General features: G+C 41.3%; 7 protein-coding genes across 9 annotated transcripts; 3 read left to right on the top strand and 4 right to left on the bottom strand.

Moving 5' to 3' along the window:
* Window positions 1-6,226: 6,226 nt before the first annotated feature.
* On the top strand, window positions 6,227-7,648 carry LOC311044152 (phosphatidylinositol 4-phosphate 5-kinase type-1 alpha-like; the record flags this gene model as incomplete). Its single annotated transcript, XM_084055571.1, has 1 exon — window positions 6,227-7,648. The coding sequence occupies one exon, from the start codon at window positions 6,227-6,229 to the stop codon at window positions 7,646-7,648; it is 1,422 nt and encodes a 473-aa protein (XP_083911697.1).
* Window positions 7,649-14,534: 6,886 nt separating this feature from the next.
* LOC311044207 (endoplasmic reticulum aminopeptidase 1-like) lies at window positions 14,535-42,522 on the bottom strand. The gene is made up of 20 exons (XM_084055645.1): window positions 42,302-42,522; window positions 39,086-39,387; window positions 38,291-38,565; window positions 37,291-37,429; window positions 30,414-30,548; window positions 28,469-28,589; window positions 28,117-28,271; window positions 27,033-27,146; window positions 26,622-26,753; window positions 26,390-26,521; window positions 25,861-25,938; window positions 24,831-24,988; window positions 24,161-24,240; window positions 23,804-23,987; window positions 22,840-22,996; window positions 20,942-21,126; window positions 19,478-19,639; window positions 18,136-18,276; window positions 17,590-17,671; window positions 14,535-16,941 (listed from the first exon to the last, which is right to left on the bottom strand). Exons 2-20 carry the CDS (start codon window positions 39,356-39,358, stop codon window positions 16,738-16,740), a joined length of 2,907 nt encoding a protein of 968 aa, XP_083911771.1. The 5' UTR covers window positions 39,359-39,387; window positions 42,302-42,522; the 3' UTR covers window positions 14,535-16,737.
* Window positions 42,523-43,165: 643 nt separating this feature from the next.
* LOC311044515 (mediator of RNA polymerase II transcription subunit 27) lies at window positions 43,166-57,673 on the top strand. Of its 2 annotated transcripts, none has more exons than XM_084056157.1 (9): window positions 43,166-43,223; window positions 46,168-46,372; window positions 48,138-48,282; window positions 49,642-49,772; window positions 50,590-50,650; window positions 52,154-52,261; window positions 52,992-53,033; window positions 53,247-53,324; window positions 57,025-57,673. In XM_084056157.1, exons 2-9 carry the CDS (start codon window positions 46,170-46,172, stop codon window positions 57,157-57,159), a joined length of 903 nt encoding a protein of 300 aa, XP_083912283.1. In that variant the 5' UTR covers window positions 43,166-43,223; window positions 46,168-46,169; the 3' UTR covers window positions 57,160-57,673. The 2 variants fall into 2 exon arrangements, with proteins under 2 accessions (XP_083912283.1, XP_083912282.1); XM_084056156.1 differs by having other exon boundaries at window positions 50,557-50,650; window positions 57,025-57,672.
* A 2,357-nt stretch (window positions 57,674-60,030) lies between these two features.
* Window positions 60,031-84,394, bottom strand: LOC311044510 (H-2 class II histocompatibility antigen, E-S beta chain-like). Its single transcript, XM_084056150.1, has 10 exons — window positions 84,306-84,394; window positions 82,355-82,374; window positions 79,955-80,038; window positions 76,933-77,187; window positions 65,826-66,098; window positions 64,855-65,071; window positions 63,991-64,058; window positions 63,630-63,743; window positions 62,984-63,040; window positions 60,031-62,411 (listed from the first exon to the last, which is right to left on the bottom strand). Exons 3-9 carry the CDS (start codon window positions 80,019-80,021, stop codon window positions 63,003-63,005), a joined length of 1,032 nt encoding a protein of 343 aa, XP_083912276.1. The 5' UTR covers window positions 80,022-80,038; window positions 82,355-82,374; window positions 84,306-84,394; the 3' UTR covers window positions 60,031-62,411; window positions 62,984-63,002.
* LOC311043087 (uncharacterized protein) lies at window positions 69,075-74,866 on the top strand. Of its 2 annotated transcripts, XM_084054254.1 has the most exons (10): window positions 69,075-69,142; window positions 69,341-69,381; window positions 70,762-70,846; window positions 71,275-71,406; window positions 71,868-71,961; window positions 72,153-72,297; window positions 72,514-72,624; window positions 73,020-73,158; window positions 73,669-73,784; window positions 73,955-74,866. In XM_084054254.1, exons 5-8 carry the CDS (start codon window positions 71,899-71,901, stop codon window positions 73,091-73,093), a joined length of 393 nt encoding a protein of 130 aa, XP_083910380.1. In that variant the 5' UTR covers window positions 69,075-69,142; window positions 69,341-69,381; window positions 70,762-70,846; window positions 71,275-71,406; window positions 71,868-71,898; the 3' UTR covers window positions 73,094-73,158; window positions 73,669-73,784; window positions 73,955-74,866. The 2 variants fall into 2 exon arrangements, with proteins under 2 accessions (XP_083910380.1, XP_083910381.1); XM_084054255.1 differs by lacking the exons at window positions 73,669-73,784; window positions 73,955-74,866 and adding an exon at window positions 73,379-73,419.
* An 18,968-nt stretch (window positions 84,395-103,362) lies between the features above and the next one.
* LOC311044509 (H-2 class II histocompatibility antigen, E-S beta chain-like) lies at window positions 103,363-112,815 on the bottom strand. The gene is made up of 8 exons (XM_084056149.1): window positions 112,727-112,815; window positions 110,969-111,223; window positions 110,067-110,339; window positions 108,194-108,410; window positions 107,074-107,141; window positions 106,111-106,224; window positions 105,562-105,618; window positions 103,363-104,760 (listed from the first exon to the last, which is right to left on the bottom strand). The coding sequence occupies exons 1-7, from the start codon at window positions 112,791-112,793 to the stop codon at window positions 105,581-105,583; spliced, it is 1,032 nt and encodes a 343-aa protein (XP_083912275.1). The 5' UTR covers window positions 112,794-112,815; the 3' UTR covers window positions 103,363-104,760; window positions 105,562-105,580.
* Window positions 112,816-132,759: 19,944 nt separating this feature from the next.
* LOC311044511 (H-2 class II histocompatibility antigen, E-S beta chain-like) lies at window positions 132,760-141,009 on the bottom strand. Its single transcript, XM_084056151.1, has 8 exons — window positions 140,921-141,009; window positions 140,368-140,622; window positions 139,657-139,929; window positions 137,569-137,785; window positions 135,994-136,061; window positions 135,228-135,341; window positions 134,675-134,731; window positions 132,760-133,844 (listed from the first exon to the last, which is right to left on the bottom strand). The coding sequence occupies exons 1-7, from the start codon at window positions 140,985-140,987 to the stop codon at window positions 134,694-134,696; spliced, it is 1,032 nt and encodes a 343-aa protein (XP_083912277.1). The 5' UTR covers window positions 140,988-141,009; the 3' UTR covers window positions 132,760-133,844; window positions 134,675-134,693.
* Between the last annotated feature and the right edge of the window lie 3,170 nt (window positions 141,010-144,179).

A 144,179-nucleotide genomic window follows, 5' to 3' on the forward strand; every position in this document is an offset into this window, starting at 1 on the left:
TAAGTTGGTTCCTTCCTTTTCTTTATGTAAAGAAACTTTGGGTACTTAGAAAAACACTATATAATTCTGAGCTATTATTATTAATTATTACATAATAATCGTCTCATCACAATTATTTGAGATTTGAGAAACTATTTTGCATAATTGTCATAAAGGTAGACTGAGGGCGGTAGGTAGGCCTACACCTGGGGGAGGGGATGAAGTAGACTGAGGGTGGTAGGCCTACAGTATACATGGGCAACTGGCGGCCCCCACCTTCACTTAATGCAGCCCTTAGGTTAATATCAGAATAGTGATATATTATTGATTTCATCTGTTTACAATTCCAAACATGCAAACATGACCCGCTTTAACTTAATTACTTCAGTCTGTATTGGTAGCTTAATGACTAGTATTCAAATTCTATTGTCTTTTTTATGACCAATGTATTTGTATTTATGTTCATAAAGTTAACATATAAGTATAACTAAATGCATTTGAAATGAAATAAAAATGTTACTTTTCAGGATTCCAATTAAAAAATAGCAAAAATAGCCGATCTACAAGCTACCCTCTGCATCATCAAAGTTGCATCACCCCTGACCTACAGTATACCTGGGGAAGGGGATGAAGTAGACCTGGGGAAGGGGATGAAGTAGACCTGGGGAAGGGGATGAGGTAGTCCTACAGTATACCTGGGGAAGGGGATGAAGTAGACCTGGGGAAGGGGATGAAGTAGTCCTACAGTATACCTGGGGAAGGGGATGAAGTAGACCTGGGGAAGGGGATGAAGTAGACCTGGGGAAGGGGATGAAGTAGACCTGGGGAAGGGGATGCAGTAGACCTGGGGAAGGGGATGAAGTAGACCTGGGGAAGGGGATGAAGTAGACCTGGGGAAGGGGATGAAGTAGACCTGGGGAAGGGGATGAAGTAGGCCTACAGTATACCTGGGGAAGGGGATGAAGTAGACCTGGGGAAGGGGATGAAGTAGACCTGGGGAAGGGGATGAAGTAGGCCTACAGTATACCTGGGGAAGGGGATGAAGTAGACCTGGGGAAGGGGATGAAGTAGACCTGGGGAAGGGGATGGAGTAGACCTGGGGAAGGGGATGAGGTAGTCCTACAGTATACCTGGGGAAGGGGATGGAGTAGACCTGGGGAAGGGGATGAAGTAGGCCTACAGTATACCTGGGGAAGGGGATGGAGTATACCTGGGGAAGGGGATGAAGTAGTCCTGGGGAAGGGGATGAAGTAGACCTGGGGAAGGGGATGAAGTAGGCCTACAGTATACCTGGGGAAGGGGATGAAGTAGACCTACAGTAGACCTGGGGAAGGGGATGAAGTAGGCCTACAGTATACCTGGGGAAGGGGATGAAGTAGACCTACAGTAGACCTGGGGAAGGGGATGAAGTAGGCCTACAGTAGACCTGGGGAAGGGGATGAAGTAGGCCTACAGTAGACCTGGGGAAGGGGATGAAGTAGGCCTACAGTATACCTGGGGAAGGGGATGAAGTAGACCTGGGGAAGGGGATGAAGTAGGCCTACAGTATACCTGGGGAAGGGGATGAAGTAGGCCTACAGTATACCTGGGGAAGGGGATGAAGTAGACCTGGGGAAGGGGATGAAGTAGACCTGGGGAAGGGGATGAAGTAGACCTGGGGAAGGGGATGAAGTAGACCTGGGGAAGGGGATGAAGTAGACCTGGGGAAGGGGATGAAGTAGGCCTACAGTATACCTGGGGAAGGGGATGAAGTAGACCTGGGGAAGGGGATGAAGTAGGCCTACAGTATACCTGGGGAAGGGGATGAAGTAGGCCTACAGTATACCTGGGGAAGGGGATGAAGTAGGCCTACAGTATACCTGGGGAAGGGGATGAAGTAGACCTGGGGAAGGGGATGAGGTAGTCCTACAGTATACCTGGGGAAGGGGATGGAGTAGACCTGGGGAAGGGGATGAAGTAGGCCTACAGTATACCTGGGGAAGGGGATGAAGTAGACCTGGGGAAGGGGATGAAGTAGGCCTACAGTATACCTGGGGAAGGGGATGAAGTAGGCCTACAGTATACCTGGGGAAGGGGATGAGGTAGACCTGGGGAAGGGGATGAAGTAGGCCTACAGTATACCTGGGGAAGGGGATGAAGTAGACCTGGGGAAGGGGATGAAGTAGACCTGGGGAAGGGGATGAAGTAGACCTGGGGAAGGGGATGAAGTAGACCTGGGGAAGGGGATGAAGTAGACCTGGGGAAGGGGATGAAGTAGACCTGGGGAAGGGGATGAAGTAGGCCTACAGTATACCTGGGGAAGGGGATGAAGTAGACCTGGGGAAGGGGATGAAGTAGGCCTACAGTATACCTGGGGAAGGGGATGGAGTAGACCTGGGGAAGGGGATGAAGTAGGCCTACAGTATACCTGGGGAAGGGGATGAAGTAGACAGAGGGCGGTTGTTCGGTCTGCCTCTCCATCTGCTCCTCTCTGAAGCGGTGACACGCCCTGCAGAACGCCGTGCAGAACATGATGGTGAAGCCGAAGCCCAGGACGGCCATGAAGATCCTGGAGAGGAGGCGGAGGGAGTAAGTATAAGTACATTTATAAGTATAAGTACATTTTATTTTATAACGCCTCTCACAGACAGAACTCCAGTGGTGTAAAGTAGCTAAGTACATTTACTCAAGTACTGTTGAGTACAATTTTGAGGTGTTTTTACTTTACTTGAAGACATGGTGCCGTGATCCCCCCCCCCCCCCCCCCCCTAAAACATAATCATCAGGTATTATGGTTATACTAGGAGGAAGATTTTTTCTTCTGTGTTTCATGTCAACATGTCTCACACACTGTGACTGTGTTTCATGTCAACACGTGTCACACACTGTGACGGAAATAAAGTCTGAGAGTTTATTGTTGGATCTTTGACAGTGAAGCTGTGTAGTCATGTGACTGCCTGGCTTTTATTGTCAAATAAACTAAAGTGCAATAAACCTAAAACGATACAGTAACAGTCTGGCACAGGTTGTTCACTTTAAAGTGGCATTTCAGGTAAAGCACTGTTCTGGAAATGTGAGTGTGTTGCAATTTCAAATTTCTGGACCGATCAGCACCTCACGTCGTGTGTGCGCTGCCAGTAGGCCAAGGAAGTACCTCCACCAACTGTCTTTCTATGGAAGTGAATGACTTTTGGAATCGGGCTGAAGCCGTGCCCAAATATGGAGTCATTATGTGTCATAGATACAGATGTGCCACTTCAAAACTTCACACGTTACTGTTCTTTCCCTGAAAGTGGCCTGAAAATGCATTTTTTCCTCCCTTTTCTGCCCTTAAAATGAACTGTTTTGCCCCTGAAAAGAAGTTGTCACTACACACCCCCGTTTTTCCCTTCAACAGACATCCATATACATGAGAACAAAAGAATGTGTGTTGAACAAGGTGTCAGACTCATTATGAGGCGAAAGGTGATTTGACCAGTTGCTCAAATTAATTAGCATCATAAAAGCAGTGATCATCAAAATAATTCAGCATTTTAAATGCCCTTCTTTGTCCCTCTTATTGCCCTGGGAATCCCCTGAAAATGTACTGTCTTGGCGATGGCAGGACATGTGAAGTTTTGAAGTGGCACATCTGTAGGTGGTGATGTCATAGACATACTGTAGCATATTCTTCTGCCTACACATACATCATGTCCTAGTATGAGCCAATAGGGGAAGGGAATCAACGTCACGTGATGCCTTTGTTTGACCCGGCGAAAACTGGGATGTGTCTCTAAGAATGTGATTATTGGCAGAATCGCAGAAAGTTTAGAATATTTGGCCGTTTGTCCCGTTTTCATTTTTCACAAGATGGGTGGTTGTTGCAATGACCTGCACTACAATACTTCACCATATGTTGCGCTATGACAAGATTAACCCACTAAATGTAACAACGTGTGCGTTACGTAATGCAATTCCAATGGTGAAAGCTGTGTTGTTTCACCCTGAAAAAGTAATGGCGGATTCAAAATACCCATATGTGTGTCTCAAAGAATACGTCTATAACCTCATGTTCATACTATATGTAGATATCTTTAGATTGTTGCCGCTCCGTGACATGTTTCTCATGCTGTTTGGTTTATTTTCTAGAATGATAGAGAAGTAGATTCTTATACAGTGGAGGCAGTTCAAAGAGAGATACTTACTCCAAAGCAGGGATGTAGTGAAATGACATGGTGGTCAGATCAGCTGTAACGATGGCTCACCAGATCACAGCCAAACCCTGAGAACAGACACAGAGTACAGACCCTGAGAACAAGACACAAAGCAGAACACAAGATAATGTGAGTTCACTTTGTCCATGAAGTCAGACCTTTTGGGCTGACCCCACGTCCAAATGATCTTTAACCCCACGTCCAAATTACCTTTAGCAGTGGTGGAAAAAGTACTCATTGTCTTTTACTTAAAGGTAGGGTAAGTGATATTTTTTGGTTAAAACAAAAAGTATTTTGTTAAAAGGTTAAAATACTATATTCTGATAGTAATCATTGCTATAGAGTGTTTTTTCAGTAACAGATGTCTCCATGTCTCTCCAGCTCTTTAATAAACAGAAAATACATTTTTCGGTAGGTGTCAAAATCTCAGCCAATCAGGAGAAAGTACCCATTTTTAAGCTTAATTTGTATAGTGTTCCAGTTCCAATTGTGTCTGCTCATTTCTTAGTGTCATCACTTCCAATTTCACTTGTTTAATCTATATCCTGATTGAGTTCTCTATCCTGGTTGGATAAAATTGGAAATGAAACTGAAACGAAAATGTATTTTCTGTTTGATAAAGAGCTGGAGAGACAAGGAGACTCCTTTTACTGAACAAACACTCTATAGCAATGAGTACTATCAGAATATAGAACTATTTAACACTTATCTTAACCAACGCAAATCACTTACCCTACCTTTGAAGGTAGGGTAAGTGATTTGCCTGGAACCCCCCCAAGGACCCCTGGGGGTCCCTGGACCCCACTTTGAGAACCAACGTCATAGAGTGTTTGTTCAGTACAAGGAGTCTCCCATGTCTCTCTCTCTACGTTGACACTGTCATTTCTTCATCCTGTTTGACACTTGTTTAGTTTTTTTTTGCTTTTTGTGTGTGTGTGTGTGTGTGTGTGTGTGTGTGTGTGTGTGTGTGTGTGTGTGTGTGTGTGTGTGTGTGTGTGTGTGTGTGTGTGTGTGTGTGTGTGTGTGTGTGTGTGTGTGTGTGTGTGTGTGTGTACTTCCCCAGTTGATTACCTACATGAAGGTAACGCACCCTTTACACACAGCATTATGCAGTACAGTGATTGGATTTGTTCTTCATGATTAAGTTTATATAAGCCAGGTTTATGAGGACAAGCCCCTTGGGTCACTGGAGGTTTACCTATGAACTGATTATTGGCAGCTCACCAGGGGTCATCGCCATGCTGGCTTGTGGTGGACATTTTTGTCAAAATTCTATCTTTGCCATGGACATAAAAATGAGCGGGAACTTATATTAGCAGAAACACAGCCAAATAGCCTACATATCATTGTGGGGGTCTATGACATGAAAACAGTTTGAGAACCACTGATATTATTATAGCACCTTAAGTGTTTCAGAAAAGTGGAATAGATAGAATAGTAGAATCCCCCAGCAGCAAAGATTTGAGTTACAAATGTTTGCTTAAGTTTAGTTTAGTTTAAAAATATATTCAAAAATGTGCACATATTTTCATGATTTTTCTAAAATAACAGATCTACAAGCTCATACTGCTGCTATTTTTGAACAGCCAAAGAAAGAAAGAAAAAATCACACCCTGTGTGAAGGTAGCGGCGCCTTTGATACATTTTGTCATCGATATGTGTTTATAATGTGTTTATAGCCATGTGTCACGTGAAGCTTGACCAATCACTTTGTTGACGCACCTGACCAATCAGAACGTTGACGCACACGGACAAAGTCAGGCTAGCGCCGCTAATAAAAATGACACAGATGCGTTCCCGGCCTGAATGGATGAATGTTTAAATGTTCTGTATATGAAAACCCTTGCCTTGCCTTACGTGGGCAGAGAGGACCGCCTGATGGGTCCATATTAGGAAAAGCCTGACGTCATTTTGGATTATTGTGTTACGGGAGGCGGTTCGCCTTAAAAGCGCACTAGCGCACACTCCCACCGCTAGAGCTAGCTGGATACTAAAGAAGTGTGTCTCCATGATGTCTTTAAATACAAAATATAAAAACATTTGATCTTCTTACTCGACTACAGATCCACAACAGAATGGCACAGAGAAAGATCGCATTCGTGGAGGGTTCCGCCCCCAACTCCTCCGCCCTGAAAGGCGCCATCCAGCTGGGCATCGCCCACTCCGAGGAGAGCCTGAGCCAGAAGCCCGACCGGGACATCCTGATGCAGGACTTCGAGCGGGAGGAGGGCATGTTCTTCCCCAGCGAGGGCAGCAACCTGACGCCGGCTCACTGCTACAGCGACTTCACCTTCAAGACGTTCGCCCCCATCGCCTTCCGCTACTTCCGCGACGTGTTCGGCGTGCGGTCGGACGACTACCGCGCGTCCCTGTGCAACGACGACATGTCCCTGATCGAGCAGTCCAACTCGGAGGCCGGCGGCTCTACGCTGTTCTACGTCTCCAGCGACGACAAGTTCGTCATCAAGACGGTGCAGCACCGGGAGGTGAGCGTCCTGCAGCGGCTGCTGCCCGGCTACTACATGAACCTCAACCAGAACAAGCGGACGCTGTTGCCCAGGCTGTACGGGCTCTACTGCGTGCAGGCGGGCGGGAAGACCATCCACACCGTGGTCATGAACAACCTGCTGCCCTGCGACGTGCAGATGCACCTCAGGTACTACCTGAAGGGCTCCACCTACAAGCGAAGGGCTCTGGCCAAGGAGACGGACCTGGAGGTGCCCACGTACAAGGACCTGGACTTCCTGGACATGCCCAGCCTGCTGCTGGACAACGACAAGTACAAGGCCATCAGCGAGACCATCCAGAAGGACTGCAAGGTGCTGCAGAACTTCGACATCATGAACTACAGGCTGCTGGTGGGCGTCCACAACGTGGACCGGGCCTGTCGGGAGGGCCAGGCCATGGAGGGGTCCGTGGAGCAGAGGAGACCGCAGGGCCAGAAGTCCTTGTACGCCACGGGCTTGGAGTCCATCCAGGGAGAGGCGTCCCTGTACGCCGACGACCACGCGGGAGGGATACCGGCGAGAGACGCTAAGGGCGAGAGGCTGCTGCTGTTCATCGGCATCACCGACATCCTGCAGTCGTACACGCTGGGGAAGAAGCTGGAATACACCTGGAAGTCCTTGGTCTACGGCGGCGACAGCGTGTCGGTGCACCGGCCCAGCTTCTACGCCGAGCGCTTCCAGAGGTTCATGTGCAACACGGTCTTCATCAACCTCTCTCTGAAGGTCCCGCTGTTCAAGAAGGTCCCGAAGAAGAGAGAGGCCCCGCCCACGCCCACGCCCACGCTCACGCCGTCGCCCTCGGCGCCTCCCCCGTCTCCGCCCTACCCGGCCCTGATCCCGCCCTCCTGCTGCCCCACCCTGAAGGACGTCCAGATGCACCTGCACCACCTGCAGCTCCACCTGCACCACCTGGTGGGCGGCGACGAGAACTCCAGCTCCTTTCAGGGCGTCACTTCGTTCAGCTCGGCCGACCCGTGTACGGAGACCTGATCTGTCCTAACCATAGAGTTATAACATACCTGATCTGTCCTAACCATAGAGTTATAATATATCTAGACCTGACCTATAACTCCTACAGGAGGTTGAAGTCGGTCGACAATTTTGTCTCTCTTATGCCTACTCGCATAGACATATAAACGTAGACGGCTCTGAGGCGTCTGTCACAGCGCGTCTTTTCCGGGAGTGGCAGAATCTAGTTGTATAAAAATACAACAGGATTTTTTTAATACAATTAGATCAGAAGTGGACGTTGCACGACATGACACTTCGGAGGTAATTACGTCTCCCACTTCTCCTCTCCTCTCTCCTTCTCATTTCCTACATGCTTCCTCAATGGGAGGGACTAACATGCAAGGGAAGGATGCAAGTGTAGGAAATGAGGATTTACTTTATGCCCAGCCCTGAAGTTGAACCCTCCATGGAAGACCAAGAAGGGAAAAGGAAATAGAAGCCCTACCCCGCCCCCAGCACTGATGCAGGTTGGTAGATGTTCTTTTTTTGTAACCTAAATGCAGCGGTAGACTCACCACACTGTAAGGTAATGTCCAATATAATAATAGTACAACACATAATACAGGTAACAAATGTATTTTAAGAAAATTACAATACAGGTAAGGTAATAAGTACTGTGATAAGTGATATTAGCTTAAAAGTATGAGAATAAAATGCATATACTACACAATTGAAGACCTTTACTTTGCTGCCTTTTAGGCCACGTTATACCAAACACATGAGAAGACTTTATGGAGTCCAGGATCACGTTGTAATGAAGGAATGAAGGTCCTGATAGGAGAACCTCTGTCACCGTGGCTGCCGTGCTAAAAGGGAACATTTGTTCTGGACATCTGCCAGTCCGGTCCGAACCGCCGGCACAACCAACACCCCGCCCCGGCCCGGGGTCCTCAGCGATACACAGGCTCAAGGTCCTCTAGACCAGTGGTTTTCAACCTTTTTACGCATCAAGGACCCCCAAATTGACACATATTAGCCCACGGACCCCCATTTGAAAAGATACGCCAGGGACTCAACCATTTTGATTTCTTGGGGGTCCCAATCTACACTGTATCATCATCATCAGTGTTGATTTAACTCTGAGAGTGTTCAAATGGAACCAAATGGACCCTAACGGGTCCATTTGGTTCCATTTGAACACTCTCAGAGTTACAGACACATAAGGGTCAATTTGCTTCCTATTACTATTAATTTGGCTGTGGACCCCCTCAAGGACCACTGGTGGTCCCCGGACCACTGCTTGAGAACCACTGCTCTAGACAACCCGAGGACAGACACACACACACAGGTATCTGCTTTTACATAAACTACATTTACATTGTGACGTCCACATCGTAATTCACTGAGCATTAGGTCACGTGAAGCTTGGCCAATCAAATCCACACTCATTTGTATTTATTTTTACCCTTTTTGAGCGGTGCAACCACTCCTTTAAGAGGGTTTAGGACCCATCCGTGGTGAAAGTTTTTCTTTCCGTCATGAAAATTTGTCTTTCGCTGTGACGCCACGCCCATAGGTGTGAAAGTTTTCACACCTATGCAGGACGTGCTGTGATTGGCTAGCGAGACACATGATGAAGTTAACTTCAAACTTCGCAGACGCGCTGTGATTGGCTACCGAGATGCATGATGAAATTAATAACTCATAAATATCACGGCTCACTTCACACTGGGTGTGATTTTTTTTCCCGTTTTGATGAACAAACCAAGAGCGTTGCCACATTTGCATGCTAGAAAAGCATGTTTTATTTTGCCATTCTTCGGTTTCCCTTGATATATATATTTCAGTGATACACACGCACAGGGTTGCCAGATCTGCTCAGTATAATTTCCCCGCAAGATTTTATTTGAAAATAGCCGATCTACAAGCTCACAACGCGTCGCATCGCGACGCGTTGTGAGCTTGTAGATCTGCTATTTTCAAATAGCTGATGTACATGTCAAAGTACTCATGTGGTCCATAGTCGCTTCTTTTGGGCTGGTTTTCCTATACCTGGTTGCTTGTTTCTTTCACAGAATCTGGCAACACTGCACACGCACCATGGTTGTATACCATACGGTACACATTCTGTCCTTGGGTTCTCATCCTCAAATGTCCTTTCAGGTACGTACGCTATTGCAAAGGGTTTTGTTGGCAAAATGTTTACGGCCCCAACTTGATGATGCTGAATTTTCAAAAGTATATTTTTGGATGATATTTAAACTGTGTTCCTGACCCAGCGATGGATGACTTTAGACATTCTCTGACTTCATGATGCACAATGGCCTCGCTGACCCTTTTGGTGATTTTATAAATCGTCATTTTAACAGTTTTCCTTTTCTTTCTTTTTTCCTCATTATTGTGTGTGTGTGTGTGTGTGTGTGTGTGTGTGTGTGTGTGTGTGTGTGTGTGTGTGTGTGTGTGTGTGTGTGCGTGCGCGTGCGCGTGTGTGTATGCAGGGGTTGACACTAACGGTTTGCCCGACTGCCCGGGCAAAGTAAATAAAACATTCGGGCAGGTGGAGTTTGCTTTCGGGTTGCCCGACGGGCAAGTTCGTTTTAGTGGGGAGTTCTGTCTTTATTTCGCACAACACAAGATGTCTGTGGAATTTAAAAAGGAATTTAAAACGTCATATTGTATAGCTATTGAGAAATGATATGTGGCATAAATATTGAGGTATGTCCATATCTCACAGCCCCAGAATTCGCAAGTAAAGTAAAAAAAGACGTGGTAAAATGAACGGTAATTCAAATGTTACCTATATCACAATTTACTTTTCGGGCAAGTGGGCATGACCTTTGGGCAAGTAGAACATGACCTGTACTTGCCCGACGGGCAAGTGCCTCTTAGACCTTAGTGTCAACCCCTGTGTGTATGTATGTATGCATGCATGTGCTGTATGGCGTATGTCCACCCATGTGACACTGTAGTGGTGAGCCACTAGACCATTGGTTCTCAAAGTGGGGTCTGGGGACCCCCAGGGGTCCTTGAGGGAGTTCCAGGGGGTCCCCAGCTAAATGATAGATTAGGCACCAAATGGACCCTTATGGGTCTGTAACTCTGAGAGTGTACAAATGGAACCAAATGGACCCGTTAGGGTCCATTTGGTTCCATTTGTACACTCTCAGAGTTAAATTGACATAGGTTTTACAGTATAAATTGCGGTCCAAGTGATAGAAATGCCATTAAATGGGGGTCTGTAGCCCTAATGCATGTCAAACTGGGGGTCCTTGAAATTAAAATGGTTGAGAATCACTGCTAGAGCCGTAAAAAATCTTCTCTTATGGGGGTCCCTGGCATATCTTTTGAAATGGGGGTCCGCGGGCTAATAAGTGTCAATTTGGGGGTCCTTGACATGAACAAGTTTGAGAACCACTGCACTAGACTCACCATTGTACGACGACAAAGTATTCTTTGTTTCTTTCCTGAAAACCTTAAAAATATGACTTAGGCAATTATGCTATGAGGCTAACGATGTTTATTAACAACCTGTACTATAGTATTATGTACATATTAACAACCTGTACTGTATATGAGCTGTTTGAACTTATAAGACGTGAGTCATTGATTGATTCCCACACAGAAGGAACAAAGTGTGTCTTTTATCAGTTCAATAAGAGACACGTCTTCTAGTTTATCCATAAAAAGGGACGATTCCTTATTTCAAGGGACGTTTGGCAACCCTGACAGTACAGAACTGTATGTACAGACAGTGGTGGAAGAAGTACTCAGATATTTTACTTAAGTAAAAGTAGCAATACCACAATATAAAAATACTCTGTTAAAGGCCTGTGTTCAAAATGTTACTTGAGTAAAAGCACAAAAGTATTGGCATCAAAATATACTTTTGATGCCATATACAGATCTACAAGCTCACAACATGTTGCGATGCGACGCGTTGTGGGCTTGTAGATCCGCTATTTTCAAATGGCCGAAATGTATATAGGGCTGAAGTGGTTAATGTATGTTTTGTAACAGTAATCAAAATCTACAAAGTAACTAGTAAGTAAAGTTGTCAGATAATTGTAGTGGAGTAAAAGTATAATATTTGCCTCCGAGATGTAGTGGAGTAGAAGTAAGAAATACTCCAGTAAAGTAAAAAATACCTCAATGTTTTACTTAAGTACAGTACTTGAGTAAATGTACTTAGTTACTTTACACCTCTGACAGTATGTACAGTACAGTCCAGTCCAGTACAATACAATACAGTTCAATATGTACAGTACAGTAGAGCAGGGGTTTTCAACCAGTGGTCCTTGAGGGGGTTCCAGGGGGTCCCCAGCCAAATTAATAGTTAGCAACCAAATTGACCCTTATATGTCTGTAACTCTGAGAGTGTACAAATGGAACCAAATGGACCCTAACGGGTCCATTTGGTTCCATTGTGTACACTCTCAGAGTTAAATGAACACTGATGATGGTGATACAGAGTAGATTGGGACCCCCAAGAAATCTAAATGGTTGAGTCCCCGGCACATCTTTTCAAATGGGGGTCCCTGGGCTAATATTTGTCTATTTGGGGGTCCTTGATGCGAAAAAGGTTGAAAACCACTGCAGTAGAGTACAGTATAAGATATGATACAGTACAGTAGAGTACAGTATATGATATGATACAGTACAGTAGAGTACAGTATATGATATGTACAGTACAGTAGAGTACAGTATAAGATATGATACAGTACAGTAGAGTACAGTATATGATATGTACAGTACAGTAGAGTACAGTATAAGATATGATACAGTACAGTAGAGTACAGTATATGATATGTACAGTACAGTAGAGTACAGTATATGATATGTACAGTACAGTAGAGTACAGTATATGATATGTACAGTACAGTAGAGTACAGTATATGATATGATACAGTACAGTAGAGTACAGTATAAGATATGATACAGTACAGTAGAGTACAGTATATGATATGTACAGTACAGTAGAGTACAGTATATGATATGTACAGTACAGTAGAGTACAGTATATGATATGATACAGTACAGTAGAGTACAGTATAAGATATGATACAGTACAGTAGAGTACAGTATATGATATGTACAGTACAGTAGAGTACAGTATATGATATGATACAGTACAGTATATGTATACAGTACAGTACATTGGTAACAACAGAAGCAGTAATAAGAACAGTGTACAGTAAGTAGGTCTTACCTGTAAGTCGTAGCGCTGTGTTCAGGTGAATATGGGGATATGAGAGCAACACAGGCGGGGGCAAGGTACAGCTTCTATTGTGTGTGTGTGTGTGTGTGTGTGTGTGTGTGTGTGTGTGTGTGTGTGTGTGTGTGTGTGTGTGTGTGTGTGTGTGTGTGTTATCAGTAGGAGGGTGTGTGTGTTATAACAGCATGATGCTAAAGGTCTTCCATCACATCTTTTATGGCGGCATTAGAACAGTTAAAGTCACAGCCTTGTTGTGGCCGGCAGAGCAGCCTTCAGCTGATGGAGACAAACTGAACGCTCTCACAGCGTTGTTGTATTGTTCTCCAAGTGGGGGGGCTCCAGTGGGGCCCCTGCCTGATTGAGGGGGTTTCCTGGGGGTCCCCAGGAAAATTAGTTAACATACTGTGTAGCATTACAATCTGTTTTTAACTGCTTTTTACACACACACACACGCGCACGCGCACGCACACGCACACGCACACGCACACACACACACACACACACACACACACACACACACACACACACACACACAGTGCCACTATGCTACTTTGCTTGCTGAGGGTCTTTTGTCTTTTTGGACCAATCACAACATGGTTTTCATGTCTTGGGCAGTGTTGCCAGATTCTGTGACAGAAACCAGCCCCAAAGAGGCGACTATGGGGCCACATGAGCACTTTAACATGTACATCATCAGCTATTTGAAAATAGCAGATCTACAAGCTCACAACGCGTCGCGATGCGACGCGTTGTGAGCTTGTAGATCTGCTATTTTCTAATAAAATCTTGCGGGGAAATTCTAATAAGCAGATCTGGCAACCCTGGTCTTGGGAGTGAAAACAGATCTGTAAGCATCAACGTTACTTCCTGTAGTTTCACCGGCCGTTCTGTCTCAGTGTTATGGTTTTATGATTTAACACATGATGACATCATACCTATATAATTATATTATCAATCACAGGAGTAATGCCAGGGTCATTATACACTATATTATATCACAGCACAAACAAACAGACATGGGCCTGTGTGTGTGTGTGTGTGTGTGTGTGTGTGTGTATGTATTACAGCTTCCACCAGCAAACAAGTGAGTTTTAGGGAAGCAACTACTTTTTTTTTAATAGCAGCAACAACTTCTACTCGCATGTTTTACTTAAGTAAAAGTACCGATACTGCAATGTAGAAATAGTATGTTACAAGTAGAAGTCGTATTCAAAATGTACTTGAGTAAAAGTACAAAAGTGTCAGCATCAACATATACTTAACGTTCCAAAAGTAAAAGTACTCATTGTGCAGAAATGTCCCATTTCAAGTTTATGCATTTTTCAAGTTCAACATGTGTAAAAAAATCTTTTGAAAATAGCAAATCTAAAAACTCACAATGCGACACATTGTGAGCTTGTAGATCTGCCATTTCAAATGGCCAAAATGTACATAGGGCTGAAGTGGTTAATGTGTGTTTTGTAATAATAATTCAAATCTACAAAGTAACTCGTAACTAAAGTTTACAAATAATTGTAATGGAGTAAAAAGTACAATATTTGCCTCTGAGATGTAGTGGAGTAGAAGTAAAAGTATAGAAAATTGTAAATACTGATACTGACTAAAAAAATAACAAAGAAAATGAACTTAAGTACAGTGCTTGAGTACATATACTTACTGTAGTTACTTTCCAACACTGATCTTCTGAAACATAAACAACACACCTGCTTCATAGCACATTTTATTGCACAAAAGCTTCAACAAACACTTCATTACAATAATTCTTCTTACAGAATCTATGGAAACATTAACTCTCTCTCTAACAGTTTAGCAAGAAAACAAGCAACACACTATGTGTATAATGAACAACATCTACCAGATGTGTACATTTAATTTAACAAACCAGTCTATATATTGATTTATTATGAATGAAATGCAAATCCTGAGCATTAAACAAATACACACAAACATTAAAAAAAGCTTCTAGAATGGAGACATAGACAGAGAAGATAATGTTCCAAATAGCATATATTCTCCATCTGCAAATAAACTATTAAAGCCTCACTATGTCACTTTTGTCCAATCTGTATGTTAATACAATATATATAACTTATATAATTGGGGTGGTTGTATTTGGTCTCCCTGCTCTTCTACAGACATTGGACATAGGAAACCGTGTTTAAATCCGGTGAGGAAAGCTACATAGTGCTGCTTTAAGTATGAGAACATAAACCTAAGGTTATAATTTAAATGTCATTTATTTTGCTCACCACGTCTGATCATATTTATATAATCACGTCTCAATTCACTTGTCAGTTAAATGAACTGTAATCCATTTGAAAACATGTTAATGACTCAGGCTATATCATTTATAAACGGTATAAATTACGAAAGTATTTTTCTGCCCCATAAATGATTTTCGGGCGCGTTTGGTCAGTTTTTCAGTGCATTATTCCCAAAGACCCCGTTAATTTAGAACCCTGAGTCCTTCTCCTTTTCTATGTACCCCTTTAAGCAAATTACACGCACGCACGCACGCACACGCACGCACACACACACACACACACACACACACACACACACACACACACACACACACACACACACACACACACACACACACACACACACACACACACAGCTAGTGCAATAGATGATGTGGCTTTCACACATTGAAAAATAAAAGTCAGACATTTTCCAAAAAGGAAAAAAAGTAAACTTTTCAAAATCCCCCACCACCAATAAAAATGAATAAAAAAACAACCTCTAAATTACTACTGTATACCAGTGTTCATTTTGACAGCAAATTTTGATTACGTTTTAGTCATAGTCTTTTGATTTCATTTAGTTTTAGTCATATTTTAGTCATCTGAAATGTTTTAGTTTTTGTCTAGTTTTGGTCGACTAAATATCATAAGATTATAGTTGACTAAATCTACAGTTGATTTAGTTGACAAAAAGTTATTTTGGCGGTGCCTTGATGGCGTCGCAATGGCTGATTTTACACTTGGTCGCATGCTGAAAATAGCAGATCTACAACATTTTTCGTCATAGTTTTGGTCGACGAAATGAACTATGCTGTTTACAGTATGAGTTCATAAACCCCTGAATTACAACTGTATACAGTATGAATTACTACTGTATACAGTACAGTATGAGTTCATAAACAGATATTGTTAAACTTGACCACTGCATGTTAAAGGAGAGTGCCGGTCATTTTAGGTTGTATGTTTGATGTGTCGCTAATCACTCACCAACATACAAAGGAACGTTGAATATTTCCAGATCTGCCTCTGTTGTCCATTCTGCAGACCCCTTACAGCGGCATAATGGGAGACGTGTGTAAGAGTGAAAATCATCCATTTTAACCGATGCAATTTTTTTTTTCTACTACTCCTCATCGTGGAGTCTCATGATACTCAAACATGCGCTTGTATGTTGGTGAGTGATTAGCGACACATCAAACATACAACCTAAAATGACCGGCTCTCTCCTTTAAGGGCAAAACATTTTCTCACTTTTTGGATTCTTCATTCACCATGGAAGAGATTCTTCCAGGAGTTCAAGGCAACACGGGGTGAGTAATTCAGATAAAATTGTCCGAGGGGACACACACGACATTTTATCATTCTAAACCTACTGTATGTTACCGCTGTTCTACATACAGAACAACCCAGAAAACTGCAGGTTGATGCCACTCTTAGTTCTTTTAAATCTCAACTAAAGACATTTCTGTTTGCCGCAGCTGCCTTTCATTGAGTTATTTTTCCCCCTTTCTCTTCCGCACTGTAATTGTATTTGTTATTCTTTTTTTTACTTCTTTTGTTTTTATTGTATACTAATGTAATTTTATAATCCGTTTCCTTTGCTCGATGTTTTACGTAAAGCACAGTGTATTGAAATGTGCTACACACAGAACCTGTGTCGTTCAGTACACCTACAAGTCTTCATGTGGTCTATAAGTGGTGGTGTGGGGCTGGGTGGCAGCCACCAGGGGGCGGTGTGTGTCCAGCCAGGCCTGCAGCAGAGGCAGGTTGTTGTCCATCCAGCGGATGTTGTCCTCGATGCTCTCGTAGGTCTGCTGGATACACCTGAGCTCTGAGCCCGCCTCCTCCGTCAGAGAGCCGAAGAAGCTCCGTACCTGAACACATAACGCTACACTTAACGCCCCGTATTCAGTGTTCATGCTAGCAGCTACGGCGTTCACGCTAGCTAGCAGCTACGGTGTTCACACTAGCAAGTACAGTGTTCACGCTAGCAACTACAGGCTACTAAGTAATTTTCTAATGGAAGCCAGTGACATTAAGATACTAACTGACGGCCGATACGAGATACAAAAGCTAAACAAAAAGTTGAGCTGCCTTCAAATGTTGTCAGGCTCCAATGTTTTCTCAACACAATTCCTGCTTGTAAAGGTGAACCAAAACCTTATATATACTGTATGTACTGTATATATATATTGTTTTTTTGAAAAGGGGTAAACTCATTCTTGCCATCAGACAGTTCCCTGCTCTTTTTAACCCAAACCTTTATATTTTACTTAAAACTTTTCTTGAGTGTCACTCCCACACACAGACGCACGCTTCAGGACTTCAACAGTGACTCTGTGACCGTGTAGCTGACAACGCTTTGGTGATTTTATAGCTTTTGTCGTTGCTGGATTGAACACGGCGTCACACTTTGCAGTGGAATAAACAAGGACAACAGACATCATACAAGCATTATGCAAAGCAAATGCGCTAAACGATAATAGCGATCACCGTCCCACATCCCTAGTATTAACTCTCACCTCATCCAGCATCTCTCTGGTGGAGTACTGGTTGGTCACCCCGGTAACCATGCGTGATATGGAGTTGGAACCCAGGTCAAATCTACAGGACATAAAGACACACATGAGCGTGGCGCTTGGCACTCTGTATTCTCTCTGTATTCTATGATCCTATAGTTTACTGAGACACTACACTGTCTATAGTTGTTGTTGTTCTATGTTGTTCTATGTATGTGTTTACCTTGTTTACTGTAAGTCACTCTGGATAAAGAGCGTCTGATAAATTAATACATTGTAAATTGTAGACAGATTAACCGATAGGGAGGCTGATGCTGGCCCAGAGTGGCAGGTCCTCCTCCTCAAAGCTCAAAACGGTCACATTCATATAAAGTATTAAGTAATTAAATTATCTTTGTCATTATCTGCCCTGTTGCTCCTTTTGTTTACGAAGCCAAACGGCCAAACAGGATGTACATTTGTATTCATAATGTTCCATACTGTTCAACGTAAAATGTAATGGTCGTAATGGTCATAATGGTCAAGTAAAATGTCCTAATGGAGACTGACTTCTTGATGATGGCGTGCCAGTTGGCTCTCAGGAAGTCCCAGGCCAGCTTGTATCCTCGGGGGTTCCTGCTCACAGAGGTCACGACCCCGGGGAGGTCATGGGTCTTCAGCACGTCCCCCTGGAGACTCTGCTCCATCATCCTGAAGGACACAGAGACACACAGAATGTCACGTGACCACTTAGTGTTGCAAGAGCTTCCAGATCAGCAATTGTCACTTTTGTTGAAAACTAGATTTTCAGGCTGCAATGCGGCCTTCAATATTAGATCATATTAGATCTGCTCAGTCCATCAATGTTTTTAAGTCTCTGCTTTAAGCTGGCCTTACACGACAAGATAATCGGGGTCTGAACTCGGGAGCAAAACTCAAGCACAAATATCGTCTAGTGTGAGGGTTCAAAGATCCAATCTTAACCCTCCCGAGTTGCTGATGGTCAGTGTACTGATACTCACCACTTCAGCTTGTGTTGCAGTGGGCTGATGGTCAGTGTACTCAGGGGTGCACATAACTATTTAGGTCTGGTACGCAGAAGAGCACCTGGAGATGTGACTTGGTGCGCATGGTCCCGTTCCGTTTTGTCAACGGGGGGGAGGGGGGGTTCAGCACGGTGCCCACCGGACAGTTTTGTCAACGGGGGGGGTTCAGCACGGTGCCCACCGGACAGTTTTGTCAACGGGGGGGGGGGGGGGGGGGGCGAGAAAAAAAGGACGCTCTGCTTCTGAATTCCTCCGATTTACGCCGTTTTTTTTCTCACGCTGTTAGATAAAGCCCCCAAGGTTGGTGCCCTGTGCTGCTGCGCTGATTTTATCCGCCAGATTGGGACGTTCACGGCATATTTTGCACCATTACGGTGCGTTCATCATCGGTGACGAGTGCCTCTAACAGCCGCTGCTGGCTGCGTGCACGCAGCGAGGCAATGCGAGGCGATGCGATTGCGAGGCGACGTGAGTCATATCTCTACCCCTGTGCCTAATGGCTGTACATGGGGCCGACGGGTGCTTTAGAGTGATTGTGTGAGTGTGGCTTCAGGAAGTAAATTCCTAGCCTCGATCTCCAGGCTTTTATTTTTTAGTTTTGCTAAAAAATAAAAGCTTGGAAATTCCTGTCCCAGCTGTTGGTGCGCAAAAGCGCCTCGCGTCGTCTGATGTGGTGCGCATTTTTTATTTTGGGTGCGCATGCGCACCTGCGCACCAGTTATGTGCACCCCTGAGTATACTGATACTCACCACTTCAGCTTGTGGGTCAGTGTACTCACCACTTCAGCTTGTGGGTCAGTGTACTCACCACTTCAGCTTGTGGGTCAGTGTACTCACCACTTCAGCTTGTGGGTCAGTGTACTCACCACTTCAGCTTGTGTTGCAGTGGGCTGATGGTCAGGGCGTATTTGATGCGACTCTTCAGGCCGTTGTGCAGTGAGTGGCGGTACTTGTCGAACAGGAAGTCCCAGCCCTCTGGCGTGCGAGCTCCCACGGCGAACACCACCAGGCTGACGTCACTGGGAACACTGGGATAGAAAGAGGGAGAGAGACTTCATTAACACTGGTTTATATAACTGTCAATGGTCTGGAGGGATTGTGACGACCACCAACATTTTTAAATTGAACATTTGTAACTCAAATCTTTGCTTCTGCCACAGACCCCCATCTCAAAATGTTTTGTTCCAGGGACCCCCGTACCTGGAACAAAACATTTTGAGATGGGGGTCCACGGCTAAATACATATCTAAAAATGTTGTATGTATGTATGTATGTTGCTATATCAGTGGTGCTACAACCTTTTCCATGTGAAGGACCCCCAAAATGAAATGTATTTGGCCGCGGACCGCCATCTCAAAATATTGTGTTCCAGGGACCCTCCAGAAGCAAATATTGGAGTAAAAAAGGTTCGCTTTAAAAATAAATATATAAAAGATTCAAAGATTCACTTCTATTTTTTTGGTTCGCCAGTGTTTCTGTCCGGACGTTTTTTTTACCGATGCACGCTTAACCACAAAGAACGCTGCTAGTTCCCTCCTTAATAGCCTATAGACGACAGCAACACGTTCTTAAAATTACAGTTACACCAAATGTGTTAAGTCGTCCGATTCTGTCACCTGTCTTCAGTGCAGTTAGCAGGACGCGACGGGAAGTAAACTGAATTCGTTAGGTAACCAAATATAGTGTAACTGGGATGCAGTTCCACCACGTGATCATCCGTAGCCAATCACAGGACGGGACAAACCCTCAGTTGGGGGAAATCACCTATACTTCCTATGCCAGGAACGTCAACAGGCTGGTTCAGGCTCTTATTTTTGAGCAAAACGCGAGGGAAAATAAAAGCCTGGAGATGGAGGCTAACTAAAATATGACTAAATCGTTGGTTCTCAAAGTGGGGTCCGTGGACCCCCAGGGGTCCTTGGAGGGGTTCCCCAGCAAAATGTGTTAATATGTCATCACAATAATATTAACCACTTTAACCTTTTATACTTTGGCTATTCAAAAATAGCAGATCTACAAGCTCATAGTGCGGCACCGAGTGCCGCACTATGAGCTTGTAGATCTGCTATTTTTGCAGATATACAATAGATATACATTAGTGAAAATCTTTGAATTTATATATTTTTAAAGCGAACATTTGTAACTCAAATCTTGGCTTCTGGGGGGTCCCTGGAACAACATATTTTGAGATGGGGGTCCACGGCCAAATACATATAATTTTGGGGGTCCTTGACATGAAAAAGTTTGAGAACCACTGGTCTAAATTACATTTTATTCAAAAGACTATGACGAAAGCTACATCACAATGTGCTGTCAGAATGAACCCTGACCTGTGGTTTCCGTCAGACTCCTTCCAGAGGTCAAAGCGGCGTGTGGCCTCGGCCAGGCAGGGGGGGTGGTTCCTCACACAGGCGAACAGCAGCAGGTATCCCCTCAGGACCCTCTGAGGCACCGAGCCAGAGTCACTCCACTCCTGACGGTCGATCAGAGCGCGGAACAACTCCACGATGTAGCCCTGGTTATTATAGTTAACGAAAAATAACAAAATAACAAAAACTAAAATTAAAAAAACATTTTCGTTAAGTGAAATAAAAGAAAAAACTAGAAGAAAAAAAAAGAATAACTAAACTGTATTGTGTTTACAAAACTAACTGAGACCAAATGATTTTTTTTATTACACATAACTTACTCTGGCCCTTTTCTATCCTTCCATCCACCTGACTTATTTGTTTATTTGGTGCAGGATTGAAAAGAGCCAAAAGTATAAAATAACAAAAACTAACACTAAAACTAATCAAAACTAACTAAAACTATTAGCATTATCACAAATAAAATCTAATCAAAACTAGCAAATCTGCTCAAGAAACTAATGAAAATGAACTGAATGTGTCTGGTGCCTATACTTCACTGTTTCCCAAACAGTGGGTCTGGACCCATGTTTGGGAAACAGACCACAATTTTTACGGGTTGAGTAAATATCCCCTTCTCATCAATTAAAAACAATTCAATTTTTTTTCTAAAGTATCTCATAAATAAAATGACAAAAATACAATAATTTCCATAAAAACATTTAAAAAAACATTTAAGAAGTGGTGAAAATAGCAGATCCACAAGCTCACAACGTGGAGCGAAGCGACCCGTTGTGAGCTTGTGGGTCCCGGGTAAATGTCTAATTTCTCTTTTAGGCCTTGAACTAAAACTGGGGTCTTCAACCTTTTCAGGCCACGGACCCCCTAGCTGAGAGAGAGATGAAGCAGGGACCCCCTACTCTATACTGTATAAAATTTAATTTCAGATTAAACTTTTTTTGTTTACTTGGTACTGCTCTTTTTTTCCCTCTACACCTATACCTCTTTGCCAAAAATAGCCGATCTACAAGCTCACAACGCCTCGCAGCGCGAGGCGTTGTGAGCTTGTAGATCTGCTATTTTTGGCTAAAGTTCACCTCAGAAAAGGGATGCTAGTGTTCAAAGTGGTTAATGTAAAAAAATAAGCACGGTGCCCACCGGGACAGTTTTGGGGGGGTTGCTGCGCGAGAAAAAAGGACGCTCTGCTTCAAACGTTTTTTTTTTTTTCTCACGCCGTTTGGTGAACCCCCCAAGGTTGGTACCCTGTGCTGCGCTGCTTTTATCCACCTGATTGGGACGTTCACGGCATATTTTGCACCATCACGGTGCGTTCATCATCGGTGACGAGTGCCTCTAACAGACGCTGCGTGCAGCGAGCTGCGAGTCGCAGCGTGTCTGTGTGTGTCGATGCGAGGCAACACTCACACAATCACGTGCAGCATGCGTCCCCTCCCCCTGCGCCTAATGGCTGTACATGGGGCCGACGCGTGCTTTAGCGTGATTGTGTGAGTGTGGCTTCAGGAAGTAAATTCCTAGCCTCGATCTCCAGGCTTTTATTTTTTAGTTTTGCTAAAAAATAAAAGCTTGGAAATTCCTGTCCCAGCTGTTGGTACGCAAAAGCGCCTCGCGTCGTCTGATGGGCCGCGCATTATTTATTTTGGGTGCCCATGCGCACATGCGCACCAGTTATGTGCACCCCTGTATATATAATAACTTTATACTTGACGTCTTGAAAAGAATGTGGAAAAAACAACATTTTGTATGGGGGGGTCCCTGACACAAACCATGTTCAGAAAGGGGTCCGCGGCCAAAATACATATTAGGGGGGTCCTTGACGTGAAAAAAGGTTTGAGAAGCAGTGGTTATAAAGCAGGTCCTACCTTCATCTGGTTCTCCAGGCCCGGCATGTCTCTCTTCTCCATCAGCTTGTAGAGAGGGACCAGCTCCCCCAGACCCTGAGTCACCGCCATGATCTCTGTCTCTCTGGACAGGTAGAGAGACAGGTCCAACGCTGTGTCCAAGCCCACCTTCCCTATGCTGGAGGACAGAGAGGACAGACAGGGTTACACTGGAGGACAGACAGTAGGACAGACAGGGTTACACTGGAGGACAGACAGGAGGACAGACTGGGTTACACTCATTTCTGTCTGTCTTTTTGGCGCTTCATGTGGTTAAAGGGTTAGGGTTAGGGTTCACCCATTTTCAACCTTGTTGGTCCTCACTAATGCTCATTAAGATTGTACCATTTCTGTCACTCTGTATATGATTGAACAAATAGGTGAAGTGGTTAATCAGACTAATACAAAAAATATACAATGTTTTCATGTCAATTCGTTGATATATAAAAATATAACAACACAAAACATCTGATAATAAAGTGTGGTTGCAGACCAGTGTTGATTTTGACAGCAAGTCAAAGTTTTAGTCATAGTCTTTTGAATAAAAATCCATTTAGTTTTAGTCATATTTTAGTCATCAGAAATGTTTTTTTTCTACTGGATCTCTTCTCCACTAGATCACTCACTAACATTTTAGTCTAGTTTTTATTTGTTGACGAAATTGTCAATATATTTAGTCTTAGTTTTAGTCATCATAGCTTAGTTTTTATTTAGCTTTTATTTAGTTTTTATTTAGTTTTTGTCAGTGAAAAAAGGTAGTGGACCAACATTTTTTTGTCATAGTTTTAGTCGACGAAATCAATACTGTTGCAGACCTGACCACGTTGTTAATGAGGTTTACCTGACCAGCTGGAACATGTTGTTGATGAGGTTTACCTGACCAGCTGGAACACGTTGTTAATGAGGTTTACCTGACCAGCTGGAACACGTTGTTAATGAGGTTTACCTGACCAGCTGGAACACGTTGTTGATGAGGTTAGCGCGGTCGTTGCTGCTCAGCGCTGTGTGGTTGCTGTGGAGCAGGCCGGTCAGTGAGCTCCAGCCCTGACCCTCATAGTGGACCATGTAGTAACCGCTCATATCCACGTTGAACTTCACCCACAGCGCCTCCTCTGGCAGGTACAACACGTCTACAGGGCACAAGACACAACACCAAATAATAGTGTTTTTTTTTTAACAAGGAATGCTATTTTCAACGGCGTATATAACAAGCGAACGGGAGGACGCGATGACAATCCAGCGTAATTCATCTTAATTTATACTCCAACACAATAACGTGCAAAGCTTATTGACGTTTTCTCACCAGTTTCAGTCTTCAGCAGGAAACGATGAACGGTCCTGGAGCTGCTGGTCATGTAGGTCAATGGAATCTGCCAGATGAACCTACAACAATAACAACATGTAGGTGAATGGAATCTGTGTTCATCACCCTAATGTTGCAGCTGGTAAAGATGGAGCTCATTTCAACCACGTATTATATTCTTAGTAAAAACAGACCTGAGTTTCATCTGTATTTTTTTTTATCAAAATGTTTTATCTCACGATTTTGTAACCCTTTTTTTTTTTCACCCGGTGCCAATTTTCTAAGTGATCCTGGGCGCTACACTCCCCCCACCAGCCTAGGGAGCCCAGGGCCGAGCTCATGCCTCCTTCAATGCACGAGAGCCAACTGACCTTCTTGTCACCTGACAAGAAGGTCAGGTGACGTCCTACCGGGGAGTTTCCCCGGTAGGACGTAGCGCGTGGAAGGAACACGTTATTCCAACCAGTTCCCTTCCCCTCCATCAGGCGCCCCGGCTGTCAAGGGGGAGGCGGTATAGCGACCAGGATTACTACATGTTTTTGTGAGGGTATTAACTACCCTGAGAGACACGGGGAGAACATGCAAACTCCACACAGAGTAGGAGTTTGCCAACCCCGCAACTGTATTTTTTTATGTGTCATTAATTAATCATGTTTGATCAGGTGTTTACCCATCTGTGGGGGCGGGCCCGTCTGTCTTAAGGTAGCGTTCCTGTCGCAGTGTGACCTCACGTCCTCTCACAGCCACGCTGACCAATGGGAAGCCTTCCTGTAGCGTCCAGGTGTCCATGATGGCTCTGACGTCCAGCTCATCCCCAGAGTACCATTTCTACACACACACACACACACACACACACACACACACACACACACATACAAGCACACGCACACGCACACGCACACACACACACACACGCGCACACACACACACACACACACACACACACACACACACACACACACACACACACACACACACACACACACACACACACACACACATGAAATATGTATTTATGTCCATAAACAGAAGTACAAGAACACCTTGTACAAAGGACATAAACACTATCAGTCAGACATTAGGAAAACAGACAGTTACAAAGTGTCTAGACACTAGACAACAGAACATTGTTACATACTGTACATAACTTGTTATACTGCCCCTTTCCTTTTTCACTTTAAAAAAAAACTTTTGGTGATTTTATCGTCTACTCAGGCTTTTGTGAGCCCCGCAGACAGTTTTTAAGTTGCTTGATTCAATATTTAGATATTTGATATTCATTTTATCTCCCTTCCTATACAAACCCATTCTTGTCCTACCGCCCCCATAATACGCGAGCATTAGGAGGGCAGGGTGAGTCACCAGAACCAAGGACGGGTGTTTTTGATGAATCTAACATGTTAAAAATGGAGTTTGAAGTTATAATGGGTTTGTATAGGAAGGGGGCGTGTCTGATAAAATGAATATCAAATATCTAAATACTAAATCGAGCAAATACTGTCTGGGGGGTTCACAAAGGCTTGAGTAGATGATGAAATCACCAAAAGTTTTTTTGAAAGTGAAATATCCCTTTAATGGGTTATACTATTTGACAATTTGGCCTCATTTGACAATCACGTGGGGACCCCCCCCTGGGGGTCTCGACCCACAGGTTGAGAACCAGTGGACTAAATGACAGTTTAATAAAATAAAAGTCTCACCTCAGACCCAGGCTGCAGTCTGCCCTCAGAGCAGAACGCATGCTGTCTGACTGCATCCTGGTCACTGGACTGGCAGATCTGGAGGAGACACCAGATGTAAAACAGTGAGCTTGTAGATCTGCTATTTTTTGAAAAAAAATCATAACATTTGTGCAAATCTTTGAATATATATATTTTTAAAGCGAACATTTTTAACTCAGAAGCAAAGATGAGCTTGTAGATCTGCTATTTTTGAATAGCCAAAACAATCTAAAAATGTCGTAATGGGTTAAAGCATGATGTGGTTCTCTGTTGGTTCCTATTCATGCCTCTCATTACATTCCTGAGTCAAGTGTGACACCAAGTGGTCATATTTGGTATGACATGTGTCTGGTAAACCAGTTTGAAGACGTTGACATCAGTTCAACTCAACTAATGCTTAACCTTTGAACCCTGCTGTTCTGTACCAAAAAATACACATCTACAGAGCTTGTAGATCGGTTATAGTGTAATAATTGAGATCAGATATAAATCATAGCGTTATCCTCACGTTGGTCAGGCTGTCCCACAGCTGTCTGCTCACAGTGTTCTGGTAGCTGTAGAGCTTCAGGTAGCCCACGATGCCCACCTTAAAGGCCTCGGGGGTCAGGAAGTCTCTGAGCATGTTGAGGATGCACGCCCCCTGCAGGACAGAACCGGCACATTCAGAACAACAACAACAACAACCGAAAACAGACGGATGGTTCCTTTATGCTGTGGGAGTGTTGTTAGCTGGAAGCCACCTTGTCATACGAGACGTCGTCGAACATCTCGCGGATCTGGGTGGGGTTCTCCACGGGCGTGGACACCGGGTGGGAGGAGCTAAGAGAGTCCACCTCCATGGCCTCGAAACACTTTCCCAGGAAGAAGTCGTCCTGGAGAGAGAAAACAGGAAGAGAAACGTCATCTATCAGTCTTTCAGTCATTCTTCAATCTAACGTAGACACCAGCACAGATTCCCTCACGACAGGGTTCATGTGTGATTTATAACATGTGATCTACAAGCTCACAACGTTGTGAGCTTGTAGATCGGCTCGTTTTGGTGCCAAGAGAGAAAGACGTGTTGGACTCTATGGAATCCAAAGGAGTGAGAACTTGAACCCATGACAGAGAGGACTATGGGTAAGGACTAAGTGGAGTCTGTGATGTCTCACCACTTGCAGCTCTGGGTAGACGATGTCGATGGAGACAAACTCCATGAACTTGGCGAATCCCTCGTTGAGCCAGAGGTCGTTCCACCACTCCATGGTCACCAGGTTCCCGAACCACTGGGGACAAGGAGGACACATCAATGGGGACAAGGAGGACACATCAATGTAAAGAGAACCACTGGGGACGAGGAGGACACATCAATGGGGACAAGGAGGACACATCAATGGGGACAAGGAGGACACATCAATGTAAAGAGAACCACTGGGGACGAGGAGGACACATCAATGTAAAGAGAAGCACTGGGGACAAGGAGGACACATCAATGTAAAGAGAACCACTGGGGACAAGGAGGACACATCAATGGGGACAAGGAGGACACATCAATGTAAAGAGAACCACTGGGGACAAGGAGGACACATCAATGTAAAGAGAACCACTGGGGACGAGGAGGACAGTTAAGACACTCAAAACGTATCAAAGGAAACTTCATTGAAAGCTCTTAGGTTTTTGCTGTATACTCCCTAGCCTCTAGCTTTAACAAATCGATCCCATAGGTAAGACCTTTCCGCCCGTTTAACTTCCTCTGCCATTGTCCCACCATTTTACCACAAACACCAGCATGAAAACAGGAAGGGGACTCCGTGGTTTGTGCTGGAAAGTTTGATAAGATTTCAACTTAGCAATCAAAATAGCCGATCTGCTATTTCCTGCGAATGATCCGCCCAGAATATGGATGCTGGGGTTCAAACGCTAGGCCGCTGACGGCCAGCACAGCGTACCTGGTGGGCCAGCTCGTGGGCTATCACCATGGTGATGGACAGTGTGTTTACCTGGTCACCATGGTGATGGACAGTGTGTTTACCTGGTCACCATGGTGATGGACAGTGTGTTTACCTGGTCACCATGGTGATGGACAGTGTGTTTACCTGGTCACCATGGTGATGGACAGTGTGTTTACCTGGTCACCATGGTGATAGACAGTGTGTTTACCTGGTCACCATGGTGATGGACAGTGTGTTTACCTGGTCACCATGGTGATGGACAGTGTGTTTACCTGGTCACCATGGCAATGGACAGTGTGTTTACCTGGTGGGCCAGCTCGTGGGCTATCACCATGGTGATGGACAGCTTGTCGGAGGCTGAAGACTTGCTGGGGTCAAAGAGCAGGCCAGACTCTCGGTACGTGGTCAGGCCCCAGTTCTCCATCGCCCCCGACTGGAAGTCTGGGATCGCTGCCAGGTCTGCAAGACAACACACAGTAAACTAAATACCGTGCGTGCGTGTGTGTGTACCTTGTTTAGGCAGAGGATAAGGTGTGCGTGTGTGTGTGTGTGTGTGTGTGTGTGTGTGTGTGTGTGTGTGTGTGTGTGTACCTTGTTTAGGCAGAGGATAAGGTGTGTTGTGTTGTGTTGTGTAGTGTGTGTGTGTGTGTGTGTACCTTGTTTAGGCAGAGGATAAGGAATATCAAAGTATTCATCGTAGAAGTCCAGCAGTTTGACAGCAGCATCCAGAGCGAAGGAGGTCTGTTCCACCTTCTCTGGTACAGAGTACACTGAGATCTAGTGGAGAACATTAGACAGTAATGTTTACAGTTGTTTATTTTGTACACGGACGACTGTCGCAGTAATCACGACAACCGTTTCATCATAAAATACGCAGATGACTCAGTCATTGTCAGCCTTCTCGACAATGACGAGGTCGGGCATGGCCAGGTCACAGAGGACTTGTTGTCCTGCTGCAATGATGCGTTCCTTGAATTGAACATCTCAAAAACAAAAGAGCTCTGTAATCTGTATTGACTTCATACGTGGTCCCCATCCCACCCAGAACACTGATACCTGTGGTCAGCCAGTGGAAATCGTACCCAGTTACAAATACCTGGGCCCGATTATGGACAGCAAATTGAAAGTGATTGAAGTGATGTTAACACTGAGATGCCGTGTAAAAAGGGCCAGCAACGCCTTTACTGCCTAAGGAAACTAGCCAGATTTAATGTCGACCTGAAGACCTGATTAAACAGTTTTACAGTGCCTCTGTACATTCTGTCATCTCCTTCTCCATCATCTGTTGGTATGGTAACCTCGCCATTAAAGATAAAAATTATCTTAGAAGGATTGTGAAAACTGCCTCCAAAATTACTGCCATCCAGTTGGAGAGCCTCGATCCTTTTTACAACAGACAGCTGCTCATGAAGGCCAGGTCCATTCGGCAGGATAGTGCTCATCCACTCAAGTCAGAGTACAGGCTGTTGCCATCTGGCCGTCGTCTGGGTGCCCCTGGTGTTAGTAACGATGGTGGACGAACAAGCACTTTATATCGTAGCACTTTTTCTGGATGTAGCCTTTATTTTTATATTTTTATTGTCTATTCCAGTGGTTCTCAAACTTTTTCATGTCAAGGACCCCCAAATTGACACTTAATAGCCCGCGGACCCCCATTTGAAAAGATATGCCAGGGACCCCCATAAGAGAAGATTTTTACGGCTCTATAGCAATGATTCTCAACCATTTTAATTTCAAGGACCCCCAGTTTGACATGCATTAGGGCTACGGACCCCCATTTAATGGCATTTCTATCTCTGGGACCCCAATTCATATTGTAAAATCAATGTTAATCTAACTCTGAGAGTGTACAAATGGAACCAAATGGACCCCCACTCTCAGAGTTACAGACCCATAAGGGTCCATTTGGTTCCAGTCCATCATTTAGCTGGGTACCCCCTGGAACCCCCTCAAGTACCCCTGGGGGTCCCCGGACCCCACTTTGAGAACCAACGGTCTATTCTATACTTGCACTAGATGCGCCCAGGTTTCTGTTCATGCTATGGTGTTTCACGTCTGTTGTTGTCCTGTACTGTTTGTATGTTTTAAACCACTACCTCTTTGCTGTAAACCTAATTGCCCTCTTGGGACATTAATAAAGACCTTGAACCTTGAACAGTATAGAGGTCAATAATACTGATTACAAGCTAAAGCGACACTTGGCGATGCGCCACCTTGTGTGTAGGACATTCCTTTATGAAAACAGAGATGCAAGGTGTCTGTCTTCCCCGACAGAGACAGATGTTGTTGAGCTGCAAATTCAGTAGCACTGCTTGCCTTAAACTCTCTATACTTGATGAAACGAACACATTCGGTACGCTCTTATTTCACTCTACACAAATGCATTTTACAAAAATAGCAGATCTACAAGCTCAGCGCTGCAATGCGTTGTGAGATTGTAGATCGGCTATTTTTTGGCGAACGCCTGGGGTCATAGGATGTAGGTAAATAGGTAAATACCTTAACACCATGGTGGGAGGTCTTATGTAAATACCTTAACACCATGGTGGGAGGTCTTATGTAAATACCTTAACACCATGGTGGGAGGTCTTATGTAAATACCTTAACACCATGGTGGGTGGTCTTGCTGACGGACAGGAAGTCAGAGATGATGAAGGCCACCAGGTAGGTGCTCATGGAGACGCTGGTGTCAAAGTGATCCTCCAGCAGACCACCAGGGAGCGCTACAGTCTTAACCTGCAGGGGGGAAAGAGGAGACGCCACGCCTTGTTAGCGTGTTAGCGAGTGCCGCGCTATGAGCTTGTAAATCTGCTATTTTTGAATAGCCAAAAGTATGAAATAATGGTTATAGCTAAAAATCAAAAATGACACAGTATGCGTTCCCGCATTGAATGGGTTAAGACATACATGGCGGCCCGGGGGCCACATGCGGCCCCCACCTTCACTGTGGGTAGTATTGTATGCAACTCAATGGAAACTGAAGTAGAACTAGTACTGCGTAATGCTTGAATACTGATATAGCATTGATTTTCATCTGTTACAATTCCAAACATGCAAACATGACCCGCTTTATTAGTAGCTTAATGACTAGTATAAAGAATATTTTGTCTATTTTATGTCCAATGTATTTGTATTTAAGTTCATAAAGTTAACAGAAGTATAACTAAATGTATTTGAAATTAAATAAAAATGTTACTTTTCACCCATTCCAGTCAAAAATAGCAAATACAAAATCTGGATTCCAATTAAAAGATAGCAAAAATAGCAGATCTACAAGCTCAAAACGCGCCGCAGCGCGTTTTGAGCTTGTAGATCTGCTATTTTTGCTACTTTTGTGTGACATAGAATGGTGAAGTATAGCATTAATTTACGAAAAAAAGTTAAAATACGGAGATAAGCCGTGTCTGTCCGACAGTATATGCAACGTGTCCCTCTGGAGTGGAAACATAGTGGCCCTCTGCATCATCAAAGTTGCATCACCCCCTGGGTTAATACATGGCTTTGGGGTACAGTCCTAGATGTACCCAGGACAGTAACAGACGTACCGTGGGGCATGTTGGACAGACAGGACAGTAACAGACGTACCGTGGGGCATGTTGGACAGACAGGACAGTAACAGACGTACCGTGGGGCATGTTGGACAGACAGGACAGTAACAGACGTACCGTGGGACATGTTGGACAGACAGGACAGTAACAGACGTACCGTGGGACATGTTGGACAGACAGGACAGTAACAATCAATCAATCAATCAACTTTATTGTCACAACACAATTACAGGTAACGGTGAGGTGAAACGCTTGTTTATGCAGGCTTCCACATTTGCAGCTCAGAGCAGGAGAAGAATAAAAAACAGATTAGCAATAAAGAATAAAAGCCTGGCATATTAAAATCAGTATTTTGTGACAGGAGAGGGCCTAAAGTACATGAAGTGCAAGTCAGTAAAGTGCATGTCAGTATCATGTTGGCTTAAGGTCCTTAAAAGTGTATCAGTAAAGTGCAAAACAGATCAGCAGTCTTAGGTTTTGTTCAGCAGCCGTATTGCTGCGACATAGAAACTCTGCCACAGTCTCTTGGTGTGTGGCTCATGATGCTCTGGTATAGCTTGCCGGGTGGAGGGTGCTGCGTTGGGGCAAACAGTCTGTGGCTGGGATGATGTCTGTCCTTGATGATGCTCTCAGCTTTGGCTGCACATCGCCTGACGTGTATATCCCGGAGGGAGGGAAGCTCACCTCCTACGACGCGCTGAGCTGACCGCACCACTCTCTGCAGAGCCTTGCGGTCGAGGTCAGTACAGTTCCCATACCACGCAGTGGAGCCACTCGTTAGGACACTCTCGATCGTGCTGCTGTAGAATGCCCTGAGGATGCGAGGGCTCACACTGAATGTCCTCAGGCGCCGGAGGCAGTAGAGCCGCTGCTGTGCTTTCTTAACCACGTACGTCGTGTGCGTGGACCATTTCAGATATTCTGAGATGTACATTCCCAGGAACTTAAAATCACTGACTCGCTCCACCACGACGCCGTTGATGAAGATTGGGGCGTGTTCTCTCTGTGGTCTCCTGAAATCAACGATCAGCTCCTTTGTTTTTGCCACTTTAAGAGAGAGGTTGTTCTCCTCACACCAGTGTGTGAGAGTACTAACCTCGTCTCTGTATGCTGTTTCGTCATCCCTGTCAATCAAGCCCATCACTGTGGTATCGTCCGCGTACTTGATGACGACGTTGGAGCTGTGCGTGGCCACGCAGTCGTGCGTATACAAGGAGTATAGGAGGGGGCTTAAAACACAGCCCTGTGGGGCACCTATGTTTAGGGTCAGGGGGTCTGACTTGATGTTACCCATCCTCACTACTTGCTGTCGGTCAGACAGAAAGTCCAATAACCAGCTGCACATAGCTGGGTGCAGGCCTAGGTTCTTCAGCTTCATGTCCAGTCTGGCCGGAACAATTGTGTTGAACGCAGAACTGTAATCCACAAACAGCATGCGAACACATCTGTTCTTCCTCAGATCAAGATGCGTGAGGGCGGTGTGTAGGGCCAAGGCAACTGCATCTTCTGTGGAGCGATTTTGCTTGTATGCAAACTGCCATGGATCCAGCGTGGCAGGCAGGACAGAGCATATGTAGTCCCTCACGAACCTCTCAAAGCACTTACTGATGACTGGAGTCAGGGCCACTGGTCTCCAGTCATTCAGAGATGTTATCTTGGGGTGCTTGGGGACCGGGACGATGATGGAGGACTTGAAGCCTGAGGGGACCACAGCCTGGGAGAGGGAGAGATTGAAGATATCCGCAAATACTCCCGCCAACTGGGATGCGCAGGTTCTGAGGACCCGGCCTGGAATGCCATCCGGGCCGGTGGCTTTGCGGATGTTTAGCCGCTGAAAGGCTCGCCGTACCTCAGCCTCAGAGATGGTAAGAGGGCTGGCTGTCGTAGGCAGTACAGGCGCTGGTTGGCTGACGCTTTCAGTCTCAAACCTGGCAAAAAAGGTGTTGAGCTCACCAGGGAGCGAGGTGGAGGGGTTCTCCGTCCCTCCGGATCTTCCCCTGAAGTCCGTTATGGTCCTCAGGCTCTGCCACATGGTCCTCGAGTTGCCGCTCTCAAACTGTTCCTCCAGTTTGGCCCCATATTCCTTTTTTGCCCTCCTGATTGTGCTCTGGAGTGCAGCACGAGTGTTCCCCAGGTTCCCTGATCTGAAGGCCGCGTTCCGTGCATGTAAGGCCAAGCGGACCTCTCCGTTGATCCAGGGTTTCTGGTTAGGGAAGATACGGACCGTCTTAGTTGGGACCACATCCTCAATGCATTTGCTGATGAAGCACGTGACCGTATCTGAGAACTCGTTTACGTCGTTCCCAGAGGCATGGTGGAACATCTCCCAGTCAACGTAGTCGAAGCAAGCCTGCAGGGTGGTGTCTGTATCGTCTGACCACATTTGTATCTCCCTTGTACTGGCAGGCTCTCGTTTGAGCCTCTGCTTATACTTTGGGAGAAGCTGGATGGAATTATGGTCAGACTTCCCGAATGCTGGGCGAAGGACAGATTTATATGCCCCCGGAATGGTGGTATAGCAGTGGTCAAGGACGCGGTTGCCTCTGGTGTTGCATGTAATATGTTGGTAATATTTTGGTAGGACTTTTTTCAAATTAGCTTTGTTAAAATCCCCACCAATCACCAGGGCTGCTTCTGGATGGGCAGTTTCCTGCTCAGTGATGGCCTTGTGTAATTCCTGAAGTGCAGTGTCCACATTGGCTTTAGGATGGATATAAACGCCAAAGAAGATAACTGCATTGATCTCTCTGGGAGACCAGAACGGATTACATTTGACCACGGTGTATTCCACATCTGGACTGCAGAGGGAGCCAACGGTGCGTGTATTGTTGCACCAGGCATTGTTTGTCAACACACAAACCCCGCCCCCTTTGACTTTCCCCGTGCTCGCTGGGTCTCTGTCCAGCCGTCCAGAAAGAGTGAAACCCGGAAGTGCGATGGCAGCGTCAGCGATGTCCACAGTCAACCACGTCTCAGTCAGGCAGATGATACTGGTGTTCTTAGTTTCCTGGTTGAAACGTACCCGTGCCCGTAGTTCGCCCTGCTTGTTGTCCAGTGACTGGACATTTGCGAGCAGGATCGAAGGTAGTGGAAGTCTGTATGCGCGTTTCCTTGCGCGCACTAGAATCCCAGCACGGCAGCCGCGATATCTCCCAGTCCCTCTTCCTTTTCGGTGTTTTTTCCTGCTTCTCCGCCGGTAAAGCAGCATTGCTGTGCTGCTGATCCAGGGAGCCACCCCCGCTGTATATCCTGGCGGGGGGTCTGCACGGAAGGACTCCGGTGAGTAACGTGCCATTGCCGATCGTGCCATTGCCGATCTAAAGTGCATAAGTGTGTCTCTGTCATATGTGAAAGTGCAAGTGGTGTAGGTTAAAAGCAATAAAAGAAAGGTTAAAAGAGTAAGAAAGCTACAGGTATGGGAGCGAGCACAGCTGCGGCCATACGCCGGCGCCGCCATGTTCCCACTGGAACAGACGTACCGTGGGGCATGTTGGACAGACAGGACAGTAACAGACGTACGGTGGGACATGTTGGACAGACAGGACAGTAACAGACGTACCGTGGGACATGTTGGACAGACAGACAGTAACAGACGTACCGTGGGACATGTTGGACAGACAGACAGTAACAGACGTACCGTGGGACATGTTGGACAGACAGACAGTAACAGACGTACCGTGGGACATGTTGGACAGACAGGACAGTAACAGACGTACCGTGGGGCATGTTGGACAGACAGACAGTAACAGACGTACCGTGGGGCATGTTGGACAGACAGACAGTAACAGACGTACCGTGGGGCATGTTGGACAGACAGGACAGTAACAGACGCACCGTGGGACATGTTGGACAGACAGACAGTAACAGACGTACCGTGGGACATGTTGGACAGACAGGACAGTAACAGACGTACCGTGGGACATGTTGGACAGACAGGACAGTAACAGACGTACCGTGGGACATGTTGGACAGACAGACAGTAACAGACGTACCGTGGGGCATGTTGGACAGACAGACAGTAACAGACGTACCGTGGGACATGTTGGACAGACAGACAGTAACAGACGTACCGTGGGACATGTTGGACAGACAGACAGTAACAGACGTACCGTGGGACATGTTGGACAGACAGGACAGTAACAGACGTACCGTGGGACATGTTGGACAGACAGGACAGTAACAGACGTACAGTGGGACATGTTGGACAGACAGACAGTAACAGACGTACCGTGGGGCATGTTGGACAGATAGACAGTAACAGACGTACCGTGGGACATGTTGGACAGACAGGACAGTAACAGACGTACCGTGGGACATGTTGGACAGACAGACAGTAACAGACGTACCGTGGGGCATGTTGGACAGACAGGACAGTAACAGACGTACCGTGGGACATGTTGGACAGACAGACAGTAACAGACGTACCGTGGGACATGTTGGACAGACAGGACAGTAACAGACGTACCGTGGGACATGTTGGACAGACAAACAGTAACAGACGTACAGTGGGACATGTTGGACAGACAGACAGTAACAGACGTACCGTGGGACATGTTGGACAGACAGACAGTAACAGACGTACCGTGGGACATGTTGGACAGACAGGACAGTAACAGACGTACCGTGGGACATGTTGGACAGACAGGACAGTAACAGACGCACCGTGGGGCATGTTGGACAGACAGACAGTAACAGACGTACCGTGGGACATGTTGGACAGACAGGACAGTAACAGACGTACCGTGGGACATGTTGGACAGACAGGACAGTAACAGACGTACCGTGGGACATGTTGGACAGACAGACAGTAACAGACGTACCGTGGGGCATGTTGGACAGACAGACAGTAACAGACGTACCGTGGGACATGTTGGACAGACAGGACAGTAACAGACGTACCGTGGGACATGTTGGACAGACAGACAGTAACAGACGTACCGTGGGACATGTTGGACAGACAGACAGTAACAGACGTACCGTGGGACATGTTGGACAGACAGGACAGTAACAGACGTACCGTGGGACATGTTGGACAGACAGGACAGTAACAGACGTACAGTGGGACATGTTGGACAGACAGACAGTAACAGACGTACCGTGGGGCATGTTGGACAGATAGACAGTAACAGACGTACCGTGGGACATGTTGGACAGACAGGACAGTAACAGACGTACCGTGGGACATGTTGGACAGACAGGACAGTAACAGACGTACAGTGGGACATGTTGGACAGATAGACAGTAACAGACGTACCGTGGGACATGTTGGACAGACAGGACAGTAACAGACGTACCGTGGGACATGTTGGACAGACAGACAGTAACAGACGTACCGTGGGGCATGTTGGACAGACAGGACAGTAACAGACGTACCGTGGGACATGTTGGACAGACAGACAGTAACAGACGTACCGTGGGCAGTGGTGGAAAAAGTACTCAAATTCTTTACCTAAGTAAAAGTACCGATAATGCAATATAAAAATACTCTGTTACAAGTAAAAGTCCAAAATTAAAAATGTACTTGAGTAAAAGTACAAAAGTATTGGCATCAAAATGTACTTTAAGTACCAAAAGTAAAAGTACTAAATATTTGAAAATAGCAGATCTACAAGCTCACAACGCGTCGAGATGCGACGCGTTTTGAGCTTGTAGATCTGCTATTTTCAAATAGCTTAGGTATAAAATAGGTTTAAAGTGGTTAATGTATGTTTCATTACTGTATATCATAATTTATATCTGAAAATTAACTAGTAACTAAAGTTTCCAATTAATTGTACTGGAGTAAAAGTACAACATTTGCCTCTAAGATGTAGTGGAGTAGAAGTAAAAGTATTGGAAATTGGGAATACTCAAGTAAAGTACAAACAGCTCAAAATTGTACTTAAGTACAGTACTTAAGTAAATGTACTTAGCTACTTTCCACCACTGACCGTGGGCATGTTGGACAGGGCCATGTGTCGAGGCTCTCGTATGATCTGGATGGTGAAGTTGGCTTTGAACGCCGGCTCATCGAAACAGGGGAAAGCGGCGCGGGCGCTGGTGGGCTCAAACTGTGTGGACGCTAGAAACCTGACCAAGACACAAAAAGACAACACAATGACCTGGGGCTGCAACAGTTCATATAACTAATTGATTTAATTGACTACAAAAAAAAAATCAATATCAATAAAATAATTCATTTTCCAAAAATAATCTTTTTTTTCTTTTAGTTTTTAAATTCAATGGCAAAAATAGCACTATAACAAGTATAACATATGGCTTAATTGGTTAATCGGGCTAATTGATGTATAAATATATATTAAAAAAACTCTTTCTCGATTATTAGATTAATCAATAAAATAATGGCTAAAAAGATCATCTCAGCATCATTAAAGGACGACTTCACCGCTTTTCAACCTATCTTCATATAATTGGTCCTCACTAATACTCATGATAAAATGGTACCATTTTTTTCTACTCGGTCTGTGTCTCAGAGGAGGGCTGTGGACAGTTCAGAGTCCCGTCTACCAGTGACATCATCAATGGGGAATCCAAGCTAATAGAAACTGCAGGCTTTCTATTCCTGGAAAGTTGCAACGCGATAAAAGAAGCCATTGTTCTCATGTTAATAAAAATCTAAATACAAAATGTGAAATCTTGTTGGGAAACAAAATCATGCCTAACGATGATGTCACTGGTAGACGGGTTTCTGGACTGTCCACAGCCCTCCTATGAGACACAGACCAAGTAGAAAAAAATGGTACCATTTTATCATGAGTATTAGTGAGGACCTATTGCATTCTATGAAGATAGGTTGAAAAGCGGTGAAGTCGTCCTTTAACTGTAACCAGAGAGAAGTTCTAATCAGGTTCTACTAAAGGTTCTAATAAAGGTTCTAATAAAGGTTCTACTAAAGGTTCTAAAGGTCTATAATAAGGTTCTAATCTCTACCTCAGGTCACCGGTACTGGTGCGGTAGCTGCTCTTGTAGAAGCCGTGGAAGCTGTCGGACAGGTTGGCGGCGAAGCGGATCTCCAGCTGATAGAGCCCGGGTCCGGCCGTCAGCGGGCGGTCTGACACCAGAGCCAGCTGCTGGAACGGCCGGTACTCCAGGACCCTCAGGGCCCGCCGGGGGTCCTGGGCCCCGCCCCCCGGCGCCCAGAGCCACGCCTCCGTGATGGTCATGTCGTGGGCGTGCAGAACCACGCAGTCCGTGTCTTCATGGACCTGGAGGCAGAGATGTGGTGGAAAAAGTGCTCAAATTATTTACTTAAGTAAAAGTAACAATACTGTAATATGAAAATACTCTGTTACAAGTAAAAGTCCAGAATAAAAAATTGACTTGAGTAAAAGTACAAAAGTATTGGCATCAAAATGTACTTAAAGTACCAAAAGTTAAAGTACTAAATATTTGAAAATAGCCGATCTACAAGCTCGCAACGCGTCGCGATGTGACGCATTGCGAGCTTGTAGATCTGCTATTTTCAAATAGTCTAGGTATAAAATAGGGCTGAAGTGGTTCATGTATGTTTCATAATATAATAATTTATATCTGAAAAGTAACTAGTAACTAAAGTTTTCAAATCATTGTAGTGGAGTAAAAGTACAACATTTGCCTCTGAGATGTAGTGGAGTAGAAGTAAAAGTATTGGAAATTGGAAATACTCAAGTAAAGTACAAATACCTCAAAATTGTACTTAAGTAAATGTACTTAGTTACTTATGTGGGGTATAGTCAGGACTCTAACCTGGAGGTGGATGAGGACCACCCCGCTGAAGTCCAGGGAGGTGAGGTTGGGGTGGATGCTGAGGTTATAGTGTGTAGGGGACACGGCTGTGGGGAGCCTCATCCGGGCCCAGGGGAACGCCGTCCCGTCGCTGGCCAGAGGGGGAGGAGGAGGAGGAGGGGGGGGCTCGCCGTGGCGGCGAGGAGGAGGAGGAGGTAGCTGAGCCCCCGATGAAGGAGGAGCCATGGAGGAGAACGCCCACAGCATCATGAAGACGCCCAACGCTGCAGACATGATGGATGGATGGAGGGTCTTCTTCACACCTGCAGGGGATTCCAGAACAAATAAGTCCTATGTTTTCTTGTCAGGAGGACTATAAGGTCCTATTTCAGTGGTTCAAACTTTTTTAGCTTTTTAAACAGTTTACACAGTTTAGGCCAGGGATCTTCAACATATCACACATCCGACAAGCTGTCCATCACCATGGTGATAGCCCACGAGCTGGCCCACCAGGTAAACACACTGTCTGTCCATCGCCATGGTGACCACCAGGTAAACACACTGTCCATCACCATGGTGACCAGGTAAACACACTGATTTTTTTTTTACATTAACCACTTGAACCCTATAAGCATCCCTTTTTCTGAGGAGAACTTTAGCCAAAAATAGCCGATCTACAAGCTCACAACGCCTCGCGCTGCGAGGCGTTGTGAGCTTGTAGATCTGCTATTTTTGGCACAGAGGTATAGGTGTAGAGGGAAAAAAGAGCAGACCAAGTAAACAAAAACAAAAGTTGAATCTGAAACGCAATTTTATACACTATAGAGGGTCCCTGCTTCATCTCTCTCTCAGCTAGGGGGTCCTTGGCCTGAAAAGGTTGAAGATCCCTGGTTTAGGCATTTATGAGACGCTCTTAATCCAGAGCGGCTTACAGTAAGCAAGGACACAAGATAATACATCACAATACATCATCATACACATAATACATCAGTTTCCCGGAGACAGATAGGTAGACAGACGACCCCCTCCCCTTTTTTGTATATACAGTAACAGTACACTTACTGAAAATGTTGGAATTGATTTTGATTAATAAAAAGTTGCGATTTATTTGACTTTTTAAAATCTAATGTATGTACTGACTGCTTTGAAAAGTCAACATAGGTGTTATTATTTCATCACGTGCCAGAGCCTCTCCTCTCCCCCATTCCTGGCAGAGTAGTTTCGGACAAGCGTATTGAGTGGCCCTGTCTTTCCCTATTTAGGACTGACTGGGACGTAAGTCGGGGCTTGATCAACCCCGGCTGGGTCACCTGGGCGAGGGTGTATGTTGTTGCGAGACCCGAAACATCCTATGACCCCAGGCTACAACACTGATGATACGTCCCAGGTGCATCCATGTGATGTTTTTTCGTTATTTAGAAGTCCGATGCAGTCCTCCAGGAGATGCACAAATATCCTAGAATAGTTTATTAGGAGCTTAGAAGACGGTGACGATATATTGTTATATAAATACATATTATAGATGTGTTGCAGGGGTCATCAATGTGTCCGTACACGGCCTTGTCTGTGTCTTGTTTTTTTACATACCGTAACATTATAATGTTCTTATTTTGATCATAGGACCCATTTACTGAATGTCTCAGTCTCCATGTTTTCTTCACAATATGTATGACACTGATTTACTATGACTATATATGACACATTAGGAGTCCACTAGGATAGTGGTTCTATAGCTGTTTTATTGTCAAGGACGCCATAATAACTCAGAGAGTGTGCAAATGGAACCAAATGGACCCTTAGGGGTCCATTTGGTTCCATGCGTACACTCTCAGAGTTACAGACCTGTAAAGGTTCATGTAAGGCTATAGCTCTTTGTGTGTTTCGATGGACAAGTTATGAGAGAGTAAGTGTCTTCTGGTCTATGGCATGGGTTCTCAAAGTGGGGACCGGGGACCCCCAGGGGTACTTGAGGGGATACCAGGAGGTCCCCAGCTAAATAATTTATAGGAACCAAATGGACCCTTATGGGTATGTAACTCTGAGAGTGTACAAATGGAACCAAACGGACCCATTAGGAGTTAAATTAACATTGATTTTACAATATGAATTGGGGTCCCAGAGATAGAAATGCCATTAATTGGGGGTCCGTATAGGCTAATGCATGCATGTCAAACGGGGGGTCCTTAAATTACAATGATTGAGACTCACTGCTAGAGCCGTAAAAATCTGGCTTATCTTTTCAAATGGGGGTCCGCGGGCTAATAAGTGTCAATTTGGGGGTCCTTGACATGAAAAAGTTTGAGAACCACTGGTCTATGGAATGTCAAAATATAAGCATTGTTGGACCTACAGTAAGTGCTGTTTTCACTGTTGCTACACTTACAAATATTAAATAACAAGTGTGATCCCATATAGTCATATTCATAGCTACTTAGATATTTAGCATAAATATTGAGGTATGACATTATTTATCGCGCAGCCCCAGAATTCACAGGTATAAAGCATAGAGTTAAGGTATAAAGTAAAGTAACTGTGAACCTGCGCCATGGTTCACATGACGCTCGTCTGTCACAAGCGTCATGGCGGAACTTCAACCTGCTGTTGGCACTTTCTCCATTTACAGTCCGTACATCTACATAAACGTTCACATTTACAATATAAAGTGCTGAACTCATGGCCATGAATGTAACAAGTTAAAACGCCCGGGTCTAAGTACCCGTATCTTCGGTATTGCTCAATAAAAAGCATTTCAATCCAATCGGTGGCCATTTTCTAATGGAGTTGTAATGTATCACAAGTGTGCAATACACCTCCCAACCGATAGGGTCGCGCAGTTGAAAGCATGGGGGAAATTTGGAGAAAATGGCCACCAATCGGATTAAAATGCTTTTTTATTGAGCATTACGGAAGATACAGGTACTTAGACCCCACCGTTTTAACTTGTTACCTCCATGGCCGTGGGGCCAGCACTTTATATTTAAAATCTGAACGTTTATGTAGATGTACGGGTTGTAAATGGAGAAAAAGCCAAAACCAGGTTGAAGTTCCACCATGACTGTCATGATATGATAGGAAAGTAAAAGTCAGACTCGATCAAATACTATATGATAGTCTTGATCCAAGGCTAGCTACTGGCTACTGGCACAGTGCTATAAATACAGATATATAATATAATGTTATATAAATATACATTATATATATATAATATACTTCTATGAGTAGTGGTATTGTACTTACTGTGTTGTGCTGCGTGGTGGAGACAGAAAGAGAAAGAAAGTGAAAGGAGAACACACAGGAATGATGCATCCTGGGAGGTGGAGTGAAGATCAGAACCGATCTAGCTCATCAGCAACTACAACAACATGTCGCCCTGGCAACGGTATGTAAATGAGGCTTAATGTCCATTCAGTCAGTTTAAACATGAATATGAATTATTATAAAGTGTGTCTATGGTCTGTCTACACTGGACAGGAAGTGGACTATGCTGGCATTCTGCCGCTAGATGGCACCTGCTGCGGCTGCTTTATGTTATAGTGTCGAGTTAAAACCATAGAGAGTTGGTTAAAACAGGCCAAAAAGACTATAGGAGACCTTTTATCTTTAAATAACTGTTTTGGGGTTTAATACTAAAATGTATGAGCAGTTCATTCTGTATTGGTACATTTATGGTTGTAAATATATGATAAAATGTTATTTATGTCATTAGTTGGATCAACCTGTCAGACATATGTCAATAGGTGGCGGTAATGCAACACGGATGCCTGTCAACCGCCGTAAAACCCCCAAAAGAAGAAGACTCCCCACCAGTGTTGCCATGTCCGCTTATTATAAGCGACTTTGGGCTTGTTTTTCTGTAAAGTCGTTTGTGCTGTTAAAATGTTTCTAAAAACATTTTTTTATTTTGGGGGGGGGGGGGGGGGGGGATAGCCCATCTACAAGCTCACGTGACGCGTTGTGAGCTTTTATATCTACTATTTTCAAATAGCCTTAGTGCCTAGCCCTGAAACATGACTATGTGAACCATAGCTACCTTAGTGCCTAGTTGCTTCGTTGTGGGCTTGTTTTCATAGACCTGGCAATACTGCCCCCCCCAGGCACCTACTGGACGCTGACGTCATCAGTGAGCGACACCGTGCCGTGTTGTTGTTGTATGGTAAAGGTATGTAAGCATATATTCTATTTGTATTATTATATTATTATATATAGATATATTATAAGTGTATGAAGGTAACGTGTGGTTCATTGTAATAAGTGTTTTTAGAGCCTTATTATTGTCACACATAGAAACCATGAAACAATGTGTCCAAACATTAAGCTTTAACAGCCTTAACTCTATGGTACAACCTGAACACCTCGGTATCTCAGACACTCGTCGTTAGTAAAAATAAAACATACACTTTAGCTATATTCACCTAAACTAAGAGGGTTTAATATGTTTAAACTAAGAGGGTTTAATATGTTTAAACTAAGAGGGTTTAATATGTTTAAAGTCTTCTCTACTCACAGTGTGTGTGTGTGTGTGTGTGTGTGTGTGTGTGTGTGTGTGTGTGTGTATATATATATATATATATATATATATATATATATATATATATATATATATATGTATATATATATGTATATATATATATATTTATATGTATATATATATATATATATATATATATGTATATATATATGTATATATATATATATTTATATGTATATATATATATGTATATATGTATATATATATATATATATATATATATATATATATATATATATATATATATATATATATATATATATATATATACATACATATATATATATATATATATATATATATATATATATATATATATATATATATATATATATATACATATATATATATATATATATATATATATATATATATATATATATATATATATATATATACATATATATATATATATATATATATATATATATATATATATATATGTATGTATGTATGTATGTATAGAGGGTTTAATATGTTTAAAGTCTTCTCTACTCACAGTGTGTATATATATATGTATGTATAGAGGGTTTAATATGTTTAATAAGTCTTCTCTACTCACAGTGTGTATTTATATAGAGGGTTTAATATGTTTAAAGTCTTCTCTACTCAGAGTGTGAAGGAACAATCTGGTCAATAGAAACATTCCATTGACCAGGTCTGTACTGGCTCTGGACCAGAGCTAGTACATTGATTGATTGATTGATTGATTGATTGATTGATTGATTGATTGAATACTTTATTAGAAGTTTGCAGAAAAAAAGCACATGAAAGTTTAGTTCAATACATGGTCTGCTAATGGGATTAAAACCCAAGAAAGCCTATGGCTTGTTTCCATTGGGGTCCTTTGTACTCAATTCATAGAGACATTTAATGACAGACAGATATACACTACTATGCAAAAATCATCATAAACATCAACAGTTTGAAAAATAAGAAAAACAAAACATATGTACAGTAAACAGTTTGAGGGGGGGGGGGGGGCTTTTACAGGGGCCAGTTTCTAATTGCAGCCTCCTGTAGGTACTCTTGAATGAATGAATGGTTTATTTCGGTCTTTTTTTTTCACAACAAAAAAAAAAAAAGTTCAACAACACACAAAATCAAAAATCAATGACCGAAAAAGGAATAGGCTGAAGCAAAATGCTCATTCATTGCCTATCCTTTACAATACTTAAAAACAAAATATATTTTAATAGTAAAACAATCTTAAAGTATGCCGCAAGATAAGAGAGAAAAAAAAGAAAGAATATGTTTTACTCAAAACTGTACTCCTGAATAATTTGACTTTGTAAGGCTTTTTTAAATCTCCCCTGAGATGTTAAACTTAAACCCATCACTAAGGCTATTCCATAGTTTAACTCCCACAATTGTAACACATCCAGCTTTAACATTAAGTTCTTGCTTTTTTACGTGTTTTAAAAATACATAAACCTCTTAGATTATACTTTCCTTGTCTTGGTTCAAAAAGATATTGAATACAAACTGGTAGGCTTTTACTCTTAGCACGAAAAACAATTTCCAAGGTTTTTATGTACACCATATTTACACATTTTAATGTGCTGGACTTTATGAATGATGTCTCTTTTAGGGCGCGCTCCCACCACACTTATTTTACCTCTGGGTTGGAATCTGCCAATGCTTTGTCAATGCAAATGCGTGGATTCACGGTCTTGCGGATAATTTCCAAGAATCCACGCATTTGCATTGACAAAGCATTGGCAGATTCCACCCCAGAGGTCAAATAAAAGTGCGGTGGGAGCGCGCCCTTAGAGCGGTTTTGAAGGAGAGTAGGGTTTTACACTCCTTTACTCCTTTTGGTAGGGCATTCCACATTTTGCTGGCAAACACTGCCAATCTGTGAAGAACATTATTGCCCATAAATGTCTATAAACCTCGAGCTTATTTATCATTTTTTCCCCTCTTTATTTATTGTTTCCAGTATTGTAACTGCATTGTGTCTAATCCTAGAATGTCTGTGATATTACGCATCATGTATGTATTATGCAGTGGTGGAAAAAGTACTCAGATATTTTATATCTTAAGTAAAAGTAGCAATACCACAGTGTAGAAATACTCTGTTACAAGTTGCCTGTGTTCAAAATGTTACTTGAGTAAAAGTACAAAAGTATTGTCATCAAAATGTACTTAAAGTACCAAAAGTAAAAGTACTAAAATGTTTGAAAATAGCCGATCTACCACAACGCGCCGCAACGCGACGCGTTGTGAGCTTGTAGATCTGATATTTTCAAATAGCCTGTGTATAAAATGGGGCTAAAGTGGTTAATGTATGTTCTATGTATGTGCTAAGGTAACGGTTGTGTGTTGTTGACAGAATGCTAAGGTAACGGTTGTGTGTTGTTGCTAAGGTAACGGTTGTGTGTTGTTGACAGAATGCTAAGGTAACGGTTGTGTTGTTGCTAAGGTAACGGTTGTGTGTTGTTGCTAAGGTAACGGTTGTGTGTTGTTGCTAAGGTAACGGTTGTGTGTTGTTGCTAAGGTAACGGTTGTGTGTTGTTGCTAAGGTAACGGTTGTGTGTTGTTGCTAAGGTAACAGGTTGTGTGTTGTTGACAGAGATGTCAGACGTGGTTCTCGTGGGGGTGAACCTGGACGCCTTCTCGGCGGCCATCAGCTCCATCCAGGCCCTACGATGCTCCGTCACCCGCGTGTTCGATTCCCTGAAGGACGGCATGAGGAACAAGGAGACCCTGGAGGGACGAGAGAAGGTCTTCATCACAGAGTTCCAGGAACACCTGCAGGCTGTCAACAGAGACCTCAAGTACTATTAACACACATATATATATATAATACTAACTATAAATATAATAATATACATAAACTATAGGATACCCGCAGGCTGTGAACCGAGTCCTCAAGTCAGTGTTGTGTTGTTGTTGTTTGGGTGGCAGCATTTTTTTATAACAACTTACGTTGGGTGCCAGCATTCTCCCCATTGACTGCGTTTTACTGTTTAAAGCTCTAGACTCCACGACGAGCAAATCCATGTAAAAAAAAGCATCCATTCATTATACATAGAGGTCTCGTACAATCGGGGGAAAAAAAATAAAAACATTCGGTAATCCGTTCCATAGTTGCAGCCAGTTGAAAATAGTCAAAAATACATTGTAAAAAAAAAAGTACACAGGAGCCGAGATACAGGCTTTTGAAGTCATAAGTTAACCAGGAAGTGGATTAAAGTCTAAATCTTCGAAAAAATTATATCTCCTGGTGCTGTGAAGGGAAAATGAAAAAAAAATGGGGAAAAAAAACCAGTATATATACGGTTTTGGCACTCAACAGTTGTATTTGAAAAGAAGTATATATACGGTTTTGGCACCCAATGTGTTAACTCATACATGGGCAACTGGCGGCCCCCACCTTCACTTAATGCGGCCCGCAGGTTAATATCAGAATAGTGATATATTATTGATTTCAGCTGTTATGATTCTAAACATGCAAACATGACCCGCTTTAATTACTATATAGTCTATATTAGTAGTTTAATGACTAGTATTAAAATTATATTGTCTTTTTTATGTCCAATGTATTTGTATTTAAGTCCATAAAGTTAAAGGTAGGGTAAGTGATATTTTTTTGGTTAAAACAAAAGTATTTTGTTAAAAGGTTAAAATACTGTATTCTGATAGTAATCATTGTTATAGAGTGTTGGTTCAGTAACAGGAGTCTCCCCGTCTTTCCAGCTCTTTAATGAACAGAAAATACATTTTCTGGTAGGTGTCAAAATCTCAGCCAATCAGGAGAAAGTACCCATTTTTAAGCTTAATTTTTTATAGTGTTCCAGTTCCAATTTTGCCTGCTCATTTCTTAGTGTCATCACTTCCAATTTCACTTGTTTAATCTATATCCTGATTGAGTTCTCTATCCTGATTGGATAAAATTGGAAATGAAACATTTTCTGTTTAATAAAGAGCTGGAGAGACAAGGAGACTCCTTTTACTGAACAAACACTCTATAGCAATGAGTACTATCAGAATATAGAACTATTTAACACTTACTTTAACCAAAGAAAATCACTTACCCTACCTTTAACATAAGTATAACTAAATGAATTTGAAATGAAATACAAATGTTACTTTTCAGGATTCCAATTAAAAAAATAGCAAATAGAAATTCTGGATTCCAATGAAAAAAATAGCAGATCTACAATCTCAAAACGCGTCGCAGTGCGGCGCGTTTTGAGCTTGTAGATCTGCTATTTCTGCTACTTTTGTGTGACATAGAATGGTGAAAAAAAATACGGAGAGACAGTATATGCAACGTGTCCCTCTGGAGTGAGTGTGGAAATATAGTGGCCCTCTCCATCATCAAAGTTGCATCACCCCTGATTTAACTTATTTAGCAGGACAGCAGCAATATAAATAATCACATAACATGCTAAACAACATGCTACCTAAATAACATGCTGTTTCTTTTGTGTGTGTGTGTGTGTGTGTGTGTGTGTGTGTGTGTGTGTGTGTGTGTGTGTGTGTGTGTGTGTGTGTGTGTGTGTGTGTGTGTGTGTGTGTGTGTGTGTGTGTGTGTAGTGAGCTGGACAGGCTGAGTGGTCTCGTAGGCCGCCCGTCAGAGTCTCATCCTCTTCATAACAGCGGCCTGTTGAGTCTGGACCCCGTTCAGGACAAGACCCCCCTCTACTCCCAGCTACTGCAGGCCTACAAGTGGTCCAACAAGGTAGGAACACACACACACACACACACACACACACACACACACACACACACACACACACACACACACACACACACACTATGGGTGCAACGGTTCAGCAGCTAGCCCCCCAGGTTTGGTTCAAACCTCGGTTTTTGGGTCACGGTTTTGGTTCAGTTTTAATACAGTATTTTCTGCCTTTTGTTATTTTCAAGGAAAAGAAAACAGGGGGTCCGGGACCCCTAGGGGGTCCTCAGAGCTACTATAGGGGGTCCGCCAAATGTTTGTGTGATAGGAACTTTTCTTTTTTTACTTTAACCACTTGAACCCAAGAATTCCTTTTTCTGAGGGGAACATTAGCTGAAAATAGCAGATCTACAAGCCCACAACGCCTCGCACTGCGAGCGAGGCGTTGTGAGCTTGTAGATCGGCTATTTTTGCAAAGAGGTTTAGAGGGAAAAAAGAGCAGACCAAGTAAAAAATATAATGATAATTTAATCTGAAACACAATTTTATACGATATAGCTTTCGATATAGCCTATAGCCTGCTTCATCTCTCTCTCAGCTAGGGGGTCCTTGGCCTGAAAAAACATTGAAGACCCCTGCTATAGAGGACTCTGCTCTTAACCAAACAAAACATGAATGAATTGAAAAGTCAAAAGTGTCTCACTCAGTTTTATTTATTTATTTATATTGCAACATCACCCCATGGGGTCTCCGTGCACTTCACAACAGGTCATACGAAAAAAGTAGCAAAGAAACATAGTAAAATGTGCCCGCACGCACATTGGTCAAACAATTACCATGCGTAATTTACACATCCTACCTGGGTCGCGTTTTTTCCCCCCGTTCTGAATTCCCATAGACGTGTTTAATATCGCGTCAAATAAGAACTGTGTTAACTGACTCTTATGGATATGATTCCAGGCTTGCTGGTATCGTTATCGGAAACGACTCTAATCTCATGAGCAGAATCTCAATCAAAGAACAACAGATGGAGCATGAGGGCTGTGTCAACATTCTGACATTTTACATTACACACACAAATAATTGCGATTAATGATGTAAGTGGGTTTTTGTCATTGAATTATGGAACATAAGTATGTATAAAAATTACATTTATGTTTGACTTTTAGGCTTGAAGTCGCACAGGTGCAAATATGACAAATAACATAAATATACAAAGAAATTACTTTATACATGAATAGTGGGAATTTGCCATGCGTTATTTGCCGAGCTTGTAGATCTGCTAGTTCTACTATTTTTGAAAATGTTTGTTTCAACATGGAAACAATTATGACGATTATGCAAACATAATGTGATAATTGTGACGGCTCCTAATCAAGCACAGAGGTGAACGTTTATATTTTAATACATTTCCAGCTCCAGTACCACGCTGGCCTCGCCTCCAGTTTGTTGAACCAGCAGTCACTCAAACGATCGGCCAATCAGATGGGAGCGTCGGCCAAGAGACGTCCCAAAGTCCAGCCCAGTACTCTGGTTCTGCCTCCTCAGTAAGTACAGTACTACTTTATGGATTGATTGAAAGTACAGAGGTACAGTTTTACCATGACGTTAAAATGGTCATCCACACAAGTATGTGTATAAACACCTTGTGACTGTTAAGTTATATCACCAGCAAATCTTCAGATAATGATATATTGGGTTCTGAACATTTTTTTCATTTTTTTCATTTTTTTTATTATTATTATAATTTTTTTAAACTCGGGATAACTCGTTCTGGCACTGAGAGAGTTAAGTACAACATGAGATAGACAGTATAGAGACTATTATGTGCCGTAAAGGATCGGTATTGATCGGAATCTGATCTATTTTGGTGCTGCCTGATCGCGATCGGATCGCAAAGATCTTGATCACAGCACCTCTAATTGGCTCTCTGGGTGGCAAACCTGGAGCCGGAAGTTCAATCAGTGTTGCCAGAGTAGGTGCAGTGAGTGGCTGTAGTGTCTCTGGGGAACATGTAAGGGGTGATGCTATGTCTATGGGTGAGGGGGGAGTAGGTGCAGTGAGTGGCTGTAGTGTCTCTGGGGAACATCTAAGGGGTGATGCTATGTCTATGGGTGAGGGGGGAGTAGGTGCAGTGAGTGGCTGTAGCCTCTCTGGGGAACATGTAAGGGGTGATGCGGGTCGACAGCTTCTGGTTGTTTTACCTGCCCCTTGGTTTCAGCTAGGCCTCTGTGGTGGCCTTCAGTGTTTCAATTCATCACTTTGATTTAATGACTAAGAATCGTGTGTGTGTGTGTGTGTGTGTGTGTGTGTGTGTGTGTGTGTGTGTAGGTATGTGGATGACGTCATCTCTCGTATTGGAAGGATGTTTCCTGACATGACCATCGAACTGTTCAGACCCAACGGAACGTCGGCTGTACTGCTGGTACATACATACGCACGCACACACACACACACACACACACACACACACACACACACACACACACACACACACACACACACACACACACACACTGATGTTTAAAACTGCTCCTTTTCAGATTTCTCTTTTTTTTTAATACAATTGGCTTTTGAGATTTTCCAGTTGGCCCTAATGTGTGATTTGGGAACCCACTGGAGCGGTTAGGTTGGCAAACCCCGCCCCCAGAGAGCCGCTGGAATCCAGAATGTATATCTATCTAATAATTGCTTCTCTGCTGGCTGGCTATACCCAAAGACTTTATACATTGATGGAGATGGCTGTCTTCTGTATCCGTTTACCAACTGTTATTGTTAAAATACACTAGTCTGTTAGTTAGGTTATTAGATTGTGTATCTTCCTATATTAACAATCTTTGGTAAGGTGCTGTAAAGTGTTGTTAAGTGTTTCTCTGCCAGGTGACTCTGGGTAAGGTGCTGTAAAGTGTTGTAAAGTGTTGTAAAGTGTTGTAAAATTATGTCAAACTGTTTCTCTGCCGCGGTCTTGCGAACAGTCTTCTCCCGGGTGGTTGAAGCCAGAAGGGGGCGAGGGGCGGGGCTGGCGGGGCTGGGCGGCCACGCGAATTGAAGCACAATGACAAATATTCTCTGCCTTTCTAATTAAATATCAACACTTTGCTATGTGGACCATCAACCCAAAATAGACCTTTGTTGAATTCACGTCATGGCATCAGGCCTGTACTGGGATCACAAAAAAAGACGCAGTTTTTTTTTTAATCTTTAGCTTTGTAGTAGTTTTGACCTTGTAGATCAGCTGAAAATAGACTAAAGTTTGTTCTGCTTATGAAAGTGCAGGCAGGAGTAATGCTAGTGTTGAGATGCTCTCAGCAGCAGGAGGAGCAATGTTCTCACTAAATAAGTGTAGAGGAATATCTTGCGGAGTTTCAATGTTAATATGTAAATATGGCAACTCATTTAGATGTAGGTTTATGGTTTCCCATGGACTATAGCAGTTGCAATTTCTCTTCTTTCATAACATAATCCCCACACCAAGAGTAAAAAAAGAAAAAACCTTTCAGTCATTCGGTCCGACTTCACTGTAGCCCATAGTAGCCTTTTCATACGCGATATGTGAAAGTTTATAATATTTAGAGAAATTGAAAAATGTCAAATACAAAAGTAGTCGTAGTAGTGAATATTTATTTTTGTTTCTCATAAGCGTGCATCCGTTGTATTTTTGTTTCTCATCATCCGTTGTCCGTCAACAACACAGCCGTCTGTGCCTCGACGTTTGCACTCTGTCTCAGCTCGCTTGGTGTGGGCGGGGCTAGCGCCGTCCAGGATGTGACGTAGTAACTAGCAGCTCCGCCCCTCGCCCCCTTCTGGCTTCAACCACCCGGGAGAAGACTGTTCGCTTCTCTGCCAGGTGACTCTGGGTAAGGTGCTGTAAAGTGTTATAAAGTGTTGTAAAGTGTTGTAAAATGATGTAAAACTGTGTCTCTACCAGGTGACTCTGGGTAAGGTGCTGAAGGCCATCGTTGTGATGAGGTCGTTGTTCATCGACAGAACCATTGTCAGAGGATACAATGAGAACGTTTACTCTGATGACGGAAAGGTACCTGTCTGTCTGTCTGTCTGTCTGTCTGTCTGTCTGTCTGTCTGTCTGTCTGTCTGTCTGTCTGTCTGCCTGCCTGCCTGCCTGCCTGCCTGCCTGCCTGCCTGTCTGTCTGCCTCTCTGTCTGTCTGTCTGTCTGTCTGTCTGTCTGCCTGCCTCTCTGTCTGTCTGTCTGTCTGTCTGTCTGTCTGTCTGTCTGTCTGTCTGTCTGTCTGTCTGTCTGTCTGTCTGCCTGTCTGTCTGTCTGTCTGTCTGTCTGTCTGTCTGTCTGTCTGTCTGTCTGTCTGCCTGCCTGTCTGTCTGTCTGTCTGCCTCTCTGCCTGTCTGTCTGTCTGTCTGTCTGTCTGTCTGTCTGCCTGCCTGCCTGTCTGTCTGTCTGTCTGTCTGTCTGTCTGTCTGTCTGTAACCATAGCAACTGGCAGATTGTCAGTTTATTTGATCTCCATGGTAACGTGTGTCTGCTATCTCTTGGATATTGTTTATTTGAATTGGATCTTGTTTATTTGATACACTTATTTGTTTTAGCTCTTGCTCATTTGATTTTCCTATGTGTCTCATCTGTTTAAGAAAGTAGGTTGCTGATATATTGCACTTTTACCTTAGCTCTAGGTATACTCTTAGTTGCTTGTTTTAGAAGAGAATACACTTCAGACTTCTGGTGATTAGTAGTGTTCTTGCCTGCCTATGTTGAATGCACTTATTGTAATGTGTATGTAATGTCTCTTCTCAGCTTGACATCTGGTCCAAATCTCAACATCTGGTGTTCCAGAAGGTACACACACACACACACACACACACACACACACACACACACACACACACACACACACACACACACACACACACACACACACACACACACACACACACACACACACACACACAATGAAAATCAGATCTACAAGAAGAAGAATATAAATGTTTTAGAGGTGAATGGTTCAGAATATGATCATCTCTCAGTGAAATGTGTTTGTGTTGTTGCTAGGTTACGGACCACGCTACCACAGCTCTCCTCCACTACCAGCTGCCCCAGATGCCTGATGTGGTGGTCCGCTCCTTCATGGTGGGTTATCAATACTGTTATCAATACTACTGATGTGGTGGTCCGCTCCTTCATGGTGGGTTATCAATACTGTTATCAATACTACTGATGTGGTGGTCCGCTCCTTCATGGTGGGTTATCAATACTGTTATCAATACTACTGATGTGGTGGTCCGCTCCTTCATGGTGGGTTATCAATACTGTTATCAATACTACTGATGTGGTGGTCCGCTCCTTCATGGTGGGTTATCAATACTGTTATCAATACTACTGATCAGTTATCAATACTACTGATCAGTTATCAATACTACTGATCAGTTATCAATACTACTGATCAGTTATCAATACTACTTAGGGGTGTCACGATACGTCTAATCCACGATTCGATTCGACTTTCGATTTTAAGGTCACGATTTGATTCGATACGATATATATTTTTAAAACGTCCTTTTTTCAGCTTTGAGGGCTATATGATTATTAATTTAGGCTATTGTCTTTATTTGTAAAGAAAAACACGTTTCTCAATAAGTCCCTTTTATTTGAATAATATCAAATGAGAATAACAAAAAGGGTTTTATGCCCTTACAACAACAACATTAAATAAAATCTAAATAAATACAAAGTTGAACATGTAAGAAAAAAGGATCCAAAGACAACTGTTATTTGGCTACATGTTCTTAAACTTCTTAAAGTATGTTCACATTGTTTGAACAGGTAAGAGCTTTAACAAACAAGACATGTGAATAATAAGCTAAGCCATACTATTCACTTTTTATTTTCAAATTCTTCTTCAAGAAGATGAGCATGTTGACATGTTCTGGAGTGAGGGCATTCCTTTGAGCTGTCACAATGTCTCCTGCTGTTGAGAACACTCTCTCACTTGCAACACGTGTTGCTTGAACAGCAAGATAATGTTTGGAGAGCTTTGCTAAATGTGGATAAGACTGCTCATTATCTTTCCACCATTTCAGAGGATTTGACTCTAGAGGGGTGACTTTGACCATCTTGTAGAGCTGAATCTCCTCTTCCACAACTTCAGGCCATGGTTTGGGGGCTCCTGCTACTGATGTGGTGGGGGCTGTGCTGAAGAAATTGCCAAACAGTTCACTGAGTGCTGTTTTCTTTGCTGGGGGGGGCTCCAGACACAGTCTCTAAACCTTCTGCAGGGCTCTGGCTGGGCTCTTCTCCAGAGGCCTGGGTCAAAGGTCACACAAAACAGATAAAATAAATGAGAGGTCTATGCTTCCCTCCTGAGGCCATTTGTGGTGACATGTTTGGTGTGCTTACTGTGCTATCATGAAATATTAAAATGTTCTTTAAACTAATTATATCTCAGAAGAATTATATCACTTTTAATATTTAACATGACTTTTTTATATTGGGTACAGAGTTTTGAAGATCTCACTCCGAGAGAAGTCATCCAGGTGGGGTAGAGACTTGAACCTAGGATCTAGTGCAGTGCTCTCATTCAGGAACTGTTGAAGTGTTGGGTCTGAATACCTCTCCTTAAAGTCACCTGCTATAGCAGATTTAATATCCCTCACAGTTGGTGAATCTGTGTCACTGGGTCTCATAGATGTCAGGATTGTGTGTTGGAGGGGAAGGACCATAGATACAGTGGGTTGCTGTTCAGAATTTATCAAAGTAGTGACTGTTTTCAAGGGCTTCAGTACCTGAACCACCGCCTCCATGACTTTAATCTCTGCATCAGTGAGGGTGATGAGGTCCTTCACATTCTGTTTCACGCTGTCCTCTGTGAGAGCAGCATAAACTGCCACTTGCTGCTCTAAGTAGCGTTCTATCATTTCATAGCTGGAGTTCCACCGTGTCACAACATCTTGAATTAGCTTGTGAGGGGTTTCAAGTTCCTTACAAAGTCCTAGGCACTTTTGTTTGCTATTGAAGACAGCTGCTGCAGTTGTACTGCGGTGGAAAAAATCAACTATCCTCCTGACTTTGCCCAGAATACGGGACATCTGGTTAACTCCTAACCCCTTCTGTGTTGCCAGATTCACTGTGTGTGCAAAACAACCTACATGTGGCGACATTCCAGCCTCTTTTGTGGCATTTACTATGTTTTTGGCATTATCTGTTGTCACAGGGATCTTTGCATTGGGTCTGTCTAATTTCCATTCCGCTGCTGCTTTCTTCAGGATATCAGAGGGGCGGCCATAGCTGAGTGGTTAGTGAGCCCGCCTAGGGAGCCAGAGGCCTTGGTTGCCCCAGGTTCGATGAAATGAAATTTATCCCTGAGCAAGAGTCTTAACCCCTAATTGCTCACAGGTTCTCATTAGAAACAAGACCGCAAGGACTTTCATGAACAACCTGTTAAAAGGAATTATCCTTTAGACAAATGTTCACTTGTGTGGGCATCATAAATTGGGAGCGTTTGAAGTACTGGGCTTTCGATCTCCCAATTCTCATTAATGTAGTGAGCTGTTATGGTGATGTAACTCTCTGTTGCTCTGGAGGTCCACCCATCTGTTGTTAAGGCAATTCATTCTGCATGGCTCAGCCCTTCTATCATTTGTGCCTTCACCTTCTCATACAAGGCAGGCAACACTTTTGTGCTCATATGCGATCTGCTTGGCATTTCGTAACGTGGTTCTAGGACACTGATCAAATTAATGATTGAACCCAGTGTTCTCCACCACTGAAAGGGGTCGCATGTCTAATGCTATTAACACATTGGGTGCCAAAACCGTATATATATACTTCTTTTCAAAAACTGACGTCGAGTACCAAAACCGTATATATATATGTTTTTTGAAAAAAAAAATGTTTCAATTTTTTTCCCCTCCACAGCACCAGGAGATATGATTTTTCGAAGATTTAGACTTTAATCCACTTCCTGGTTAACTTATGACTTCAAAAGCCTGTATCTCTGCTCCTGTGTACTTTTTTTTTTTACAATGTATTTTTGACTATTTTCAACTGGCTGCAACTATGGAACGGATTACCGAATGTTTTTATTTTTTTCCCCCCGATTGTACGAGACCTCTATGTGTGTAATGAGGCGTGAGGATGGTGGTGATCACTGAAAATATTTTGTGACTACTTGAAAAAGGTTCAAAAATGGTTAAAAATCCAGGCACTCAACGTACGGCTTCAGCAGTGGCCATGGTGAAATGTAAAGTAGTAGTACAGACGCAACGCTACAGCGGTCTCTCTCTCTGTCTCTCCTCCAAACTCCTCTGCGGTCTGCAGTGCACTGTGTGTGGGTTTGTCGTGTCGTCTTTTTTTTCCTCCCCCGACGTAAGCACGCATGCGCGATGCACGGAAAAACACAACAGCAGCTCCAGCATGGCTTCACCCGGACGTGCAATCGGATGTGTGCATGCGCGGGAGTATTTTTTTTTTAATCGCGATACGGCTTTTGATTTCGATACACTGTATCGTACGTCATTTTCCGTTCGATTTCGATACGTATCGAGTATCGTGACACCCCTAATACTACTGATCAGTTATCATTCATTCTGATGTGGTGGTCCGCTCCTTCATGATGGGTCATCAATACTGTTATCAATAGTGTTATCAATACAGTTATGAATAGTGCTGATGTGATGATGATGACAGTGTGAGGTGTTGTGAACATGTAGAGAACTTTAACCCATATGTAATATTGTGTATATGTTGTGTATACATTGTGTATATGTTGTGTATATGTTGTGTATATGTTGTGTATATATTGTGTATACATTGTGTATATGTTGTGTGTTAGACGTGGCTGAGGTCGTACATCAAGTTGTTCCAGGGCTCCTGTCAGCGCTGTGGGCGTTTCCTTCAGGATGGACTTCCTCCAACATGGAGAGACTTTAGGACCCTGGAGGCTTTCCATGAGACCTGCCGCATGTAGACTGACTGTTTCTTTACTGACTGTTTCTTTACTGACTGTTCCTTTACTGACTGTTTATCTACTGACTGTTTCTTTACTGACTGTTTATCTACTGACTGTTTCTTTACTGACTGTTTATCTACTAACTGTTTCTTTACTGACTGTTTATCTACTGACTGTTTATCTACTGACTGTTTCTTTACTGACTGTTTCTTTACTGACTGTTTATCTACTGACTGTTTCTTTACTGACTGTTTATCTACTGACTGTTTCTTTACTGACTGTTTATCTACTAACTGTTTCTTTACTGACTGTTTCTTTACTGACTGTTTATCTACTGACTGTTTCTTTACTGACTGTTTCTCTACTGACTGTTTCTCTACTGACTGTTTATCTACTGACTGTTTCTTTACTGACTGTTTCTTTACTGACTGTTTATCTACTGACTGATCTTTACTGACTGGATGACTCACTGGAGACAGACTGAGGACAGACAGACAGACAGTGAAGATCCAATCAGTCACCAAATTGTTTTGTTAAAAAGTTTTGTTTACATACATTTTATATGAATAAAGTTTGTTTTGAATGTCAAGCTGATAAAAAGGTTCAAGTGTTTTGTAAGAGAGGAGAGGAGAGGAGAGGAGGAGAGGGGAGGGGAGGGGAGGGCCATTCCAGAGCCCCAGCACACTGGCCCTCATTTATCAACGCGATGCAGACCAAATAATGGGCGTACGGCGAGATCACAGCAACTTTCTGCATTTATCAATATATACTGACTTTGACTTCAGCCTAACGGCCCGTTCAGATCTCACGTCAGGTCTGAGGCTGTTGTTGTCTTTGTCTGAACCCGTTTGTTCCATCCTAGACCTGCAGAGCAGCTTTTTCTGACCGTCTGACAGGCATCTGAACACATGTATCCACTCCAACATGTATATCTAACACACTAATAAATAATCCCTGTGAAAATATAACATTTTATAAACTCATTTAAACAAACTGCTTTAACAGTCATTCAGATAAGATCTGGCTGCATTGTCTATTTGAAAATAGCAGATCTACAAGCTCACAACGCGTCGCATCGCCAGGCGTTGTGAAGCCTACATGACTGCTTTATTTTAGTGTAACTCGAACGCACACTGCTCGGTATGGGGTAAATAAATTAATATACAAACGTATTCCATACTGGCGATGTGATTGGTATCATAATCTGTCATTCATGTAGGCTACTAGCCTACTTATATGAAAGACAGTTTGGCTTGCAAGTAGTTAGGTTCGTGTGTGTGTGTATGTGTGTTTCTTGACAGGCAGCCAGGCGGGCGGGGGAAACCATTTCTTATTGGCTTTCCAATGATTTGTTTGGTCGTATTCTGGTTCTTCATGTCGTAAAATCGGGACGTTTTGAGGATATTTAAAGGCGTGTTATTTAAATGACGCTCGGTTTCAGCCGTAAGATTTATCAAAGCTCCGACCAAATGTACGCTAGGATTGACTGTATAGGATCACTTGATAAATGTCACGGCGAAATAGGCGAAATATAGGCAAAAATATAAGGCGTTTTTTACACTCCATTGATAAATGAGGGCCACTGTCTTCAAACATAAGAATACAAGTTTAATGGGAATATAACAACGTTTCGGTCTATTAGAGCCAGTGGTTCTCAACCTGTGGGCCAGGTCCTCAGATGACAGTGAAGTGACAATTTAAGGACTTTTAAGACCTTTTTACCTCCAAAAAGAGGAGAGAGAAAACGAAAAAGACCATTAATGCATCAAAAGTAATCAACAAACTCTACTATAACAAGACATGAGTAGTCATGTACGTATACCACCTTGCTTTCAGAAATTGTTCAACTATTGTTCAACATTTACCTGAGTAAAGGTCTTTACACACCGGGGGGTGACGCGACACGAATAAACGACCCGGGCGCCACCATCGCCTCTTACAGGGGGCGCCGTTGAGTTTTTCTCTGTGAGCTGCTTCATTCAATATATGTTCACCTCTTCCCTATAGCTACTGCAGGTGTAAATCAGTGTGTTGCCAGATTTAAAAAAAGAAACAAACGGCCATGTCTATGAAAACAAGCCCAAAAGAAGCAACAAGGCTCAGTTTTACCACTTTACATGGGCTATTTGAAAATATCAGATCAACAAGCTCACAATGTGTCACATCACAACATGTTTTGAGCTTGTAGATCTGCTATTTTCAAAACATATTGGGGAAAAAAGTAAAATATTTTGAATATTTTTTAAACATTTTAACACAAATATTGTATGGGGATCCCTGGCACCACATATTGTCAGATGTGGGTCTGAAACTCTGCGGACAAATATGTGGAAATATGTGACTGATCCGTCTTGATCACTTGACTAAAGACATAATATGTACCGATTTGCGTGATGTTTGGACAACATTTTGTAGGAGTAATATTTATTTTAAAAAGCGTTTTGCACAACCTCCTGCTTGCACTATAATAGGGCAATGTGAAAAGGGTGGCATTTGTTCCTCAACGTAGTGCAAATGTGCGTGCAACGTTTTACCGCAATCGGACACTGCGTTCATGATTTGCAGCATTTTGTTCAAAACGGGCCACTCCTGCAAACTTTAGATGTCAATCTTAGCCAATCAGGATGGAATATGAAAAATCTAACCGATCCATCTTGATCACATGACTATAAAGATTATGTGTACTCTGAAGGAGTAATATAAAAGTTTGTTTTACAATGATCTTGAACGCTGCCTTCAGGTAGGACATGGAAAGGACACATGGTTCAGCACACCTGGGGAAAAACACATGTGGTGAATGTGGAGGTTGGCTTCTCTTGTATTTTCTCTTAACAGACAGTTAAGATAAAATACTGTATGAGTGAAATGTAAGAAAACGTGAGGCCAAAATATGTTTCTTATTCCTTTATTGATATTGTGACATTCCATTCAAACCAAGCAAATTAAAGCCAAAATCTAACATCTGAACTTCAAACCATTCATGATCAGGGGTGCAGATCCCAGGGGGGAAGGAGGGGACATGTCTGACATGTTCCTCCAATAAAGTGTTTTTAAATAAATAATATCATTCAAAATCTATGTTTAATAGAAGCTGATTCCACTTTTGAAATCATTCTCACATACAGTAAACACAATACTTTGTGAAGGTTTTGTTTTTGACACCCGTGTGTCCTGATCATCAACAACTGACACATACATGAATCCACAAGCTTCATCATCATAATCTTCATCATCATCATCACTTGTCCACAGAGCTGTTAACTAGTTTAATGAGTGAAGTTCAGCCAATATGAACGGATAGAAACACAACAGTGGAGCTGAAAAACGGAAAGAAATAATACTGACCAAGGAATATCTAAACTGTCTGAATTAGACACATAGTGTGTGTGTGTGTGTGTGTGTGTGTGTGTGTGTGTGTGTGTGTGTGTGTGTGTGTGTGTGTGTGTGTGTGTGTGTGTGTGTGTGTGTGTGTGTGTGTGTGTGTGTGTGTGTGTGTGTGTGTGTGTGTGTGTGTGTGTGTGTGTAGTGCTGTGTTGTCTATTTTAACTCATCAACATTAAATCAGATAAACAGACAAAACTAAACGTTGTAAATATCATTAACTCAGTGTGTCCTGTCAGACACCCTGCTGTGCAGAGGTCATCTGACTGTTTAGTTTAGATTTATCAAATCATTTGAATTCAAATACATTTATTGGACTATTTATGTTTAGTTATGCTGCAGGAACACATTGTAAACAAGTGTTTCATTAGACTTTAATGTGTTATCCTGGGTTTAAGTTGTTTTGTGATTTTGCTCGTATATCTTTGACCAAAATCTAATCAAATCAAATCTAAAATGATTTGAATGAATGTGAAAGAATCAATGTTTGTAAAACCTGCAGTTAAACATGGAGGCATGTTCATGTGTTTGTAGTTAAATCATGTGATGTCAACCTCTAATGGATTATTTACATCATAACATTATAGTGTGTTTCATGCATTGAACATGGATTTGGTGTTTTGTTTTTTATACCAAATGTCAGACAAACTGTAATCATTGTGAACATTATTAGTTAGTTTAAAATCCTAGTGTTAACTCTATGTTGGGGATGTTATTGATGAGAAGATTCCTTGTTTGTGGTTCCCTCCTAAGTTGTAATGAGATCTGCTCCCCTGATCATGATTACATATAAATCATTACATTTAAAAATTAAGAATTAATGCTTAAAATGAAAATTATTTCATGCCATCAGTGTTTCCCATTAATTTCCTAGACTGTGGTAGCCTACCATTGTCTAATTTGGGTGGACCCGGGTCCACCCATCACCTCAGACCACCCTAGTGGGTCTAGGTCCACCCATAACCCCGGACCAGCCTAGAGGGTTCTGGTCCACCCATCACCTCAGACCACCCAAGTGGGTCTGGGTCCACCCATAACCCCGGACCACCCTAGAGGGTTTAGGTCCACCCATCACAGGGAAACTGATCATAACACATGAATTATCACACATTATAAATGATTACATAATAAATTACTTATGGTCAATTATAAAATAATAAAACCTTTTTCACAAACATGACTGACTGACTTCCATTCAGATGGATATTAATATTAATGTTATGAAGAACTCTGATTGTGTGTGTGATCATTTATTTAATGTTTCAACATAGTTTAGAACTGAAATATTATGTTTGTGTTTTCTGACGACAGAAACTATACAAAGTCATTTGATGAACCGCCCACACTAATTGGGACTCCCTCTTCCTTTGGTGTTTCGCCCAGGTGGCGCCCCAACCCCAACCCTGACCTTTAACCTCACTAAAACTACGTCTATAAACTTAACTTTAACCCTAAACCCTGACCTTTAACCTCCCAAAAACTATGCCTAAACCTAAACTTAGCCCTAACCTCACCTCAAAACCATGTCGACCTGGGCCAAACACCAGGAAAAGACAGAGTCTGCACACTAATTATCATTAGCTTTGGCTAGCCAATTATCATTTTTAATTGTTTAAAGGACACATTTTACACATTGTGAAAAAGGTTGATCATCATTGTGCTGCTGTTGTGATTATTTAAAAAGATTGATGTCATCATTGTGCTGCTGTTGTGATTATTTAAAAAGATTGATGTCATCATTGTGCTGCTGTTGTGATTATTTAAAAAGATTGATGTCATCATTGTGCTGCTGTTATGATTATTTAAAAGCTGAATGAACACACATGTATTTACTCCTCTCTACCAGCAGCGATGACTCTCTGCTTCTCTGAAAAACACACCCAGGTGTTCTGTGAAAAGACAATAAAAAAATAAGAATCAGAATGTATTAACTGTGTGAACATGTTAACACTTTAGAATAACCTTCCTTTATAATAGTAAATTCATCATTCTCAAATGATTAGTTGTGTTATGTGTTATTCATAACTGGTTAAATGTTTGTTAGTGGTTAATGATTTAAAACGATGCTATACATAGTTAATAGATCTTGAACAAGTTATTAGTAAACTAGTTAAAAACCTAACCTCCCAGCAGCCTCCCAGCAACTACAGTAACCATCAAAGTAGAAACAACTCAGTCCATTCAAACAACATGTGACCAATACTTTGTCAATACATTGTCATCAGTGTTGTCTGATACAACAAATCATTTGATTATTAAATGTGATTATTAGATTCATTATTATAATAAATGAAGCGGAAGACACATGATAATGTGAATTCACGCGACCGGGATGGTTTACCAGGCTAGTTTGTTTCACTTCTTACACAAGCATGTTGTTTTGTGTATGTTTTATACTTTTATACACTTTTACACATAAAACAAAAAAACAAAGTTTAGTAAAAAGAAAGAGGGAGTGAACCTGGGTGTGTGGGAGGAGTCTAAAGATCGTCATTGGTTGTCGGCACCAGAATACGACCTGATAGAAGAAGAGGAGAGACAGTTAAAACAGACACACAAATACATCCTATGTACTGTATTGTGTGTATTTCTCAATAAAATGCATAAATATACACACAATAACACAATAACACAATAACAACAACATTAGGGTTCAGTCATCAGAACTAATGTGAACATCAGACTCTTATTTAGGACTAAATGTAACACTGATGTATTAAAGCTAAATGTGACAACATAGAACACACTTTGACCTCTAACTAGGTCGTCTAAACTGGTCTAAACCGGTTAAGGTTCTAAACCAATATAAACCAGTTTAGGTTGTGGCTTTACATGTTTGTTTGTTTGCATTTCTGTGAGGGTTCCACATGTCATGTGATCCTCTGTTGTTCTGACCTCATTTCTTCCACTGGTAGTATAATAATTAATGAAACATGTTAATTGAACATGTTAATTAAACATGTTAATCACCTCATTTCTTCCACTGGTAGTATAATACTTAATTAAACATGTTTATTAAACATGTTAATTAAACACGCTAATCACCTCGTTTCTTCCACTGGAAGTATAATACTTAATTAAACATGTTAATTAAACATGCTAATCACCTCGTTTCTTCCATTGGAAGTAGATGAATCCAGACAGGAACAAGACCAGACCCAGAACCAGACCTGATGCTCCCATGGCCACCTTGTTCTTCACTGACTCTGGCATGGAGTCATCTGACAATACAAATATTATATTAATGATATGATATCATATCATATCATATCAAATTATATTATATTATATTATATTATATTAAGACCTTTATAATTGATGATTATCTGCAGACATTAGTAAACTAAGCTGATCGATGTTTTCACTTTCAGCAAAATAAATATACCTTCAGGTACAAATAGAGAATAATCCTTTAACCCTTAAAACAGAGTGTAGTGTAACACATTACAGTAGATTACAGTAACTGACCCCAGTCCATCTTGATAGGCGCGGTCAGGCTGGGATGTTCCACCATGCATGTGATCTTCTCTCCTGATCTGTAACACACACACACACACACACACACACACACACACACACACACACTACAATTAGGCACCATCGCATTAGACCGTTATAGGTAATAAGATGAGTTTATAATATATATTTTCATGATATTTAAAATAATCATGAAGTAGAATGTGTGTCCATGTGGATCTGCTCAGAGCTGAAGCGGCCCCTCCTCCCCGCCCGGTCTGGCAGTGAGTGAGCAGCTGTTAATTAGCACTAACATTAGGACAGATTGTGAAAGTAGCCGATCTACACGCTGAAACACACCGTGATTCAACACATTGATCCATTGATCTTTGTTAATATTTTATTCTATGGAGAGTGTTTATTGTGTATTCCACTATTCCCTCCCCATTGCAGGAAATATAGGAAGGCAAGAGGCAGAAGAAACTTAGCAACGAGATACACACGTTATAGCGTATTCCTGTGTGTGTATTCATGTATAACGTGCTCGCGAGCGGGTCTCTGTGTGCGTTCGTCATGCTTGCACGACGATGAGCTTGCTGCGTGGTTGTGTCTGGAGTGGACTGGTGATAAACATGGTGAGGAATCGTGTGTGTGTGTGTGTGTGTGTGTGTGTGTGTGTGTGTGTGTGTGTGTGTGTGTGTGTGTGTGTGTGTGTGTGTGTGTGTGTGTCTGTGTGTTTGTGTGACTTAATATTAGCCTACCAATTAATGGGCCATTTTCAGCAAGTTAGTAACACTTGTTTTGTTTTGAAATTACATATGTATAGTTGTCTATTAGGTGTGTATTTCTATGTGTAGGTGTCTGTTAGGTGTGTACCTGGGTGTGTACTCCAGGTAGGAGTGGTACTGGTAGTACCAGTCTCCATCAGACAGCTCATCGGTAGAGGAGAGACCAGAGGTCAAAGGTTCTTGACCTATCCACCAGGTCACCAGGATCACTTTAGGATAGAAGTCGTAGCTGCTGCACCTCAGCATGTGAGTGTGTTCACCACGACGAGGGGGAGTCTCTGACTTCAGTCTCACTTTGGGCTCCACTGGATAAATAAGATTATTATTAATATTATCATTATCATTATATACCAATCATAGGAAAATGTCATTATCATTAATAATTGTAAACCAAGCAATGTCATTTAATGAAAATAGTTCAAATGAACAAGAGTAGAAACAAACAACACAACACACATAATCCTGTAAAATATTACTAAAGTGATTAAAAACATACAAAACAAACTAGTAAAGACAATAATTAAATATAAAATCAGGGTAAATGAAGTGTTTTAGCCTGCATGGTTCTTTTTAAAGTCAATTTAAAAACATTAATCCTGGTGTCTCTATTTTAGGAAGGTCATTATATGTAGGTGAAAACACTCAGAAATAGATCTATATGTTTCATTTATACTCTGTGTACGATGGTGACACCACATGTTGTGAGCTTGTAGATCTGCTATTTCCAGATCTGCAAGTTACAAATGTTCACTTTAAAATATATACATTCAAAGATTTGCACACATTTTCACGATTTTTCAAAAATAACAGATCTACAAGCTCATAGCGCGGCACTCGGTGCCGCGCTATGAGCTTGTAGATCTGCTATTTTTGAATTGCCAAAGAAATGTAAAATGACAGAGATGCGTCCCCGTATTGAATGGGTTAAGGAATGTTTTATAATCATTATCAGATCAATATTAACACCATTAATCATCTCTGAATAGAATGATTTATTATGATGTCATGTTATAGTTTATGAGGTGATGAGTGTTGAGTGCTGCTCTGAGATCAGCTCACCTCTCTTGTTCAGAACAGAGGAGTAGTAGTTCTCAATGTTGGGTTTGCAGATTCCCTCTCGGTTTGCTCTCGCAGCAGCCACTTGTCCAGGATTTTTATTCCAGAGCTCTGCGTTCCTCACACCAAGCTCTGTGTATCCAACAAACTGATCTACTCTACTGTCCCACCTGATGAACTCATCACCATCGAAATTCACTGAGTATATGAACTGTATGTCCTTCAGCTCACTGGAGTTAAACACACAGCGGTAAGCCTCATAGTACACATATCCATCTGGAAATAGACAATTAAAAATGTCATTAATGTTCAGTTTTATTATCATCTGTATAATATCAACACTAGGCTAACTGCCCCCTATCGGCCAAATATGTCACTACATAAAGTCTAAAATAGGTTTGTGTGCGTGTGTGTGTGTGTGTGTGTGTGTGTGTGTGTGTGTGTGTGTGTGTGTGTGTGCGTGCGTGCGTGTGCATGTGCGCGCGTGCGTGTGTGTGTGTGGTGTGTGTGTTTGTGTCGTGTGCATGTGCGCGTGCGTGTGCGTGTGTGTGTGTGTGTGTGTGTGTGCGTGCGTGCGTGCGTGTGCATGTGCGCGCGTGCGTGTGTGTGTGTGTGTGGTGTGTGTGTTTGTGTCGTGTGCATGTGCGCGTGCGTGTGCGTGTGCGTGTGCGTGTGTGTGTGTGTGTGTGTGTGTGTGTTAGCCACAGCCACAGAGTAATAGGAGGCAGGCGGGTTACTAGCGGGGTGGTGGAAAAAGTACTCAAATGTTCTACTTAAGTAAAATTATCAATTCTGCAATATAGGAATACCCTGTTACAAGTAAAAGTCCAGAATTCAAAATGTACTTGAGTAAAAGTACAAAAGTATTGGTATGAAAATATACTTAAAGTATCGAAAGTAAAAGTACTCATTGTGCCGAATGTCCCATTTCAAGTTTAAAATGTATGAAAATCCTTTGAAAATAGCAAATCTACAAGCTCAGAATGTGTCGCATCACGACGCATTGTGAGCTTGTAGATCTTCTATTTTGAAATGGCCAAAATGTATATACACTCTTAAAAATGCTGGGTTATTTCTATAAACACATTGCTGGGTTGATTTGGCTGGGTCATAATTATGGGTTATTTGGGTTCTGTAAACACACTGGTGGGTCAAAGGGGTTACCCAGGGGCTGGGTCAAAGGGGTTATTAGGTCTTCAAACACCTACCTGGGTTATTTCTAACCCAGAGGTTGCTTTATTTTCATTTTCATCATTCTGGAACCATCTTTTTGTCACTTCTCACATCAAAACACAAGGTATGTAACCTATATTTTATCACTATATTTTACCTATATTTATATAATTAAATGTATACATTGTGGTTCTATATGGGCGTTGGTGTAAAGTAACTAAGTACATTTACTCAAGTACTGTACTTAAGTACAATTTTGAGGTATTTTTACTTTACTGGAGTATTTCCCAATTCTCAGTACTTTAAACGAAATGATGCAACGCTGATATCGCTTTTGTAATGCATTTTATAATATTTAAGGCACCCTGTGTGTATTGTATTCCAATAATAATAATAATAATAATAATAGTAATAATAATAAGGGTAATAATAATAATAATAATAATAACATGTGTGAGGAAAATTATATTGGCGCGTTCGAGCTGAAGAGCTGATAAATAATCCATTGTCCCATTCGGCGCCCCCCTAGTGGCCAAGTTATTCTAGAAGGACCGTAACCCCAATTTTCAGAACCACATGTCTGTGTGAGAGGAAATTTATATTGGCGCGTTCGTGCTGAAGAGCTGATAAATAATCCATTGTCCGATTGTGTTCTCGCCCCCTAGTGGCCAAGTTAATCAACAAAGCACGTAACCCTAGCTTTCGCAACCACATGTCCGTGTGAGAGGAAACTTATATTGGCGCGTTCGCGCTGAAGAGCTGATAAATAATCCATTGTCCGATCGTGTTTTCGCCCCCAAGTGGCCAAGTTAATCGAGAAAGCGTGTAACCCTAGCTTTCGCAACCACATGTCCGTGTGTGAGGAAACTTGTATTGGCGCGTTTGGGCTGATTAGCAGATACGGAATCCGTTGTCCGATTGTGTTTTCGCCCCCTAGTGGCTGAGATAATAGCGAAAAACTGTTCAAAAATAGTAAAAACAAAATCGGACACCAGTATACGCATCAGCGCGCCACCCCGAACGTGCTCGTATAACTCTCCTTGCACACGGCCTTACCGTTCTCCTCAAATGGCTGGGGACTAATCTCAACTTATTTCGCAAATAACACAACATATCTCCTTAACGATACGTTTTTAGAATCCGTCGTTCGGATATGTTGTACAGCTCGCCGAGACGCACGCGTGGATGTCTTGTTTGTCCCGCTACGACACTTCTAACGTTTGCTTCTGACAATGACATAAGGTACATGGAGTCGTAGAACGTTCACCCATACTGAGAGGCAAATTCAGAAATTGGTAAAAATGTCGGTTAGGGACAAACAAGATATCCACACATGCGTCTTGGCAAGTTGAACAACATATCCAAACATTGGACTCTAAGTCCTTATCGTATTTGAGATATTAAAAAAAATGCAATTGTTTCGGCCGCGTCGACCTTTGCAGTCTTTTCGGTGAACTTTTGAACTTATCAGTGTCAGAAAAAATCAGGATTGGTTCCAATAAATCCGGCTTACTCTCAACATGGATGGAGAGAAGTTTCAGATTTTAAAAAAATATCTCCATTGATTTATCACAGATTAGGTGCTCGATACCGCACGTACAAATCAATGTTTGACAAAACCACTTTCCCAAAGTTTACAAAAATCGAGACCTATCCCATTCGATTCAGCGTCCTTTTCTGAGTCTGGAAAGGTGTTTTTTAATATTAAAAAAAAATATTTAAAAAAAATGTGAGAAAAGCTAAACCTTGAACTATTTCAAAAATCGATAACTTCTTATTAAACAATTCTAGACTATTGATGTAACCTACCATTCGACTCAAAATCATCTCAGTAAGCGATTGGAAGGGTCAAAAAAATAAAAAAATAAAAAATATATTTTTGTGAAAAAAGCCTCACGTTTATGACAATTTAACGCTTGTTTAAACCACTTTCCCAAAAGTTAAAAAGTTTTGGGTTCGTGTGCAAAATTATCAGATGTACAAGCTCCACTTCAGTCTAGCTTTTGACTTGGGAGGCAATACAGATCTGACTTCCCAGCATTCAGCTCGCGCGCGCACTTCCTCCCTCTCACACACACACACACACACACACACACACACACAGAGAAGTTGCGGTGAAGTTGGTCTAAAGCAGTTCATTCATTTAGGTAAGTTGAGGTTACTAGGGTTATTTATTCATCACATTAATCATTAAAGTTAACAACTATTCAAGTGTATTTTTTAGGAGTGAGTGACTGAAATCACCAACAACATAATGTTACATTTGCTTCATTTGGAAACGTTCATTCACTACCAGCGATGTTCTTGACAAAATATATATTTTTTATCTTTTGCCCATTTTGCAGAGTTTATCTGGAGTCGGATAAGAAGGGGGAAGACGGATATCGTGAGTTAAATTACTTTAATGGCTTTGTTTTAGTATGTAACCGAAAAGATTTCCTTTGGGAACCAACTTCGATGTAACACCCGCCCGGCAAGTCACGGTTGCTTTTGGTGTAGTGCGAAGTTAGGTTTCCCATCACAAAGTGTTACCACCGGTTAGCTTAGCATAGCATGCTACTGTAACAACACCAGGTCATGAATGGCGAGGAGGGGGCCAATAATAATAATAATACATCGTGAATGATTAAAATGTCTTTATGGAGAGATTGTTCTTTCGTGAGAGTGAGCTCTATCACTGGTCTGCTTTATATTGCTTTATATTGGGCATTGCGCGCCTAAAGTAGTAAACAAACCAGCAGCCAGCGTTGCCAGATATTGCGAAAAAACAAGCAACCCGGTCTATAAAAAGAAGCCTAAAATAAGCAACCAAGCCAGCTCAGTCAAACTTTATTGTCTAATGTTGTTTTCGAGCAGTGATTCTATAAGATGTTCATGTAAAGCATTGGTTCTCAAAGTGGGGTCTGGGGACCCCCAGGAGTACTTGAGGCGGTTCCAGGGGGTCCCCAGCTAAATGATGGATAGGAACCAAATGGACCCTTATGGTTCTGTAACTCTGAGAGTGTACAAATGGAACCAAATGGACCCGTTAAATTAATATTGATTTTATAATATAAATTCGGGTCCTAGAGCTATAAATGCCATTAAATGGGGGTCCGTAGCCTAATACATGTCAATCTGGGGGTCCTTGACATTAAAATGGTTGAGAATCACTGCTAGAAAGCCATATAAACCTTCTCTTATTGGGGTCCCTGGCCTATCTTTTCAAATGGGGGTCCGCGGGCTAATAAATGTCAATTTAGGGGTCCTTGACATGAAAAAGTTTGAGAACCACTGATGTAAAGGACCCCCAATATTTACAGGCTACTTTACAGAAAAACAAGGCCAAAGTCGCTTATAATAAACCGATTTGGCGACACTGCCAGAAGTGTGAACGAGAGTTGCTTTCTTTACCTCGTCTCGTTTCGGATGTGCTAGGATAACTAGTTTGTGTCATGGAGGATGAAATGTTGTGTATTATTAAAGCTTATGCTATGATAGTGGCATATAAGAAAGAGAGAGAAAAAAAATAGACTACATATTCATTAATCACAATTATTTGTATGACAATTAATGATCGTCTCCAGACATTCATAATCGTGACAGCCCTACTAACAGCTACTGTACAGCCTGTTCAAAATGACATTTTATTCATTAAAACAAGTTATGCATTGCAGCTCTAACATATGAGAATGGCCCCAAAAATTGGCAGCTAAGGTTACCATACATGTTTGGATATCGCACAGTCTTGTGAAATTCTAATGTACTTAATCTGATTTCATTCTAGTAATGTGAGGGTGTCACCATGGACACGTTTGTCACAGAGACCTTGACTGCATGGCAGCTTGAGAACTTGATTGACACATTTAAAGGTAAGTTCATTTTAATTGAGACAATGTTGAGATGTAACTATTAATTATTATTTTGTTGTTAAAAGCAGAAGGCCATATCCAGTTTAGTCTCTATTTTGACTAGGTAATTAACCACCTAACCCCAATGGACATAGTATACTGGACGTGAGTTAGCTCTGTACTTTTCTTTTAATCAACAAAATCTACAAAAATAGCAGATCTACAAGCTCACAACGCATTGTGTTATGAGCTTGTAGATCATCTATTTCTGGCTAATAATCCCCCCAAAATGTGGATGCTGGGGTGCAAGTGATATATTGTGTTGGTAGCATTTTTTGGTTAAAAAGATAAACATGTATAATCTGATAGTAATCATTGTTAGGTGCCATTATCATGGTCTGACACATGTCTTTGGAATCATCCTTTAACTTCACTATGATTCTCTACAGACTGCCATTGCCTCTAACACACCAAGTTCTGCAGAGGGTTTTCCAAGTTCTGCAGACACTTCAGTAACACCAGTGGAGGAATCCACATCAGGAAATCTCCTAACTGTGACTCTGAACCTGCAACCATCATTTGTAAGTATTGACTAAAGAATTCCAAGTGAAAATGCAATCCTAATGATACTGAATTTTAATGTATTCAATGATTTGTTAATTTAACATGTATTTGCACCATTGTCAAGTTATTTGATGAGATGTTTGCACTAAAACATACTCCTATAGGTTCACTTGCTGTTTTTGCATTCGTGGGTTGTGTGTGTTTAGTTTCTACTCCCTCCTGTTGTGACTGACTGACAGTGTGACTTGAATTATTATTATTATTGTTATTGTTGTCCTAGTCTAGTCTAGTTCTTTATCCACTCGGTGCCACACTATGAGCTTGTATATCTGCTATTTTTGAGTAGCCAAAGTGTAACCATATAACCACATAACCATTCAGTGTTCAATTCAGGGATTTGAATCGTCATATATTTGTAACAATGATTACTGTCTCATTTCATTGTTCTTTGACAAACTTCTACTGTCTATTTCAACAGGCCATCTAATGACACCAAGAAAGCCCTTGCGATGGCTTTGGTGTATGAATTCCCTTGCCTTAATTTGGATGGTACTACAGTTGGCAGTGGCTATGTAAGTGAATCAACAAACAAACACATAAAGGAGAACACTCCATACACACACACCTAAAAGAAATGTGCTCAAAGTTTTTCCTAGTGCACAGTCACACGCACATTTTTGGATTGCTCCTTAAAATCCCATGTAACCATCTTCATGGTTTACGCCAGGCCAATTTAAACTGAATCTATTTGTCTCTTTTACAGGCAGCTTGGTACACACCTGGCCGGGGGAAAAAACCTGCTACAGGTTTCCTGGAGGAGCGCTTGAGGAACACCAGGAAGCACATGAGAAGCCTGAAACGACCACACCACCAAGAACCAGAGGAACAGACCGTCCCTTGTACACCAGGTAATACTAATAACCAATGTTAATTATCCCCACCAGGCTAGATTGGACAAATGCAAGGGATTATATATTCGGTCCATGACTCTTCTGTCCATCATCTTCTAAAAACTAGTCTCAGGCACCGCTGGACCGATTGGCAACTTTTCACACACTCCAAGTAGGCCAGAACCTCAAATGCTTGAAATCAGCTATAATTAATCTGTACTTATCATTCAACAGAATCTGATGTGCCTCCTGAAAAACTTATTGAAATGGTTGAATGGATGAAGGTCAATAGGTATCCAGTGTCCCAGGTTGAGGACTACATGAATCAAACAGCTCTACATAGAGGCAAGTGGATTCCCCCCCCCCCTCTACACCAAATGTCTTTGCCGAAAATTGGCAATATAAATGTGCACAACGCATCACAGCATGACACATTGTGATCTTGTTAAACTCAATGTTAACCTATTTTTGAATAATGTTTGCCTATTATGACCCGACCAGATGAGGAATTCGAGGGTTCATGTGGTTAAGCAATATAACATCAGAGGGACTGCTGTAAAATGTATAGTCATTGTCCCTAGGTCACAGGACGGGTGTTGACAATCCAAACATTGACTGACTTAAATCATTTACCTGACACTGCCTGTCCCCTAACCATTTTCCTAACAGGTACTACAAGCCCATATCATTTCTCTAAACACTGTTCTATTGTTTTTCTATTGTTTTTCTAAATGTATCAGATTTCACAAGACTTCCAGCAGCTTCATCCAGACGCAGTGGGAAAGCTGTTTCAGAACTGGGCTACTTTAAGTGACCCAATCCTTGCATATGCCCAGCGAGAGGGAAAACTGCCCTCAGTGTTTGATGACATGACACCAGGTAAGCTATTTCCTACTATGTAACACACACCGGTTCTTTGGAAATAGCAGATCTACAAGCTTGCATTGCGTCTCAATGGGACTCGTGAGCTTGTAGATCTGATTTTTAAAAACATTTTAACAATCATCTTGTATGGGGGTCCCTTGCACAACATGGATTGGAGTCCGTGGACACATACGTACATAAATACATGAAGTTTGAGAACTACCTTGTCTCTTAGATTCCTGCTCCCCCCTTCCTTTTCATTGTCTTTCTGGAAACAATCAAAATGATGGAGCTTGCACAAAAATGAATTTCACCCACTGTTTTACACCTGTAAACCTGTGATGTGACAATAAATATTCTGATAAGATGTCACAACATTTCCTGTGATTATAATAGGCTATTCAATTCACACCTTGTTTTACCATTCAACATCACGGCAGAAAAGTCAATATTGCTTCAGAAATATCAATCTTTACTATACTATTTAAATGTTGATGTTATATGTATTTTTCTTATGTTGCGTAGACAGGGCTTTGAAAATCCTGCCGACGCTGCTTCCTCCACCTGTCTTCAAGATGGGAGGAAAAGTCTACAGACCGACCATAGAGGAGTCCTGTGAGTTCTTCATTAATATCCAACCAGTAAGTTTTACTTTAGTTTTTCTACTTCAATAATGGTGGGTGTTTCTGTGTTTATTTATTAGCATTTCCTTGCTTCCATAAAAAAGATAATAAAAACAACATGCTTAACTTAAATGGCAGGTTATATTGCAAGTAACTGTTATGTGTTTTGTGTTATGTGTAATTAACAGGTGGGGACCAACATGGTGCAGTACCTACAGGCAGCAGAGAGAAAGCAACCCTTCCCGCACATTTTGTGTCTTGGTGATGACATGACAACATCCCAGGTCTTCACCATTGTCTCAGACAGTGCCATTGATATATCATTATATATAATATAATATATATATATTTTTAATTTGTAACTTTGAGGAAAATGGTCTCTATCAGCCTTTCTCAATCTTTGGGCTAGGGTCCACTGTTGGGCCGCAAGGATATTGCGCGTGGGCCCCCCAAATTCTAATATTTTTGTTTGTTCCTTTAAATTTATGTTTTCTCATTGTGATACCAAGATATAGGACATGTTAGTTCCCAGCTCAATTCAATCGATTAATTGATCATTAAATTAACATGCTCTGAAAATGCTGATCCAGGAATGGTTGAGAACCACTGGTCTAAAGGAGCATTCACATATACTAGAACCTTGCAATTCTTATGCAACTGTTGAATAACACACACACACACACACACACACACACACACACACACACACACACACAGAATTAAGTCAGTTGCATAATGTTTGTGTCTGTATATAGTTTCTGCTGGGCAGAGAAATGTTTTATCTCCAGTTCTCCACATTTAAACACGTTGTTTTGTGTGTAAAATGTAAATGTTCAATCAATTACACACCCCATGAACCATTGAATTCATGGAGATTTGTTTAGTTTTTGCCAAAGGAGTCTCTCTGTGTCTGCTACTGGTCATCAAATGATTTGCTTAGGAATGCGTCCCAAAAAAACATCTCAATGAATTCAAGGCGTTGTGGGGTTATTGATAGAAAAAAACTGTTCCTTTAAAATTTTTCATTGGTTCAATATTCATGTATAAAATGTATGTGGGGGGGGAGATTGTAAAATGTTGTATTGAAAAAAAAAGAGAGAGATTGCTACAAATCCTGTTTTATAGTTGAAATAAAATGTTGCTTTTTGTACATTTTATATATGTGTGTGTGTAACTTTTATACATTTTGGGCTTTAAGAAACTGTTCAAAAAACTGTGTAGCCCAGCTAGCACCAGGAGTAATGGAAATAGTCTAATGGAAATAATTCATTAGACTATTTTTACATTATTATTATTATATTATATTTAACCCAGTGATATAGTTAATTTCAATCGCTAGGTTGGGTCAAATAAACAACCCAGTGAATGGTTTAAATTTAACCCAGTGATATAGTTAATTTCAATCACTAGGTTGGGTCAAATACACAACCCAGTGTATGGTTTACATTTAACCCAGTGATATAGTTAATTTCAATCACTAGGTTGGGTCAAATAAACAACCCAGCACATGGTTAACATTTAACCCAGTGATATAGTTATTTCAATCACTAGGTTGGGTCAAATAAACAACCCAGCACATGGTTAACATTTAACCCAGTGATATAGTTATTTCAATCACTAGGTTGGGTCAAATAAACAACCCAGCACATGGTTAACATGTAACCCAGTGATATAGTTATTTCAATCACTAGGTTGGGTCAAATAAACAACCCAGCACATGGTTAACATTTAACCCAGTGATATAGTTATTTCAATCACTAGGTTGGGTCAAATAATACAACCCAGCACATGGGTTAAAATGATCGAACCCATATATGGGTTAAGACAACCCAGGGCGTGTTCTGTCCCATAGTGACCCAGTAGCGGGGTTATGGTTGGGTTATTTTTTAACCCAGTTGTTTTAAGAGTGTAGGGCTTAAGTGGTTAATGTATGTTTTGTAATAATAATAATATGATAATAATCAAAATCTACAAAGTAACTATTACTAAAGTTTTTTTCTTCTTTTTTTTCTCTACATTTTCATCCCATGATTTTGTAACCCTATTTTTTACACCCAGTGCCAATTGTCTATGTAATCCTGTTCACCTGACAACCTAGGGAGGCCAGGGCCGAGCTCATGCCTCCTTCAATGCATGAGAGCCTACTGACCTTAATGGGACAAGTGATTAAGAACCATTGTAAAAAACTAATTAAAGCACTTAACGGGCTAGCCCCGCCTTTCCTCAATGACCTCATCAAAGACTACATTCCACCCAGACCCCTAAGGTCAGCTGATCAGTTACTGATTGAGCTCACGACTAACAAAAGGTCTAGAGGTGACCGAGCCTTCACTGTGGCCGCCTCAAGGCTCTGGAATAGCTTTCCTTTTAATATAAGAGCCTCTCAGTCCATAGACATTTATAAATCACTATTAAAGACCTACTTTTTTTCCCTGGCCTTTGAACACAGTTAAACAGTTACAGTTACTATGCATTTTTAATTGCTGCTTGTATTTTGTATGTTTGCACTGTATGCACTGTAACATTGTTGTTGTTTGATGTGTTGTGTCTCTTTGGTTGGCCTTGGTCATTGTAATGTGCTCTATAAATAACATTTGAGTTGAGTTGAGTTGAGTGTCATTTTTGTATTTCTTTGGCTATTCAAAAATAGCAGATATACAAGCTCATAGTGTGGCACTCGGTGCCGCGCTATGAGCTTGTAGATCTGCTATTTTTGAAAAATCATGAAAGTTTGCACAAATCTTTGAATATATACTGCTCTAAATAATGAAGGGAACACTTTGATGCCTTAATTCTTTTGAGCAGTTTGTGTTAGCAGTATGTACACAGTTCATGAAAACTCTAAATAAATAAGGGATCAAAGTGTTCCCTACATTTCTTTGAGCAGTTATATATACTTTTAAAGCAAACATTTGTAACTCAAATCTTTGCTTCTGGGGATTCTACAAATGTCTTCTAAAAAACAGTAAAAGAAAATAGCAGATGTACAAGCTCATAGCGCGGCACTCGGTGCCGTGCTATGAGCTTGTACATCTGCTATTTTTGAACAGCCAAAGAAATCTAAAATGACAGAGATGTGTTCCTGGATTGAATGGGTTAAACATTTTCATTCATGTTAAATATATTCAACCATTTAATAACTATTGTGTTCATAGTATTCATGTACCTTTCACTGGTGGTTTCTTCAAGGCAGTGCGAAAGGAGTCCAGCATGGCTTTGCAGTAGTTCTGCTGACCCACAGCTGCTGCATAACCTCCTGGGTAGGTGATATGATCTACAAACGGAGGCTGAGGCTCCACCATCTTCCCTTTGTTGTAGTCTGCGTAGAACAACACTTCACCATCCAGTGCCATCATCCACTCTTTATATGAGTCTTTAACTGTGTCTGAACAGCCAAGGAGTACAATGTTCTCATGGAACACTGGAAATAAAACAAAGATGACATTAAATTCAACAACAATCATCATCATCATCATCATCATCATCATGTTAAACAGTCATGTTTGGTTCTAAAGGTGAATATTAGAAGTATCTTCCTGTCAAACATTTTATTCAACAGATTTAAATGTTTTTATAATATTATGAAACAGATTCATAATGATTTATTTCAGGATGTGAACATAACATTATATAATATAATGTAATATAATATACAGTGGTGGAAAAAGTACTCAAATGTTTTACCTAAGTAAAAGTATCAATACTGCAATGTAATAATACTCTGTCCAGATTTTTTTATTTACTTGAGTAAAAGCACAAAAAAAGTATTGGTGTCAAAATGTACTTAAAGTACCAAAAGTAGAAAGTACTCATTATGCAGAATGTCCCATTTCACACGTTTTCAATTGTATAACAATCTTTTGAAAATAGCAGATCTACAAGCTCACAATGCGTCGCATCGCGACACATTGAGAGCTTGTAGATCTGCTATTTTCTAATGGTCTAAATGTATATAGGGCTGAAGTGTATGTTTTGTAATCAAAATCTACAAAGTAACTAGTAACTAAAGTTTTCAAATAATTGTAGTGGAGTAAAAGTATAATATTTGCCTCTGAGATGTGGTGGAGTATTCTACTCCACCACATCTCAGAGTAGTAAAGTAAAAATACTGAAAATTGTACTTAAGTACAGTACTTGAGTAAATTGTTGAACATATGGAAATGTATTATAAAGTAATTTATGTTGAACAGCTCACTTTAGGATATAGACTTTAAATTATTTCATCACTTTATTTTCCTAAAGAAAGAATATGATATTAACTGACAGGTTGAAATGATGCTGAGGTTTACTGGAAGACTTGCAGCAGAAAGAGACCTTTTGTGGTTTGTCCCAAGATTTGATAGATTTAATCCAAACGTGAATCCTTTGATTTTCTCATGTATTTAACCTGATGTTATAATGATTTAATGTATAATTGCTGATAATATGCAGTATAATTGTATTTACTGAATTATGCTCAAGTATAAGACACATCTTGGGGGGTATTTAACCCAGTTTAACCCCCCCCCCCAGTATGCCCATATATGGCCATGCTGATAATGTCGGTGCAAGGTGCAAAGTAAGCGTTTTTTGTGTGTGTGGGTGGCTGTTGAAAAAGACACAAAAGACACATACACACACACACACTTACTTCTAAGAATCACGCCTATACGTGCACACACACATACACACATTATTATACCTATTTATAATAAATAATATTAATAATTGGTATTATACATTTTTGGAACAACCACATTTAGACTGGCCTGTATTTCAGGCTGAATGAGATCTAAATGGAACCTCCTCCTTTTTAATATAAATTATAAATTATTTTAGGACAAGCCTAAATTAAGGCATCTGTAAATCTGACCAGACAGACATGAAACATTCCTAGATTTCATTTATATTTGTATTTTGTATTGTTAAATACACATCTGTAATCCCACTATGAACTGAGCAAATAAAGGGAAGCTTTTAATCTTCCAAAAAGTCTAATTTTCTGAGTTAGTGCTATAGAGATAAATAGACTATGTTTCTTCTGAAGGACATCACCTGATACATTACTGATATAATACACACCTCATTCAGGTAGAGATCTGTAGCTGATGCAATGATTTGATGCAATGACTTGTTTTGCAATGACTTTATGCTATGATTATGTGCAGTGGTTTTGCATGATGGTATAAATGTAAATATGGTTTGCATGGTTTGGCTCACTATCCCTGTGTGACTAGACTTATAGGACCAATAGAAATTTCAAGTTGTAGGCATAGGATGAGAGTGGGTTTTGATAGGATGAGCATCAGTGCATTTCTCTAGACGGAGGAGTAGGACAGGTTGGTTCATTAGAGTCTTTTGAGTATTTTAACTGGTACAAGTGACATATAAGTGGACACTGAACGGTTGGTAGTCAAGTTGACATTTCTTCTGAAGCAGACCAGTAGATTAAAGAGGTCCCTCTGTCCTCTGCTCTTCTTATAACTGTGATATCTCCAGGTCCATGTTGTGTCTTAAGTCAGGGACTGGACTACTGGGGGAGGTTTAGTTGTTAAGGGGTCTACGGATGGTGACCAGACTTAGACCAGAAATTAGCCGTAAATTCCCTGAAGGCCACAGGCCTGCTAACGTGGTTGAGTGCTGGTTGCTTGTTTCTCTCACAGAATCTGGCAACACAGAGGACTAGCTTCATGTCGTTCTGCATGAACGGTAGCTCATAAGGGACATTCAGTGCATGTTTGAGTGTCAGGACACTGCATAATGAGAATTAGTGGGAAAAAAACAAACTTTGGAGCTGCTAAAATAGGCATTTTTTTGTATCCGCATTACTCCATTATGCCAGTGGAAGGGGTCTCCACAATGGACAACAGGGGCTTCTATTGAAAAAGTCAACTGCCCCTGGTATGTTGGTGAGTGATTAGCGACACATCAAAGCAAACACCTAAAATGACTGAAACTCTCCTTTAAAGCAAACATTTTTTACTCAAATCTTTGCTTTTGGGGGTCCCTGGAACTGAATATTTTGAGATGGGGTTCCGTGGCCATATACATATGATTTTGGGGCTCCTTGACATGAAAAAGTTTGAGCACCACTGATATAGAAACATATGTTTTTTCAGAAAACTGTTGGGATTTAGAAGACAATTTAGCAGAATCAGATCCTCAGGCCTCAATGGGTTAATTTAATAACATAAATATAATGTACTTACTTCCTGGGATCGCTTTGACATGAAGTACAGAGGAGAGGATGAGGAGGGTGGCTGTAATCTTCATCATCACTGATCAGAACTGAACTGAATTTAATAGATGAGAATAAACAGATGAGAATAAACAGATCAGAACTAGAAAAAGTGCTCCTCGAAGCACAGGTGTCCGCCAGGTCAGGTAGGTTATTGTGGCCCAGCAATGTTCGGAATTCACCAACCAGGCTGGAATGTGTAAAATCAGGCAGATCGGACAGATCCGTCTTGATCACTTAACTAAAGAGATCATTTGTACTGATTTGTGTGATGTTTGGACAACATTTTTAGGAGTAATATTTAAATAATAATAATAATCGGCCTCCTGGTGGCGCTATTATAGGGCAATGTTGAAATGGTGGCATTGGTTCCTCAACGTAGTGCGAATATGAGTGCAAAGTTTCACATTTTGTTCAAAACGGGCCACTCCTGCAAACTGTCAATGTCAATCTTAGCCAATGAGGATGGAATATGAAAAATCTAACAGATCCGTCTTCATCAAATGACGTGTACCTATTTGTGTGAAATGTGGATAAAATCTGAAGGAGTAATATAAAAAAATAGTTTTATATAAGTCGGCCTCCTGGTGGCGCTATAAAAGCCAGATGTAAAAAATGCAGGGCAAAGGTTTCCTTGGCCTCTACGGAGTGCGCAAACAAAGTTTTACACAGATTTGTGCAGTTATAGGTAAAAATACGAATCGGCCTGTTATAGCGCCACCATGAGGCTGATTTGAAAATTTTCAAGTGGCATTTCTTTCTCTGCCTAGTGGCATTGTGCTTGCAAAATGTCACGGAAATTGCATGCCGTGTTCATGATTTGAGGCATTTTGTTAAAAACGGAGCACTCCTGCAAACTTTGGAAGCCATTTTTAGCCAATCAGGATGGAATATGAAAAATCTGAAATACTCGTTTCGTTTGATGACTATAGAGATACTGTGTACCGATTGGCGTGACGTTTGGACAAAATCTATAGGAGTACTGTTAAAAAATTTGCTTTGCAAAAAGCGGCCTCCTGGTGTCGCTATAACAGGCCCATGTGAAAAAATTAGGCCAAAGGGTCTGAATTGGCATCCAGGGAGTGTGTGTGCACAGTTTCGCTGTGATCAAGGCAACGGAGCCAGAGATTAAATACACATTGACATGTTGTCATGTGATATGAAAGCAGGAATCATAACTACACATTGACATGTTTTCATGTCATATGAAAGCAGGAATCATAACTACACATTGACATGTTGGTTGTACAGTTTAACCCACCAGTTTAGGAGATATGGCTTATAGAGTGATGTGTAGCAGAGATACAGAGAGCTGAATAAACAGAACCTGAAAGGTTCACTTCTGTGATCTGTGACATTTTAACACCTATCCCAGAATGTATTGCTTGAAAGGTCGGGGTTTGAGAGGGCCCAGGTAGATGACAATTACAGCCACCACAATCTGATGGATAGGACCCTGAAAAGTTTGTGTGGTCACGTTTATGGCCAAGAGTAATTTCTTTTACTAAAAACGAAGGGTTGGAATGGATTCAGGACCCCTGAAAACCTATAACTAGACATCCCAATTTGAATTGTTCCAGGTTTTTTTTCCAGGCCCTCCGGGTACCCCAACTTTGATTGGCTCCCACAAAGTATCCCAAGGGAGTTGGGTTGGAACAAATTGAGAGGTGTTTGTAGACACCTTTATGAACATGTTTGTGAAGAAAGCTAGTGTTAAGCATTTATTTTACAGATTGGTCAGACATTAGGCTAACTTTCCCTAACTAATTATCTAACCCAGTGCACAATACTACTACCAATAAAAATAACACATTTAGCTCCTATTAGTGTTGTTAGGTAGAATAAACCTGACTCTAGAAGTACCACAAGGGCCCTGATCATATGGGCTTAAATGACGTGTGTGTGTGTGTGTGTGTGTGTGTGTGTGTGTGTGTGTGTGTGTGTGTGTGTGTGTGTGTGTGTGTGTGTGTGTGTGTGTGTGTGTGTGTGTGTGTGTGTGTGTGTGTGTTATTAGTGTGTATTGTTCATAAGTCAGGTTGCACAATGTAAAATAATTGATCCAAAGCCTGTTGGTTCGGGCCTTGAGGCTGAATAATAACACTATGAATAAACTGTATATATATTTGATATATCAACATAACAGTACGTTATTCAGTAATCAACAGACATAATGTTTATTTATATTAATAACAATATATATATATATATATATATATATATATATATATATATATATATATATATATATATATATATATATATATATATATATATATATATATATTTCATTTATCAAAAGATACATATAAAATATGTATAACAATATAAATATACTCTAATATATTACAGATCAGAATAAACACATGTTTACCTTAAGAGAAGTTCTGGAGTCTGAAAGAGAATGAAGGAGGACTCGTTTTATAGTTTAGAAGAATCAGCCAATCAGATTAAAGATATGATGTTACATCATCTGTTTCCAGAAAGACAACAGTCTGGATTATTGCACATAATCATGTATATAGCTGCTGCTTATGCACCTTATGTCTCCTTATGTACATACTGTACCTTATGCACCTTATGTCTAACCTAATGCACATATACTGTACCTTATGCACCTTATGTCTAACCTAATGCACATACTGTACCGTATGCACCTTATGTCTAACCTCATATACACACTGTACCTTATGCACCTTATGACATATGTATTATTATGCAGGGTGACAAGGGGGTGTGGTCTCTGAAGACCATATTCACACGGCGGCCATTTTATTATTAAGTTAATGAAATGCCACCCCGTTTCTTCAATGCAAAATGACAAAATGGCCGCCATGTGAATATGCTCTATTATTTCCAATTACATAGTGTAAAATAATACCAGTCAGAGTTCCACAGTTTTTGTGTGTGTCCCCCTCCCATCCCCAATGTGACAAAATATTGCCCCCCCTCCTGACAGAGGCTAACAATGTGTGTGTGTGTGTGTGTGTGTGTGTGTGTGTGTGTGTGTGTGTGTGTGTGTGTGTGTGTGTGTGTGTGTGTGTGTGTGTGTGTGTGTGTGTGTGTGTGTGTGTGTGTGTGTGTGTGTGCGTGTGTGTGTGTGTTCAGCGTCGCTGGTAAAATGCTGTTCATGTTCATTAAAGGCATAGTAGGGAAGTTCAGAACTAAACAAACACCGCCACTCCAGCAGTTCTTTTCCCCGACCACCAGGGGGTGACGCAGGAGCGAGTTCCATAGAGCAAGGGTACATTTCAAGGAACCGTGCCCCAAACAGGTTGCTTTATTGGGATACAATATGCGGAAATGCCTGCCCTGCTGGTTCTCTGAATTTTTATTTTTAAATAGGCTCTTTCATGATAAATTGACCACATATATGAAGTTAAACAACTACATTCTATCCACACGCTATCTTAAAAGTAAATTCGGTGCCTCAAAAACGAAGTTTGAGAGCGTTTTAAAACCGAAAGTAAAACGTTCATACGGACACGGACGCGCACGGACGCGCACATGCGTGCGTTAATTTACGTACCGGACATAAACATAGAACACATAAACATTAGGGAAAATACGGATTTCAGAAGGAGGACTGTGTTTCAGTGCATTAAAACACCCCAGCATCATTATATAGTGGCTGATAGAGGGGAAAAAATGCAAAATATATATATATATATATATTTTAAATTTAGGCTTAATGTTCCCTACAATACCTTTAAACATCAATCTAAGCCTCATTACATCTCACTGCTGAAACCATCAAATGTCTTTAAAAACACAGTGGTCATGTGATCAAAGTGTCACATGAGAGGTGTGTGTGTGTGTGTGTGTGTGTGTGTGTGTGTGTGTGTGTGTGTGTGTGTGTGTGTGTGTGTGTGTGTGTGTGTGTGTGTGTGTGTGTGTGTGTGTGTGTGTGTGTGTGTGTGTGTGTGTGTGTGTGTGTGCGTGTGTGTGTGTGTGTGTGTTCAGCGTCGCTGGTAAAATGCTGTTCATGTTCATTAAACATCAATCTAAGCCTCATTACATCTCACTGCTGAAACCATCAAATGTCTTTAAAAACACAGTGGTCATGTGATCAAAGTGTCACAAGAGGGGTGTGTGTGCGTGTGTGTGTGTGTGTGTGTGTGTGTGTGTGTGTGTGTGTGTGTGTGTGTGTGTGTGTGTGTGTGTGTGTGTGTGTGTGAGTGTGAGTGTGAGTGTGTGTGTGTGTGTGTGTGTGTGTGTGTCACAGGTCATTTGTTTGTATTGTGCATTGTTCATATTTGGTTTTATATAATAACAGTAGATATAAATGTATATATTATATAATAACATAAATATAATGTACTTACTTCCTGGGATCGCTTTAACATGAAGTACAGAGGAGAGGATGAGGAGGGTGGCTGTAATCTGCATCAACACTGATCAAAACTAAACCGAATTTAATAGATGAGAATAAACAGATCAGAATAAACAGATCAGAATAAACAGATCAGAATAAACAGATCAAAATTAACAGATCAGAATAAACACATGTTTACCTCAAGAGAAGTTCTGGAGTCTGAAAGAGAATGAAGGAGGACTCGTTTTATAGTTTAGAAGAATCAGCCAATCAGATTAAAGATATGATGTTGCATCATCTGTTTCCAGAAAGACGACAATGTGGATTATTGCACATAATCATGTATATAGCTGCTGCTTATGAACCTTATGTCTCCTTATGTACATACTGTACCTTATGCACCTTATGTCTAACCTCATGTACATACTGTACCTTATGCACCACATGTCTCCTCATGTACATACTACCTTACGCACCTTATGTCTAACCCAGGGGTCATCAATATGTCCGTACACAGACAAATGTGTCCGTGGCAAATTCTTCATTTACACACCATTATAATGTTCTTATTTGAATCATAAGACCCAATTACTGAATGTCAAGTCTCTGGGTTTTCTTCAGAATATGTTTGGCTCTGATTTACTACGACACTATATATGACACATTAGGAGTCCTACTAGTGGTTCTCAAATGTTTTATTTGCAAGGACCCCCATAACTCTGAGAGTGTACAAATGGAACCAAATGGACCCGTAAATATCTGGTCACTTCAGAAGAGAAAACCCAAATAAAATGCTCTCCACTCCACTGGTCTACTCTGCACATATGTATTATTATGCAGGGTGACAAGGGGGTGTGGTCTCTGAAGACCATATTCACACGGCGGCCATTTTATTATTAAGTTAATGAAATGCCACCCCGTTTCTTCAGTGCAAAATGACAAAATGGCCGCCATGTGAATATGCTCTATTATTTCCAGTTCCATAGTGTAAAATAATACCAGTCAGAGTTCCATAGTTTTTGTGTCCACCCCCTCCCCACCCCCCCTTGTGACAAAGTATTGCCCCCCCTCCTGCAGAGGCTAAAATTGTGTGTGTGTGTGTGTGTGTGTGTGTGTGTGTGTGTGTGTGTGTGTGTGTGCTCGCGCGCGCGCGCGCACGTGCGTGTGTGGTTAAACCACAGAGGCTTCTGACTGGAAACTCGAATTTCGAAACTTGAATTTCACTTCCTGATTCACTCAGCAACCAATCAGAATTGTTCTTTTATTAAACATCACCTGTTACTATAGAGACTTCCCCTCGTGCTACTACCTTGCCGTGGTGGGGAGGCTTGCGTACCTCCGTGACTCTGAAAGCTATACCGGAGGGGGTTCATACCCTCAGTAGGTGCAACCAAGCCGGGCAGGTTTTAGAGTAGAGGTCGGACGAAAAGCAGCACCTGGTCCTCCAGGTTGGGGGTTGGGCGTGGGGCCAACAACCCCACCCTGTAAAACATTTGCAGTTACAGAAACGACGACAAGAAAACTAAAAGAGGACACGGCACTGGGAGAGAGAAGCTCTTCAGCTCGAAGACGCATGACGTTTTGTGGTGAAAGCCAGGAGCCCCTGGAAGCTGCAGGACCGACCACCCTTCTCTCAACCAGGGAAAACATAACCATTGGAACATGGAATGTAAGAACAATGTACCAAGCAGGGAAAACATTTCAAATAGCACAAGAGATGAAAAACTACAATCTTGCACTACTGGGAATCAGCGAGGCAAGATGGACGCAAGCAGGACAAAAAAGATTGGTAAGTGGAGAGCTGCTGCTGTACTCGGGCCATGAAGATGAGGGTGCCCCACACACAGAAGGGGTAGCTCTCATGCTATCAAGATCTGCACAGAGGGCATTGATAGAATGGGAGGCCCATGGACCAAGGATCATTACAGCATCATTCAGAACAACAAACAAGAAGATAAAGATGAAGGTCATCCAATGCTACACACCAACAAACAACAGCGAAGAAGAAGAAAAGGAGGAGTTCTACGACAGACTTCAGAACATCCTGGACAACCATTCAGAGAAAGATACCACCATTCTCATGGGAGACTTTAATGCAAAGGTAGGAGAAGTAAACATCGGATATGAAGAGGTGATGGGAACACATGGTCTGGGAGAAACAAGTGAAAACGGAGAGAAGTTCATGGACTTTTGTGCACTGAACAAGCTCGTTATAGGAGGCACCATCTTCCCCCATAAGAGGATCCATAAAGCAACATGGGTATCACCAGACCATACTACAGAGAACCAAATAGACCACATTTGCATAAGTAAGAAGTTCACTACAGGATGTGAGAGTTAAAAGGGGAGCAGATGTAGCATCAGACCACCACTTGCTAACTGCTAGACTGAAACTCAAACTAAAGAAGAAAAAAACGGAGAGAACAGCTAACAGACAGAAATACAACGTGAGCCTATTGAGGGAGGTAGAAAAACAAGAAGAATACAGACTCAAACTCTCAAACAAATTTGAAGTTCTCCAGGACCTACTCGAAGACGGAAGCAGCATTGACAGCCAGTGGCAACACATTAAAGACACATTCACATCCACATGCCAAGAAGTGGTAGGATACAAGAAATTTCAACAAAAGGAGTGGATATCTACAGAAACTCAACAAAAGATCCAAGCAAGAAAAGAGAAAAAGGCAGCAGTGACAAATAGCCGCACGAGAGCATCAAAAGCAAAGGCACAACAAGAATACACAGATGTCAACAGAACGGTAAAGAGGAGCATTAAGGCAGACAAGCGGAAATACATCGACAACCTAGCAGAAGAAGCAGAGGAAGCAGCAAGAAACGGGAACATGAAACAGTTATACGACACCACCAGAAAGATGTCGGGCAAATATAGTAGGCCACAAAGACCGGTCAAGGATAAAGAAGGAAACAGCATTAAAACAAAGGACGGCCAATTACAGAGATGGGCAGAACACTTTGAGGAACTGCTTAATAGACCCCCACCAGCAAACCCCCCAGATATCCACCCAGCACAGACCGACCTCCCCATCAGCTGTGACATACCCAGAAGAGAGGAGATCAGGAAAGCTGTACAACAGCTGAAAAATGGAAAAGCAGCAGGGCCAGATAACATCCCGGCAGAAGCCCTAAAGACAGATGTTGATACCACCGTGAGCCTGCTGTATCCACTTTTCAGAAGGATCTGGGAAGAAGAAACCATACCATCAGAATGGAAAGAGGGCCTTATTAACAAGCTCCCAAAGAAAGGAGACCTGGGAAACTGCAATAATTATAGAGGGATCACCCTACTCTCTGTGCCAGGAAAAGTGCTAAATAAAGTCGTTTAAGTAGAAAGTAGAAAGAATTAAAGATGCAGTTGACCAACAACTATGAGATCAGCAAGCAGGATTCAGAAAGAATAGGTCATGTGTCGACCAGATTGCCACTCTTCGAATAATCATAGAGCAGTCATTAGAGTGGAACTCCCCGCTCTATGTCAACTTTGTCGACTACGAAAAGGCATTCGACAGTGTACATAGAGAGACCACCTGGAAGCTACTGAGACACCATGGAGTTCCCACTAAGCTAGTGAACATAATTAAGAACAGTTATTCTGGAATGACCTGTAGAGTGATACACGAGGGACAGTTCACAAACCAGTTTGAGATCAAGACTGGGGTTAGACAGGGTTGCCTATTATCCCCATTCCTGTTTTTACTAGCCATTGACTGGATTATGAGAACAACAACAGCACAAAGGAAGAATGGAATCCGGTGGACATTATGGACACAGCTGGATGACTTAGATTTTGCAGACGACCTGGCACTATTGTCACATAGTCACCATCAGATGCAAGACAAGACCAAAACACTTGCAGAAACTTCCACACAAGTAGGACTCAATATTCATGAAGGAAAAACTAAAACAATGAGGATAAATACGACCAGGGCAGAACCAATCTCTCTAGGAGACACCACGATAGGAGAGGTAGAGTCCTTCACCTACTTGGGGAGTATCATCAGCAACCAGGGTGGTACGGATGCAGATGTGAAAGCTAGGATAGGCAAGGCAAGAACAGCATGTTTACTTCTCAAGAACATCTGGCGCTCTAGAGAGATACAGCAAACAACCAAAATCAGAATATTCAACTCCAATGTAAAATCTGTCCTGCTTTATGGGTCAGAGACCTGGAGAATCACAAAAATAACAATAAATAAAGTGCAAACCTTCATCAACAAATGTCTCAGAAGAATCCTGAATATACACTGGCCGGACAAGATTAGCAACAACGATCTGTGGATAAAAACCAAACAACTCCCAGCAACAGACGAAATTGGACGAAGAAGATGGAGCTGGATCGGGCACACACTGCGAAAGCCAGAGTCAAACACCACCAGACAGGCCCTGACTTGGAACCCTCAAGGGAAGAGAAACAGAGGCCGGCCAAAAAACACCTGGCGGCGGGACCTCCAGGCAGACACCAAGAGACTGGGATGCACCTGGTCGCAGATAGAAAAGAACGCCAGTGACCGCGAACTCTGGAGGTCCCTTGTCGACGGCCTATACCCCAGTAGGGGTGTAAGGCGTAAGTAAGTAAGTAAGTTACTATAGAGACATGTTGAACAACCTGAGAGACAGACAGAGTGAGTGAGTGAGTGAGTGAGTGAGTGAGTGAGTGAGTGAGTGAGTCAGTGAGTGAGTGAGTGAGTCAGTGAGTGAGTGAGTGAGTGAGTGAGTGAGTGAGCGAGCGAGCGAGCGAGCGAGCGAGTGAGTGAGTGAGTGAGTGAGTCCACATCAGTCCAGAAATCCTTTTGACATTTCTATGCATCCAGTAGAATGAATGGTTATCAAAGTGAAAGTGTCAGTTATTAAGTCAGAGATGAGACGTACGGCATGGATTTATACTCAGAGGGCATTTCACTGCATTCAAGTTCAGGAGAGTTTGGAAAGGCAATTCTTTTGAACGCTGCCTTTAGGTACCACATGGAAAGCACTAAAGCAGGCGTTTACATTTCTTTCACCATTTAGTAAATATCTGGAGAGAGAGAGCACTTTTAGCAGATGGATAAAGGGGCGCGGTCTTGAGCCCCCTTTAACCCATTTTGGGCGGGAACCCCATATTTAAAGTTTTTCAGAAAACTTAGGTCAGGATTTAGAAGGTGTTTTTAGAATCGGTCTCAGGTCTAAATGGCTTAAAGGAGTAGTTCACCCAAAAAAGTACTTATTTTCTATCAATTACACCCCAAGAAGCCTTGAATTCGTGGAGATTTATTTGTTTTTGTCTCATTCCTGAGTCAATAATTTGATTACCGGTGGTCTCTCCGGTAGGAGACACAAATTCTCCTACCGGATACATTAGCATCTTTCCACCGGTCATCATATTATTGGCTCCATGAATTCAAGGATAGGATTCTACAAGCTCACAACGTGTCGTTGTGAGCTGCAATTTTCACTACTCTTGTATGTTGAAGTAGAGCAGGGGTCTTCAACGTTTTCAGCCCAAGGACCCCCTAGTAGAGAGAGAGACGAAGCAGGGACCCCTTAGCTGAGAGAGAGACGAAGCAGGGACCCCCATACATTGCATACAATTGTGTTGCAGATTAAACTTTTCAATAGATTTCATAGATAGCTTCATTGACTATCATCAGTGTTGTGTAAATTAATATTTTTTGTTCATATCAGACATTTAACCACTTAAACCTTCAATAGTTGGTACTTGATTTTATTCTTTTTCCCTCTACGCTAAACCCCTTTGCCGAAAATAGCAGATCTACAAGCTCACAACGCCTCGTGAGCTTGTAGATCTGCTATTTTCAGCTAATGTTCATCAGAATAGGGATGCTAGGGTTCAAGTGGTTAAAATGTAAAAAAAAAAAAATCCTATCACAAAGATTTGGCGGACCCCCTGGAGTAGAATCTGAGGACCCCCTAGGGGTCCCGGACCCCCTGTTGAAGACCCCTGAAGTAGAGCATTAATTTACGAAAAAGAAAACACTTGAACATTTTAAATATGGAGATACAAGTTAATATAATAAACATGTTACAGCTTTGTAAAATAATAAGACCCACTCTTCAGTTATTATTGACACACACACACACACACACACACACACACACACACACACACACACACACACACACACACACACACACACACACACAGTGACGGCCCGAAATGGTCCGCGAGCCTCCTGTGGGAAGTGTGGAGGACGAGGAAGTCAGACCCTCGTCACTCACAGTGTTTGTACCGTATCGTTTTAGACCGTAAACAAGTGTTCGTAGCCCTCCGTGAAGTGGACGTTAATCCCACGACAGAAGGAGACACTAACCCCACAATCTGACCCTGAACAACGTGATTCCCCACATTCTGGCCGTTCCTGCTGGAACAACAAACACATGGTTTGTTGACACTGACACGCAGGGAACGTTCCAGATCACCTCCGCTGCGGCGCTGCCTGCCTTACTGGTATTTAATTTGTCCTTTGAGCTCATAGACCTACTCTTGTTTTGGGGAGAGTGAACTTTATTATGATGTGTTTGTTTATTATTTGGGGAATCTAAAAAGCTGCTGATCTACTCGGTGGAATGAACATTAAAGGGATATTTCACTTTCAAAAAAACTTTGGGTAATTTTATCGTCTACTCAGGCTTTTGTGAACACCCCAGACCGTTTTTAAGTTGCTCCATTGAATATTTAGATATATGATATTCATTTTTTCAGACACGCCCCCTTCCTATACAAACCCATTTTAACTTCAAACTCCATTTTTAACATGTTAGATTCATCAAAAACACCCGTCCTTGTTTTTGGTGACTCACCCTGCCCTCCTAATGTGTGAGGGGACCGTGTTCTTTCCATAACCTTTTTCATTTATTTTAAAATGTTTTTTTTTGGAAAATGAAAAAAATGAAATACAATAAAAAAATGTAATAAAATAAATGAAAAAAGTAATCGAAAAAACACGGCTCCTCACGTATTAGGAGGACAGGGTGAGTCACCAGAACCAAGGACGGTTGTTTTTGATGAATCTAACATTTAGTTTGAAGTTATGGGTTTGTATAGGAAGGGGGCGTGTCTGATAAAATGAATATCAAATATCTAAATAGTGAATCAAGCAGCTTAAAAACTGTCAGGAGGGCTCACAAAAGCCTGAGTAGATAATAAAATGACCCAAAGTTTTTTTGAAAGTGAAATATCCCTTTACGTTGCGTTGCGTCTTGCGTGCTGCGTACGTATTCAGGACTGGGCACGGACTATTAAAGACGCACTGAAGTGACATTTTCGGTCATTTTATTTTGAAGGTTCAGCCCGAAACGTCGGCTCAACGACTCTAAACCAATCAGAAGGTCCCATCCCTTCAGGCTATGGGACGTTGGATCTCAATCACTTCAGCCGTGCTGGCACACGGCTAGTGTTTGTTTACAAGTGAGAGAGAAGCACGTTTGCTACTACCTGGCTTATTTCTAACCTATAATGTTTTCAGATACATATTTTAGTGTGCAGATGAAGTTTAAAATGAGTAATACACTCATCTTCAATGAGATTCAAAACGGAGTATCTCTGTAATTAAAATCAGCTGTGTTTGAAGAACGTGCAGCTATGGGAATCAAACAGGTGCATGTAATCAAGATTCATTTATATTTGTGAAGGCTGTATTATGTCATCACGCAGCACGTTTTCGTTTACAGGAAGTAATTAAGATTGGCTTTTTAGGGACTTTAGATGTAAAAATACACAAAAATGTTTTTTTTTTTCATTTTTTTGGGCATCTATTGTTAGGTATGCCCATATGATGACCACGGATATGCTCTAAAAGTGTGAAAAACATATTTTTCATTTCACTACACCTTTAAAGTTAAATTGTGAAGGAAGTTTATTGTGTGTTGTTGTGAACTGATGGTAATGCATTGAGTTGTGATTTGGATTGAAACCGAGGGGTTACAAACGTAACCTTGTTGTGATTTTGTGAATTATATATTTTTTTCCTTTTCTTGTTTATTTTTGAACGTGTTGATCAACTGGTTGGCTTTTGGTTTATTTTTGAATGTGATGAACTGAGTTTGATGAACTGAACTGCTTTGTTGGTTGAACCTAACTTTCATTCACTAAAATAATTGCAACTGAACTTGAAACGTTGGTTTATTCTCAATGACAAGGGTTTATATTTCATATGTAAGTCCTTTGTGTGGTTTCCCTAGTGGTTAAAACTCAGATGAGGAAGAACTCACTATAATACAAAAAAAAGGAGGAATAAGGAATATTATTGCTCTTGTAGACAGAGACCTGGCACCCCTATGAATACAAATTAACCAATTCAGTGGAAACCGTTACTTATTACTGTTACATTCTTTTCTTGTATGATGAAGTAGAGCATTAATTTATGAAAAAGCACATGAAAACACATGAAAAGTTTAAATGTGGAGATGCAAGGTTTTTATAATAAACATTTCACAGCTTTGTGAACTAATACGACCCACTCTTCAGTTATTATTCACACACACACACACACACACACACACACACACACACACACACACACACACACACACACACACACACACACACACACACACACACACACACACAGTGTTGTACAGTATACCAGATATATAAATGATTTATTAGAAAGAAACAGGATGTTAAGTACACAACATAAAACATGATGTGAACCTTTAGTACTGCAGTGAAAACACACTTCATTATTGTTACGTTTTTAGTTGAGATATATAAATATATGTATGGTCTCTGTCCAGAGGAAACCTCATTATGTCCAACATTTTTCAGGATTCAAAATCAAAATCATCAAAAGTAGCAGATCTACAAGCTCAGACGCATTTGGAGCTTGTAGATCTGCTACGTTAAATGCTTTTGTGTGACGCTGTAGTATAATCAAGGACGTTAATTTACGGAAAAACATACAAAGTTAGAATATGGAGATAAGAGGTTTCTGCCTGACAACAACGATATCGGCTCCTAAAGGCCAGTAAGTGTTCATAATTCATAAATGATACAAAAAGCAACATTAATGATCAGTTTTCCAGGGAGGAGAGTTGAACCACGATCAAAAATCATGACATTCAGACAAATGTGTTAATAAAGCATCACAATAATTTCAACCACTTCATCCATATTTTATACGTTGGCTATGCAAGGGATAATTATTAGAAAATAAATCCCGACCGGGTGATTATGCACCGACACGGAGCTGAGGTGCATAATCACCCTGTCTTTATTCTTCAATAATGACCAGCTACCAGTCAATTATCCCACTTATTACACGGCTACTTAATAAATTAATTAATACATTGACCCAAATTTAACAACAAAATTAAGTATTTCCTTACTTATGGCAATTAAAGTATTCCATAAGTATTGCACTGGGCGGACACGGTCGCCTCCGAAAACAAAGAAATTGATCAAATAGACTGCATGTTTGGTTACTGCATCGTCTATTTCTCGCTTCAAATGTTTTCAAAAACATTCTTGAGAGCAACGTTTAGTTGTAAAGGACATGGTGTGTTTGTTTACATGGCTGTCATGTTGGATACAGCATAACATCAAGCAGCGCAGGTTGATATGAGCAGGTGCTCTGAGTCTTTGATTAGACAGGTTGACATGAGCAGGTGCTCTGAGTCTTTGATTAGACAGGTTGATATGAGCAGGTGTTCTGAGTCTTTGATTAGACAGGTTGATATGAGCAGGTGCTCTGAGTCTTTGATTAGACAGGTTGATATGAGCAGGTGCTCTGAGTCTTTGATTAGACAGGTTGATATGAGCAGGTGTTCTGAGTCTTTGATTAGACAGAGGTTTGTTCTAGTGTTCATCGGTTATTATCCAGAAATAACACACCGCTGAATTCAACGATTGACCGGTGGCCGTGTAATAACCAAAAAATAGCAGATCTACAAGCTCAAAGTGCGTCACTTTGTGCCACGCTGCAAAGTTGTGCATCTGCAATTTTCTTTTACATAAATCCTCTCTTCTGGAGGTTCCTGGTACAAAATATTTGAGATGGGGGTTCGCGTCCAAATAACATATCAATTTGGGGTGTCCTTGACTTGAAAAGGTTTGAGAGGCAGTGCTATAAAACATTCATGTTGGTCCATATCTTCATAGTTTGTTCAGTCCGTGGTTTCCTGGTTGTCTGGACACAGCTCTGTAACACAGAGACAAACAGAGCAGTGGTGGAAAATACTCACAGGGTTAGGGCTTTTTACTTAAAGGGTAAGACCACTTTGGTAGAGGTTTGGGTTGTGTAGTTACCTTGCCATGATGTAACTCCAAAGGTGGGCAAGAAATAAAAAATAATTGCTCCATTGATTAGAAATTGATAATTCAAAATATGCTCCTCATTGACTTACATTGTACGGTAAAACAGCTCTCAAAGTCACTCTTTTAGCACATAAATGAACCCAAACATTGCTGATTCAGACAATATAGAGCATCACCAAACCCAGTACTGTTTGTTTTTTTAATAAAAATGTCAACTTCCTGTTGATTTTACTATTTGAAGATCTGGATCCGGATCCGCCGATCCAGTCCGGGTTTTCTACTTATTAAAAATGGCAAAATCAACAGGAAGTTGACATTTTTATTTTAAAAAAAAACAGTACTGGGTTCGGTGATGTTCTATATTGTCTGAATCAACTTTGTTTGCGTTTTTGTGCTAAAAGAGTGACTTTGAGAGCTGTTTTACCGTACAATGTAAGTCAATGAGGAGCATATTTTGAATTATCAATTTCTAATCACTGGACCAATTATTTTTTATTTCTTGCCCACCTTTGGAGTTACATCATGGCAAGGTAACTACACAACCCAAACCTCTACCAAAGTGGTCTTGCCCTTTAAGTGAAAGTTTACAAGAGTAAAAGTACAAATATATTGGTATCAAAATGTACTTAAAGTACCAAATTTAGAAAGCACTCGTTATGCAGAATGTCCCGTTTCACAAGTTTTCACATGTATAAAACATTTTTATACTGGTGCTACATATACCTCTATGGTAATACAATGCAGTAGTGGTGCCCTCTTGTGGCTACTTCTGTAACGTACACATGGTCTGATGAAGGCCCACGGTGTTTGTTTTTCTGTCTTCTTTTATGCCAGGAGTTCTCAACCTTTTCAGGCAGCAACCCCCCAAAATAATCATATGTGAACTGGGGACCCCCCAAAATAATCATATGTGAACTGGGGACCCCCTAAAATAATCATATGTGAACTGGGGACCCCCCAAAATAATCCTATGTGAACTGAGGACCCCCCAAAATAATCCTATGTGAACTTGGGATCCCCCAAAATAATCCTATGTGAACTGGGGACCCCCCAAAATAATCCTATGTGAACTGGGGACCCCGCAAAATAATACTATTTGAACTGGGGATCCTCAAAATAATACTATTTGAACTGGGGAGTGCTGTGTAAATTAATATTTGTTGTTCATTTCAGACATTTAACGACTTAAACATTAAATACTTGGTACTTTATTTGCTTCTTTTGTGTGCGTATGCATTGCAACAGACCTGTATCTCCATCAGAGCTGTGGTAGTTCTGTGGGAAGTTGAGACAGACGACCTGCTTCTTAAAAACCTCCACGTCCTTGGGCTCCATGGTTCCTGTCCGCGCTGAGAGGGAATTCATGTTATAGTTAAACAGACTGTCCTCACTGAGAGGGAATTCATGTTATAGTTAAACAGACTGTCCTCACTGAGAGGGAATTCATGTTATAGTTAAACAGACTGTCCGCGCTGAGAGGGAATTCATGTTATAGTTAAACAGACTGTCCGCGCTGAGAGGGAATTCATGTTATAGTTAAACAGACTGTCCACGCTGAGAGGGAATTCATGTTATAGTTAAACAGACTAAAATGATTGTCTACTCTAAATTCAGAGAAAAAATAACACCTGTCGTTTGGGAAGGCAGGCCTTCATAACACTGAGGAAGGCCTGCAGGCTGAAACACGGCCGTTTGTCTGGTAGACTGCTGCTACACATCTTCAACATGATTAAAGATTCTTACATTTCTACAGAGAGTCTTCTTTTTACGTATCTTCTAGTGAAACTTACTGAACTGCAGGATGTATCTCCCGGTGACGTCTCCGTTCCTGAAGGTGTCGGTCCACAGCAGACAGTCGTCACAGGACTGCAGGATGTGACCCTTGTGGTCCGACAGGTTCTCTGGGGGGGTCAAAGGTCACACCATGGATTTGATGAGTGGAAAACTATTCACCATCCATTCACTCTAATCTGTCACTATGTAGACTATAGACACATTATGACAACCTTCTATGTTGGGCTCCTTCAAACTAATCTGATTTGAATCCTAGTTGCAACCAGGGCAGGTATTTCAGGGAGGCCACAAAGGCCATGGCCGTCGTTGCACCTCAGTTTGGCCTTGTGCCCCTAAAGGAAATGGCATGCCCCGAGGCCACAGTGGCCTTAATGCCCCAGCTGACTGTCTCTTTCGTGTCAATATGTAGACACCAGTGTCTCTTTCTTGTCATGTAGACACCAGTGTCTCTTTCTTGTCATGTAGACACCAGTGTCTCTTTCTTGTCATGTAGACACCAGTGTCTCTTTCTTGTCATGTAGACACCAGTGTCTCTTTCTTGTCATGTAGACACCAGTGTCTCTTTCTTGTCATGTAGACACCAGTGTCTCTTTCTTGTCATGTAGACACCAGTGTCTCTTTCTTGTCATGTAGACACCAGTGTCTCTTTCTTGTCATGTAGACACCAGTGTCTTTTGTTGAGATTCTGAATTCTTAACTCCCCTGAGTCCCCATCTTTAAACCAATCCAGTGACTTTGGTTGGTGCAGGGTCAGATCATTTAAACCCTTAAATTCAATTCATTATTGCAATGGACTAAAATCTTGTTTTATTTGATGGCCTTCCTGCCCTGGTATTTGGCCTTAGTGCCCTCAAAAAATGGACTGTTCAAAGGCCAAGTGGCCTTGCCCCTAATAAGACGAAATTCCAGGCCTGGTTGCAACCCTTTCCTGTCACATGTAAGCCATATTGTAGGCCTGCTTGTACTTTGGGATCCCCTCTCCTGTTTTTAATCTGGGTAGATTACCCCCTCATTGTTTTTAACATTTTTAATATTTGCTTAATGCCTAGTCAGTGGCATTCCCAGAAATTACATTTAGGGCAGACGACATTTAGGGCAGACGAGACCCCCCCCCCCCCTTCGGGAAAAATGTCGGGGGGAAACAAGTTAACAACAACACTACACTGACTACAAAACTGAAAAACGTTAATAAAAACAATATGCAAGTATAATCAATCAATTATTCAGCGGTGGTCTCTTCATGTTGTATTTTAAAGGCTCAAGCTGCTCTCAGACTCAGAGCCCCTTTAATGTCAGGTGAGTGCAGGTGATGGCCCAGACCCCCACACCTGGCACCCCATGAAGATAAAGGCATACATTTGCATCACTATAGGCGACGTGGCTCTGCTGAATGGATACGGTAGTGATTGGCTGCCTGCCCGCGTGAATGGACGAGGAGGTCCAACGGCCACTATTCTCTTTGGATTTTTTTCACTGCCTGTTTTTCAGTCTTTTACTGTATTTTCTAGGGGAGGCTAGATTTTAGTTGGGCAGGCGGCCGCCTGCCCTGCCTCTATGGTGGTACGCCACTGTGCCTATAGGCCCTATAATATGTGTATGTGGTTGTAGGCTCTATAATATGTGTATGTGGTTGTAGGCCCTATAATATGTGTATGTGGTTGTAGGCCCTATAATATGTGTATGTGGTTGTAGGCTCTATAATATGTGTATGTGGTTGTAGGCCCTATAATATGTGTATGTGGTTGTAGGCCCTATAATATGTGTATGTGGTTGTAGGCTCTATAATATGTGTATGTGGTTGTAGGCCCTTTAATATGTGTATGTGGTTGTAGGCCCTATAATATGTGTATGTGGTTGAGTGACTTACTTTCTCCTTTCTCTTGTGGTCTTCCAGAGGGTACTGGTGACAGGATGTCCCGCCCCCCTAGGGTGCAGCAGTATAGGACATGGTGTTGTGGGTAAATGCAGAGACATGCAGCTTTATCTAGACCAGTGGTTCTCAACCTTTTCAGGCCACAACGCGACCCCCCCAAAATAATCATATTTGAACTGGGGACCCCCCCAAAATAATCATATTTGAACTGGGGACCCCCCACCCTGATAAGCCATTGGAATATAGGAGTTGAGGCATTACATTTTGACTCGGTTCCACAGATGAATATTGTGATAATAGCAGATCTACAAGCTCACAACGCCTCGCAAAGCGAGGCGTTGTGAGCTTGTAGATCAGCTATTTTCAAATGTTTTGCCTCTTTCTTATATTATTTGACGATTTGGCCAATATTTGACCAATTGTTTTTATATTTTTGGTATTTATTTGTATTTTTTAGGTATTTTTATTTTAGGTATTTCACTTCCTTGGGGGTCCCAATCCACAGGTTGAGAACCACTGATCTAGAGCTCTGGCCTGTATCAGATATTGTCTCTTTGTTTTGTCACACAAATGTTTTGTTTATGTTTTTAACATGTTTCTTGTATATTAGTGTTATCCATACAACTTTCATCATGACACAGAGTGCTCATATACATTGTATTCCCGGCCGATCCAGGGGTGGCGCCATAGCCCCATTTCAGTGTGCAAACTGTCCGTCGTTTCCGGAGTAGAATAAGTCCCAGTAGGAGTGTTGCCATGTCCACCTATTTACCTCAACTTTTGGCTTGTTTTTCTCGAGGTGATATTTGGCTTATTTCTCTCGCTAGAGTTGGCTTGGTTTTGGAGGTGGATTGGCTTATTTCTCTCACAACGGTTGGCAACACTCACTGCCCAGCAAAGACCCTCCCGTTGACGCTGATTCACTGCAGCTGTGAGACCTGTCTCCACACGGTGCTGTCACTGTCAGTGACTAGTCTCCATATTTATATACGCTATTTACACCAGTTAATAGTATTTATGCCATCCTTAACATGTCCTAAACTGTGATCGAGATATGAGCTAACTTTTTTTACTTTTTCTTTATGCAAAGCCAATCAAATGATGAGTTCAGTTGACTGTTTTGGGATTAACCTATCTTTGAGTGGATGGTGACCTATATAAACCTATGTGTGTTTACGCCCATTCCCATGTATATGTCCTGATGAAGATCTGAATAGATCAAAACGTTGACAAGGCAATACAAATACAGCAGAGCTTTTTTAGCATCACCATGGTGTGCAGACTCTATTCTAGTGTACAAATGGAACCCGTTAGGGTCCATTTGGTTCCATTTGTACACTCTCTGAGTGACAGACCATTTGGTTCCTAACTATATATCATTTAGCTGGGGTCCCCTGGAACTCCCTCATGGACCCCTGGGGGTCCCCGGACCCCACTTTGAGAACCACTGCCTTAGAGGACAATATAGGATTGATTGATTGATTGATTGTCATCCTTCATACATATATGTTGAGAAGTATGTATGTTAGACAGTGAAACAAAACATAGACCACAGAAACAGTCAAACAGGGTCAAACGCCAAAGCATAAAGATGGGACTTAAGGCGAGATTTAAAAGTATCGATGGTGGGGGCCAGTTTAATATGGGAGGGGAGCGCATTCCATAAAATGGGGGCTGCTACCGAGAAGACTCGGTCACCTCTGGTTTTCAAATTTGAATTTGGGACCTCAAGTTTCAACTGGCCCGTAGACCGTAGTGACCTGGGGGGGGGTTATACACCTCTAGGAGTTCAGATAAATACAGGTTCCAGGCCATTCAGTGATTTAAAAACAAACTATAACACTATAACAAAATCAATTCTGAAGTGAACAGGGAGCCAGTGAAGTGAAGCCAGAATGGGTGTCATGTGGTCACGCTTGCGGGTTCCCGTTAGGAGACGTGCCGCAGCGTTTTGGACTAGCTGTTAACGTGCATTATGGAGGCTTTGTTTAAGCCAACATAAAGTGCATTACAGTAGTCCAAGCGTGTGGTGATAAAAGCATGAATGGCACGCTCTAAATCATTAAAAGAAAGCACAGACTTGATTTGGGCGAGCAGCCTTAGATGATAAAAGCTGGACCTTACCACAGCATTTATCTGTTTATCACGTTTGAGCACATTGTCAAATTTGACGCCAAGATTTGAGACAACGGATTTAACATAAGGCTGCAGGGAACCAAGGTCAGAGGGAACAACACCAGGACCACTAGGCCCAAATACTATGACCTCTGTTTTACTCTCATTTACACTTAGAAAGTTAAGAGCCATCCAAGCTTTAATGTCGTTCAGACAGACATACAGACAGACAGACAGACAGACAGAGAGAGAGACAGACACTTACTGTGAAACATGGTTGCCACTCCGGAGACGGTGGCGTTTGCTTCACCGTAGATACAACGATTTCTGAGAAACAGGAATCACGTGTTAACTCATACATGTGACAACAAACTGATCATACAGTTTACACGTCAAAGTGATAGATTAATCACTTTATAGGAAGTGACAGTTCATATGAATGGCCTGTAGTTTAGCTGTTTTACCCCTGCTGGTGTCAGAAAGAATTTTTCTCCATTCCAACTGGGTGGGTTTTTGGACGAACTTTAGACATGATTTTCTTACCTTAATAAACATTGTCATAAATACTATATGCTTCCAGTCGCTAGTTTAAATTCTTCTTTCAATCATCATGATATGTGTTTTGGTAAATTATGGTCCACTTTATTTTAAAATTGACGATAAAGTAGGGTGTGCTCTAGGAGGGGCGGGATGATTTGATTGACAAGCCACACAACCAATAGCATTCATTCCCCGCCCCCGCTCTTGATTCCAACCAATAGCATTCTTTTAGGGATTGATTTCCGGTTCCTATTCCCGGTGTCTTTTTGGCATATATTAAAGATGGCGGATTTCAAATCCCTGAACAATCAGCTTCATTTTCGGTCCGTAGAAACCAGAGGTGTGGCCTTAGTCCATTCTTTTTATACAGTCTGTGGTTAAGACATATGAGAGCATACAAGCAGAAAGGATTTAGCTGGAATATTTTCATGGAGAGAGAGGAATGAGCGAGGTCTCTCAACGTGGGCAGCCTGTCCTACAGTAGGATATTATTATGTCCTTCTGAGGATATAGGCTATGATGCAACATTGTTTAAGGATATAACTGATATAAGCACAGGAGCTCTTCTTCACGTTGTGGGTTTTTAACCACAGGACTTCAGCAGGAGATTAGAGATAGGTAACTCCCACCAAACACCAGCCGTTATCCATTCATGTTTAACATTCATCAATCACTCCATAAACGTTCAGATTATGACAGCCTTGCCAGGCTATCTCTCATGGACGTGCATGGTGTCACGGCCCGGGGACAGCACTGTGTTTTATGTGTAAAATAAGCAGCAGTGCAAGGATGTGCTTCAGTGTGCACGTAGGTGTGTGTGTGTGTGTTACAAGTACTGAGACGGTGTGTAAATGTGTGTGTGCTAAATTAAGTTTGTGTGTGTGTGTGTGTGTGTGTGTGTGTGTGTGTGTGTGTGTGTTCAAATCTGCCTTAAGTGTGTTCATCTTAGGTATTTCTAGAACTATGCTATTTCAATATACCACAAAACCCAGCACCCTGACAGCTGATGTGTTCATTCTATCAGCATTCTATAATAAAACATCAATAAGGTAGGAAGGTTTGTGCTCTTGACAGAAAAGGCTTTACCAAAAGTTACAGCCAGGTGTGAGATGCCAGCAATGAAGTCCAGAGACAATAGAATATCTTTTGCATCCAAAGAGCCAGAACATATCTGTGTCAGTGTGTGAGCCTCCTCTTGTTTCTATAATTCAATAATCATCATTTAATAGTGAGTAGTTGTGGGACAGTGTGCGCTCCAGGTAGAGAGCTGCTCATTGGACAGGAGCCAGCCGGTGATGCCCTGCGTCTCTGGTGGTTCTGAAGTAGACTAGCCTATGGTAGTTTGTCTGTAAACCATCTATACAGTTAGACGTAGAATACGACTCTCATAAATGTATTTTATGATTCTGACATTTTTAATCTACGAGAGTCGTAGCTACTATCCCCCTCATTTCCTACTGGACTTTAAGCTCCTAGCCCGTAGGGTGTCCAAACATGTACAAATGCAAAAATAAAAGGTGCTTACCCTCTGGCCCCAAATGTTAACTCACTCTACAGGGTTCTAATGCAATGTAACAATCCATATTTTTCGATAAAGAAATGTTTTAATCCCGTCTATCTCCCCCCCCCCCCCCCCCCCCTTGTTTACTTCCTGTTTACATTTAGTGTAATTCTGGATGTGCTTCGTCACTACTGACCATTGGGACAGAATCGTCCACAGACGGGATTAAAACACTTATTTATCTAAAAATATGATGCCCTGTGTTTGGATGAGCTCACTGCTCAATGTATCATTTTATTGAGAAATCCAAAGAAGAGCACAGACCGGGTGCTACTGTATATTTTAAGACATTATCATTATTTTCTTTTCAAAATGACAAAGATAAATCTTTAATAAGATATATGTGTCTGTCATCACCAGACTGCTGTTGTTGAGCGCTGTAAATATACAGTCTTGTGATGACAGCTGTGTTTTTACCGTCTTAATACGTTGCTGTGTGGACAGAGATATGTTTGTAAACGGGGCCGTGTAGACGCAGATCTTATCCAAAGGGGAAAAAAAGCTACGTTTATTAAAAAAAATACCCGTGTACGTGTGAAGGAAGCCTGAGTCCCGCCATCATCAACATGGTAAACAAAGGTTTGTCCTTGGCAGTGGTGGAAAAAGTACTCAAATTCTTTACTTAAGTAAAAGTACAAAAGTAGTGGCATCAAAATGTACTTAAAGTACCAAAAGTAAATACTAAAATGTTTGAAAATAGCCTAGGGGTTAATGTATGTTTCATAATGTCATAATGTATATCTGAAAAGTAACTAGTAACTAAAGTTTGCAAATAATTGTAGTGGAGTAAAAGTATAATGTTTGCCTCTGAGATGTAGTGGAGTAGAAGTAGAAGTATTGGAAATGAGAAATACTGGGTTTGGTGTGACCTTGTGGAAGTCAAAGTGAGACAATGTGACACAATGTTTCTCCTTCTTTTATTGATATTCAAACCAAGCAAATGAAACCCACAATCTAACGGCTAAACTTCAAACCATTCATGGTCAGGGGTGCAGATCCCAGGGAGAAAGAGGGGACATGTCTGACACAATAAAGTATTTAGAAATAAATGATATCATTTAAAATACATATTTCAAGGTTTTGTTTTTGCCACCCGTGTGTCCTGATCATCATCAACAACTACCACATAATTACATCCACAAGCTTCATCATCTTCATCATCATCACTTGTCCACAGAGCTGTTAACTAGTTTAATGAGTGAAGTTCAGCCAATATGAACGATAGAAACACAACAGTGGAGCTGAAAAACGGAAAGATAAATAATACTGACCAAGGAATATCTAAACTGTCTGAATTAGACACATATTTAGTAAAGTTTGAACGACCTTTGTTATTGTTGACATTAGTTTGTTTCATATATTGAAAATGGATTTGGTGTTTATTTAATGCTAAATGTCAGACAAACTGTAATCATTGTGAACATTATTAGTTTGTTTAAAATCCAAGCGTTAACTCTATGTTGGTGATATTATTGATGTTCCCTCCAGAAAGTCATTTTTTGTGGTTCCCCCTTAAATTAAGATCTGCTTCCCTGCTCATGATTACATATTGCAAATGATTACATAATTATTACATATAAATCATTACTTAACATAAATGATTGCATGTCATCAGTGTTTCCCATTCATTTCCTAGACTATGGCAGCCCACCATTGTCTAATTTGGGTGGACCCATCACCTCAGACCCCTAGAGGGTCTAGGTCCACCCATCACCTCAGACCCCTAGAGGGTCTAGGTCCACCCATCACCTCAGACCCCTAGAGGGTCTAGGTCCACCCATCACCTCAGACCATCCTAGAGGATCAGGTCCACCCATCACAGGGACTGATGTCATAATGATCGTAACACATTAATTATCACACATTATAATGATTACATAATAAATGACTTTAACCTCACTAAAACTATGTCTACAAACCTAACCTTAACCCTAACCTCACCTCAAAACCACGTCGACCTGGGCGAAAAAGACTCAACAAGTCTCCACACTAATTATCGTTAGCCTTGGCTAGCCAATTAGCATTTTTAATTGTTTAAAAGACACATCTGTGAAAAAGGTTGATGATGTCATCATTGTGCTGCTGTTATGATTATTTAAAAGGTTGATGATGTAATCATTATGCTGCTGTTATGATTATTTAAAAGGTTGATGATGTCATCATTGTGCTGCTGTTATGATTATTTAAAAGGTTGATGATGTCATCATTATGCGGCTGTTATGAGTATTTAAAAGCTGAATGGACACACATGTATTGCCTCCTCTCTCCACCAGGGATGACTCACTGCTTCTCTGAAAACACACCCAGGTGTTCTGTGAAAAGACAATAAAGCAATAAGAATCAGAATGTATTAACTGTGTGAACATGTTAACACTTTAGAATAACCCTACCTTATAATAGTGAATTAATCATTCCCAAATTATTAGTTAATTCGTTATTCATGACTTGTTAAATGTTTGTTAGTGGTTAATGATTTAATGATTTAAAACTATGCTATAAATAGTTAATAGATCATGAACAAGTTATTAGTAAACTAGTTAAAAACCTAACCTCCCAGCAGCCTCCCTGCAACTACAGTAACCATCAAAGTAGAAACAACTCAGTCCATTCAAACAACATTTGACCAATACTTTGTCAATAGTGTATCTTAGTAGGAAGAGCAGCTCAGTTGGTAGAACACTCTCCTTTGGACCACAAGGTTCTGTCTTTGATCCTGATAGTGATGGAAAATGATCAGTGTTTTCAATTAACTGAATCATTGGGTTCAGTTCACTGAAATGTTGTGTTCAATTAGATACCAGCTACCTGAATGAGATAAAATGTTCATTAGTTTGTCAGAAAACCACCAAAACACAAGTTGGATGACCTCTACTCGTTAATTCTGCTAGTTTAATCAAATATGCAAATTATGCCATTAACTATGCGCAATACAAAAATGACCCAAGCAGAAATGGATTCTACGCGAAAAATCATATGAGGAACAACTGAGAGAAGTTAGATACACCCGGTAATCAAGTTGTTATAGCTTTTGCCCTGTCTAAATGTACTGAATCATTGGGTCCTGATAGTGATGGAAAGAATTGAAAATAATTAAAAAGAAAGAGGGAGTGAACCTGGGTGTGTGGGAGGAGTCTAAAGATCATCATTGGTTGTCGGCACCAGAATACGACCTGATAGAAGAAGAAGAAGAGAGACAGTTAAAACAGACACACAAATAAATCCTATGTACTGTATTGTGTGTATTTCTCTATAAAATGCATAAATATACACACAACACAACACAATAACACAATAACACAACAACACAACAACATTTGGGTTCAGTCATCAGGGTCACATGTTGCATCAGAACTAATGTGAACATTTGACTCTTATTTAGGACTAAATGTAACATTGATGTATTAAAGCTAAATGTGACAACATAGAACACACTTTGACCTCTAACTAGGTCGTCTAAACTGGTCTAAACCGGTTAAGGTTCTAAACCAATATAAACCAGTTTAGGTTGTGGCTACATGTTTGTTTGCATTTCTGTGAGGGTTCCACATGTCATGTGATCCTCTGTTGATCTGACCTCATTTCTTCCACTGGTAGTATAATAATTAATGAAACATGTTAATTAAATATTTTAATTAAATATGTTAATTAAACATGTTAATCACCTCGTTTCTTCCACTGGAAGTAGATGAATCCAGACAGGAACAAGACCAGACCCAGAACCAGACCTGATGCTCCCATGGCCACCTTGTTCTTCACTGACTCTGGCATGGAGAAATCTGACAATACAAATATTATATTAATTATATGATATATTATTACAGTGGATTAAAACACCTGGTTCCTCACTGACTCTGACATGGAATCATCTGACAATACAAATATCATATCACATATCATACTCTAGTCACAGAGACCTACCCCCCCCCCCCCCCCCCCCAAATCCAACCCTTCATGCTGAGTGCCAAGCAGGGGGTCCTACTTTGATAGTCCTTGAACCGGCCGGGGATCAAACCCCGGCTTCGCAATCCTAGGGCAGACACTCAATTACCATTTATGTTAATGCAGCATTTATATAAGACCAGTTCCATCTCTCAGGACTGTTCTCATACTTTACAGTCACTCTTAGCCCCTTCACTCCAGCAACTTCTGACCATGATGTGGAAATTCTATGAATTCTATAAATTCTATGAATTCTATGAATTCTATAAATGCTATACATTCTATACATTCTATACATTCTATAAATTCTATAAATGTCTTTGTATCTGCAGCCATTAGTAAACACAGATGATGTACCTCATCTAGATGTGACACTTAAGCTCTAAGTAGGTGAGGCTCTTGTCATGACCTTCTTATTAGAATGGTTACTTTTTTAGGATGTTTTAATGTATTTGTATTGATTTTTATTTCTGATGTCGGTATTATTATTGTCTTGTTTTTAATTGGCGTGCTGTTTCCTTTCTGTAAAACAAATGTACCTTCAGATACAAAAAGAGAAGAATGCTGGAACCCTTAAAAGTGTAACACATTACACTAATTACACTATATTATAGTATAGAGTACAGTAGATTACAGTATATTATAGTATAGAGTACAGTAGATTACAGTAGATTACAGTAACTGACCCCAGTCCATCTTGATAGGCGCGGTCAGGCTGGGATGTTCCACCATGCATGTGATCTTCTCTCCTGATCTGTAACACACACACACACACACACACACACACACACACACACACACACACACACACACACACACATCAGTACCTACGCACAGTGTGTGTCTTCTGCGCCTAAAATAATGGTGTGTCCTCAAGTAGAATGTGTGTCCATGTGGATCTGCTCAGAGCTGAAGCGGCCCCTCCTCCCCGCCCGGTCTGGCAGTGAGTGAGCAGCTGTTAATTAGCACTAACATTAGGACAGATTGTGAAAGTAGCCGATCTACACGCTGAAACACACCGCGATTCAACACATTGATCCGTTGATTCATATTTATTTTTTTGGGAAAAAGAACTTGGACTATTTTTGTGTAGGAGCGTGAATGCCCCGCTGGGCTCTCCTCCGCTCTAGTGTTTATTTTGTATTCCACTATTCCCTCCCCAATGCAGGAAAAATAGGAAGGCAATTCCTATTTCCTATAGGCACGTAATAGCGTATTCCTGTGTGTGTATTCATGTATAACACGCTCGCGCACGGGTCTCTGTGTGCATTCGTCATGCTTGCACGATGACGAGCTTGCTGTGTGGTTGTGTCTGGAGTGGACTGGTGATAAACATGGTCGGGACTCGGAGGAATTGTTGTTACACTACCTCTACTGGTAGTACCAGTAGAGGTGTGTATTTCTATGTATAGGTGTCTGTTAGGTGTGTACCTGGGTGTGTACTCCAGGTAGGAGTGGTACTGGTAGTACAAGTAAGACGCGCGAACGCTGGAAGCGAACGCAGTTCTATATTTCAGCCACACTGTAGTAGTGAACTCTGGCGCACTCTAGCGGCTGCACACAGGTAGTGCAGCTGCTATATTTCAGTCACGGAGTTTTGAGTCACATGGGGACGCGAGCCAATGAGAGCGTGAGTGACATGGGGGCGCGGCTGCACACATATTGCACACAGACAGACACACAAGCCGAGCCGAGTTACATAGTAGGCTCCACTTGGGCGGAGACGCGGCTTCGCCGCGCCTCCTTCCGCGTTCGCAACCAGTAGAGGTGTGTATTTCTATGTATAGGTGTCTGTTAGGTGTGTACCTGGGTGTGTACTCCAGGTAGGAGTGGTACTGGTAGTACCAGTCTCCATCAGACACATCGGCATAGGAGAGACCAGAGGTCAAAGGTTCTTGACCTCTCCACCAGGTCACCAGGATCACTTTAGGATAGAAGTCGTAGCTGCTGCACCTCAGCATGTGAGTGTGTTCACCACGACGAGGGGGAGTCTCTGACTTCAGTCTCACTTTGGGCTCCACTCCTAAAAAAGATGATTATTATTATCATTACAAGTCAGAGGAACCTGTCATTATCATTAATAATTGTATATCATCCAAATGAGATCCAACTGATCCAGAAAGCTGGGGGGGGGGGGTAAAGCTAGAGAGCGGCGAAGCAAGTCAGTTTTATCAAACCAAGTGACTTCCATAGGGAATGAATTGAAAAACACCCTGGACAACGTCCCACACGTCCTAGACTCTTCTCTTTTCTCTAAAACACACTGGACAACGCTCACACGTCCTAGACTCTTCTCCCTTCTCTAAAACTCCCTGGACAACGCTCCACACGTCCTAGACTCTTCTCCCTTCTCTAAAACACCCTGGACAACACTCTAAAACACCCTGGACAACACTCCACACGTCCTAGACTCTTCTCCCTTCTCTAAAACACCCTGGACAACACTCCACACGTCCTAGACTCTTCTCTCTTCTCTAAAACACCCTGGACAACACTCCACACGTCCTAGACTCTTCTCCCTTCTCTAAAACACCCTGGACAACACTCCACACGTCCTAGACTCTTCTCTCTTCTCTAAAACACCCTGGACAACACTCCACACGTCCTAGACTCTTCTCTCTTCTCTAAAACACCCTGGACAAGTGCTTTACATGAACAAAAATAAACCAAGCAATAGCATTTCATGAAAATAGTAGAAACAAACAAAACAACACAACACACCACACATAATCCTGTAAAATATTACTAAAGTGATTAAAAACATACAGAACGAACTAAAGACAATAATTAAATATAAAATCAGGGTAAATGAAGTGTATAGAGGTGTGTTTTAGCCTGCATGGTTCTTTTTAAAGTTCATTTAAAAACAGTAATCCTGGTGTCTCTATTTTAGGAAGGTCATTATATGTAGGTGAAAACACTCAGAAATAGATCTATATGTTTCATTTATACTCTGTGTACGATGGTGACACCACATGTTGTGAGCTTGTAGATCTGCTATTTCCACTGTGTGACAGCGTGTTAGGATACAGTATACATCAAGAGGATCTGAAATGTTTCTCAGAATATTAACCCATTCAATCCGGGAACGCATCTGTGTCATTTAAGATTTATTTGGCTATTCAGATCTACATGAAAAAATAGCAGATCTACAAGCTCATAGCGTGGCACAGAGTGCCGCAGAGCTTGTAATCTGCTATTTTTTCAAAAATCGTGACAATATGTGTAACTCTTTAGATATATATATTTTTAAAGCAAACATTTGTCAAATATGTTGTTCCAGGGACCCCCAGAAGCAAATATTTGAGTTACAAATGTTCCCTTTAGAATCTATACATTCAAGATTTGCTCAAATTTTCAATGACAGAGATGCGTTCTGGGATTGAATGGGTTAAGGAATGTTTTTTTGTTTTTTTTAAAGAGGGATAGGGAAATGGGGAGAGAGATGGGGGGGGTGACACGCAGTAAAGGTCGTCGGGAACGGGAGTCGAACCCGCGACACGCTGTCAGGCTGGCATTGCCAGCCGTCACGCTACGGCCCAGACCAAGGGATGTTTTATAATCATTATCAGATCAATATTAACACCATTAATCATCTCTGAATAGAATGATTTATTATGATGTCATGTTATAGTTTATGAGGTGATGAGTGTTGAGTGCTGCTCTGAGATCAGCTCACCTCTCTTGTTCAGAACAGAGGAGTAGTAGAGCTCAATGTTGGGTTTGCAGAATGCCTCTCGTTGTGCTCTCACATCAGCCAGTAGTGTAGGATCTTTATTCATGCGCTCTGCGTTCTTCACACCAAACTCAGTGTATCCAACAAACTGATCTACTCTACTGTCCCACCTGAGGATCTCATCACCATCGAAATTCGCTGAGTATATGTACTGTATGTCCTTCAGCTCACTGGAGTTAAACACACAGCGGCCAGCCGTATAGAACACATATCCATCTGGAAATAGACAATTAAAAATGTTCAGTTTTATTATCATCTGTATAATATCAACACTAGGCTAACTGCCCCCAACCGGCCTTGTGTGTGTGTGTGTGTGTGTGTGTGTGTGTGTGTGTGTGTGTGTGTGTGTGTGTGTGTGTGTGTGAGAGCCACAGCCACAGAGTAATAGGAGGCGGGGCTATAGCAGCCAGCGGTGGAAAAAAGTACTCAAATGTTTTACTTAAGTAAAAGTATCAATTCTGCAACATAGAAATACTCTGTTACGAGTAAAAGTCCAGAATTCAAAATGTACTTGAGTAAAAGTACAAAAGTATTGGAATGAAAATATACTTTAAGTACCAAAAGTAAAAGTACTCATTGTGCAGAATGTCCCTTTCAAGTTTTCAAATGTATGAAAATCCTTTGAAAATAGCAGATCTACAAGCTCACAATGCGTCGCATCACGACACATTGGTGTGCACTAGGTGCCTCGCTATGAGCTTGTAGATCTGCTATTTTGAACAGCCAGAGAAATCTAAAATGACAGATATGTGTTCCTGGATTGAATGGGTTAAACATTTTCATTCATGTTAAATTATATTCAACCGTTTTAGTTAATAACTATTGTGTTCATAGTATTCATGTACCTTTCACTGGTGGTTTCTTCAAGGCAGTGCGAACGGTGTCCAGCTGGGCTTTGCAGTAGTGCTGCTTACCCACAGCTACTGCATAACCTCCTGGGGCGGTGATATGATCTACAAAGGGAGGCTGAGGCTCCACCCCCTTCCCTTTGTTGTAGTCTGCATAGAACACCACTTCACCATCCAGTGACATCATCCACTCTTTATATGAGTCTTTAACTGTGTCTGAACAGCCAAGGAGATCAATGTGCTCATGGAACACTGGAAATAAAACAAAGATGACATTAAATACACATAACAATCATCATCATCATCATCATCCTCATCATCATCATGTTAAACAGTCATGTTTGGTTCTAAAGGTGAATATTAGAAGTATCTTCCTGTCAAACATTTTATTCAACAGATTTAAATGTTTTTATAATATTATGAAACAGATTCATAATGATTTATTTCAGGATGTGAACATAACATTATATAATATAATGTAATATAATATACAGTGGTGGAAAAAGTACTCACACTTTTTTACTTAAGTAAAAGTATCAATACTGCCATGTAGAAATGCTCTGTATATCTCCAGAATTTTAAATTTACTTGAGTAAAAGTACAAAAGTATTGGTATCAAAATGTACTTAAAGTACCAAAAGTTTAAAGTACTCATTATGCAGAATGTCCCATTTCACAAGTTTTCAAATATAAAAATCTTTTGAAAATAGCAGATCTACAAGCTCACAATGCGTCGCAATGCGACGCATTGTGAGCTTGTAGATCTGCTATTTTCTAATGGTCTAAATGTATATAGGGCTGAAAGGCTGAAAGTTTTCAAATAATCGTAGTGTAGTAAAAGTATGATATTTGCCTCTGAAATGCAGTGGAGTGGAAGTTAAAATACTGAAAATTGAAGTACTCCAGTAAAGTAAAAATACCGCAAGATTGTACTTAAGTAAAGTACTTGAGTATGTACTTAGTTACTTTACACCACTGATAATATAATATAATGAAAGGTAAGAATCAGCATGTGTGTGTGTGTGTGTGTGTGTGTGTGTGTGTGTGTGTGTGTGTGTGTGTGTGTGTGTGTGTGTGTGTGCGTGTGCGTGTGCGTGTGTGTGCGCGTGCGTGTGTGTGTGTTGTTAGTGTGTTTTGTTCATAAGTCAGGTTGCACAGTGTAAAATAATTGATCCAAAGTCTGTTGGTTCGGGCCTTGAGGCTGAGCTACCGCTTACTAATGTTATTATAAATAATAACACTATGAATAAACTGTATGTATATTTGATATATCAATATATTAGTATGTTATTCAGTATATAATCAACAGACATAATGTTTTATTTATCTTAATAACAATATAGATATATATTTAATTCATCAAAATATATATAAATAATGTATGTATAACAATATAAATATACTGTAATGTACTTAATAATTAATAATTAATAATTAATTAATAAAATAATAATAAAATTAATGTAATGTAGGGGCGGCAGTGGCTCAGGGGTAGAGTGGCCGGGTAGAGGGAACTGGAAAACCGCAAGGTTCCCAGTTCGATCCCGGGCTGGGGCGCTCCCCTAGAGTTAGTGCCGAAGTGTCCTTGAGCAAGACGCTGAACCCCTAATTGCTCCCGATGAGCAGGTTGGTGCCTTGCATGGTTTCCTCCGCCATCGGTGTATGAATGTGTGTGTGAATGGGTTAATGGCACAATCAATGTAAAGTGCTTCGGATAGAAGCGCTATATAAATGCACCATTTACCATTTACTTACTTCCTGGGATCGCTTTGACATGAAGTACAGAGGAGAGGATGAGGAGGGTGGCTGTAATCTTCATCATCACTGATCAGAACTGAACTGAATTTAATAGATGAGAATAAACAGATGAGAATAAACATAAGAGAATAAACAGATGAGAATAAATAGATGAGAATAAACAGATGAGAATAAACATAAGAGAATAAACAGATGAGAATAAACAGAAGAGACTTGAGTACATGTATTTAGTTACTTTCCACCACTGCTTGTGAACATCTATAATCATGCACTTTATCTGACAACGCATCCTGTACTACTTGAAAGCAATACTGCACTTTATACACAACCAGGTGAAAGTGGCTGACAGTTCTTGCCGGAACTGACACATGCGCACGCAGCGCGCGTGCATGTGCCGTGATGGTGAGCGCATAACTTTCTACTGTACTTCTACTGTAGAAGTACCCAGGTAGCCTAGTTGAAACTACTTCACGCTATTGGGATGAAAGCAGCAGCTTATAAGGAACGGGGGGAGAAAAAAAAAAGTCAGACAAAAAGTGGGGTGAAATCACGGATCTGTGAGAGTGAGGGAGTCCCGTCGTACGCACAATGAATGGTCATGACGCCCTGTATGTTAATCTGACGTTAGTAGATTATGTTTTCTTCTTGAACATGGCCATGGGTCTGTGGCAGGTTATTTAATATGGGATTTTCACAGCTGCCTTTGACTTTTTCTTAATGGAACGGCGTTCCGGGACCAAATCTTTTACCGGCACGCCGTTCCGGACAGTTCCGGCCCACTTTCACCACTGTACACAACTCACTTTAGTATACACATGTGACCCACCATGACACAGAGCCTGTTATTGTTAATGTTTTCATTTTAGTTTTTTCATGTTATATGAAAGCAGGAATCATAACTACACATTGACATGTTGTCATGTCATATGAAAGCAGGAATCATAACTACACATTGACATGTTGGTTGTACAGTTTGACCCACCAGTTTAGGAGATATGGCTTATAGAGTGATGTGTAGCAGAGATACAGAGAGCTGAATAAACAGAACCTGAAAGGTTCACTTCTGTGATCTGTGACATTTTAACACCTATCCCAGAATGCATTGCTTGAAAGGTGGGGGTCTGAGAGGGCCCAGGTAGATGACTATTACAGCCACCACAATCTGATGGATAAAAGTAGGTGTGGCCACTTTAATGGCCAGGAGAAATTCTTTACTAAAAACTAATGGTTGGAATGGATTCAGGACCCCTGAAAACCTATAATTAGACATCCCACAAGTTCATTTTGGCCACATTTAATTGTTCCAGGTTTTTTTCCAGGCCCTCCGGGTACCCCAACTTTGATTGGCTCCCACAAAGTATCCCAAGGGAGTTGGGTGTTTGTAGACACCTTTATGAACATGTTTGTGAAGAAAGCTAGTGGCAAGCATTTATTTTACAGATTGGTCAGACATTAGGCTAACTTTCCCTAACTAATTATCTAACCCAGTGCACAATACTACTAATAATAAAAATAACACATTTAGCTCCTACTAGTGTTGTTAGGTAGAGTAAACCTGACTCTACAACTACCAGAAGGGCCCTGATCATATGGGCTTAAATGACACAACACACTGTCTGTCTGTCTGTCTGTCTGTCTGTCTGTCTGTCTGTCTGTCTGTCTGTGTGTGTGTGTGTGTGTGTGTGTGTGTGTGTGTGTGTGTGTGTGTGTGTGTGTGTGTGTGTGTGTGTGTGTGTGTGTGTGTGTGTGTGTGTGTGTGTGTGTGTGTGTGTGTGTGTGTGTGTGTGTGTGTGTGTGTGTGTGTGTGTGTGTATGTGTGTGTGTGTGTGTGTGTTCAGCGTCGCTGGTAAAATGCTGTTCATGTTCATTAAACATCAATCTAAGCCTCATTACATCTCACTGCTGAAACCATCAAATGTCTTTAAAAACACACTGGTCATGTGATCAAAGTGTCACATGAGAGGTGTGTGTGTGTGTGTGTGTGTGTGTGTGTGTGTGTGTGTGTGTGTGTGTGTGTGTGTGTGTGTGTGTGTGTGTGTGTGTGCGTGTATGAATAAACTGTATGTATATTTTATACATCAATATAAACAGTACGTTATTCAGTAGCCTATATAATCAACAGACATAATGTTTATTTAGATTAATAACAATATAGATATATATTTCATTTATCAAAAGATACATATAATGTATGTATAACAATATAAATATACTGTATGTTTTAATAATATAAATATAACAATATAAATATACTATAATATATTACACATCAGAATAAACAGATCAGAATAAACACATGTTTACCTCAAGAGAAGTTCTGGAGTCTGAAAGAGAATGAAGCCGACTCGTTTTATAGTTTAGAAGAATCAGCCAATCAGATTAAAGATATGATGTTACATCATCTGTTTCCAGAAAGACGACAGAGTGTATTGTTGCATATAATCATGTATATAGCTGCTGCTTATGAACCTTATGTCTCCTTATGTACACACTGTACCTTATGCACCTTATGTCTCCTTATGTACACACTGTACCTTATGCACCTTATGTCTAACCTCATGTACATACTGTACCTTATGCACCTTATGTCTAACCCAGGGGTCATCAATATGTCCGTACACGGACAAATGTGTCCGTGTCAAATTCTTCATTTACACACCATTATAATGTTCTTATTTTAATCATAAGACCCAATTACTGAATGTCAAGTCTCTGGGTTTTCTTCAGAATATGTTTGGCTCTGATTTACTACGACACTATATATGACACATTAGGAGTCCTACTAGTGATTCTCAAATGTTTTATTTGCAAGGACCCCCATAACTCTGAGAGTGTACAAATGGAACCAAATGGACCCGTAAATATCTGGTCACTTCAGAAGAGAAAACCCAAATAAAATGCTCTCCACTCCACTGGTCTACTCTGCACATATGTATTATTATGCAGGGTGACAAGGGGGTGTGGTCTCTGAAGACCATATTCACACGGCGGCCATTTTATTATTAAGTTAATGAAATACCACCCCGTTTCTTCAATGCAAAATGACAAAATGGCCGCCATGTGAATATGCTCTATTATTTCCAATTCCATAGTGTAAAATAATACCAGTCAGAGTTCCATAGTTTTTGTGTCCATCCCCTCCCCACCCCCCTTGTGACAAAGTCTTGCCCCCCCTCCTGCAGAGGCTAAAATTGTGTGTGTGTGTGTGTGTGTGTGTGTGTGTGTGTGTGTGTGTGTGTGTGTGTGTGTGTGTGTGTGTGTGTGTGTGTGTGTGTGTGTGTGTGTGTGTGTGTGTGTGTGTGTGTGTGTGTGTGTGTGTGTGTGTGTGCGTGCGTGTGTGGTTAAACCACTGAGGCTTCTGACTGGGAACTTGAATTTCACTTCCTGATTCACTCAGCAACCAATCAGAATTATTCTTTTATGAAACATCACCTGTTACTATAGAGACATGTTGAACAACCTGAGAGACAGACAGAGTGAGTGAGCGAGTGAGTGAGTGAGTCAGTGAGTGAGTGAGTGAGTGAGCGAGTGAGTGAGTGAGTGAGCGAGTGAGTCAGTGAGTGAGTGAGTGAGTGAGCGAGTGAGTGAGTGAGTGAGTGAGCGAGTCAGTGAGTGAGTGAGTGAGTGAGCGAGTGAGTGAGCGAGTGAGTGAGTGAGTGAGTGAGCGAGTGAGTGAGTGAGTGAGTGAGTGAGTGAGTGAGTGAGTGAGTGAGTGAGTGAGTGAGTGAGTGAGCGAGCGAGCGAGCGAGAGTGAGCGAGCGAGCGAGCGAGCGAGCGAGCGAGCGAGTGAGCGAGCGAGTGAGTGAGCGAGTGAGTGAGCGAGCGAGTGAGTGAGCGAGCGAGTGAGTGAGTGAGTGAGTGAGTCCACATCAGTCCAGAAATCCTTTAGACATTTCTATGCATCCAGTAGAATGAATGGTTATCAAAGTGAAAGTGTCAGTTATTAAGTCAGAGATGAGACGTACGGCATGGATTTATACTCAGAGGGCATTTCACTGCATTCAAGTTCAGGAGAGTTTGGAAAGGCAATTGTTTTGAACGCTGCCTTTAGGTACCACATGGAAAGCACTAAAGCAGGCGTTTACATTTCTTTCACCATTTAGTAAATATCTGGAGAGAGAGAGAGAGCACTTTTAGCAGATGGATAAAGGGGCGCGGTCTTGAGCCCCCTTTAACCCATTTTGGGCGGGAACCCCATATTTAAAGTTTTTCAGAAAACTTAGGTCAGGATTTAGAAGGTGTTTTTAGAATCGGTCTCAGGTCTAAATGGCTTAAAGGAGTAGTTCACCCAAAAAAGTACTTATTTTCTATCAATTACACCCCATGAAGCCTTGAATTCATGGAGATTTATTTGTTTTTGTCTCATTCCTGAGTCAATCATTTGATTACCGGTGGTCTCTCCGGTAGGAGACACAAATTCTCCTACCGGATACATTAGCATCTTTCCACCGGTCATCATATTATTGGCTCCATGAATTCAAGGATAGCAGATCTACAAGCTCACAACGTGTCGTTGTGAGCTGCAATTTTCACTACTTTTGGGGTGACACTCTTGTATGTTGAAGTAGAGCAGGGGTCTTCAACGTTTTCAGCCCAAGGACCCCCTAGTAGAGAGAGAGACGAAGCAGGGACCCCTTAGCTGAGAGAGAGACGAAGCAGGGACCCCCATACATTGCATACAATTGTGTTGCAGATTAAACTTTTCAATAGATTTCATAGATAGCTTCATCGACTATCATCAGTGTTGTGTAAATTAATATGTTTTGTTCATTTCAGACATTTAACCACTTAAACCTTTAATAGTTGGTACTTGATTTTATTATTTTTCCCTCTACGCTAAACCCCTTTGCCGAAAATAGCAGATCTACAAGCTCACATCACACACTTGTAGATCTGCTATTTTCAGCTAATGTTCATCAGAATAGAGGTGCTAGGGTTCAAGTGGTTAAAATGTAAAAAAAAAAATCCTATCACAAAGATTTGGCGGACCCCCTGGAGTAGCTCTGAGGACCCCCTAGGGGTCCCGGACCCCCTGTTGAAGACCCCTGAAGTAGAGCATTAATTTAGGAAAAAGAAAACACTTGAACATTTTAAATATGGAGATACAAGTTATTATAATAAACATGTTACAGCTTTGTGAAATAATAAGACCCACTCTTCAGTTATTATTGACACACACACACACACACACACACACACACACACACACACACACACACACACACACACACACACACACACACACACACACACACACACACACACACACACACACACTGTGACGGCCCGAAATGGTCCGCGAGCCTACTGTGGGAAGTGTGGAGGACGAGGAAGTCAGACCCTCGTCACTCACAGTGTTTGTACCGTATCGTTTTAGACCGTAAACAAGTGTTCGTAGCCCTCCGTGAAGTGGACGTTAATCCCACGACAGAAGGAGACACTAACCCCACAATCTGACCCTGAACAACGTGTGATTCCCCACATTCTGGCCGTTCCTGCTGGAACAACAAACACATGGTTTGTTGACACTGACACGCAGGGAAACGTTCCAGATCACCTCCACTGCGGCGCTGCCTGCCTTACTGGTATTTCATTTGTCCTTTGAGCTCATAGACCTACTCTTGTTTTGGGGAGAGTGAACTTTATTATGATTTGTTTGTTTATTATTTGGGGAATCTAAAAAGCTGCTGATCTACTCGGTGAAGTGGAATGAACATTAAAGGGATATTTCACTTTCAAAAAAACTTTGGGTCATTTTATCGTCTACTCAGGCTTTTGTGAACCCCCCAGGCAGTTTTTAAGTTGCTCGATTCAATATAATATTTGATATACATTTTATCAGACACGCCCCTAGCCCCTTTCGGGACCCTGTTTACCTTTTTTGTATTTGGGAAGGTGGTATCCAGGGTCCCTTGTCGCTCAAAGCACTCTCTCTTAAAGTCGCGGGTACCACTGTCTCGTCTCGGGCTAATAGCTCGTCGCTTAGAAGTTGCAGAGATTTCTCAAAGGTACCAAAAAAAGCAATACTAACGCGCGTTTAATCTGCATTAATGCGCTCGGATCGGTGATGCCGTTTAACATTTTAAATAATTTAGTAAAGCTTAATTTCCTCTCTCACATTCTGCTCCACTTCCCATGTCCCGCCTCCCCGCGGTGACTGACAAGCTGCGCGTCCTACGCATACCTCTATGGTCCTACGGTACTGCCTCTGATTGGGGAGCTCCTACATGCTTGCATGACAATCACAACGCGGGGAGGCGGGACATGGGAAGTGGAGCAGAGTGTGAGAGAGGAGCTTAAGCTTTACTAAATTATTAAAAATGTTAAACGGCATCGCCGATCCGAGCGCATTAATGCACATTAACCGCGCGTTAGTATTGCTCTTTTTGGTACCTTTGAGAAATCTCTGCAACTTCCAAGCGACGAGCTATTAGCCCGAGACGAGACAGTGGTACCCGCGACTTTAAGAGAGAGTGCTTTGAGCGACAAGGGACCCTGGATACCGCCTTCCCAAATACAAAAAAGGTAAACAGGCTAACACGCCCCCTTCCTATACAAACCCATTTTAACTTCAAACTCCATTTTTAACATGTTAGATTCATCAAAAAACACCCGTCCTTGGTTCTGGTGACTCACCATGCCCTCGTAATGCGTGAGGGGGCCGTGTTCTTTCCATAACTTTTTTCATTTATTTTTTGGGAAAATGAAAAAAATTAAATACAATAAAAAAATGTAATAAAATAAATGAGAAAAGTAATCGAAAAAACACGGCCCCTCACGTATTAGGAGGACAGGGTGAGTCACCAGAACCAAGGACGGTTGTTTTTGATGAATCTAACATTTAGTTTGAAGTTATAATGGGTTTGTATAGGAAGGGGGCGTGTCTGATAAAATGAATATCAAATATCTAAATAGTGAATCAAGCAGCTTAAAAACTGTCAGGAGGGCTCACAAAAGCCTGAGTAGATAATAAAATGACCCAAAGTTGTTTTGAAAGTGAAATATCCCTTAACGTTGCGTTGCGTGCTGCGTGCGTATTCAGGACCGGGCACGGACTATTTGATCTTTATTTATTTATCTTGAACAATTTCAAAGTACAGAAAACTCCATACATCATCATCACAATTTCAAAACATTTGTTCAAGAAGGGACAGAAAGAAGCAAATGCTTATCTAGTCCGGCCCCCTTCTTACCCTGACAAATAACCTATTGTAAAAACAATATGTTTTAATACAAATTGATATACCATAAAATGAGTACATAATTTACATATAATACATATAAATCGATCCTACTAAAAGTAATAAAAGATCATATGAAGTAAAGAAAATAGTCAATTTAAAAAACAATTCATATACAGCATATAATCATAGTAACTTATTAAATTAGTCAATCAGTATAAAATGATCTGACCATAATGTAGTATAAATGACTGCTTATAGCATCGCTTGAACTGTTTAACATTTCTGCAGTTTTTGATACTTATATCAAGATTATTCCAAAGATTAATACCTGATATTGAAATGCACATTTGTTTCAGTGTTGAATGAATAATTATCATCTGTTTAAAATTATATTTGTTTCTTAAATCATATTTTCCATCACTCTCCTTAAAAAGCTTCTGGATGTTTCCAGGTAAACTCTTATTCCAGGCTTTAAACATGATTTGTGCCGTTTTAAATTTTACTAGATCTGGAAACTTTAGAATATGATATTGTAAAAACAGATTATTAGTATGATCAAGGTATCCTGCTCCATTAATTATCCTTACTGCTCGTTTTTGTAAAATACAAATCTTATTTAAAGTGCTTTTATAGGTATTTCCCCATACTTCTACACAGTATGACAAATAAGGGTCAACAAGTGCACAATACAGAGTGTGTAGTGATTTCTTATCTAAAATGTGTTTGGCTTTACCCAGTATCCCTATTGTTCTTGCCAGTTTGGTGCACACATATTTTGTATGGGATTTCCAGCTGAGTCTGTGGTCAATTTGGACACCCAGAAACTTGATCTCATACACCCTTTCAATCTTTACCTGGTCTATTTCTACATTTATTTCTATATTTATTTGACGATTTCCAAATATCATAAACTTGGTTTTACTCAAGTTTAGTGATAATTTATTACTGTCAAACCAGTGTTTCAATTTGAGTAGCTCACTCTTGACTTCTGTTATGAGTTGATTTAAATCATCTCCTGAACAGAAAATAACTATTAAAGTTAAATTGTGAAGGAAGTGAATTGTGAGCTGTTGTGAACTGATGGTAATGCATTGAGTTGTGATTTGGATTGAAACGAGGGGTTACAAACGTAACCTTGGTGTGGTGATTTTGTGAATTATATATTTTTTCCTTTTTTTGTTTATTTTTGAACATGTTGATCAACTTGTTGGCTTTTGGTTTATTTTTGCATGTGATGAACTGAGTTTGATGAACTGAACTGCTTTGTTGGTTGAACCTAACTTTCATTTACTAAAATAATTGCAACTGAACTTAAAACTTGTGTTGGTTTATTCTCAATGACAAGGGTTTATATTTCATATGTAAGTCCTTTGTGTGGTTTCCCTAGTGGTTAAAACTCAGATGAGGAATAACTCACTATAATACCAAAAAAAGGAGGAATAAGGAATATTATTTCTCTGGTAGACAGAGTCTACCTGGCACTCCTACGAATACAAATTAACCAATTCAGTGGAAACCGTTACTTATTACCGTTACGTTATTTTCTTGTAGGCCCTACGATGAAGTAGAGCATTAATTTATGAAAAAGAAAACACATGAAAAGTTTAAATGTGGATTATTATAATAAACATTTCACAGCTTTGTGAAATAATACGACCCACTCTTCAGTTATTATTGACACACACACACACACACACACACACACACACACACACACACACACACACACACACACACACACACACACACACACACAGTGTTGTACAGTATACCAGATATATAAATGTTTTATTAGAAAGAAACAGGATGTTAAGTACACAACATAAAACATGATGTGAACCTTTAGTACTGCAGTGAAAACACACTTCATTATTGTTACGTTTTTAGTTGAGATATATAAATATATGTATGGTGTCTGTCCAGAGGAAACCTCATTATGTCCAACATTTTTCAGGATTCAAAATCAAAATCATCAAAAGTAGCAGATCTACAAGCTCAGACGCATTTGGAGCTTGTAGATCTGCTACGTTAAATGCTTTTGTGTGACGCTGTAGTATAATCAAGGACGTTAATTTACGGAAAAAAACATAAAAAGTTAGAAAAGAGGTTTCTGCCTGACAGCAACGATATCGTTCCTAAAGGCCAGTAAGTGTTCATAATTCATAAATGATACAAAAAGCAACATTAATGATCAGTTTTCCAGGGAGGAGAGTTGAACCACGATCAAAATTCATGACATTCAGCCAAATGTGTTAATATAGCATCACAATAATTTCAACCACTTCATCCATATTTTATACGTTGGCTATGCATGGGGATAATTGACTGGTAGCTGGTCTTTATTAAAAAATAAATCCCGACACGGAGCTGAGGTGCATAATCACCCTCAGACACCCTGTCTTTATTTTTCAATAATGACCAACTACCAGTCAAATATCCCACTTATTACACGGCTACTTAATAAATGAATTAATACATTGACCCAAATGTAAAAAGTATTTCTTTGATTACGGCAATTAAAGTATTCCATAAGTGTTGCGGTGGGCGGACACGGTCGACTCGGAAAACAAAGAAGTTGATCAAATAGAATGCATGTTTGGTTACTGCATCGTCTATTTCTCGCTTCAAATGTTTTCAAAAACGTTCTTGAGAGCAACGTTTAGTTGTAAATGACATGGTGTGTTTGTTTACATGGCTGTCATGTTGGATACAGCATAACATCAAGCAGCGCAGGTTGATATGAGCAGGTGCTCTGAGTCTTTGATTAGACAGGTTGATATGAGCAGGTGTTCTGAGTCTTTGATTAGACAGGTTGATATGAGCAGGTGCTCTTGAGTCTTTGATTAGACAGGTTAATATGAGCAGGTGCTCTGAGTCTCTGATTAGACAGGTTGATATGAGCAGGTGCTCTGAGTCTTTGATTAGATAGGTTGATATGAGCAGGTGCTCTGAGTCTTTGATTAGACAGGTTGATATGAGCAGGTGCTCTGAGTCTTTGATTAGACAGGTTGATATGAGCAGGTGCTCTGAGTCTTTGATTAGACAGAGGTCTGTTATAGTGTTCATCGGTTATTTTCCAGAAATAACACACAGCTGAATTCAACGATTGACCGTTGGCCGTGTAATAACCAAAAAATAGCAGATCTACAAGCTCAAAGTGCGTCACTTTGTGCCACGCTGCAAAGTTGTGCATCTGCAATTTTCTTTTAAATAAATCCTCTCTTCTGGAGGTCCCTGGTACAAAATATTTGAGATGGGGGTCCGCGTCCAAATAACATATCAATTTGGGGTGTCCTTGACTTGAAAAGGTTTGAGAGGCAGTGCTATAAAACATTCATGTTGGTCATATCTTCATAGTCTGTTCAGTCTGTGGTTTCCTGGTTGTCTGGACACAGCTCTGTAACACAGAGACAAACAGAGCAGTGGTGGAAAATACTCACAGGGTTAGGGCTTTTTACTTAAGTGAAAGTTTACAAGAGTAAAAGTACAAATGTATTGGTATCAAAATGTACTTAAAGTACCAAAAGTAGAAAGCACTCGTTATGCAGAATGTCCCGTTTCACAAGTTTTCACATGTATATAACATTTTTATACTGGTGCTACATATACCTCTATGGTAATGCAATGCAGTAGTGGTGCCCTCTTGTGGCTACTTCTGTAACGTACACATGGTCTGATGAAGGCCCACAGTGTTTGTTTTTCTGTCTTCTTTTATGCCAGGAGTTCTGAACCTTTTCAGGCAGCAACCCCCCAAAATAATCATATGTGAACTGGGGACCCCCCAAAATAATCATATTTGAACTGGGAACCCCCTAAAATAATCATATGTGAACTGGGGACCCCCCAAAATAATCCTTTGTGAACTGAGGACCCCCCAAAATAATCCTATGTGAACTTGGGATCCCCCAAAATAATCCTATGTGAACTGGGGACCCCCCCAAATAATCCTATGTGAACTGGGGACCCCGCAAAATAATACTATTTGAACTGGGGAGTGCTGTGTAAATTAATATTTGTTGTTCATTTCAGACATTTAACGACTTAAACATTAAATACTTGGTACTTGATTTGCTTCTTTTGTGTGTGTATGCATTGCAACAGACCTGTATCTCCATCAGAGCTGTGGTAGTTCTGTGGGAAGTTGAGACAGACGACCTGCTTCTTAAAAACCTCCACGTCCTTGGGCTCCATGGTTCCTGTCCGCGCTGAGAGGGAATTCATGTTAGTTAAACAGACTGTCCGCGCTGAGAGGAAATTCATGTTAGTTAAACAGACTGTCCGCGCTGAGAGGGAATTCATGTTATAGTTAAACAGACTGTCTGCGCTGAGAGGGAATTCATGTTATAGTTAAACAGACTGTCCGCGCTGAGAGGGAATTCATGTTATAGTTAAACAGACTGTCCGCGCTGAGAGGGAATTCATGTTAGTTAAACAGACTGTCCGCGCTGAGAGGAAATCCATGTTATAGTTAAACAGACTGTCTGCGCTGAGAGGGAATTCATGTTATAGTTAAACAGACTGTCCGCGCTGAGAGGGAATTCATGTTATAGTTAAACAGACTGTCCGCGCTGAGAGGGAATTCATGTTATAGTTAAACAGACTGTCCGCGCTGAGAGGGAATTCATGTTATAGTTAAACAGACTGTCCGCGCTGAGAGGGAATTCATGTTATAGTTAAACAGACTAAAATGATTGTCTACTCTAGATTCAGAGAAAAAAAAACACCTGTCGTTTGGGAAGGCAGGCCTTCTTAACACTGAGGAAGGCCTGCAGGCTGAAACACGCCCGTTTGTCTGGTAGACTGCTGCTGCACATCTTCAACATGATTAAAGATTCTTACATTTCTACAGAGAGTCTTCTTTTTACGTATCTTCTAGTGAAACTTACTGAACTGCAGGATGTATCTCCCGGTGACGTCTCCGTTCCTGAAGGTGTCGGTCCACAGCAGACAGTCGTCACAGGACTGCAGGATGTGACCCTTGTGGTCCGACAGGTTCTCTGGGGGGGTCAAAGGTCACACCATGGATTTGATGAGTGGAAAACTATTCACCATCCATTGACTCTAATCTGTCACTATGTAGACTATAGACACATTATGACAACCTTCTATGCTGGGCTCCTTCAAACTAATCTGATTTGAATCCTAGTTGCAACCAGGGCAGGTATTTCAGGGAGGCCACAAAGGCCATGGCCGTCGTTGCACCTCAGTTTGGCCTTGTGCCCCTAAAGGAAATGGCATGCCCCGAGGCCACAGTGGCCTTAATGCCCCAGCTGACTGTCTCTTTCGTGTCAATATGTAGACACCAGTGTCTCTTTCTTGTCATGTAGACACCAGTGTCTCTTTCTTGTCATGTAGACACCAGTGTCTCTTTCTTGTCATGTAGACACCATTGTCTCTTTCTTGTCATGTAGACACCAGTGTCTTTTGTTGAGATTCTGAATTCTTAACTCCCCTGAGTCCCCATCTTTAAACCAATCCAGTGACTTTGGTTGGTGCAGGGTCAGATCATTTAAACCCTTAAATTCAATTCATTATTTCAATGGACTAAAATCTTGTTTTATTTGATGGCCTTCCTGCCCTGGTATTTGGCCTTTGTGCCCTCAAAAAATGGACGTGTTCAAAGGCCAAGTGGCCTTGCCCCTAATAAGACGAAATTCCAGGCCTGGTTGCAACCCTTTCCTGTCACGTGTAAGCCATATTGTAGGCCTGCTTGTACTTTGGGATCCCCTCTCCTGTTTTTAATCTGGGTAGATTACCCCCTCATTGTTTTTAACATGTTTAATATTTGCTTAATGCCTAGTCAGTGGCATTCCCAGAAATTACATTTAGGGCAGACGACATTTAGGGCAGACGTGCCCCCCCCCCCTCCCCCCCCTCGGGGAAAAAATCTCGGGGGGAAATCTCGGGGGAAACAAGTTAACAACAACACTACACTGACTACAAAACTGAAAAACGTTAATAAAAACAATATGCAAGTATAATCAATCAATTATTCAGCGGTGGTCTCTTCATGTTGTATTTTAAAGGCTCAAGCTGCTCTCAGACTCAGAGCCCCTTTAATGCCAGGTGAGTGCAGGTGATGGCCCAGACCCCCACACCTGGCACCCCATGAAGATAAAGGCATACATTTGCATCGCTATAGGCGACGTGGCTCTGCTGAATGGATACGGTAGTGATTGGCTGCCTGCCCGCGTGAATGGACGAGGAGGTCCAACGGCCACTATTCTCTTTGGATTTTTTTCACTGCCTGTTTTTCAGTCTTTTACTGTATTTTCTAGGGGAGGGTAGATTTTAGTTGGGCAGGCGGCCGCCTGCCCTGCCTCTATGGTGGTACGCCACTGTGCCTATAGGCCCTATAATATGTGTATGTGGTTGTAGGCCCTATAATATGTGTATGTGGTTGTAGGTCCTATAATAAGTGTATGTGGTTGTAGGCTCTATAATGTGTGTATGTGGTTGTAGGCTCTATAATATGTGTATGTGGTTGTAGGCCCTATAATATGTGTATGTGGTTGTAGGCTCTATAATATGTGTATGTGGTTGTAGGCCCTCTAATATGTGTATGTGGTTGTAGGCTCTATAATATGTGTATGTGGTTGTAGGCCCTATAATATGTGTATGTGGTTGTAGGCTCTATAATATGTGTATGTGGTTGTAGGCCCTCTAATATGTGTATGTGGTTGAGTGACTTACTTTCTCCTTTCTCTTGTGGTCTTCCAGAGGGTACTGGTGACAGGATGTCCCGCCCCCCTAGGGTGCAGCAGTATAGGACATGGTGTTGTGGGTAAATGCAGAGACATGCAGCTTTATCTAGACCAGTGGTTCTCAACCTTTTCAGGCCACAACGCGACCCCCCCAAAATAATCATATTTGAACTGGAGACCCCCCCAAAATAATCATATTTGAACTGGAGACCCCCCTAAAATAATCATATTTGAACTGGGGACCCCGCACCCTGATAAGCACTTGGAACATAGGAGTTGAGGCATTACTTTTTGACTCAGTCCCACAGATAAATATTGTGAAAATAGCAGATCTACAAGCTCACAACGCCTCGCAAAGCGAGGCGTTGTGAGCTTGTAGATCTGCTATTTTCAAATGTTTTGCCTCTTTCTTATATTATTTGACAATTTGGCCAATGTTTGACCAATTTGTTTTTTTTAGGTATTTATTTGTATTTTTATTTTAGGTATTTCACTTCACTGGGGGTCTTGACCCACAGGTTGAGAACCACTGACCTAGAGCTCTGGCCTGTATCAGATATTGTCTCTTTGTTTTGTTACACAAATGTTTTGTATATGTTTTTAACATGTTTCTTGTATATTAGTGTTATCCATACACCTTTCATCACACAGAGTGTGCTCATATACATCGTATTCCCGGCCGATCCAGGGGTGGCGCCATAGCCCTATTTCAGTGTGCAAACTGTCCGTCGTTTCCGGAGTAGAATAAGTCCCAGTAGGAGTGTTGCCGTGTCCACCTATTTAACTCAACTTTTGGCTTGTTTTTCGAGTTGATATTTGGCTTATTTCTCTCGCTAGAGTTGGCTTGGTTTTGGAGGTGGATTGGCTTATTTCTCTCACAACGGTTGGCAACACTCACTGCCCAGCAAAGACCCTCACGTTGACGCTGATTCACTGCAGCTGTGAGACCTGTATCAACACGGTGCTGTCACTGTCAGTGACTAGTCTCCATATTTATATATGCTATTTACACCAGTTAATAGTATTTATGCCATCCTTAACATGTCCTAAACTGTGATCGAGATATGAGATAACTTTCTTTAGTTAGTTTTCTTTCTTTACTTTTTCTTTATGCAAAGCCAGCCAAATGATGAGTTCAGTTGACTGATGTGACCTCACTTGCCCTATTGGGATTAACCTATCAGTGTGAGGATGGTGACCTATATAAACCTCTGTGTGTTTACGCCCATTCCCATGTATATGTCCTGATGAAGATCTGAATAGATCAAAACGTTAACAAGGCAATACAAATACAGCAGAGCTTTTTCAGCATCACCATGGTGTGCAGACTCTATTCTCAACCCGATCGCCAGAGGAAACGTTCTCATTGAACGTTTTTCAACGTTTCTCAAAATCCGTGCATAGACTACTGGAAAACCACAAATTCCGTGCATAGCCGCCTCGCATCTCCCCCATTGTGACTAAACCATTTCGGAGGCGCGCAGTCTCAAGGGAATTGTCGCCGTGTGAAGGACCACCGAGCGAGCTAAAGCGAGCGAGTTGCCGTCCTGAACATTGCGACATTCCCTTGAGCCTACTCAGCGCCGTTTGAGTTACGTACCGATAGGCACAGAATCGTTAATTTTGTTGTGGGGACTGCTCTACTTCCGGGTTTTTCCGGGTTGCGACTGGTTACGCCCACCGTGGGACTCCCCGTACATATGCACGGAATTTGGGGGTTTCTAGGCGACTATGCACGGAATGACATGCACAAATCCGTGCAATGTATACTAATTCTCTGGCGATCAGGCTGCTATTCTAGTGTACACATGGAACCCGTTAGGGTCCATTTGGTTCCATTTGTACACTCTCTGAGTGACAGACCATTTGGTTCCTAACTATATATCATTTAGCTGGGGTCCCCTGGAACTCCCTCATGGACCCCTGGGGGTCCCCGGACCCCACTTTGAGAACCACTGCCTTAGAGGACAATATAGGATTGATTGATTGATTGTCATCCTTCATGCGTATATGTTGAGAAGTATGTATGTTAGACAGTGAAACAAAACATAGACCACAGAAACACTCAAACAGGGTCAAACGCCAAAGCATAAAGATGGGACGAGATTAAGGTGAGATTTAAAAGTATCGATGGTGGGGGCCAGTTTAATATGGGAGGGGAGCGCATTCCATAAAATGGGGGCTGGTACCGAGAAGGCTCGGTTACCTTTGGTTTTCAAATTTTAATTTGGGACCTCACGTTTCAACTGGTCCGCAGACCGTAGTGATCTAGGGGGGGGGTTATACACCTCTAGGAGTTCAGATAGACACTGAGGTGCCAGGCCATTCAGTGATTTAAAAACAAACAATAACATCTTAAAATCAATTCTGAAGCGAACAGGGAGCCAGTGAAGTGAAGCCAGAATGGGTGTAATGTGGTCACGCTTGCGGGTTCCCGTTAGGAGACGTGCCGCAGCTTTTTGGACTAGCTGTAAACGTGCATTATGGAGGCTTTGTTTAAGCCAACATAAAGTGCATTACAGTAGTCCAAGCGTGTGGTGATAAAAGCATGAATGGCACGCTCTAAATCATTAAAAGAAAGCACAGACTTGATTTGGGCGAGCAGCCTTAGATGATAAAAGCTGGACCTTACCACAGCATTTATCTGTTTATCACGTTTGAGCACATTGTCAAATTTGACGCCAAGATTTGAGACAACGGATTTAACATAAGGCTGCAGGGAACCAAGGTCAGAGGGAACAACACCAGGACCACTAGGCCCAAATACTATGACCTCTGTTTTACTCTCATTTACACTTAGAAAGTTAAGAGCCACCCAAGCTTTAATGTCGTTTAGACAGACAGACAGACAGACAGACAGACACTTACTGTGAAACATGGTTGCCACTCCGGAGACGGTGGCGTTTGCTTCACCGTAGATACAGCGATTACTGAGAAACAGGAATCACATGTTAACTCATACATGTGACAACAAACTGATTGTACAGTTTATTCGTCAAAGTGATAGATTAATCACTTTATTACAAGCCAGATGCTGTCAGACCAAGGGCCCAGCTTCCTGCTTTTGAAATTGAGTCTATATAGGAAGTGACAGTTCATAATTAATGGCCTGTAGTTTAGCTGTTTTACCCCTGCTGGTGTCAGAAATATTTTTTCTCCATTCAACTGAGTGGGATTTTGGACGAACTTTAGTCATGATTTTATTACCTTAATAAACATTGTCATGAATACTATATGCTTCCAGTCACTAGTTTAAAGACTTCTTTCAATCATCATGATATGTGTTTTGGTAAATTATGGTCCACTTTATTTTAAAATTGACGATAAAGTAGGGTGTGCTCTAGGAGGGGCGGGATGATTTGATTGACAAGCCACACAACCAATAGCATTCATTCCCCGCCCCCGCTCTTGATTGACAAGCTATCCAACCAATAGCATTCTTTTATGGACTGATTTCCGGTTCCTATTCCCGGTGTCTTTTTCGCATATATTAAAGATGGCGGATTTCAAATTCCTGAACAATCGGCTTCATTTTCGGTCCGTAGAAACCAGAGGTGTGGCCTTAGTCCATTCTTTTTATACAGTCTGTGGTTAAGACATACGAGCGCGTACAAGCAGAAAGGATTTAGCTGGAATATTTTCATGGAGAGAGAGGAATGAGCGAGGTCTCTCAACGTGGGCAGCCTGTCCTACAGTAGGCTATTATTACGTCCTTCTGAGGATATAGGCTATGATGTAACATTGTTTAATGATATAACCGATATAAGCACAGGAGCTCTTCTTCACGTTGTGGGTTTTTAACCACAGGACTTCAGCAGGAGATTAGAGATAGGTAACTCCCACCAATCACCAGCCGTTATCCATTCATGTTTAAGCATTCATCAATCACTCCATAAACGTTCACATTATGACAGCCTTGCCAGGCTATCTCTCATGGACGTGCATGGTGTCACGTAGGGCTGCACGATTCTTGCTAAAATGAGAATCACGATTTTCCTCCATAAGAATTGAGATCACGATTCTCACACGATTCTCTTGTAAATATATATATATTTTTTTAAATTCAATGTAAAAAACATTGACATTGAAAAAAAAATCGCCATAATTTAAAATCAAGATTGCATAGGTGTCTGAATCGAGATCACGATCTTTTTTCGATTAATTGTGCAGCACTAGTGTCACGGCCCGGGGGCAGCACTGTGTTTTATGTGTAAAATAAGCAGCAGTCAGGTCTCCACAGAGCGCGCACTGAGCACATAATGGGTTAAATGAGTATACAAAACATGTTCCATTCAGGACCATGTGATGGTATCATTCTTCACAAAGAAAGTTTATACCGTCACAGAATATGGTAATAATCCCACTGACAAACACTGTAGGACTGCAGTTTACACTGTCTGCCAAAACGCACATTATTCTAAGGAGAGAGATAACGTTACGTTACGCACTGGGAGGCAAAGGAAACCCTGACAAATGACTTGAATTCAATGAGAGCCAGGTGGTTTATTTCATGATCCTCTTTAAACTGTGGTAAAAGTGCATTAATCTGTGGAACTATTTGCCTCCATTGAGATGAATGAAAGAGTCCAGCCATGGCTTCTACTTGGTTACTTTATTTAAGGAGAGTAAAGAGTTAACATCACATGGCAGCTTCAGCAGGAAAGAGACAGAGTTCAACTCAGAATAGATATTTATACCCTGTTTTCTATAGGCTTGTGCACAATGTTTGTGTGTTGAGATCCAGATGTCTAAACAGTGTGTATCCTATATGTGTGTGTGTGTGTGTGTGTGTGTGTGTGTGTGTGTGTGTGTGTGTGTGTGTGTGTGTGTGTGTGTGTGTGTGTGTGTGTGTGTGTGTGTGTGTGTGTGTGGGGGGGGGGGGGGCATGCAAGGATGTGCTTCAGTGTGCACGTAGGTGTGTGTGTGTGTTACAAGTACTGAGACGGTGTGTAAATGTGTGTGTGCTAAATTAAGTTTGTGTGTGTGTGTGTGTGTGTGTGTGTGTGTGTGTGTGTGTGTGTTCAAATCTGGCTCCATAAGTCCTTAAGTGTGTTCATCTTAGGTATTTCTAGAACTATGCTATTTCATTATACCACAAAACCCAGCACCCTGACAGCTGATGTGTTCATTCTATCAGCATTCTATAATAAAACATCAATAAGGTAGGAAGGTTTGTGCTCTTGACAGAAAAGGCTTTACCAAAAGTTACAGCCAGGTGTGAGATGCCAGCAATGAAGTCCAGAGACAATACAATATTTAGTGTCAGTGTGTGAGCCTCTTGTTTCTATAATTCAATAATCATCATTTAATAGTGAGTAGTTTTGGGACAGTGTGCGCTCCAGGTGGAGAGCTGCTCATTGGACAGGAGCCAGCCGGTGATGCCCTGCGTCTCTGGTGGTTCTGAAGTAGACTAGCCTATGGTAGTTTGTCTGTAAAACATCTATACAGTTAGACGTAGATTACGACCAGTGGTGGAAAAAGTAATCAAATGTTTTACCTAAGTAAGAGTACCAATACTGCAATATAGAAATACTCTCTTACAAGTAAAAGTCCAGAATTCAAAATCTACTTGAGTAAAAGTACAAAAGTATTGGTATCAAAATGTACTTAAAGTACCAAAAGTAAAAGTACTAAAATATTTGAAAAAAGCAGATCTACAAGCTCACAACGGGTCGCGATGGGACGCGTTGTGAGCTTGTAGATCGGCTATTTTCTAATAGCCTAGCCCTAGGTAAAAAAAATAGGGCTAAAGTGGTTAATGTATGTTTCATAATGTCATAATAATGTATATCTGAAAAGTAACTAGTAACTAACGTTTTCAAATAATTGTAGTGGAGTAAAAGTATAATGTTTGCCTCTGAGATGTAGTGGAGTAAAAGTAGAAAGTATTGTAAATTGTAAATAGTGGGTTTGGTGTGACCTTGTGGAAGTTAAAGTGACTCAATGTGACACAATGTTTCTCCTTCTTTTATTGATATTCAAACCAAGCAAATGAAACCCACAATCTAACGGCTAAACTTCAAACCATTCATGGTCAGGGGTGCAGATCCCAGGGAGAAAGAGGGGACATGTCTGACACAATAAAGTATTTAGAAATAAATTATATCATTTAAATATATTTTTCAAATATTTCAAGGTTTTGTTTTTGCCACCTGTGTGTCCTGATCATCAACAACTACCAAATAAATACATCCACAAGCTTCATCATCTTCATCATCATCACTTGTCCACAGAGCTGTTAACTAGTTTAATGAGTGAAGTTCAGCCAATATGAACGATAGATACACAACAGTGGAGCTGAAAAACGGAAAGATAAATAAAACTGACCAAGGAATATCTAAACTGTCTGAATTAGACACTACTTTTGTTCTTTACTTTAGTAAAGTTTGAACGACCTTTCTGTTATTGTCGACATTAGTTTGTTTTTCATATATTGAACATGGATTTGGTCAATATTTAATGCTAAATGTCAGACAAACTGTAATCATTGTGAACATTATTAGTTTGTTTAAAATCCAAGCGTTAACTCTATGTTGGTGATATTATTGATGTTCCCTCCAGAAAGTCATTTTTTTGTGGTTCCCCCTTAAATTAAGATCTGCTTCCCTGCTCATGATTACATATTGCAAATGATTACATAATTATTACATATAAATCATTACTTAACATAAATGATTGCATGTCATCAGTGTTTCCCATTAATTTCCTAGACTATGGCAGCCCACCATTGTCTAATTTTGGTGGAACCATCACCTCAGACCCCTAGAGGGTCTAGGTCCACCCATCACCTCAGACCCCTAGAGGATCAGGTCCACCCATCACAGGGACTGATGTCATAATGATCGTAACACATTAATTATCACACATTATAAATGATTACATAATAAATGACTTTAACCTCACTAAAACTATGTCTACAAACCTAACCTTAACCCTAACCTCACCTCAAAACCACGTAGACGAAAAAGACTCCACAAGTCTCCACACTAATTATCGTTAGCCTTGGCTAGCCAATTAGCATTTTTAATTGTTTAAAAGACACATCTGTGAAAAAGGTTGATGACGTCATCATTGTGCTGCTGTTATGATTATTTAAAAGGTTGATGATGTCATCATTGTGCTGCTGCTATGATTATTTAAAAGCTGAATGGACACACATGTATTGCCTCCTCTCTCCACCAGGGGCAGCGATGACTCTCTGCTTCTCTGAAAACACACCCAGGTGTTCTGTGAAAAGACAATAAACCAATAAGAATCAGAATGTATTAACTGTGTGAACATGTTAACACTTTAGAATAACCCTACCTTATAATAGTGAATTAATCGTTCCCAAATGATTAGTTAATGTGTTATTCATGACTTGTTAAATGTTTGTTAGTGGTTAATGATTTAATGATTTAAAACTATGCTATAAATAGTTAATAGATCATGAACAAGTTATTAGTAAACTAGTTAAAAACCTAACCTCCCAGTAGCCTCCCTGCAACTACAGTAACCATCAAAGTAGAAACAACTCAGTCCATTCAAACAACATTTGACCAATACTTTGTCAATAGTGTATCTTAGTAGGAAGGGCAGCTCAGTTGGTAGAACACTCTCCTTTGGACCACAAGGTTCTGTCTTTGATCCTGATAGTGATGGAATGATCAGTGTTTTCAATGAACTGAATCATTGGGTTCAGTTCACTGAAATGTTGTGTTCAATTAGACACAGCTACCATATACCCAATGGTTACAATGTAAAGGTCCTTACACCTGAATGAGATAAAATGTTCATTAGTTTGTCAGAAAACCACCAAAACACAAGTTGGATGACCTCTACTCGTTAATTCTGCTAGTTTAATCAAATATGCAAATTTTCTCATTAACTATGTGCAATACAAAAATGACCCACGCAGAAATGGATTCTACGGGAAAAATCATATTAGGAACAACTGAGAGAAGTTAGATACACCCGTTAATCAGGTTGTTATAGCTTTTTGTCTAAATGTACTGAATCATTGGGTCCTGATAGTGATGGAAATAATTGAAATAATTAAAAAGAAAGAGGAAGTGAACCTGGGTGTGTGGGAGGAGTCTAAAGATCATCATTGGTTGTCGGCACCAGAACACGACCTGATAGAAGAAGAAGAGAGACAGTTAAAACACACACACAAATAAATCCTATGTACTGTATTGTGTGTATTTCTCTATAAAATGCATAAATATACACACAACACAACACAACACAATAACACAACAACACAACAACATTAGGGTTCAGTCATCAGGGTCACATGTTGCATCAGAACTAATGTGAACATTTGACTCTTATTTAGGACTAAATGTAACACTGATGTATTAAAGCTAAATGTGACAACATAGAACACACTTTGACCTCTAACTAGGTCGTCTAAACTGGTCTAAACCGGTTAAGGTTCTAAACCAATATAAACCAGTTTAGGTTGTGGCTTTACATGTTTGTTTGTGTGTTTGCATTTCTGTGAGGGTTCCACATGTCATGTGATCCTCTGTTGATCTGACCTAATTTCTTCCACTGGTAGTATAATAATTAATGAAACATGTTTATTAAACATGTTAATTAAACAATAATAATAATAATAATAATCACCTCGTTTCTTCCACTGGAAGTAGATGAATCCAGACAGGAACAAGACCAGACCCAGAACCAGACCTGATGCTCCCATGGCCACCTTGTTCTTCACTGACTCTGGCATGGAGAAATCTGACAATACAAATATTATATTATTACACGGCTTGGTTGAATGCTCGATTCTGATTGGTCAGTCATCGGTCATTATTTCTCGATAATGACCGCTGAGCTCAATAACGGACCGCTGTGTAATCAGAGACTCAGAACACCTGCTCATATCAACCTCCGCTGCTTTGTTTTATGCTTTATCCAACATGACAGCCATGTAAACAAACAACCAATGTCATTTACAACTAAACGTTGCTCTCAAGAATGTTTTTGAAAACATTTGAAGTGAGAAATAGACGATGCAATGACCGAAAAGTGATTCTATTTGATCCACTGCACTTCCTTGTTTATCTGCGCCTCGGTGGTTAATCGCCCTGTCGGGCTTTAAATTTCAATAATGACTGCCTCCCCATGCATTATCCCTTGCTTATATTATATTATATGATATGATATGATATGATATGATATGATATGATATGATATGATATGATATTATATCATATACTATCATATTCAGACCTAAAAGATGATTATCTGCAGACATTAGTAAACTAAGCTGATCGATGTTTTTACGTTCAGCAAAACAAATATACCTTCAGGTACAAATAGAGAATAATCCTTTAACCCTTAAAACAGAGTGTAGTGTAACACATTACAGTAGATTACAGTAACTGACCCCAGTCCATCTTGATAGGCGCGGTCAGGCTGGGATGTTCCACCATGCATGTGATCTTCTCTCCTGATCTGTATCACACACACACACACACACACACACACACACACACACACACACACATAGCATTAGACTGTTACAGGAAATAAGATAAGTTTATACTGATATTTAAAATAATCATGAAGTAGAATGTGTGTCCATGTGGATCTGCTCAGAGCTGAAGCGGCCCCTCCTCCCCGCCCGGTCTGGCAGTGAGTGAGCAGCTGTTAATTAGCACTAAAATTAGGACAGATTGTGAAAGTAGCCGATCTACACGCTGAAACGCACCGTGATTCAACACATTGATCCATTGATCTTTGTTAATATTTTATTCTATGAAGAAAAAAACTTGGAGAAAAATAACTGACTATTATTGTGTAGGAGTGTGAATGCCCCGCTGGGCTCTCCTCTGCTCTAGTGTTTATTGTGTATTCCACTATTCCCTGCCCATTGTAGGAAAAATAGGAAGGCAAGAGGCAGAAGAAACTTAGTAACGAGATACGCACGTAATAGCGTGTTCCTGTGTGTGTATTCATGTATAACACGCTCGCGCGCGGGTCTCTGTGTGCGTTCGTCATGCGTGCACGATGACGAGCTTGCTGCGTGGTTGTGTCTGGAGTGGACTGGTGATGAACATGGTCGGGACTTGGAGGAATTGGTGTGTGTGTGTGTGTGTGTGTGTGTGTGTGTGTGTGTGTGTGTGTGTGTGTGTGTGTGTGTGTGTGTGTGTGTGTGTGTGTGTGTGTGTGTGTGTGTGTGTGTGTGTGTGGGGGGGGGGGGGGGCATTTTCAGCAAGTGAGTAACACTTGGGGCGGGGGGGCATTTTGTATAGTTGTCTGTTAGGTGTGTACCTGGGTGTGTACTCCAGGTAGGAGTGGTACTGGTAGTACCAGTAGAGGTGTGTATTTCTATGTATAGGTGTCTGTTAGGTGTGTACCTGGGTGTGTACTCCAGGTAGGAGTGGTACTGGTAGTACCAGTAGAGGTGTGTATTTCTATGTATAGGTGTCTGTTAGATGTGTACCTGGGTGTGTACTCCAGGTAGGAGTGGTACTGGTAGTACCAGTAGAGGTGTGTATTTCTATGTATAGGTGTCTGTTAGGTGTGTACCTGGGTGTGTACTCCAGGTAGGAGTGGTACTGGTAGTACCAGTAGAGGTGTGTATTTCTATGTATAGGTGTCTGTTAGATGTGTACCTGGGTGTGTACTCCAGGTAGGAGTGGTACTGGTAGTACCAGTAGAGGTGTGTATTTCTATGTATAGGTGTCTGTTAGGTGTGTACCTGGGTGTGTACTCCAGGTAGGAGTGGTACTGGTAGTACCAGTAGAGGTGTGTATTTCTATGTATAGTTGTCTGTTAGGTGTGTACCTGGGTGTGTACTCCAGGTAGGAGTGGTACTGGTAGTACCAGTAGAGGTGTGTATTTCTATGTATAGGTGTCTGTTAGGTGTGTACCTGGGTGTGTACTCCAGGTAGGAGTGGTACTGGTAGTACCAGTAGAGGTGTGTATTTCTATGTATAGGTGTCTGTTAGGTGTGTACCTGGGTGTGTACTCCAGGTAGGAGTGGTACTGGTAGTACCAGTCTCCATCAGACAGATCGGCATAGGAGAAACCAGAGGTCAAAGGTTCTTGACCTCTCCACCAGGTCACCAGGATCACTTTAGGATAGAAGTCGTAGCTGCTGCACCTCAGCATGTGAGTGTGTTCACCACGACGAGGGGGAGTCTCTGACTTCAGTCTCACTTTGGGCTCCACTCCTAAAAAAAGATGATTATTATTATCATTATCATTATTAGTATTATCATTACCAGTCAGAGGAACATGTCATTATCATTAATAATTGTATATCATCCAAATGAGATCCAAATGATCCAGAAAGCTGAAAAACACTTGGTCTTCAACCAGCCAAAATGTTCACGTTTCCCGGCTCTCCCCCGTTCTCCTCTCCCTCCATTGGCTCCCAGTTGTTGCCCTCACAGAGTACTAAACTCTGATGTTGGCCTACAAAGCAACCAAAGGTATGACACCCCCATATCTTCAAGCCTGATCCAACCCTACAACCCCTCCCGCTCACTCAGATCAGCTAACACAGGGAAGCTGTCAGAACTAAAACACAACGCTCCACACGTCCTAGACTCTTCTCTCTTCTCTAAAACACCCTGGACAACGCTCCAAATGTAGGCCTCACTCACACAGTTAAACCATTTGTTTTATGGCGGCCTTATGCCTTACGTGAGGCATAAGGCCATTTCAATTCCTTTCCTATGGAAGTCACATGTTTTGACAAAACTCACTTGCCTTAGGGGAGGGGGGGGGGGGTAAAGCTATAGAGCGGCGAAGCAAGTCAGTTTTATCAAACCAAGTGACTTCCATAGGGAATGAATTGAAAAACACCCTGGACAACGTCCCACACGTCCTAGACTCTTCTCCCTTCTCTAAAACACCCTGGACAACGCTCCACACGTCCTAGACTCTTCTCCCTTCTCTAAAACACCCTGGACAAGTGCTTTACATGAACAAAAATAAACCAAGCAATAGCATTTCATGAAAATAGTAGAAACAAACAAAACAAAACAACACACATAAACCTGTAAAATATTACTAAAGTGATTAAAAACATACAAAACAAACTAGTAAAGACAATAATTAAATATAAAATCAGGGTAAATGAAGTGTATAGAGGTGTGTTTTAGCCTGCATGGTTCTTTTTAAAGTTCATTTAAAAACATTAATCCTGGTGTCTCTATTTTAGGAAGGTCATTATATGTAGGTGAAAACACTCAGAAATAGATCTATATGTTTCATTTATACTCTGTGTACGATGGTGACACCACATGTTGTGAGCTTGTAGATCTGCTATTTCCACTGTGTGACAGCGTGTTAGGATACAGTATAAATCAAGAGGATCTGAAATGTTTCTCAGAATATTAACCCATTCAATCCGGGAACGCATCTGTGTCATTTAAGATTTATTTGGCTATTCAGATCTACATGAAAAAATAGCAGATCTACAAGCTCATAGCGTGGCACAGAGTGCCGCAGAGCTTGTAGATCTGCTATTTTTTCAAAAATCGTCACAATATGTGTAACTCTTTAGATATATATATTTTTAAAGCAAACATTTGTCAAATATGTTGTTCCAGGGACCCCCAGAAGCAAAGATTTGAGTTACAAATGTTCCCTTTAGAATCTGTACATTCAAGATTTGCACAAATTTTCACAGTTTAAAAATAAATAGCAGACATACAAGCTCATAGCGCGGCACTCGGTGCCGCGCTATGAGCTTCTAGATCTGCTATTTTTGAATAGCTAAATAAATCTAAAATGACAGAGATGCGTTCTGGGATTGAATGGGTTAAGGAATGTTTTTTGTTTTTTTTAAAGAGGGATAGGGAAATGGGGAGAGAGATGGGGGGGGGGGGCGACACGCAGTAAAGGTCGTCGGGGACACGCTGTCAGGCTGGCATTGCCAGCCGTCACGCTACGGCCCAGACCAAGGGATGTTTTATAATCATTATCAGATCAATATTAACACCATTAATCATCTCTGAATAGAATGATTTATTATGATGTCATGTTATAGTTTATGAGGTGATGAGTGTTGAGTGCTGCTCTGAGATCAGCTCACCTCTCTTGTTCAGAACAGCACGGTAGTAGATCTCAGTTTTGTGTTTGCAGACTGCCTCTCGTTGTGCTCTCCTCACAGCCCGTTCTCTAGGATCTTTATTCCAGCGCTCTGCGTTCTTCACACCAAACTCAGTGTATCCAACATACTGATCTACTCTACTGTCCCACCTGAGCAGCTCATCACCATCGAAATTATTTGACAGTATGTACTGTATGTCTTTCAGCTCACTGGAGTTAAACACACAGCGGTGAGCCTCATAGTACACATATCCATCTGGAAATAGACAATTAAAAATGTCATTAATGTTCAGTTTTATTATCATCTGTATAATATCAACACTAGGCTAACTGCCCCCTATCGGCCAAATATGTCACTACATAAAGTCTAAAATAGGTTCAGGATGTGAAATCTGCCATTAAAATGGCAGATTTCAACAGAGAGCCACAGAGTAATAGGAGGCAGGAGGGGGCGGGGCCACTCAACCCCCTCAACCCCCTCCTCCCCAAAGCGTGTGTGTGTCTCATTTATTCTCCCGCCTAGCGTAAATGTGAAACTCAGAGGTCACTCATTATCACATGAAAAAGACTATTGAAGTCCACATTCTTGCATCATAAATGCTTAATATAATATACGTGTTTAAACATCTTCATTCATGTTAAATATATTCAACCGTTTTAGTTAATAACTATTGTGTTCATAGTATTCATGTACCTTTCACTGGTGGTTTCTTCAAGGCAGTGCGAATGGAGTCCAGCTGGCCTTTGCAGAAGTGCTGCCGATCCACAGCTACTGCATAACCTGCTGTGTAGGTGATATGATCTACAAACGGAGGCTGAGGCTCCACCCCCTTCCCTTTGTTGAAGTCTGCGTAGAACAACACTTCACCATCCAGTCCCTGCATGACCTCTTTATATGAGTCTTTAACTGTGTCTGAACAGCTAAGGAGTTGAATGTGTTCATGGAACACTGGAAATAAAACAAAGATGACATTAAATTCAACAACAATCATCATCATCATCATCATCATCATCATGTTAAACAGTCATGTTTGGTTCTAAAGGTGAATATTAGAAGTATCTTCCTGTCAAACATTTTATTCAACAGATTTAAATGTTTTTATAATATTATGAAACAGATTCATAATGATTTATTTCAGGACATAATGTTTGTTTATCTTAATAACAATATCGATTTATATTTAATTCATCAAAATATATATAAATAATGTATGTATAACAATATAAATATACTGTAATGTACTTACTTCCTGGGATCGCTTTGACATGAAGTACAGAGGAGAGGATGAGGAGGGTGGCTGTAATCTTCATCATCACTGATCAGAACTGAACTGAATTTAATAGATGAGAATAAACATATGAGAATAAACAGAAGAGAATAAACATATGAGAATAAACAGATGAGAATAAACAGAAGAGAATAAACAGATGAGAATAAACATATGAGACTAAACATATGAGAATAAACAGATGAGAATAAACATATGAGATTAAACATATGAGAATAAACAGATGAGAATAAACAGATGAGAATAAACATGAGAATAAACAGAAGAGAATAAACAGATGAGAATAAACAGATGAGAATAAACATATGAGAATAAACATATGAGAATAAACATATGAGACTAAACATATGAGAATAAACAGATGAGAATAAACAGATGAGAATAAACAGATGAGAATAAACAGATGAGAATAAACAGATGAGACTAAACATATGAGAATAAACAGATGAGAATAAACAGAAGAGAATAAACAGATGAGACTAAACATATGAGAATAAACAGATGAGAATAAACAGATGAGAATAAACAGATGAGAATAAACAGATGAGACTAAACATATGAGAATAAACAGATGAGAATAAACAGAAGAGAATAAACAGATGAGAATAAACATATGAGACTAAACATATGAGACTAAACATATGAGAATAAACATATGAGAATAAACATGTGAGAATAAACAGATGAGAATAAACAGATGAGAATAAACATATGAGAATAAACATGTGAGAATAAACAGATGAGAATAAACAGATTAGAATAAACAGATCAGAATAAACAGAAGAGACTTGAGTACATGTATTTAGTTACTTTCCACCACTGCTTGTGAACATCTATAATCATGCACTTTATCTGCCAACGCATCCTGTACTACTTGAAAGCAATACTGCACTTTATACACAACCAGGTGAAAGTGGCTGACAGTTCTTGTTGTAACTGACACATGCGGCACGCATGTGCCGTGCGTGTGCGTGCGAAAATGTCTACTGTACTGTACTTCTACTGTAAAAGTACCCAGGTAGCCTAGTTGAAACTACTTCACGCTATTGGGATGAAAGCAGCAGCTTATATCGGGGGAGAAAAAACAAAAGTCAGACAAAAAGTGGGGGGAAATCACAGATCTGTGAGAGTGAGGGAGTCCCGTCGTTCGCACAATGAATGGTCATGACGCCCTGTATGTTAATCTGACGTTGGTAGATTATGTTTTCTTCTTGAACATGGCCATGGGTCTGTGGCAGGTTACTTAATATGGGATTTTCACAGCTGCCTTTGACTTTTTCTTAACGGAACGGCGTTCCGGGACCGAATCTTTTACCCCTGTACACAACTCACTTTAGTATACACATGTGACCCACCACGACACAGAGCCTGTCATTGTTAATGTTTTCATTTTAGTTTTTTCATGTCATATGAAAGCAGGAATCATAACTACACATTGACATGTTGTCATGTCATATGAAAGCAGGAATCATAACTACACATTGACATGTTGGTTGTACAGTTTGACCCACCAGTTTAGGAGATATGGCTTATAGAGTGATGTGTAGCAGAGATACAGAGAGCTGAATAAACAGAACCTGAAAGGTTCACTTCTGTGATCTGTGACATTTTAACACCTATCCCAGAATGCATTGCTTGAAAGGTGGGGGTCTGAGAGGGCCCAGCTAATGACAATTATAGCCACCACAATGTGATGGATAGGCCCCTGAAAAGTATGTGTGGTCACTTTTATGGCCAGGAGTATTTTTTTACTAAAAACTAATGGTTGGAATGGATTCAGGACCCCCGAAAAACTATAATTAGACATCCCACAAGTTCATTTTCGCCAATTTGAATTGTTCCAGTTTTTTTTCCCAGGCCCTCCGGGTACCCCAACTTTGATTGGCTCCCACAAATTGAAAGGTGTTTGTAGACACCTTTATGTACATGTTTGTGAAGAAAGCTAGTGGTAAGCATTTATTTTACAAATTGGTCAGAAATGTGTCTAACCTTCCCTTTATCTAACCCAGTGCACAATACTACTAATAAAAAAAAATAACACATTTAGCTCCTAATAGTGTTGTTAGGTAGAGTAAACCTGACTCTAGAACTACCAGAAGGGCCCTGATCATATGGGCTTAAATGTCGTGTGTGTGTGTGTGTGTGTGTGTGTGTGTGTGTGTGTGTGTGTGTGTGTGTGTGTGTGTGTACGTGTGTGTGTGTGTGTGTGTGTGTGTGTGTGTGCGTGTGCGTGTGCGTGTGCGTGTGCGTGTGCGTGTGCGTGTGCATGTGCGTGTGTGTGCGTGTGCGTGTGTGTGTGTGTTTGTGTGTTCAGCGTCGCTAGTAAAATGCTGTTCATGTTCATTAAGCATCAATCTAAGCCTCATTACATCTCATGTATATATTTATAAATATACTCTAATATATTACAGATCAGAATAAACAGATCAGAATAAACACATGTTTACCTCAAGAGAAGTTCTGGAGTCTGAAAGAGAATGAAGGAAGACTCGTTTTATAGTTTAAAAGAATCAGCCAATCAGATTAAAGATATGATGTTACATCATCTGTTTCCAGAAAGACGACAGTGTGGATTATTGCACATAATCATATATATAGCTGCTGCTTATGAACCTTATGTCTCCTTACGTACACACTGTACCTTATGCACCTTATGTCTAACCTCATGTACATACTGTACCTTATGAACCTTATGTCTCCTTATATACATACTGTACCTTATGCACCTTATGTCTAACCTCATGCATATACTGTACCTTATGCACCTTACAGTATGTCTACCCCAGGGGTCATTAATATGACCGTACACGGACAAATGTGTCCGTGGCAAATTCTTCATTTACACACCATTATAATGTTCTTATTTTAATCATAAGACCCAATTACTGAATGTCATGTCTCTGGGTTTTCTTCAGAATATGTTTGGCTCTGATTTACTACGACACTATATATGACACATTAGGAGTCCTACTAGTGGTTCTCAAATGTTTTATTTGCAAGGACCCCCATAACTCTGAGAGTGTACAAATGGAACCAAATGGACCCGTAAATATCTGGTCACTTCAGAAGAGAAAACCCAAATAAAATGCTCTCCACTCCACTGGTCTACTCTGCACATATGTATTATTATGCAGGGTGACAAGGGGGTGTGGTCTCTGAAGACCATATTCACACGGCGGCCATTTTATTATTAAGTTAATGAAATGCCACCCCGTTT

This window comes from Gymnoscopelus microlampas (genome assembly GCF_963454915.1).
Source record: "Gymnoscopelus microlampas genome assembly, chromosome: 4".
Lineage (NCBI taxonomy): Eukaryota > Metazoa > Chordata > Actinopteri > Myctophiformes > Myctophidae > Gymnoscopelus > Gymnoscopelus microlampas.

Bases quoted from the DNA above. Each gene is read 5' to 3' on its own strand.
- LOC311043087 (XM_084054254.1), top strand. From the start codon at position 71,899: ATGGCTTTGGTGTATGAATTCCCTTGCCTTAATTTGGATGGTACTACA. The intron at 71,962-72,152 runs GTAAGTGAATCA...TCTCTTTTACAG, and splicing joins CTACAGTTGGCAGTGGCTAT to GCAGCTTGGTACACACCTGG. The intron at 72,298-72,513 runs GTAATACTAATA...ATCATTCAACAG, and splicing joins GACCGTCCCTTGTACACCAG to AATCTGATGTGCCTCCTGAA.
- LOC311044515 (XM_084056156.1), top strand. From the start codon at position 46,170: ATGTCAGACGTGGTTCTCGTGGGGGTGAACCTGGACGCCTTCTCGGCG. The intron at 48,283-49,641 runs GTAGGAACACAC...ATACATTTCCAG, and splicing joins CCTACAAGTGGTCCAACAAG to CTCCAGTACCACGCTGGCCT. The intron at 49,773-50,556 runs GTAAGTACAGTA...GTGTGTGTGTAG, and splicing joins ACTCTGGTTCTGCCTCCTCA to GTATGTGGATGACGTCATCT.
- LOC311044511 (XM_084056151.1), bottom strand. From the start codon at position 140,987: ATGATGAAGATTACAGCCACCCTCCTCATCCTCTCCTCTGTACTTCAT. The intron at 139,930-140,367 runs GTACATGAATAC...GTCTATTTCCAG, and splicing joins GAAGAAACCACCAGTGAAAG to ATGGATATGTGTACTATGAG. The intron at 137,786-139,656 runs GTGAGCTGATCT...ATCTTTTTTTAG, and splicing joins TGCTGTTCTGAACAAGAGAG to GAGTGGAGCCCAAAGTGAGA.
- LOC311044510 (XM_084056150.1), bottom strand. From the start codon at position 80,021: ATGATGAAGATTACAGCCACCCTCCTCATCCTCTCCTCTGTACTTCAT. The intron at 66,099-76,932 runs GTACATGAATAC...GTCTATTTCCAG, and splicing joins GAAGAAACCACCAGTGAAAG to ATGGATATGTGTACTATGAG. The intron at 65,072-65,825 runs GTGAGCTGATCT...TTATTTATCCAG, and splicing joins CTCTGTTCTGAACAAGAGAG to TGGAGCCCAAAGTGAGACTG.
- LOC311044509 (XM_084056149.1), bottom strand. From the start codon at position 112,793: ATGATGAAGATTACAGCCACCCTCCTCATCCTCTCCTCTGTACTTCAT. The intron at 108,411-110,066 runs GTGAGCTGATCT...CATCTTTTTTAG, and splicing joins CTCTGTTCTGAACAAGAGAG to GAGTGGAGCCCAAAGTGAGA. The intron at 107,142-108,193 runs GTACACACCTAA...TGTGTGTTACAG, and splicing joins TACCTGGAGTACACACCCAG to ATCAGGAGAGAAGATCACAT.
- LOC311044207 (XM_084055645.1), bottom strand. From the start codon at position 39,358: ATGTCTGCAGCGTTGGGCGTCTTCATGATGCTGTGGGCGTTCTCCTCC. The intron at 26,754-27,032 runs GTGAGACATCAC...TTCTCTCTCCAG, and splicing joins TCTACCCAGAGCTGCAAGTG to GACGACTTCTTCCTGGGAAA. The intron at 18,277-19,477 runs GTGAGTACACTG...TGTGTCCTTCAG, and splicing joins CTGCAACACAAGCTGAAGTG to GATGATGGAGCAGAGTCTCC.